This window comes from Rosa chinensis, chromosome 2, assembly GCF_002994745.2.
Source record: "Rosa chinensis cultivar Old Blush chromosome 2, RchiOBHm-V2, whole genome shotgun sequence".
Lineage (NCBI taxonomy): Eukaryota > Viridiplantae > Streptophyta > Magnoliopsida > Rosales > Rosaceae > Rosa > Rosa chinensis.
Window position 1 is genome coordinate 17,668,698 of NC_037089.1, and position 136,676 is coordinate 17,805,373.

At 38.3% G+C, this 136,676-nt stretch overlaps 14 protein-coding genes and 1 long non-coding RNA gene across 24 annotated transcripts; 6 read left to right on the forward strand and 9 right to left on the reverse strand.

Annotated features, from left to right (window-relative positions):
- Positions 1 to 4,708: 4,708 nt before the first annotated feature.
- On the reverse strand, positions 4,709 to 8,205 carry LOC112187948 (floral homeotic protein APETALA 2). 3 transcript variants are annotated; one of them, XM_040514750.1, is made up of 10 exons: positions 7,198 to 8,205; positions 7,019 to 7,044; positions 6,892 to 6,922; positions 6,673 to 6,760; positions 6,332 to 6,477; positions 6,104 to 6,148; positions 5,916 to 6,007; positions 5,645 to 5,841; positions 5,338 to 5,547; positions 4,709 to 5,248 (listed from the first exon to the last, which is right to left on the reverse strand). In XM_040514750.1, exons 1-10 carry the CDS (start codon positions 7,764 to 7,766, stop codon positions 5,051 to 5,053), a joined length of 1,602 nt encoding a protein of 533 aa, XP_040370684.1. In that variant the 5' UTR covers positions 7,767 to 8,205; the 3' UTR covers positions 4,709 to 5,050. The 3 variants fall into 3 exon arrangements, with proteins under 3 accessions (XP_040370684.1, XP_024182694.1, XP_024182693.1); XM_024326926.2 differs by having other exon boundaries at positions 4,709 to 5,254; positions 5,934 to 6,007; positions 7,198 to 8,203; XM_024326925.2 differs by having other exon boundaries at positions 4,757 to 5,254; positions 7,198 to 8,198.
- Positions 8,206 to 33,777: 25,572 nt separating this feature from the next.
- LOC112188536 (CBS domain-containing protein CBSX1, chloroplastic) lies at positions 33,778 to 37,610 on the forward strand. The gene is made up of 8 exons (XM_024327669.2): positions 33,778 to 34,059; positions 34,196 to 34,283; positions 34,369 to 34,433; positions 35,031 to 35,079; positions 36,376 to 36,431; positions 36,693 to 36,808; positions 36,898 to 36,955; positions 37,049 to 37,610. The coding sequence occupies exons 1-8, from the start codon at positions 33,871 to 33,873 to the stop codon at positions 37,121 to 37,123; spliced, it is 696 nt and encodes a 231-aa protein (XP_024183437.1). The 5' UTR covers positions 33,778 to 33,870; the 3' UTR covers positions 37,124 to 37,610.
- A 1,107-nt stretch (positions 37,611 to 38,717) lies between these two features.
- LOC112188537 (ethylene-responsive transcription factor ERF008) lies at positions 38,718 to 39,983 on the reverse strand. The gene has a single exon (XM_024327670.2). The coding sequence runs from the start codon at positions 39,504 to 39,506 to the stop codon at positions 38,985 to 38,987; it is 522 nt and encodes a 173-aa protein (XP_024183438.1). The 5' UTR covers positions 39,507 to 39,983; the 3' UTR covers positions 38,718 to 38,984.
- An 8,772-nt stretch (positions 39,984 to 48,755) lies between these two features.
- On the reverse strand, positions 48,756 to 52,294 carry LOC112186639 (RNA-binding protein L). Of its 2 annotated transcripts, none has more exons than XM_024325114.2 (11): positions 52,218 to 52,294; positions 51,766 to 52,126; positions 51,586 to 51,648; positions 51,164 to 51,248; positions 50,972 to 51,040; positions 50,650 to 50,722; positions 50,333 to 50,384; positions 49,852 to 49,964; positions 49,701 to 49,770; positions 49,211 to 49,296; positions 48,756 to 49,089 (listed from the first exon to the last, which is right to left on the reverse strand). In XM_024325114.2, the coding sequence occupies exons 1-11, from the start codon at positions 52,277 to 52,279 to the stop codon at positions 49,047 to 49,049; spliced, it is 1,077 nt and encodes a 358-aa protein (XP_024180882.1). In that variant the 5' UTR covers positions 52,280 to 52,294; the 3' UTR covers positions 48,756 to 49,046. The 2 variants fall into 2 exon arrangements, with proteins under 2 accessions (XP_024180882.1, XP_024180880.1); XM_024325112.2 differs by having other exon boundaries at positions 50,650 to 50,725.
- Positions 52,295 to 52,915: 621 nt separating this feature from the next.
- On the reverse strand, positions 52,916 to 55,606 carry LOC112186640 (SUMO-conjugating enzyme SCE1). The gene is made up of 5 exons (XM_024325117.2): positions 55,310 to 55,606; positions 55,123 to 55,206; positions 53,954 to 54,106; positions 53,737 to 53,850; positions 52,916 to 53,272 (listed from the first exon to the last, which is right to left on the reverse strand). Exons 1-5 carry the CDS (start codon positions 55,376 to 55,378, stop codon positions 53,210 to 53,212), a joined length of 483 nt encoding a protein of 160 aa, XP_024180885.1. The 5' UTR covers positions 55,379 to 55,606; the 3' UTR covers positions 52,916 to 53,209.
- A 7,205-nt stretch (positions 55,607 to 62,811) lies between these two features.
- LOC112187241 (kinesin-like protein KIN-4A) lies at positions 62,812 to 72,989 on the forward strand. Of its 4 annotated transcripts, none has more exons than XM_024325951.2 (26): positions 62,812 to 63,455; positions 63,886 to 64,032; positions 64,117 to 64,266; positions 64,568 to 64,821; positions 65,334 to 65,521; positions 65,596 to 65,720; positions 66,130 to 66,166; positions 66,607 to 66,698; positions 66,825 to 66,935; positions 67,019 to 67,132; positions 67,402 to 67,495; positions 67,627 to 67,739; positions 68,018 to 68,116; positions 68,195 to 68,311; positions 68,402 to 68,518; positions 68,984 to 69,064; positions 69,357 to 69,428; positions 69,679 to 69,772; positions 69,920 to 69,981; positions 70,224 to 70,321; positions 70,403 to 70,501; positions 70,590 to 70,811; positions 71,540 to 71,687; positions 71,994 to 72,149; positions 72,237 to 72,555; positions 72,676 to 72,989. In XM_024325951.2, the coding sequence occupies exons 1-25, from the start codon at positions 63,339 to 63,341 to the stop codon at positions 72,444 to 72,446; spliced, it is 3,117 nt and encodes a 1,038-aa protein (XP_024181719.1). In that variant the 5' UTR covers positions 62,812 to 63,338; the 3' UTR covers positions 72,447 to 72,555; positions 72,676 to 72,989. The 4 variants fall into 4 exon arrangements, with proteins under 4 accessions (XP_024181719.1, XP_040370247.1, XP_024181720.1 ...); XM_040514313.1 differs by having other exon boundaries at positions 72,687 to 72,989; XM_024325952.2 differs by having other exon boundaries at positions 62,813 to 63,455; positions 69,920 to 69,975.
- A 97-nt stretch (positions 72,990 to 73,086) lies between these two features.
- Positions 73,087 to 75,954, reverse strand: LOC112187242 (probable inactive receptor kinase At5g67200). Its single transcript, XM_024325955.2, has 2 exons — positions 74,332 to 75,954; positions 73,087 to 73,940 (listed from the first exon to the last, which is right to left on the reverse strand). Exons 1-2 carry the CDS (start codon positions 75,725 to 75,727, stop codon positions 73,381 to 73,383), a joined length of 1,956 nt encoding a protein of 651 aa, XP_024181723.1. The 5' UTR covers positions 75,728 to 75,954; the 3' UTR covers positions 73,087 to 73,380.
- A 1,930-nt stretch (positions 75,955 to 77,884) lies between these two features.
- Positions 77,885 to 79,038, forward strand: LOC112190730. Of its 2 annotated transcripts, XR_005805491.1 has the most exons (4): positions 77,885 to 78,251; positions 78,335 to 78,387; positions 78,540 to 78,596; positions 78,790 to 79,038. XR_005805491.1 is itself a non-coding variant. In XM_024330203.2 (3 exons), the coding sequence occupies exons 1-3, from the start codon at positions 78,210 to 78,212 to the stop codon at positions 78,870 to 78,872; spliced, it is 318 nt and encodes a 105-aa protein (XP_024185971.1). In that variant the 5' UTR covers positions 77,885 to 78,209; the 3' UTR covers positions 78,873 to 79,038. The 2 variants fall into 2 exon arrangements, 1 of the variants encoding a protein (XP_024185971.1); XM_024330203.2 differs by having other exon boundaries at positions 77,885 to 78,387.
- A 2,426-nt stretch (positions 79,039 to 81,464) lies between these two features.
- Positions 81,465 to 82,190, forward strand: LOC112183823. The gene is made up of 2 exons (XM_024322156.1): positions 81,465 to 81,686; positions 81,771 to 82,190. Exons 1-2 carry the CDS (start codon positions 81,465 to 81,467, stop codon positions 82,188 to 82,190), a joined length of 642 nt encoding a protein of 213 aa, XP_024177924.1.
- Positions 82,191 to 85,028: 2,838 nt separating this feature from the next.
- LOC112189760 (protein IRX15-LIKE) lies at positions 85,029 to 86,390 on the forward strand. Its single transcript, XM_024329108.2, has one exon. It carries the CDS (start codon positions 85,144 to 85,146, stop codon positions 86,128 to 86,130), a length of 987 nt encoding a protein of 328 aa, XP_024184876.1. The 5' UTR covers positions 85,029 to 85,143; the 3' UTR covers positions 86,131 to 86,390.
- Positions 86,391 to 91,937: 5,547 nt separating this feature from the next.
- On the forward strand, positions 91,938 to 94,761 carry LOC112187161 (probable 2-oxoglutarate-dependent dioxygenase At3g50210). Of its 2 annotated transcripts, XM_024325833.2 has the most exons (11): positions 91,938 to 92,192; positions 92,274 to 92,389; positions 92,478 to 92,660; positions 92,802 to 92,869; positions 93,397 to 93,455; positions 93,542 to 93,680; positions 93,814 to 93,833; positions 93,913 to 93,959; positions 94,086 to 94,166; positions 94,244 to 94,333; positions 94,444 to 94,761. In XM_024325833.2, exons 1-11 carry the CDS (start codon positions 92,159 to 92,161, stop codon positions 94,567 to 94,569), a joined length of 963 nt encoding a protein of 320 aa, XP_024181601.1. In that variant the 5' UTR covers positions 91,938 to 92,158; the 3' UTR covers positions 94,570 to 94,761. The 2 variants fall into 2 exon arrangements, with proteins under 2 accessions (XP_024181601.1, XP_024181602.1); XM_024325834.2 differs by lacking the exon at positions 91,938 to 92,192 and having other exon boundaries at positions 92,475 to 92,660.
- On the reverse strand, positions 94,762 to 96,773 carry LOC112187159 (tRNA-dihydrouridine(16/17) synthase [NAD(P)(+)]-like). Its single transcript, XM_024325832.2, has 3 exons — positions 96,254 to 96,773; positions 96,066 to 96,172; positions 94,762 to 95,834 (listed from the first exon to the last, which is right to left on the reverse strand). Exons 1-3 carry the CDS (start codon positions 96,677 to 96,679, stop codon positions 95,087 to 95,089), a joined length of 1,281 nt encoding a protein of 426 aa, XP_024181600.1. The 5' UTR covers positions 96,680 to 96,773; the 3' UTR covers positions 94,762 to 95,086.
- Positions 96,774 to 103,587: 6,814 nt separating this feature from the next.
- Positions 103,588 to 105,102, reverse strand: LOC112188219 (probable WRKY transcription factor 7). The gene is made up of 3 exons (XM_024327302.2): positions 104,396 to 105,102; positions 104,168 to 104,293; positions 103,588 to 104,055 (listed from the first exon to the last, which is right to left on the reverse strand). The coding sequence occupies exons 1-3, from the start codon at positions 105,052 to 105,054 to the stop codon at positions 103,896 to 103,898; spliced, it is 945 nt and encodes a 314-aa protein (XP_024183070.1). The 5' UTR covers positions 105,055 to 105,102; the 3' UTR covers positions 103,588 to 103,895.
- An 8,201-nt stretch (positions 105,103 to 113,303) lies between these two features.
- LOC112190648 (putative F-box/FBD/LRR-repeat protein At4g03220) lies at positions 113,304 to 116,889 on the reverse strand. 2 transcript variants are annotated; one of them, XR_005807130.1, is made up of 6 exons: positions 116,735 to 116,889; positions 116,523 to 116,648; positions 115,302 to 116,237; positions 115,070 to 115,216; positions 113,836 to 114,885; positions 113,304 to 113,710 (listed from the first exon to the last, which is right to left on the reverse strand). XR_005807130.1 is itself a non-coding variant. In XM_024330096.2 (5 exons), exons 2-5 carry the CDS (start codon positions 116,577 to 116,579, stop codon positions 114,532 to 114,534), a joined length of 1,494 nt encoding a protein of 497 aa, XP_024185864.1. In that variant the 5' UTR covers positions 116,580 to 116,648; positions 116,735 to 116,889; the 3' UTR covers positions 113,304 to 114,531. The 2 variants fall into 2 exon arrangements, 1 of the variants encoding a protein (XP_024185864.1); XM_024330096.2 differs by having other exon boundaries at positions 113,304 to 114,885.
- Positions 116,890 to 130,130: 13,241 nt separating this feature from the next.
- Positions 130,131 to 131,519, reverse strand: LOC112185673. The gene is made up of 2 exons (XR_002930382.2): positions 130,947 to 131,519; positions 130,131 to 130,293 (listed from the first exon to the last, which is right to left on the reverse strand). It is a non-coding gene; the product is annotated as an uncharacterized LOC112185673 (long non-coding RNA).
- Between the last annotated feature and the right edge of the window lie 5,157 nt (positions 131,520 to 136,676).

A 136,676-nucleotide genomic window follows, 5' to 3' on the forward strand; every position in this document is an offset into this window, starting at 1 on the left:
CCGCAGCAGATAGTTTCACGGCAGCAGCCCTTTGATCCAGATCCGAAATTAAAACCACAGACCTAGCATTAACACGTCTCCAAACCTGAGACGGCACCGGAGTCATCTCCCACCCAGCGATCGGATCGCTGGCAAAGATGCAAAGAAGGCAAAAGCCAAGAAATAGGAAAACACATCGAAGAAAAACATCGTCGTTTCTACCCACAAGCCAACTAGAAAGGAGAAGGGAACATAGCCCTACACACCTAGTCATAGGTACACCACCATCGATTATGATGATGAAGTTTTATCGAAGACAGCAGTCGTCGAACAAACCCTAGTAGAGCTAGGTCAGAGAGAGAAAAAGAAGAAATGGACAGAAATGTTTTTTAAGTCATAAAGCTTGCCAAACTCGCCCTAAAGTTACTACTCATAATTAAAATTAAAAATAAATAGCTCGTGGATTGTTCGAAAGTACAAAAAATAAAGATCATTTATCACTAGTAGGTAAATAGTAGGTACATGGTTAAATTTCATATAAGTCTCAAGATACAGTTTATCAGATACACAACTACACATTTATATATATATATATATACACACACACACACACACATACAAGAAATGATGAGCTCGAGGTCAATAATTCACCAAGGTTAAAGCCGATTAAAAAGGGCATCGAAGGAATTTGAAATCCAATTAATCGACTTTAGGGTTGGTCGATCAAAGGAAACAAAACAAGATGGAAGAGCTAGTTGACAAAGAAACTTGAATGGTGGGACAAGAGGTGTTTAATGGTCTTAACATTATTAAAGAAGTCCGTGCAAGGAGAAGGTGGCAAAGGAACAGATGGGCTGGTGGGTGTTAAATTTTAGCGGACAACAACAAAAAAATTCCCAAAATAGAAATACTGGGATGCCAGATCTAGCTAAGCTAGAGAGAGAGAAATAGAAGAGAGAGAGAGAGAGAGAGAGAGAGAGTTTGACGAGTGAGTCAGTGAGACAGAGAAAGATATAATAGACACATAAAAGCAAAAGCTGGGAATCGAATTGATCGGTGGTGGAGGTGGAGGTGGTGGTTTCAAAAGAAGAGCGAAAGCTCGAGCACCGGAAAGGGAAACCAAAGAAGTAGTTTGTCTGAGTTGAATGATGAAAGCGATCTAACACAGAACCAAGAGTACCGCTGCTCTCAGTCATCACTGTTAATGTTATAAGAGGACCCAATGCCCACCTCCACAGTCAAGTCCCACCTCTCTCTCATCGCGCGCACACAATTACAGTCACATTCATCATCAAACAGAGAAGAAGAGAGGGGGGGTTGTTAGGGTGTGTAGGACACAAACAATAGTGAAAAGACAGACAAAACACCACCACTCTTCTTCAATAATGAGTGAGAGAGCCTATAAAGCATAACCAACCCTCAAAACCATTGCCAAGTGCCAACCATTCAAGTAATCACATTTATAGAAACCCCCCTTCTTAAAAAAGCATACAGAGTTGAGAGTTGAGAACCAAGGCACAACCTTTGTTTGTCTTTACCCTTTCTCTTTCTTGATCAAAATATCTAGCTAGCTAGAATAATGTTCCATTATTCATTTTATGTGGACAATCATTACATACTATATTTAACTTGCTAAATGTTTTAGATTTCGGAATGTTTTAGAACTTTCCTACTACTGGTAAAACTATAAATCACACGATTAAAAAATTCGAAGCGTTGCAAATTTTGGAATGTAGAGAATTGATCTAATAATATAGGTTGAACTAACATGCTTCTCACTTGAAGAAAAAGAGAGTCAAATATGTCCTATATTGCACCATCCCCTTGTTAAATCTCTAAAACCTCATGCCAAAAGCCTCTTGAAATGACTATTAATTTTAGCTTTCATTTTATAGGTCTGAAAAGGCAAAGAGCGAGATGATAAACTTAGAATACTAAAATCACTACATACTATTTTAGCTAAACTTATAATCTTTGTTAGTCAATTTGTATAATTTTTCAATATAGACAATTTTTCTTTTAACCATATAAATAATATAAGCTTAAACCTAGTTTAAATCCGTATTAAAGTATATATAGAAACTCGTTGGATTTGTTCCAAAAAGTTTCAAATAATCTAAGAGTTACTGTTGCGAAATATTTGATAAAGCTACATGCAACAGTAAACTGACTCTATTAGTAGCAGATGAGACCATAAAGAGTGTTGTAAGGTTTCACAAACCTAGTTAGTTGTTGCATGAAGCTGGTCTACCATATATACGGAACTGATCGAACATTAAATGTACCAGAAACGAACCCACCTAACACGACACATAACACTGAGAATACATGTCCATATATACCTCGTTTTTCTCATCATCTTCCTGTGAAAATTTAATTTGCCATTGGTCCCCCGCCCCCCCCCCCCCCCCCCCCAACCCCACGATGCTCCTAGTATGTACCTGCAGCAAGTCTGTAACACTGTATGCAAGCAACCATGGCCATGTTACCAGTAACCTAGCAAGCTTTCTCTTTCTTTTCACAACTGGTAAAAGCAACCACATAAAGACGACGGAGATGACTCCGTTTCAGATTCTCGATCTGAGATTTGGAGCAGAGATTTGCTTAGTTCGTAGATCCGATAGATGGAAAAGTGGGAAAGGATCTTAAAGCCAACTAGAGGACAATGCCGCTCTGTTTCTTTTTGGAAAATTTCGATTTCTTTTCCTCCATTCAATTCTACAAACCCTAAAATTATAAAAAGCCTCGTGGCTCGTTAGTGCTGTGGACCACTTCATACATCACTTGTAAAGAAACCTCCATGCTCCAATAACAAGCTAGCTTTGTCTCTATGAAGCTTCAGACTTTGATTAGAAACTCTTTCTTTTTTCTTAATTAAATAAAAACAGGCGATATTAATTTCTCGATAGTGAACTTTAACAGAATGTGTGGCAACCCTTTATTTGGAAAGTAGCCCAACACTTTCCAGAGCCTTCTATAACAAACTTAATATATAAAATTTTTATGACTATTTAATTACCAATTCGGAAACAAATGACTTGTCCAAGAAATTTTTATAATGAACTAAAATTTTATAGTATTTTACATCATGAATTTAAATTCTAAATATTTTACTCAATAATTGTTGTATTCCTTCGCATGTATGCAAGTGCAATAAGTTAACACCCATTACTATAAGTCTATAACGTAATAACATCGCAACATACCTATTTCGGAAATGGATGTATATATATGTTTTTGTTTTTAATGGACAACTGATTAGACCACAAATTAATATTAATCTAGATCTTAAGTTATGATCTGTTATTCCAACATTATAAAGATCATGTATTCGATTCTCACTTACATATTTATATATATAATAGTAAGGTGACTTAAAAGTTTTTTTTTTTATAATAAATTATTAAGTTTATTTAAAAAGCGTAAATAAATTTAGATTAACAGTTTCATCGATCGTATACGTGACAAACGGTCTTATCTGCCGTCTCATCATCTGAAATTATATATATTAAAAAGCAAAAACAAAATTAACAAAAGAAGGATAGGTTTCTCGGGTCAACAGACTAATCAAGGAAAGTGGCAGTAAAAATCTGAGAAGTGGTACGATTCCTTGCTTCAGAACTAGCCATAATTTCCTGCCAATCTTCACATGGAGAGGACAGAGAACAACCCCTCTCCCTCTCTCTTGCTCTTGTTTTTACCACTACTTTAATCACCCTCATTGTTTTTTTGTTTTTATGTTTTTCTTTGTCCAAATTCATGCCATTGTTTTGGTGCACAAGAATGTTCATCCACCCTATAGATAGCTTTCACCAGCATAAATACATAATTACTTACTATAGTAGCTTTCACCAGGATTTATTTTATATGCCCTTTTATGTTCTTCGGCATTTGCTTTTATAATGATGCAGAGACTTCAAGAATGGTGCGCAGATCAGTCGAGAAGAGAATATATTTGTAGAGAGGGAGAGAGAAAAAAAAATCTTGGGGTAGTGATGACGCGCCAGATGATGCAAGCAGCTCTTGTATTATAATCCCCAAAGGCCAAGCTATCTAACAACTTACGGTATCTACTAATTAGTATGGTGGATGATTAATTACAATATCTACTAATTATAATCCCCAAAGGCCATGCTTTCCAAAAGGTTCTTCGTGTTGTCGCATGTTCTATAAATCCTAGGTCTAAAAACCCAGATGGGGATCATGGATATTATCCGAACCCGTTTGACCTGACGACCCGTTTCTCTGAGCTCTAAACTGGTTGGTCTCTCTCTCTCTCTCTCTCTCTCTCTCTCTCTCATAATCTGATTAAACCCGGAGTGAACCCTAAAACGCTTATACCCTTTTGGTCATTAATCTGGGCTCCGTGCATTCACTGTTGTCTGCTTTCTTTTCTGTCCTGGAAGCTAATTGGGGCTGCAATGAAGGGTCACTCTCGTCATTATAGCGCCAGTGTCTGACTGCTTTTGGCCATGAGAGAACTGATTCAAAGGACGCAAATGACAGTGACCATTCATCACCATCCAGTTGATATTTCCAAGACGATGGTTTTTACTAGATCCCCAGCTTTGGTAGTAATTTATAGCAAAGATGAAACTAAAACGATGTAATGGGAATTACCCTATTCGGGAACAAAGGAATCAGAGCATTCAACCACTTTTGGTGTTTAGGAGATCAGAAATTATTGAAAAAAGAAAAAAGATGGCAACCCTTTGGGAAAATCCGAAAATATATGGGATAACTTAAACTAGTAGAGTAAGTCAGTAACACATGGGGGTATAGAACACTCAGAATATCTAGCTCAAGATTTTCTTCCATTTTGGTTAGTTTGACTTTGACCAATCACCAAATATTCCCCAGAAAATTGGAATTTCCCTTTCCTCGTTTTTTATTTCTCTCTACCTTCATGCTACCAAACGACATCGTTTTGGTGGAAGATTTAGCGCTTACATAATAATAATAATGGACTTCAGCTAGCTTGATCAACTAGTTAGGACAATGTTGATGATTTGTGGTAAAAAGGCAGAGAAAAATGTTAGAAGGGTGGTCCAAATATCGATCTCAACTGCGCCTAGCGAGAGTGGAACCCATTATTTTTCTGCAGCCAGCCATTTTGTGAAGGTGGTCTAATTTGCGGTGGGAATCCTGATGATGCTGCAGCATTTAAAAATAACTCGGACGGATGACCCGATTGCCATTGTTGTCGATCACTCATCGACAGTGTGAGATCACTCCCAATGCGCGCTCCGACCTCGCTGCTGCTCGGAAACTGAATCTACATGACAATTCACGTTTTAGACCCAACGGCCACACTAATGTGAGAATACTAGTTACTAGCTGATTAAGAAATAACCTCACTTGATAATTTGGTGGGTTAAAAGTATGTGGAGGAAAATGGTGAGGCATTTGTGCCGGCGTCTCTCCGGCAGGGTTTCGGAACTGATTAAACTGCCCGTACTTGTGCATTTGAGTTGGGGATGGAGATTGGAGGTTTGTACGGAGCAGAAGCTGCATGGTTTCATTCTCCAGGTACCCATCTCTTCTACGCATTTCATTATCCTCTCTAGGCTAAATAATGAAGATAACAGAAAGTTTAGTACACCAAAATTTTAATTAGTGGTAGCATGGAATTTAGAAAGAATTTAAAGTCACAGTTAATATAAACCTTGGGCCGAAATCCTTGATTGTTCCTCCAATCGGCTTCGAATTGCATAGAGGCAGACGGCTGCTGTTGTTGTTCCATTGCAGCATTTTGATGGGTGTGATTTTGTGCAGTCCCAAAAGCCGGGTTATTCTTCTTCGATTTTGAATTTCCCAAACTCAAATCCAGATTGTGATCTCCTGCATTAATACTAGAAGGCTCTGCACAAATACATATCTAAATGAATATTTGCGAAAATTAAGATGAATTAGTAAAATTTAAATTAATTAATTACCAGTTGAGTTCAGCTCACTCTCATAAATGCTGGGATCAAAGTTAGTGACAGCTTCTTTGCCGTTACACTTGATTGCAGCTTTGTCATAGGCCCTACAAAAAAAATGTACAACAATTCTCACTCCAATCTTCAACTATTGGTTTGTTATCTGCCCAGAAATTAAGAAATTCAACATTACAAGCACTTACCTTGCTGCATCAATCTCTGTATCAAACAATCCCAAATAGACGTACCTGTAAGATCGATCATTAAGCTCAATAAGAGATCAGAAATGGGGCATTGTAATTTTCTTACCGATATTTCATGTCACCCGACAGTCAATCTAGACCAATAATCAAAATATACGGTCTAGATTGAGTCGGAAAAGAAAACATATGTGACAAAATGAGTGATAATTAAGAGTTGGGTTTACTTACTTTTTGCCTAAAAATTGGCCCATCCGAGCCTCCCATCTTCCACACTTATGCAAAGTCACTCCTCTATATTTCGAGCTACCTCTAGGGAACCCGGTACTTTGTCGGCGAAGTACATGCACAAATTCCTCCTTTGTTAAATTGCTCATCTGTTCCGCAACATATCACACCAGAGAATAATCATTCTTCCCCATATCCACAAAATTTCGTAAAAACCAAAAAAGAAAAAAAATGAAAAAGCTGATTTTACTGTTGATGATAAAACTGTTCAAGATAAGTATCGAAAAAACCATTATCGTAAAAAGCCAGGTTTTGTTGGGGCAAGAACTCAAGTAACTACTCACCTGTTTCAAGTCTTCTTCATAGTCGTCAATGTTAAAATTTATGTCAGCCTCTACTCCCCTGAACTTGATCGCCGCTCTATCATAAGCTCTGTAGAAAATAAATCAAATAAATAATTATCTCAAATTTTTCATCTTCTTGAGTCACATTTTCTGGGACAAATTTTTTGTTTGTTTCCCAAGAAAATGTAAAGATTTTTACGGCAAGCAAATAATACTCACCGAGCAGCTGCATGTGCTGTGTCGAATCCACCTATAAGGTGCCCAAAAAATAAAAATAAAAATCCATAAGAAAAACCATCATGGAAATTGTATTTGCAATGATAAAATAGGTGTCCTGTTGTCTTACCAAGATAAACTTGCTTCCCGCAATCCCTGAATCAAGGACAAAGAGAAATAAGAAGAAGAAGAAGAAGAAAATTGTGATTGGCCGGCCCTCAAAAATGTAAAGATGATGTACTTGAAAAATGGGGAATAGGGTAAGAGTTACTATTTTTGTTTACTAATTCCGTTAACTAATTAACTAACCATATATGGGATTCCCAACGGCCGGTCCTCCGGTAAAACGTCACCCCTCTGTACTGTGAGCTCCTCGACCGGGGCCCACGCCGGCTCTTCTTCATCGGCTGTTGTTGCTGCTGCTGCTGCGGCGACGGCTCCGCTGCTTTTCCGGGCCCGCCTGAGTCCGCCTGGCAGAACTTGACTCCGACCCAGTGGGCCCGCGGGAAAGAAGAAGAAGGCGAAGCAGCCGCTGCTCCCACAGCTCCGCCGGCCCGTGTGGGTTCCATTTCGGAGGATTCGTCCATCGGGAAGAACTGCCGGGTCACTGGCTGCGGATCAGTGCCGTCGACGTCGTCGTCGGTGACGGAGAACCCGAATATCTTGCTCCCGCGCTTCCTGTTGGCGTTGGGGTAGGCGTCTTCGTCGACGTCTGATCCGTCCTCGATGACCACGGCGGATGAGCTGGAATTGGACACGGATCCGACCCTCTTGCCCTTGTCGTCGTCTCCGTCGCCGGAGTTGGTCTTCTGCGAAGAGCAGCCTTCGGATTCATCGTCCACTGGTCTCTGATCAGGAGAGTCATTGAGATCCCACATTTTTTTTTTCCTCACTGGTCTCTCTAACTCAACACTACTTTGCTCAAAACTTCAACACAACTCTCGGCAAGATGTGTCAAACCCAAAATCCGTAAACAAACTCGGGTTTTGAAACATCAACCCCAGAATTGTTCCTCGCAACAAAAAACTGTCCGAATTAAACAAACAACAGAGAAGAAAACGAACAAAAGCCGAAAAACCTAAGACTCGAACAAACAAGAAAAGAGCGAGGAGCTGAGAAGCTCGAAGATCTATTGATGTATGGGAAGCTGCCCAATACAGCATATAGACGAGGCCAGTTTCAGTAGAGCTTTAGCTGAAGAATCACAAACCCCCCCTTAATACCTCTCTCTCTTCTCTTTCTAACCACTTGCCCTCCTCCTCCTTTTCTTTTCAATGACTCATAATACTCCATTTTTCCATTACTTTATTTTTTCATATTATGCAACTCAATCATTTTTATTATTATTTTTCTCTAGTATGTATTTTTGGCATACATATATATACACACACTAAACCCATTTCTGTACAACTTTACTGTTGGCTTTTTCTCTCTGTTTCTTTAATCATTTTTCTCATTGGTGGGTTCTCATCAGAGGGCCATAATCAGATGAGGATGAGGATTGATAAAAAAAGAAATTAAAAAAAAGATAGAACCATCTCTTTCTTACACAACTTTCCCACGTTAACCAAATCGAAAAGCATTCCCAGTCTCTCTCTCTCTCTCTCTCTCTCTCTCTATTTCCTTCCCTCTGTGCATTTTACCCACTAATGGAAATAGACAGCGGAAACACTAAAATAGATAGCTAATTACTCAATTACCTTTATTAGCAAGTTTGATTATTCAACGCGCGAGGTGTCTGTGTTTTTTCACCTGGTTTTTTTTTTTTTTTACCACGAGAAAGAGTAAATAGTGGGGGGAGGTCAGGGGTAGTTCGGGAAGAAGGGGCAATTATTGTGACTCGGAGAGCGGGGTGGGGGAGGGGGACTGGGAAAGGGAAAGGTGGGTTAACTTATTACTGGGTTTGGTTTGGTTTGGTATCAGAAAAAGGAAATGGGAATAATGGTGGGAAGAGGAAGGGGTTACCAAAAATGTCCAATCCAAGAGTACGGGAAGAGGGCCACCTTTTGCCTCTTTCGTTCTTCCAGCGGACCATTGCCTCTTCCTATTCGCTGTACCTCGTATTTTTAATCTCTCTCATTTCTCCCCACCACTCTCACATTTCGACTCGTGTGCTGCACTTCCTTGTCACTTAAAAAAAAAAAAAAAAATTTTAGTGGAGACTCCTAGTATTATTTCGGGATGTTCTCTTTATGCTTATTGTAATATGGGGTTCAGGTTTTACGTCTCCCCTTATATTCTGCAGTTTCATTAATCAAGTCTTGAAGGCAGCCGCACCAGCCCATTTTCAAAATAATAATAATAATAATAATTTTGACAAGAACCTTGTCACTTTAAATTGTGCAACTTTTTTCTAGCCTTTGAAATACTTGCAACAATTGGATGGCAAATCACACTAAATTGAAGTCTGTTTCCAATATAACAGCTAAAAGTGAAAAATTCTCAATTATCTGACTTAGTATTATAAATTTGATATTTTTAAAGATATCATAATTCCGGCGCTTTTTGAATTATAGTGATTTGAGCAACTCCAACAGTTTCCTTATAATTTATGTATTATAGGGAAGCAAAAGTCAAATATTAGCCTTTTTTTTCTTCTCCAACTCCAACAGATTCTCTATTTTACAACAATCTCTAAAATCTCCATAATTCTTCCTTAAAATTTTAGAGAACACCGTAAATTTAGAGAATTTGGTTTTCTCTTTCCTCATTATCTCTAAAATAGGGATAGTTATAGGGAATCTGTTGGAGCAAAAGAGCCTTATTTTTTCCTAAAATAGAGAAAAATCAAAATATGGGGAAGCTGTTGGAGTTGTTCTACGCAAGTGTAACGAGATGCTATCATTTTCATTTCAAAAATTATTATCTTCACCTGAAAAACTATGAACACTTGAACGTAACGATATATGAGCACAAATAAAATTAGTGTTCATGACTAAAAGCTATCGTCCCAAAAACAGAATCTATCGTCTCCAACCTAAGTTCTATTTGGGCATGCACTGGAAAAAAAAATTGAACGGAAAAAACTTATTTTTCCTTATGTTTTGTAGCTCTAAAATAAATTACAAACATTATCCACATTATATCATAATTAATCTTTCAAGAAAATAGTAATTGGAAAGTGAGATGTTTTAAACCCTGAAGAGATAAGTGTGTGAGTTTATATTAATTACTAACTCAATGTTGAAACCAGCTCAGATAGGCTGAGAGATAGATTTGTAGATTAAGAGATACCATAATGGAAGGTCATTTCTCTTGTCTAATGGTCAAAACATCACAAGCGTTCAGGTTTAGAGATAATGAAAGATATTACAAATAATGGTAGACTTATCAAAAGACACGACTAAATAGTCATTACTTAATCATTTTCACTTGATTTTATAACACAATAAATATAAACATAGACAACGAGTACATATTTTTAATTATAAACCTTTTGAATTATATCATATAATAGATGCTCAACAGAGGAATGAATGACAAATTCAAGTAAAACAAAACTACTGGATACCATTCTTGAACAAGCACATACTATGAGGCATTACGTGAAATTAATGTGGCAAGATTGCAAATGAAGGTACGTGTTTTAATATACTAAGAAAGTTTATGCTGAAGAAGTGCTAAGTGTGATATGCCCTAGCAAACCTCCAAGCCCTAGTGTTAAGGGTAAGGAGAAAATTTAGTTTATTTTCATTTGAACTTTGCCTATTTACTTGTTTTTGGTAACATAGTTTATAGGCTTTCTTACATAAGTGAGCATGGATACCGTCAAATGATCGGACATAATATATGTATTGCTGTGGTTTACCACAAACTCTTTAATTATCTACTCATAGATGGTAGATGAAGAATATGTAATGGTCCTTTCTGACTTCAGTATTAATATATCAACATGATATTCTTAAAAGGGTTCTTGACCCAAAGCACCAAAATAAGGGAAAGTTATCTCACTTACCCCAATAAGAGATTTTTATTCCCATTAACACAATTTAAAAGAAAATGACAAATATGCCCTCAGCTTAATTAATATACTACAACACTGCCATCCGATTCTCTCTCTCTCTCTCTCTCTCTCTCTCTCTCTCTCTCTCTCTCTCTCTCTCTCTCTCTCTCTCTCTCTCTCTCTCTCTCTCTCTCTCTCTCTCTCTCTCTCTCTCTCTCTTTCTGCCGGATTACGAACCCGACGTCTCCAACACCAGCTCGCTCCACTACGGAGGCTCCGGTGAGCTAGCGACGGCGTGTTCGTCTGGGCTGAGCGAGGCAAGTCTTCCTCCTGGAGCGGCGGAACCCTAAGAAGGACGACGGCGTCATCGCTAGGATCTCCCAGTCACCTCCGACGCCGGCTAAGTTGCCAAGAAGCTGCTGAAGAGCACCGGTAAGGGCGCCTGGATCTTCGGCACCACCTTCCTCATCCTCGTCGACCCTCTCATCATCGAGATGGACCGCAAGCAACAGCTCACCGAGCTCAAGTTCCAGCAGGCCAACATCCTCGACACCTCCGCCGGCTCGCTCATTCGGCGATCAAGTCAAATCGGGCCGGGTTCGAGCAATCGGGTACCTTACCGTTTCATTTACTAGAGAGTAGTGGCTGGGCTTGCAATCAAGTCGCCGGCAGATCTCGATGATGAGCTCCTCGAGGAGACACATTGATTCGATCATGGCCTCCGCCTCATCTCCTCTCTCCTCTCCTTTTTTTTTTTTTTTTGAGTATGGTGGCAGAAGGCCTATAAGGAGAGAAAAAGAAATGTTCTATTGAGAGGTAATAAAGGGTTATTTAAGAGCAATAGACGTCTATTAAGGGGCAATAGACGTTTTAAATTGATGTAATCTCCTCGTTTTTTTCTTTTAATCAAAGGCCTATTGGGGGCAATAGACATCTATTGGGGGGCAATATATGGCTGATAGTTGTCTATTGGGGGGCAATACATGGCTGATAGTCGTCTATTGGGAGGGCAATACATGGTTAATAGACGTCTATTGGGGGACAATACATGGTTGATAGACGTCTATTGCCCCCCAATAGACGTCTATTGGGGGGCAATACATGACTGATAGTCGTCTATTGGGGGGCAATACATGGCTGATAGTCGTCTATTGAGGGGCAATAGACGTCTATTAGGGGGCAATAGACGTCTATTGGGGGCAAAAAAACTTTCCGGTGGGTGGTAGCCGGTGATCGGAATCCGGCGGCCGGTGATCGGATTCCGGCGACCGGATTCCGGCGGCCGGTGATCGGAATCCTGCGGCCGGTGACCGGATTCCGGCGGCCGGTGACGGGCTCCGGCGAAGTCTCCCATGGTTTCTCTCTCTTCTATTTTCTCTCTCTCTCTCTCTAAGTAACAAGGAGGTGAGGGTAAAATGGTATTAAAAAAAAATTAAAAACAAAAAAAAAGGTATTAGGGAAGACTCCCTTAGAGTGTATTGGGTAAGAGAGAATTAAAAAAACTTAATGGGGTAAGTGGGAAAAAAATCCCTAGAAATGGGGTAAATGGACAAAAGCCCTTCTTAAAAAAAATATGTATAATAGATGCTCTTTATTCAAGAATTATAGATCCAACAATAGTATAAACCGGGGCACCCGACTTATACTTCTTATTGCAACCCTCACTTGGTTTGTCCTACACAATAGTATAAACCAGCTCGAGAAACTGAGTCAAGAATTGGACAAGAAATCTCAAACTATTGGGCCAGGTCAGGAGGCTCCACTACATCAATTCTATAGAGGGAGTGAAGACCATATTTCATTGAGTCGACTTCGATCTCACAGCCAAATCCTATAAGATCACTCGAAACAACCAGCAGAGAGATGCTAACAAATCCATCTGGCGAGCATGGGAGATTGGAATAGTATAGATCAAGTTTAGACATCGTAAATCCAAAAAGGACCAACAATTAATGATGGATGGATGCGAGATTAGGGCCTAAAAGACAAAAGAATTGTTGAAGTCAAACCCACCATGATACAAACCCTGTCATTATAGAACCGAGTACAAGTTGCTAAGACTCGATCATAATCATCTTTAGAGAAAAAATGAACATGGAAGCAACTATAATCCTTTCACTAAACATTATACTGCTTCAAGAAGCTGAGATTTGGCTCATCGATCATTCATAAAAGTTGAAGCATTCGCTTATTACTACAGAATAATAGATGATACAAAGAAACAAAAGCATTAGAAAACACCTAATCGTCATTGAAGTTTTTCATATCAATTGTTGTCAAAGCTTAAACATAAGCAAAACAAACTGTCATTCGTTTAATTTATGTTGTGGATAATAGAGGATAATGCTTTATACATTAAAGCCCTAGAAAGTTCTTATGAAACCTTAGTCATTTTTAAGCTTAATTACCAAAGGAATGAAGAGTTGGCCAAAAAAATTACCCTAGGAAAATGAAAATTCAATTAGAGGACGTGGGAGAGTTTGTGCAATTGTGTGCCAAGAGGGAAACAAATATGGTATAGGAAGGGTTAGAAAAGGGTGGTCACGTTATAAGGCACCAGACAAAATTCCCAAAAGCCCCAAAACGTCTAATCCTTAACATCTCATCATCCTTATTCATTTCATTTCATGATGCATATACAAACCTTCCAATAATGGAAGTGGGACGAGGCTTTCGTTCAAGAGGTTATTTTCCCCAAGTGGAAACAGTTCCTTCAACGTGGGCCTACCACTCTCATTCAATTATGTTGGCCCAGGCCCACCTATCGCTCTCCCTATCCTTTCATAGGCCCACAACCTCTATTATCCTTAACCTAATCGCAACGTGTACCGGCTGGATATTTCCGACATTATTCTTTTTTATTATTACCAGTAGAATCAAAACTTTAATTTTGCGAAATTGGGTGGTTGACATGTGTTGAACTGTTGACCATCCCATGGGACCTAAAAAGATCTTAATATTTTTTAAATGGAAACATCATTTTACAAATAAATAATATGAGCGAAATTACATAAAATAACTAATCATTCAAGATTACGACATAAGAAATCATATTTAACTAATCCTCTTATGATATTGCGAGCGTGACACAAAAAACATTGACTTTAAGACTAGAAATCAGAATTGTTTGAGCTTCACAAAATAATTAAAAATAAAAAAGGAAAATGAAGTGACTATTACTATTGTTAGCAATATGTCAATGACAAAAGCAAGAAGACACCCATTGCCACCCACAAGTTCTAGAATGTAGTCTCCTAAAAAATAAAAATAATAAAAAATTATAAAATGTAGTTGCATACCAATTTGGGATTTCACCTACTAGATCACAAAATTTACTTTATTTTACAAAAGCTTTAATACTATGACTAAATTTAATTAGGTACCCATTTCCTAATTTGGAATATGGGCTTCATTAAAGTTACCGGTTTCACCAAGCAAATGTACTAAACTTCAACTTTGTATTAAATGTGGATTATCTATGAAGGAACTCATATTCCTAATCCTAATCTTGACTTTTAAGTTAATTGTTTGCTTACTTTAATAAACAAAAACATAGGCATAGACATCTAGGTGAATAGGAAGCCTATAGAAAGTGACGAAGGGTATCATAATATTTATGGGATTTAACTCTTAAGTTTGTTCAAGTATAAAGACCAATGTGTATGCTTAATATAAGATATGTCATTGTTATGAACTACAAGAGGGAGTTTGGAAATACATATCAAGTAACTCAAGTTTTTTTTTTTGAGAAGATCAAGTAACTCAAGTTAGAGCAGTAGTTATGTATAAGCATGAATTATTAGGAAATTTTTTTCGTGATGAACAGTTATTTTAACAAAATTAATATTAGGTGCCTTGATTGCAACTCTCAATTTAACAAAAAAACGTATGTACCCAAGTCGATTGATTGGAGATGTCAAATGTGCCATATTGATTACGTTGAGTCTACTTATTTTAAGTTCAAGTTCACATGTGTAACTCCAGGTGTGGAACCCCCACACCCGGGTTCGAATCTCGTCGACGCTTATTGGAGTTAAATCCCAATATATTCTTGATGGCCAGGGGGGAGGAAGCGTTTTGACAAGATCCCCCGAGCACGGATTAGTCTCTGGGCCTAGGAAGCTTTTGAGGACACCGTGTGATTGACAAATAAAAAAAAAAGTTCACATGTTCAAACAGAATTAAAACATGACAACTATTTTCATAAGTGCTACCTAACATTTTAATTAGCAACTAACAAATCACTGTGGTATGTTCAGTCTATGAGTTTTTTCCTCCTTACGTATTATTACCAACAAATGTGCTAAATGAAATTTAGTTATAAGAAGAAAAGAAAAAACAATTAGAAAATGGGAATGACATGAATCAAACCTTTCTGGTCACAGGCCCGGACTTGAGATTTTGAGACTTGAGGCGAAAAATAAAAATGGGCATACATTTTTTTTATAGAAAAGAAAAAAAAAGTCAAAAAAAAATATTTACAAAAACAATTGAAAAGAAAATTAAATACATAACAGAAATGAGATTCGAACCTAGTCTAGGAGTAACATAAAGGAAAGGAATGCAACTTGCCAACTAAATCAATCTTATTATTTGGTAAAAGACTTACATTTTATTTACTTAATAATTTTATGAAAAAGACTTCAGTACATTAATGTACCAATACATCAAGTAGACTAGTTCAATACAGAGGTAGACTAGCTCAGTACAAGGGTAGACAAACTTTATGCATAAGTAGACTAGTCTACCCATGTACTGAGCTAGTCTACCTCTGTATTGAACTAGTCTATTTGATGTATCGGTACATTAATGTACCGTAGACGATCCATTTTTTAAATACCTCTAGAAAAAGAAATATTATGCCCCGACGAGACACCGAGCCTGAGACAGCAGACTTACGAGCCTCATGTCAGATCCAACTTTGTCTGGTCGTGTGAGGAAAGTTCAATATGCATTTTAAGAATTTTAAGCTATTACATACGCTCCAAAACTTTTGTATCTCTAAATAAAGTTTCATACTAGTCACTAAAAACTTAGTGAAGCCGTAAAGAGCTATGGAGCAATACAAATAACTATATATTGTATTTTTATGCGTACACGTACAACAACCGGTGGTCTTTGACTTGAATTGAAGACCTTTCCCTTATGCTGCTAGATCGATCAAATGATTATGTGCAAATAACCATGTCATAGATTCCTTACTCTAATAATCAACAAAGCTTGTTTTAACGAAGTTCTTGTTGTTTCTATTTTAACGTGGAATTCGTTATATAATTTCCTTTCCTTTCTTTTTCTTAACTCATCTTCTAACATCGTAACATGATCTTAATGGTCCTTTCACAATTAACATTAATATGGTTGATGCGGAGGTCCCCAACATGAATTAATGATTCCATTATTCTATACCTCACCTAAGAAGATTAGAGAAGGGAGAAACAAAAGTCATATACCTAACTTATGCATCACATCCACCAAAGTAAACAGCAAGCCTATGGCACCATACAAACCCTACCTTCATAAAATATGAATTTGCATAAAGCTACACATAAGAAACAACAAAAGACATTATCAAATTGCACCATGTGTTTATGGACACCAATGAAGTTGAATGTTAAGACAAATTTGATATCATTTATATATTATATATTGGCCATTTCGCTTTGGTCTACTTGCTATAAATAGGAGATTTTTTTTTTTTGTCAAACTATAAAAAGGATATTTTAACGATAGTATCATCAAACATATTTTAATACTTGGAATCAAATATTTCATACATTTCTAAAAATAAGCCTAGTGGGATCACAACTCTTGCTTCTTCTGGGAGATGACGAGTTGTCCAAGATTTCTGTCGACATCCTCATCAACATAACCGATTCTCGTGGGTTGACCTAAAAAATCTCATGACTTATACTCAAAATATGTTAAATGTATATGATATAATAAAACACTAAAATAAAGTTATTTTGATAAAATTGATGGATTGCCGACATCTTTTGGTTTGTGATGATAAAAGTGATTCACAGATTTATTTACTAATTGAAGGTTTTAAACATCTTTGGATCATAGCGAAGTATTCTTCAAAAGTATTGTTATTTCATCTTATCAATATATGAACGATATTTAAAATATTAATAAAACTAGATTATAAAATATTGATATTGTTTAAGGAAAATAGAAATTGGGAAAAAATTGAGTCGTACTTTCATTGATAATAGGAGGCCTCTTTATATAGAGGATTATAAGACATAGAATCAGAGTTGTACAAGGAAAGATAATAGTACAATTAATCGGATATCTATGAATATCTCCGAGAATATCTCTAATTCAAAACCTTATTACAACTAGATCAAATAAGCTAGAGTTTGGGCCAGACACATATTCTGGATTTACTTGAACACACCCCTTTTGTGTCGCCCAAACGTAGTGCTCCTCTCGTTGCCTCATTAAAAACCTTACCGAGTAACAAAAACCTTGTAGGACAAAAATAACCTCGGTCGAATGGGGAAAAAAGCACAACACACCCTTTACGTTTTGAGACTATACATGTAGACATCTCCCCCTGATGTCTGCATCTCCCCCTGATGACTATATATGGTCATGGTAGTTCGAATAACTTCCGCAAACAATCCTACCAACATGTTTTTCGAAAGTGGAATTTAGACAATGACTTAGTGAGCAAGTCTGCCACACTGTCCTTATATCGAACCTAGTTCACTTTGATCTTGAGGAAAGTCTGTTGTTGCTAATTATGCTTGGTGTTGTCGCTTTTGATGTAGCCATGCTTCATTCGTTCAAAACAAGCAGCACTATCCTAAATGCTCATAGGCTCATCTGTGGTAGACTTCAAATCACAATTGTTCGAACATGCGGAATTATGGATCTAATCCATATACATTCACAAATTGCTTCGTGAAAAGCAATAGTCTCAGCATGGTTCGAAGAACTAGCGACTAGGGTCTGTTCTGCAGACCTCCAAGATATCACGGTCTTTTACCCATGGTGAACACTTAACCACTTTCGGAATGACCTTTGTGTGGGTCAGAGAGATACCCAATATCAGCAAAACCTTCCAAAACACATGTCATTTTAGGATGGGGATAGTGGACGCAGGCCAGTGTTGGCGGCGTTCCTGGTGTGTGATGGGTCCAAATCCATCATCTCTCTATAGGGATAGAACAAGCTCATATCAATCGTACATCTCAAGTACCGAAAGATATCTTTTACACCAATCCAATGGCGTCGTGTTGGCACAAAGCTATATCTAGCTAACAAGTTCATGACAAATGAGATGTCCGGTTTTGTGCATTGGGGTAAGTACAATAATGCGCCTATTGTACTTAAGTATGACGCTTTTGCCTCTAGCACATCTTCGCCATCATCCTTCAGACGAAGATGATCATTTTCAGGATCAAGACTACGGATGATCATAGGGGTGCTTGAAGGCTTGACCTTGTCAAAATGCCTAAGCATCTATCAACACGATGCTCAAGTTCCAAACCGAGACATAATCCTGTTCTCCCAAAATCCTTTATCTCAAACTCGGATTTCAAGTGTACAGTGGTTTCCCTTAACTTTTTAAGGGCTTCCAATGAAGATCATGTCCAACATGAACCGCGATAGAACTTGTTATGGAAACGCGTGGGCATATCCCTTCCCAATCAAGTAGTCACTTTAGTGAGCATTTTAACCTTATTGTAAACGCGCTCAGTGGTCTAGAGCCACTTGACTTGGGTAAATGAAGTTGACCATGAACCTTCATGTACATTTCGTATCTAGATCCCTATAGAGATACGTAGTGACAACATTTGTAAGCTGCATGTTTAGTTATTCGGAAACTACCAAACTGATAGGGTAGTGGAGTGCAACGACATCCATTACGAGAAAATATGTCTCATCGTAGTCGATTCCAGGGCGTTTTGTGAGTAGCCTTGCGCCATAAGGCGGGATTACTATCTCTTTTTCTCAACACTCTTTCTAACAAAGACCCATTAGTCAACAGGTTTTATGTTAGGATGTGTTGGCATCGCTGGCTAAAAAACCTTCATCTTCGTTAGAGAATCCAACTTAACTTGGATCGCATCTTTCCATTTAGGCCAAATCTCTCTACGTTGGCATTCATTCATCAACGGAGCGTGGTTCGATATCATCAGACTAAAAAAACTCATGCACAACGAAATGCGCAACTACATCATTAATTATGATGGAGTTTCTATCCCACGTCTCATGTACACTAGTGTAATTTTCATAGAGCTCTATATTATCAGGAATAGGTTCTGACATTGAGGCGTCCCCCAACGATAACCATAATCCGGAAGATTCTCATGAGACAGATTTTGAGTGTTGATGATCCAAGGATTGAGTTGTGCCAAAATATCATTCGAACCCACGGGCCTCCTACGTATCCTAGCTGGGGCATGGCCTGTAACGCCAGAGTGCCACTCTCTATGGCATTGGCGCCATGCTTTCCTCCATGTAGGGTGGCGCTACGTTCTCTAATAGGGACGTCCATCCTTGCAGGCATGTTTGCAGTAGATATGTGTGATCTCGTCACTTTAATAGGGATTGAGATGAGACATAGTGGGGATAGACTACGACAATTTCTGGCGTTCCTGCTGAACATCATTCGTGTTCTTATCTCCCCCTAACGACGGGAAGACTGTCTCATCAAAATGACAATCCGCAAGACATGAGGTAAAGAGATCGCCTAGCAAGGGCATTAAGTGGCGGACGATTGTTGGAATCTCAAATCTAACTTACTTGCCCATTCGTCTGTAAGGACCCATCATAGAGCACTATAGCGGTGCAATTGGCACATAAATAGCACACTCAAATATGCGTAAGTACGATACTTGTACCCAGTCAGTAGTTGTAATGCAGAGGTAGATTGAGTGGCGGTGGGTCGTAGACGAAGTAGCATAGCTGCATGCGATATTGCATCACTGCAAGCGAATATAAGGAGATGGGTGCGCATTACCAATGTCCAGACTACCATCGTAGTCGTTTCCGCAAGACTATTTGGGTGTGTTCATGAGAATATGATATCCAACATCAGTCCTAATGCAATAACCATCGAAAGTCTTTGATGTAAACTCTCTAACAATGTCAAATCCAATTGACTGAATAAGATGATCTAGGAAGTGAGCCCGTTGTCATATAATATGTGCTAAGAGTGTAGCATAAGCAGCATTTACAGGTGAACAATGACACAACACGTGACTAGCGTGTTTGCGTGTCAACCAACATCATGAGATATTTAAACGTTCGCAAGTTGGTTGAGTTAGTCCACAGAATCCCCATGGATTCTATGTAAGAACAGAATGAGAATTGTCATATCTTTTGCATAGGACAGTTTCAGTCCTAATTTCCCTATAGAACTGGCTTTGTAAAACTAGCGAGAGACTTTAGAAGCAACCAATGAGGATTTTGACTGGGCCTGAGCGTCTGAAATGCTATTTGAAGTAAAGTTGGTGATTGCAGCATCACCTAGGGCGCCATCACCATGATGGACACCATCCATGGCATCATGGATAGGGACTGTGTCAGCCCAAGGCTGGTGGCGGACGACTGCGGCGGCGGTCACACTTAGTCCAGGAATCAACTTTTGATTCATGCTTTGTTTCGCTCAAGAGAATGGATGTCCGTGTAAAGTCTTTAGTAGACGGATCATCATATCTTGACCAGGATGACCTATCCTGTCGTGATAAAGCCAATATGTATCTAAATCCAAGATATATTCTCTCATAATTTTATTGGATTTAATAGCTCGAATAGTGACATAAAATCCACTAGAGAGACACATAAACTTCTCTAAGATGCGCCTTTGTTCGCAATCATTAGAGGTATTGCAAAGGAACTCATTTCCGTTCTCTACATGCAATTTCGCATGGAATCCGTTGGCTATTTATAAGGTACGATTTGCCCTAGGAGTGTAGAGAGTTTGTGTGACAGTAATCAAGGTGCCATTTGGCAAGGGGAACTTAGGCTATTCCATGTCCTTGAATTAATACTGATGGCCCAGCCATCATAGTCAAAAAGTAATATGCTCATAAACAAAATAGAGTCATAATGAAAAGAACTCGAAATTTTATTCATAAGCCAACGGAGTATATCATTGTCTCTTAACCATTAGGAGAATCTAATCCAAATGCTAGCTAATGCAAAACAAAGGTACTCGTTTGACTTCTTTAGGTAACTCCAAAATAAATATGACCAGGTGAGTAGAGAGATGTCGGTGGAGCAAACCTCGCTTAAGTACCACTTATCTCAAAACCTTCCTAGACATCATACTCATTTTAGATGAGCCTATGTGAAGAAAAACTAAACCAATGACATTTACTACAAAGTATATGGCAATTGCCTATTACTTCTCTTGGAAAAATAAAGACTTAAACAGAATTGGCGATCTATTGATCTCAGCTAGATTTGTAGTCTTAAACCCTTCACACTAGATCATCTTCTTGATCTTCTTGTTTCACATAGTGAGCTTCTCTTGCTTCACAATATGCTTTGTAGGCGGTGGCAATTTCTTCACGAGCTCTACAAATGTATGCCCAATGACTGGATACTCCACATCGAGAACATACATCTCTTTGCTTAGACTCCATTGATTGAGGCGCTTTGAAAGCGTCATTTAGATGGCCCTTAATGTTGGTAGCACCACCAACATGGCCAGAGGTGTTGCCTCCCTCTCTCTTTCCAAGTTGACCTCTTCGGTTCCATGTTTACCTATTTTGGAGGTTACCTTCCCAAGTAAAGCGATTATATGGACCAGAACTTCAACAAGTATCCCTAAGATTAGGGTTTCGCTCTTGGTGCCCTCTCTTAGGGGCCTGACTATAATTGGATTCCGGAATATGTTTTGTTTCCACAGATCTCGAATTATAGTTCTTCATAAGGATGTTGTCATGCTTTTCAGCGACATTCATAGCTCCAATGAGCTCATGAAACCTTGTGATCCGTTCTGTAGTAACATCGATTTGATAGTTCTTAGAAACCATCAATGCAGAGATGGGGAAGGTAGAGAGAGTCTTCTCAATCTACATCACATCTGTGATATCTTTACCATAGAATTTCATTGAGGATTTAATGCGAAGTGCTTCTGAGTTGTAGTCAAGAACTGACTTGAAATCACAGAAGCGGAAGCTATGCCATCTCACTTCTAGATTAGGAAGCAGGGAGTCACGGACGTTGCCAAATCTATCTTCGAGTGAGACCCATAACCTTCTAGGATCTTCTTCATTCTACACTCGTATCGGAGAAAATCATCTATATGACGAGTCATTAGGATGATGGCTTTCGCCCTATTTGCCTCCAAGACTGCTCTATTTACTTCTAAAGCTTGAGCTTGCTCAACAGTTAGCATGTCTTGGCTAGGCTCGAGAATCGTATCTAGGATTCCATCGGCCTTGAGATGCTGACGGACATCACAAACCCACCTGTGATATCCAGAGCCAGTTGTTCCCAATGGAGCAAAGTCCATTTAGTTCAGGTTACTCATCCTGAAAGAGAACAAGAAAAAGGGTTTGTTTCGGAGCGGAAAAAGTTACAACGAAAACATATAAAATTTCTGAGAGTAATCACTTCCAAGAAATTCAATTCCAAGAGGTATTGGATTAGATCGAAACAATGACGTAAGTGGTCGTTCATAAATTCTCTACAAACGCTAAGTTTGGAGTGAGCACAAACCCCCGCAGTTCGGCTTAATTAGGTCTCCCCTATGATGAAGAAAGGGAGGTAGAAGAAGGGAGTTTGCAAGTCCCCGAGAAAAAGAATAAAAACTTCAAAAACGGGAACTGTTAGTAACAATGACCTCGAAATAGGTCGCCGGAAATTTGGCCTGAAAAAGTCCCGGAGCTGACGTAGCAGTGTGGTCCGGTGCTGACGTGCCAGTGGGTCCCTGTGCTGACGTTATTGGCTTAGGCTTCTGGGCTTGGGCTGGCTTCTCCTTTTTTTTTTTCTTCTGCCAATTTTTCTGCAGGAGATTTTGGCTGCCGGTTCAGTCACCTTTTCGCCGGTTTATGGGAAGATGGTTCCGGTTCTTGGATTCTGGTGTCAGGCTGGTGACGGTGGCCAAGTTTGATGATGAAAGACGGTCTAGAAGATTGTGAACTGGGCAGAGATCCCCTTTTTCTTCTTCTTGGAGGGCTGGTTCAATACTTCCGGTGACTGGTTTGGTGGTTTCTGGGCCGATTCCTATGGTTCCGCCGCCGGTTATGAAATCCTGGGATTGAGGGCTTCAATATACGCAGCGGCGGTTGTTAGTGTTTGAAGCTTACGAATTTAGGATTTCAGGGTTAGGGCTTCGTGCTGATAACGTGTTTAAGGAAAACAGAAATTGGGAAAGAATTGAGTCGTACTTTCATTGATAATAGGGAGCTCTTTATATAGAGGATTACAAGACATAGAATCAGAGTTGTACAAGGAAAGATATCGTACAATTAATCGGATATCTATGAATATCTCCGAGAATATCTCTAATTTAAAACTCTATTACAACTAGGTCAAGTAACCTAGAGTTTGGGCCAGACACATATTTTGGATTTACTTAAACATATATAATATTATTAATATTAGAAAGTTTCAATCAATATTTAATTTTATTATTTGTTATTTTTCTAAATCCAGAATATCTTCATCAATCTCAAAATTTAAAACCTTAGAGTTAAGCAATATGAAGCGTATCATCATGTTCATTTCCTCAATTAATTCTTATTTCTAAATAATGTAACTGAACATCCTTAATAAGTGAACCATTATTCCTTTCTCAAATTGTTTCGTAAGACTCTGAAGAGCGAACCCATAAAGCCAACCCTTCGTGTTTGTGCAACTACGTTCGTCCAGCGGTGCGCGATGTCTAGGCAAGCCTCTGGCTTTGCCGATGCCTGTGGACTACTGCCGGACGGGAACTTAGATGTTTGGGCTCATGAGCATGCTTCTTCGAGTGTTGTTTATTCGGAAGCTTGGCAGGATGGGCTGCAGCGGTGGTTTTTGATGCAACCCTGAAGCACAGAGGTCGAACTGTTCCGATCTAAAGGTTGTGGTGCTTGGAGGATGAGATCTTGGTTTGGGTCTTTCATGCGACGATGGTTGACGCAGGTCAACAGGGAAGTATGAGTGGAGGCTGCGGCGTGGCGTGCTGGCTGATCATATGCTGTGGCGTAGGGGTTTGGTGCACTAGGCATGGTTGTGAGCTGACCTGCTAGGGTTTTGAGGAGGACATTCTTTGGGCTGCTCTCTTTTGGGTTCGAGTGAATGGGGCATGTGTTTTAGGCCTACTCAATGTTAGTAATTAGTTTACTTTCAATAATTTTCTAAGTTTTTGTAGGGACCAATGCACTTTTTCTGCTTGTAGCGGATCTTCTGGAGTAGTACCGAAGGAAGATTTATACTATTTTAATGTATTTAATGTCAAATGAGTGCCCTAGTTTCTATGAACCACTGTGGGTACTAGCACAACTTCTTGACTACCCCTAATTGATCGCATGAGGGTATGTAATAGTCATCCCGACTTGTGATTAATATATTGGCTTCTGCCTTGATTAAAAAAAAAAAAAAATCCTTAATAAGTGTATTGTTTGTTGTAAATATTATATATATGTGGCTGTCCACTGTAAATACTCATTAGTTATGCTTTTATGATGTAAACCCTACTCCTATATAAATGGGTCTAATGAGAATGAAACATACACTTCTACCTCTTCCTATATTCTGTTTCTCTATTCTATCTCTCTCTTATTCTCTAGTTTATAACACGTTATCAGCATGTTTTTGCTTTCATTTCTTCTTCTCCTTAAACTTCATGATGATCCGCAAGCCTATGGTGCAACATAGTTGTTTATGACCAAGGCTAATGATCTATGAGTTTTTTTTTCTTTCTCTCCTAGATGAACATCAATTATTTTTATGCATTATAAAGATACTTGATGTATAATTGTTGAAAGTCTATATTTCATATACGGCATTGAGAACTACATGTTCCAATAGTCAAAACTCGAGTCCGCTGATCGAGTAATCTTAGAACCTATGGTTCTACAAACATCACATGAATGTTTTTCTCATGTTTTTCCTATGAGATCCATTGTTCATATTTATGAACGCTTCAAAACTCTGTTTCGTATATGAATTTTCTATCATTTTTCATAGAACATATTGTTCTAATACTTATGGATCCTGACATATCTTGTCTTTTCTCTTTGTAGAAAGATGACGCATCTGACAAACTTAGACTTTGATCCTCTTGAAATTTTTGGCAAGAATTATTTAATACCGAAATTCACCTTATGACTAACAATCTTAAAAATGCCATCAAAATTAACAATAAGTCATATGTGCTCATATAACATTGTTCAAATTGTAACATTTTTTGTCGATATTTATTATCTTTTGCTCATATAATTTAGTGCTAGCTTAAAGTTGAACACAAACTCGTATCATTTTTACAGGTCGAAATGACAAAAACACTTTCCATCGACACTGAATATTTGAAGACCAAAATTATCATCTCTCGCTTATCAGTTATGAATTTGTCCCATCAAAGTTTTAATAATTTACGAAACATCTTCGCAGCTTTATTAAAAAGATCAGGGTCTAATCATGCATGTCCGGACAACTAGAAATAGCTAGGGATCTCAGTTTTTTTAAGCCAAAAACAAGACGATCCTTGAGCTTTTGGTCCACTCAAAGAAACGACCATTTTCTTCTCAGCAGTTAGTGATGGATCTGAGATATTTTACCAAACGTATTAATCATGTCAAACAAAGGCAAAACAAAAGGGCAATAATCATAGCACTGTTCTGGCTATTCATACCATATTCATCTTACTGAATCTTCAATCCACAGCTTCACAAACTAGACGAAGAGGTCGAAGACAATAATCGATCTCCTGCGCCAGCTAGCTTAATGGCTTTATCATGGAAATGGATGAACCCTTAAGTTGTCGGCATTATATCTTACTATTTTTGTTGTTTAATCAAAATCTGGCTAGGCTGTTGAGTTCGAATGAGACCCACGTACAAAACAAAAGTGTACGTCCCGTGAGGGATATGAACTGTCTCTCTTGTGCAGTTCTACTGTGTGAGGGTGGTGAAACATGTCAAAGGAAAGGCACCAAACTTCCAATTACATGAGGTTTAATCTGTTGTTCTGATGGGTTCGTGTTAATGTAACCCGCTTTGGGACAATTTCGTGCGACGGTTTGGATGAAGCAAAACCAAAAGAGACTCATGATCGACAAGTAACAACTGATAATGTAAGTAAATTTTACTGACTTATGATTCATTGTCTGTTTGAAATTATGTAGAGAAATGAACCGATAGAATTCATAAATGAATAATGTTAGATGAACCACTAATTTCAGTACCACCTTTATTCCACTTTATATGGCAGTTGATGTGGCAGAGCCACGTTTTTTAATAAAATTCTGTGATAGATTGGACTTTCTACCACATCATCTACCACATAAGGTGGGATACATGTGGTACGTACCTAAAAAGATAGTTTCACCTAGCTTTACTCTTCAAAAATGTAATTGTTTTGTAGTGGGGCAGAGTAACCGTCTATTATTGGGTACTTTAAATGTATGTTTTCACTAAATTGCATAGAGATATTATGTATTTTACACACACACACACACATATATATATATAGACTAAATTCAGTTTGCCCCTTTAAACTTTGCGGCAAACATCAGTTTGATTCCTGATTTTTTTTTTTAATCATGATGGTCCATTGGTCCATGCACTTCTAATTTTCATTACCCACATCCATATCTCAAAATTCTCTCTGATCAAGACGTCACTAGCTGAGCTGGCCCCGACATGGGGCCCCACTTTTCAGTTTTTCAGCCTTAGTTTAGATGAAATGTCGAAATTACCCTCCTCTGATCTTCTCCTCTATCCTCCTCTCCTACATCCCACAACCCCCTTCGGGTAACACAAATCCCTTCGCAGCTCCGCTCAACCACCACCATGAGCGCAACCAACCCTCCTCTCCTACGTCACTTCCCGCTCTCAATCCTCTTCACCATCAAAATCAGTCTCCGACTAGACACTCTCTTCTCTCCCTCATCTCCCAATCTCCCCAAACCCACTCTCTATACTCTCCAAAGGCATCACCCCACCACCCAAACCATCAAAACTAGATTTCACTTCACCTTCGCCACCCAAATCATCAAAACCATAATTCAATTCGCCTTCACCATTAAAACCAGATTTCTCCTCTTCCTCCAAGAAGCAACGCGCTGTACATGTACATGCTGACTACTCAACTCAGCCACTGGCCATGTCCACAAAAGTCCAGAACCCAGATCCCATAGCTGAGCAAACCTCCACAAAAAATAAAAAGCCCAGAACCAAAGATTGAAACCTTAGCCAAAATGAAAGAAACCCAGAAGAGAAAGATCAAAGCTTTAGAAATGGGTTACCTTGGAAAATTGATTGAGGGAGTTTTTGGGATTTTTGAGGTCGGTATCCCGTCGGTGGGAGGATTGGGGCTGCTCGAATATGAGAGTGGTGGAGAGGAAGACAAGTATGAATCTGAGACCTTCATCTTCATCTTCATCTTCATCTTCATCTTCATCTTCATCTTCATCTTTGTCTTTGTCTTCTTGTGCTTTACAACCATGGCTGCCTACACCACCACCCAAGACAACAAAATCCTGCTCACCGAACAGGGCTTGGCCCATGCCCAGCTCGTTGGAACCCACCTCCTCCACGTCTTCTCCACCGCAACGTCTCCACTGAAGACAAACTCGAACTTGAAGTTTAGAAATGGATTGTATGAGTCGGAATCGTCGCCGCCACCGCGTGCTAAGATGCTTTCGAGGTCGTCGCTGGAGGTCAAAGCGCAGTCGCCCATGTCAGCGGAGAAGGATGAGGGAGGGAAAGGAGGCGCGTGGTCCTTAGATACGAGTTTGAAATGATGGATCGAGGAGGTAGCAGAGGCGGAGGTCGAGTGGGATGGCGACGGGGATTGTGAGCTCTGCGAACGGTTGGAGACGGCGAGGTGAGAAGAAGAAGAAGAAGAGAGACGAGGAAAATAGTATAGGGTAATAAGGGTAATTTCAACATTTCATCTACACTGAGGCTGAAAAACTGAAAAGTGGGGCCCCATTTCGGGGCCAACTCAGCAAGTGACGTGGAAATAATTTTGAGATTTGGATGCGGGTGATGAAAATTAGAAGTGTAAGGACCATCATGATTAAAAAAAAGATCAGGGACTAAACTGATGTTTGCCCCAAAGTTGGAGGAGGCAAATTGAATTTAGTCCTATATATATACATATTTTAAACTGATAAGAGATTAGACGATATTAGCTCATCGGAGATAGACGATGTAGGGAACAAGTCTCACCCTCAATCCCAAAGGAGAAAGGTCTACACACGTACTCTGGGAACCCCACATATATGTTATTCTCAAATGTAGCTAAGTGAGCGATAATATTGATGCAACGTGAAGATGTCAAAATTGTGGACTTGATATTAGAGACAATGATTTGGCATGGAACACATTGCGCATGCTCGTTTATCCGAGCCGGAGCAATGAGTGGAGAAGAGTTCTTAGGATAAAGAGACAACATTGGGAGTACATCACGCATGAAATTTGCAAACAAATGAATGATGATGGTTAGAAATGATGAATAAATCAAACTATTTAAGGTGAGGTACGGTATAGAAGCTTAGAAGCATCCTGCGTAAAGATTATTTAGATGCATCTGAATCAAACGTAGCTGTCTCCCAAATCGAAAAGATGATTGTTGATGGTAATGTGATAAATGAATAGGGAAAATATCACAAATAATCATTAAGTCATAACTCATTCGACACTTAACTCACTGTATTTTCAACAATATCACTTAACTCACTCAGTTTTACATTTGTCTTTCATTTAACTCATTGTCGTTAATTCTACTGTTAAAAACTATTAAAATTGAGGGTATATTTGGCTAAACACTAAAAAAATGCATTTCTAACCTTTTTTTTTTTTTTTTTTTAAATAATTTTTTTTTCAAATTATATTTAAGTTAAGATAAAGGGTTTTTTGTCAATTTACCCTATTTTTAGGGATTTTTTTTCTCACTTACCCCATTAAGTTTTTTTTAATTCCCTCTTACCCAAAACTAGGGCTATCAATGGGTCGTGTCGAGTCAATATATTTGTCGTGTCGCAAGAGACAAACCCAAACTCAACCCATTTAATAATCGTGTCAAAAATTTAAACTCAAACCCAACCTATTTATTAAACCAGTTACCCGTTTCCAACCCGCTTAACCCATTTAAATGTTAACAATACAACCCATTTAACTAAAAAAATGCATAAATTAATTAAATTCGCTAAAAACTCCACAAGAAGAAGAATATAAATAATTATATATAATTCATAAATAATTAAATCAAATAATTATAAAGAAAAATATTTCAAATTGTTTAATCCTATGATCAAATACTCCCAAGGTCCAAAATTTCAAGAAAAAGTACAACATAATTGGGTTATACGGATTCACTTCGTGTTGGTGGAATGACCCATGGCCGACCCATTTATTAAATGGGTCATGGCGGGTTGACCCACGGCCGACCCGCTTTATTTCTTGCTGGTTTCGAGTCGTATTATTGGGTTGTGTCGAAATTGACAGCCCTACCCAAAACACTCTAAGGAAGTCTTCCTTAATACCCCATTAAGATTTTTTTTTTGTTTTTTAATTTTTTTTAATACCATTTTACCCTCATCCCTTTGTTACTTAGAGAGAGAGAAAAAAAAAACCATAGGAGACTTCGCCGGATTCCCATCACCGTTCACCCGATTCCGATCACCGGTCACCATTCGCCGTATTCTGGTCACTTGTTGCAGGAATCCTGTCACCTGCCGCCGCTCACAGAACTTTTCTGAAAACCTCTATTGCCCCGCAATAGACGTCTATTGCCCCCCCCCCCCCCCAATAAACGTTTCGATTACCAAAATAGGAACTAATCTTCATAAAATTACACAAATAAAACTTTGATTAAAGAAAAAAACGAGAAGATTACATCAATTCAAAACGTCTATTGCCCCTCAATAGACGTATATTTCCCCTAGACGTCTATTGGAGCCCCCAATAAAACTTTCGGTAGCCAGAATGGGATTAAGGAAAAAAAGAGGAGATTACATCAATTCAAAACATCTATTGCCCCTCAATAGATGTCTATTGACCCCAATAGACGTTCAAAACATTTTATTTCTTTTTCTTTTTTTCCTTCTGCCCCCATTTTACAAAAACAAAAACAAAAAAAAGGAGGAAGGATGCCCTTTTTTTTTTCCAAGCGGTTTTACGAAAACAAAACCATCTGAAGCTTATCTTGCTCTCGACCCTTTGATTCGAGCTCCTCCTCCTTAAGCTTCAAGATCTCATCCTTCTCCTTCAACAACTCCTCCGTCTTCTCCTTCTCGAGCCTTAGAGCCTGAAGCTTCTCCTCTATTTCCTGCAAGTCCTTCTCGAAACTCGACTGCGTCTCCTTCGCCGCTTTCGATTGTTTCCTCTATGCCTTGGCTGCTTTCTTGGGCGACATGCGAGGCTGAGAGAGGCTGTCGTGGTTCTCCTTCGCCGGGTCGGACCCGGGTCACGTCGGGATCAGACTCAAAGCGCCTTGGAGACCATTATGGCCAGGATGTTGGCTTCGTTTGTCAGTGGGATCTTGGCCATCAGCACCTTTGGGGTGGTCCTGGGCTTCCTGGTGTTGTTGGGCATCTAGGAAATTGCAGTGTCAGCCATGTCAGAGAGAGAGAAAGTGGCAATATGTAATTTTTAATTTTTTGGAGCCCAAAATTATCATTTAACTGTTAAATGGGGTTAGTGGGAATAAAAATTTGTTGTTGGGGTAAAAGAAATAACTTTAGTTTATTTTGGTGCTTTGGGTCAAGAACCCTAAAATAAAATTATTTTTTATAAGAAATTTCAGAAATTAAAAAAAAATTAAAAAAAGTCTAATAAATTTAGATTTTTTAAAGTTAGAAATGCATTTTTAAGTGTTTTGATAAATATATCCTCAATTTTAACGGCTTATAACAGTAGAATTAATAGCAGTGAGTTAAGTGAAAGATATATGTAAAAATAAGTGAGTTAAGTGATATTGTTGAAAATACAGTGAGTTAAGTGTCGAATGAGTCATAACTCAATGATTATTTGTGATTTTTTGCTAAATGAACACTTCAATATTTTGGTTCATTTTGTTCGTGAAACTCGTTGTAGACAAATGTGCAATGCACTGTGGTTATCTAGTTTGCAACAGAGAGACACGTTTTTTTAGGTGAAAAGACAAGCTATGGGCTTAGGTTCACACTTTCATGAGTCTAGTACTGTTCTTGTGGTTGTGGTACCCAGTTACAGCCCAAGTGGAAACACCAATGTATCTCCAACTCTATTATGGTCCCATTTCAGTATTTCACACTTATGGTCCCAAAGCCTTGAGTATCAAAACCCACCTACTCAAATTTCCCAAAAACCATAAGTTAGCTTTGCTCTGAAAATGATCTATGATTAGACATTAGTTCCCAGATTTTAAAGTTCATGGTCACCAAAACATCTCAATTGGGGAAAAGCCAGTTATAAGTTAGAGGTTGCTTGTTTTGCGTGCATCTAGTATTGTTTTGTCAACATTTGAAAATGAGAGGAGAATGAATGAGGAGGGGGACCGATACCATACATTAGATATGAGAAAGGTTGAAGAAGCTCTAGAGAAAGGTACTTTTTTTCACATGGCTAAGTGACCAAGAGGCTCTTTTAGTTTAGGATAAAGCTCAGGTCCCAAAATGGGTTCAACTTTTTCTTCCTTTATAGATAATTTTTTCCTAGTGTATGATTCACGTTTGCACCTAGCTCCTACTTGATGTTCATGCCGAGAAAATTGCGTTTCTAATGGATTGCCTTAAAAAAAAAACAAAGAGTCACATGATGAAAGAGTCTATTCTTTGTCCTTCTTCACTTCACTAATAAGAGTTGATGATGCTCAACACCTTTTGGTGGATTGTTAGAGTATATACACCATCAATCCATCATCAAGTACCAACCAATTTCTAGAGAAGCTTTTGGTTGAAAAGAGCAGGCCTAATGGGCCAGCACAAGCAAGGAAAGAAGACTTATATCAAATGGAACAGGCCCCAAGAGGACACAAAAGCCCAAAAATTTTAGGAGAAACAATTGCGTCAATTCAACATGGCTTGTGCTGGCCAATCATTTTGGAAGCCGAAGCCCATTGCCGCCCAGATTAAACATCGCGGAGAGCGGAGGTTTGAACTTTGGAAATCTACCAACAATTTATTGATCAAGTTTTACAGTTAGACTAAATGGCAGCTGGCAGTAAGAACTGAGTGACCAAATGGTGTTAATTATAATTTATAGGGAAAATTGTCAGTGAAGTACCTGACATTTTCCCCATTCTAAACTTCAGTACCTCACGTTCAGAAAATATCAGAACGGTACCTGAGGTTCTGACCCCGACCAAAGATCGGTACTACCTGGTGCCGTTACCTCCGTTACAAAAACTGACAGCTGGCATATTTTGATCATTAAATGACCAATTCACCTTTTTTTTTAATAACATTTTTTTTCTCATATAATAAAAAAAGCTTTTTATTTTTTTTATACATGAATGCCAAAGTGAAAGGGTTAGGAGGGTCGTAGGTGGGAAGGGCTCAGGCGGCAACGGAGGGAAGGTTCAAGTCGTGGTCGGGCACCATCAATTTCAAGGTGGCGCAGCAGCACAACAACACTCTAGCAGAGTCGGTGAGCAATCATCCATCAGCCACCATCACCAACACCGCAACAGCACTCTAGCAGAGTAGCTAGAGAGGCGGGAGTGGCTGGCTTCAATAGGAGGTGGTGGAGGAATTGGAAAGCCATCATTTATCAGCCACCACCACCACCACAACCACATGACCCCATCCCCAAACTTTGTGATTCAAACAACACCCGTAGCAAATTTCAACCCATAACACCACCAAAGTGGTTAAAGGAAAACAACCTGAGAAGATTTCCATGTCGATCACTTCAATTTCCCGAAAGACAAAGCCACGTCCTTGAGCAAGTCATTGGGTTTACTCCTTAGCCGGGTTTAAAGTTGGGTTCAACTATGATTCAACGCAGAGCAAGAAAAAAGAGGAGCTACTAGAGAAGATGGTGGAAGAGAATGAGAGGATGGTGGATCTGGTGACGGAGCTGGTTCACTTGAAAAACAAACTCGGCTGCTAGGATCATTGTCGCAGAGGGTGGAGCAGCTGGAGAGGGCTCTCATCAGAGATTTAAGGAGGAAGAAGAGGAGACATGATGTAGATTCAGGGAAGGGTTCTGGGTTTGAATGGGGCTGAGAGAGGAGGGGGGGGGGGGGGGGGGGGGGGGGAATGGTAGGGAGAGATTAGATAAAAAAAATAATAGATTAAAATATGAAAAGACGAAAATATCCTTCAACTGTCAATTTTTGTAACGGAGGTAATGGCACTAGGTACCGATCTTCAGTCGGGGTCGAAACCTCAGGTACCGTTCTGATATTTTTTGAACGTGAGGTACTGAAGTTTAGAATGGAAAAAAAGTCAGGTACTGTACGGACGATTTTCCCTAATTTATAAATCAAAACGTTGAAATTGATCAAAAAACACATGACTTTATATACAAAGTTGAAACTGACACTATATTTTTACAAACCACACCCTCCTCAGAAATAATTTTTCAATAAATATCTACATGAAAAAAGGAAGTGTGGTTTGTAAAAACATTGGGCGTCAATTCTATATATGTTTGTGTATTTCAATGTCACCTACTTAAGAGTTTGCCCTTTGTCCTCTTATTCAATCCCAAGATACGACGACGTGCTTTTCCATACCCCAACGGCATCGCACCCGCCGTCGTACAATAGACCGCCACGGGTGCACTGCCAGCTCAGCAAATTTAATTCTTTTAACAGCTGGCCACCCCCCCCCCGGTCTCTATCCCAGGGCGGTTACTCTTCGGCAAAAACAAAACCCCCCTCTCATTTCATTTCTACTCACTCCTCACTCCCTCACCGGAAAGCCCATACCCATGGCCTCGATTTTCGTTCCAGACCCTTCGCTTCTCCGTAACTTCACGGCGGCTCCGTCGAATCTGCTGCTTCTATCTCTCCCCGGCCGGAGGCCGTTCTCGGTGTCCGTCGCCACGTGTCCAAACTTGGGGCTAGGGAGGTCCTTCGCCGTCTCCGGCGCCGCTAGCGACACCTTCATGGCTAATTCGGTAACATCATCATCATCCTTGGAATTTATTTGATTAGAATCTAATCCTGTATAACTAGTTAAGGTGAGATTAGAATGAGAATTCAGTAATCGAGCAATGCTTAGTTATTTGAATCGGAGGTTCTTAAAATTTGCAGTCCAAAAATGGAGTTCTTACAGTTGGTGATTTCATGACTAGAAGAGAGGATTTGCATGTGGTGAATCCTACCACAACTGTAGATGAAGGTGATTTTAGACTAAAGTGAAGCTTTACTAGTAACTTTTTTTTTTTGGTAATATTTTTCTGATGGATCGATATTTATGACTGCAGCTATAGAGCTTCTTGTGGAAAACAGAATCACTGGTTTTCCGGTGATCAACAGTGACTGGAAATTGGTAAAGCCTTTACTTTTCTGCACCTGTCACTCTAATTTATCAGACATTTTCTATTTTCAAAGATAGGCTGAACTTAGAGTTATTCTTCATGTATAATTGATTATCTGGTTGTTCTTGTTGGTATTTCATTGACTGCATTGCATTCGATCAGTTCAGATTTCAATGCCAGACTTTACAAATGATTTGCAATTTACACCTTTTGAACTCAAATGTTAGTCTTCTCTCACATAAGGTACACTCTCATTGTGATTATATGTGAGAATCAGGTATTCACATTGAGCATAGCAACTCTGCCTGATTCTTAATCTGAGGGTCTAAACTAGCAACTGAAAGGAAACTATATGCTTGCATTTAAGTATGCAGATGCCTGATTCACAACATCCAAAAAAATTTTTGACATCCGAAGAATTAAGATGTTATTGTCCTATAAGAATCTCTATCTTTGTTTTCTGAGAATTTCTAGCCATCCTATTTGTATACCCGATATCTGCCTGTTGAAATTTATCCGTTTGGTTGAGCGAAACAAACATTATTTACCTGAGGAAATGTAACAGTACACTGCAAATAATAATGTATATTTGTTCTTTGTTGATGCAGGTCGGTCTTGTTTCAGATTATGACTTGTTAGCATTGGACACAATATCAGGTAATTAAATATGTAAAGTGTGTATCTTAATTTGTTATCTGTGTTGTTTATGGAACTATACCTTTTCATTCAAGTTATTTATGTTGTTACTTGAGATATAAACAAATGGTGTTCTGAATCTGGCGAACTGAATTTTGTCTGTAAGGATCTTTTTTTTTTTTCCTTTTCTTTTTCAAGTTAGTTTTTTTGGCAGAAAAAGTATGAAATCTATTGATTTTAAATCTTTGACAGAAAAATATAATATTTTTTTTATCTATGATTATTGGCATAAAACAAGCATAAAGACCTTGTCGGAACAGCAAGAAATTTAAAATCAATATGATTGTTGGCATACCAAATTCCTATGGGATGCAAAGGATTACTTGAATTTCATTGACCTCCTTTTTGGAACCTCTTCCCAATAAAGAATACGATAAACCTCTACAATTTCTTTGAAGCCTAAGGATTTTTTTTTTTTTTCCAGCAGGGGAATAGTTTTTTCCTGCATTTTTAAATGATCAAATCAACCAAAACTTATTTAACTTGTTTAGAACTCAGTGGATTTTCTCTCACACTTCTTCTCATTTCAAAAGTATCCCTGCATTGCCATCTTGTTTCTGCACTTTTGGCCTCCCACTTTTCTTTTATCTTCACGGATCTCTCTCTCTCTCTCTCTCTCTGACCTCCAACACTCCATTTACCAGGCGTTCTTTTCAAAGTTTAAATGTTTCCACTCATATCATTGTGACTGAATTATGTTAAATATGTAAAGAAAACACTAGATTGGTCTTTAGTGAATTGAGCACGGTCCTCCTATGGCTTTTTGTGCGACATAGCTGAACACAGTTCACTTCTACATTCTCCTTTTTGGGTAGTGTCGTAGTGATGTTGGGGTGTTGTTTTGTGGACTCTGGGGATTTGTTTGTTAGTTCTATTTAAACCCTCAATCAACTCATTTTAGTCTGTGCAACTGTTGCATACTACTACAATGCTAATGGCATCTGTACTTATAAGGCTGGTAAAATAGCAATGAGGTACTGATTAAAAAAAAAAATAATAGTGATGAGGTATATCCAATTGTTTCCTTGATTGTTTTGAACAGATGAATTCAAGTTAATTTGTACTATATGTAGTTTCAAACAAATTAAATGAACTGAAAAGTTTATTTGATCAGTTTTTGGGCAGAACTGGTTTCACTGTTTGGTTATGGATAGATTCTTTCTATATAGGTTGTATGAACTTTCAGATATTTTTAGCACAATGATCAAGATGGCCATCTCTTACATTTACCAATCATTCCAATATTTGATGTGATAGGTGGTTGTGGAAAAACTGACAACAGCATGTTTCCTGAAGTTGACAGCTCTTGGAAAGTATGTGAGAATTGTTTTTGATTAAATTCATTGTTTTTCCTCAATAAGTTTGGTTCTATTATTAGTATTAGCATAGTATGTCTTAGTAATTGGGGTGGGTTTTATGGACCTATCAGTTTTAAGAGCTTTTCTAGATGAGCAGTTTTGTATATCCAATAGATGAAGAGATATGCTTTTCCAATTGCTTTTTTGCAAAGAGAAAATCTTTGAAGTCTGACCAGCACTTTGTTTTGTTGTCTCCAATATTTTTTTTCTTTGCAGACTTTTAATGAGGTACAGAAGTTGCTCAGTAAAACCAATGGCCAGGTGGTGGGCGATGTGATGACACCAGCTCCAGTTGTTGTTCGTGAAACCACTAATCTTGAGGATGTTGCTAGGTTAGCTTTTCTGCTGCTTTCCTTTTGCTCTATTCTTTTCCCCCTTACCACAGGCTTAAATTGATCTAGCTCCTGTTATCTGATGTCAGGTTATTGCTTGAAACAAAATATCGCCGACTTCCAGTTGTAGACGACAGCGGTAAACTGGTAAGAGTTCATGCATTCCTTCTCTCTCTCTCTCTCTCTCTCTCTCTCTCTCTCTCTATGGTCTCTGATATGCCATCCGTTTTCACTTTAAAGGTTGGAATTATTACAAGGGGGAACATCATAAGAGCTGCCCTTCAAATGAAACATGCAAGTGAAATGAAAATATGACACTCGAGTCCAAGACACTATGACTTAACCTCCAAATGTTCATGGAGCCAATCATAAAAGATGCTCGAGCAACTGGTCTACTGTTATTTATAGGTACAATGTTTGGTAAGTTTTTGTATATAAACCAGCAATAATTGTATCGAATATGAACGACACAAGTACCCCCCACGATCAAACAGTTATCCCCCCCCCCCCCCCCCAGGTAGGAAAGAAGAAAATAATGATGGCATAGATTTGAGTTGGTCTTATGTGCATTGGATTCTGTTTTCGACACGATCGCGGCCTCCCTGATTTACCATGGGAGGTGTTGGTTGAGCTATAAAGTGACTACAGGTTAGACCATGATTGCCAAATCAGCCGTACTAGTTGTTCAACTGTAAGGTTGATTTTGCGGAGGGGGAAGGTTGATTTTGCGGACGGGGAGGTTGTAGACTTTCTCATGATTATGATTGTCATCATCTTTCTTTAATTGTGCTTCCATTATTGTGCATTGAATATGTGCCATAGCTAGCCAAAATGATTGTCTAATTGAAACTATAGATTTTACTTTGATGACACAAAACTGCAATCTGTTACATATTTACCCATCTCGTGGGGAAATAGAGAAAAGAAAGTAATTTCGGTGGGAGGAGTAACCTAGAACATCAACATCGTTGAGAGTTGAGACATGGAGAGCCCCATTTTTATATATCAAAAACCCATTGTTAGCATAAGAAGAAACTCCCATTACCGCTGATTGTGGATTAATTGTTGTCCTGTACTGGAAATCGTCACAGAAATGGTTAACTAAAACGTGGATTACAGCTCACACAACGAAGGCTCTTCTGGTCCATATGCAGCTACTGCTAACTGCTCACAGGTCATTTTCCTAAAGATACCAGAGAAACTGTGCAATTGCACTTGGGACTAAAAATAGAATCCGGCGAGTCCTGGCCAAGAGCCAAAACCAAGGGGGGACAAAATCGATAAAGTGTACTGTGAACCTATCATATCTTCGATCACTTCAATCAGTTCGATCAAGCACCGCCTCCACCAGCAACAAACGAATCGCATAATTCATCTGACTTATCCAATTAAAAAAATACAGGGGAGAAACAAAAAAAAACCCTAAACTCTAAATCAGCAACAGTGTGGAGAACCAGAAAATACCTAACTCTCAAATCTCAATGTCGCATTGCTTTTTAGTTGTTACTGTAACTTTAGTGGTTAGCTTGGACCCTGATGACCAACTGCTGGCCCTCCGTAGTCCCTTTCTGCTCCCCTCCCCACAACTGCACCAACCGAAAATTCGTCGATAATTCGACCGTACTGATCACTGTTCTGGCTTACTCCCCATCTATCCAGTCGATATGTCATGCAGTAGAAGCTCTACAGTACTCCGGAGCATCCAATATTAACCGAATCCAACAGTAAAAGTAACCCGCAGTACAGACATATTGCCCCATATGGTGAGGTATATAGGCTAAAAAAAAAAACCCGCAAACAATACCCTTATATTCCCCATTTTCCCATTTTCAATCACATTTTTCCAGTTAAAAAAAAAAATAAAAATAAAAAAAACATGAAACACACACCAGCAACAAGGACAGGAATATTACAGAGGATGCAGAAAATAAGCTTGTTACTCCCATAATTTACATTTTATACTACCAAAATTTCTCATTAAAACGCAAAAAAGAAAAAGAAAAAAAATTAACAAAAAGAAAAAAGAGAAAGAAAAAAAGAGAGATACAGTAGTAGTAGACTGACTAAAATTGTAATCCCCAGGACCAGGACGAAAGCTTCATCATTGCTTCAGCCGTCACATACCTCCCCTGCGCACGTTAGCAGCCACACACCCCCAATCCCCCTCAAACTAATTTTAATTCCTCCCCCAATCGCAGACTCCGCCGTCCGTTTCCTCCGGGTCGGGCATCTTGTTCAAGTCGACCCGATCGACGAACCCGCTCTCCTCCTCCTCCGCCGCCGCCGCCCTACACGGCTTCATCTCCTCCATCGGACCCCCCGCCGCAGCCGCCCTGTGTTGCCGCATGGCCGTCTCCACCGCGTCGACTCTGGCGCCGACCTCGGTGGCCTTCTTCCTTATCGACGCCGCCGACATGTCGCCGTCGCATCCGCACCCTCCGCCGACGACCGGCAGCGCCTCGGGAAAATTGAGCCTCGCGGACGGGCCCCTCAAGTAGAAGACGGCGGTGTCGTAGGCCCGGGCGGCGGCGACGGGAGTCGAGTACGACCCGAGCCAAATCCGGGAGCGCTTGTTGGGCTCGCGAATCTCGGCCACCCACTTGCCCCACTTCCTCATCCTTATCCCCTTGTACGGCTTGTCGTTGTCGCCTCTCTTCCTATTGGCCGCAGCCGCAGCCGCAGCTTCTTGACCCTCCATGAGTGTAGTTTTTTCTACAGTTGTTCCGTTGTGGGTCTGGGAATTGGGGAAGAATTAGAGAGGTTGAAGAAGGTGAATGGGTTTTTGGGAAGAGACGGAAGGAAGGGGTTGCATGCTACTTGGCCACTAAGCTTGTCATCTGGGGAAGCCTCCACGTCTCTGAAACCCAACAAAAGGAGAGAAATTTTTTTAAAAACCCCACGAAGAGAAAATCCAAATTCACCGACACAATCGCACCGATTTTTTTTTTTTTTTTTTTTTTTTGCCTTTTTTTTTGGGGGGTTTTGCGTATTAGTGATGGTTAGTCAGACTCAGGAGTCGGGAGCCTTTCTCATTGGAACAAAACAGGGTAAAAGCAGAGGGTGGGAGGGAAGCTATAGACCTTCTTTGCACAACTGAGCTATGGTTTTTTCGGTTTATACAGATCAGGATATAAAATAATAATAATCTGTTAAAATAAATGAAATATCTACTCAATGGTGGAGGTAGTGATGGGAGCTGTCTGTTTGTGGCCGAGTGAGAGAGAAGTGGAATTCAAAGGTTTTGAAAAAAGAAGTCTCCCTGTTTCTCATTTATAGTGGAGAGGATGCATTGTGAAGCGATGTTTTTTTTTTTTTGGTTTGAGTTAAGAAGATAAAATCTTCTTTACTATATATAAATTAATCTAAGCACGTTAAAAACATCTGTGTCAAATTAAGTTGGTTCAATCACTTCGATAGTATTTCTCGTTATAGGTCTGAATAAATAAGTAAATAAAAAGCTTGCTCGTTACTGTTCAGTAATATATGAGCTATTGACTACCATTTTCATAGTTGTTTAGCTAGATCTTCGAATAAGTTATGCGGTTAGAAATTATCAATAATCATTCCTTTTTTCTTTTTTTTAAGAAGGGCCGGTGCGGCTACCCTTAAGTCTTTATTAATGAAATAGAAGGATACATTGAGGGCATGGTGCCTTAACCCCAACTTACAATTAGCGTTAAGAGAATGTCCCGCAATAATAGCAAGAACCTCTACAAAAATAATGTATCCTAATATGCACCCAATAGTAATGGTTGCACCTCTAGCAACTACATTTGCTTTATGGTGACAGACCGGCAAGATCACTCTCACGAAGAGGATCATTAGTTGACAAATAAAAACAGCTGTCTCATTATGTTGCCAATCGGAACGCAAACCGATGACACTCTGTTTCATTTTATCATTATAAGGTTGCATTCAGTCAACAACGACACTGTTGATTTCTTTCTGAGTAATATTATGATTTTTTTAAACAAATATTCTCATAGAACTAACATCACACCTACATCATTTAAAGTGTGGTTCACTATTAGTAGTTATTCATAATAAGAATTTATATTCTAAATAATAGTGAATCACGTTGAACATGATATTAACAGCAGTTAATATGTACATGTCTTATGATAATTGCTCCTCTTTTAAAACATTAATCTTTCCTTCTTTGTTTAAGTGTAAGTTATACTAAAGTCTCTAATTATTTCAAAAGTTGTGCAAGAAACACTCCAAACACAACATAAACTATTTGCTTTAGAAATTATTTCATTATTTGTTTTTTTCTTAATGTAAACCGTTAGGAATTGACTTTTCCCTCTAGGCAATAACAATTTTCATCGGATGCCCAATTCTATCCTTCCCTGAACTTGTTTTCGTACTAGCGGCAAGGGATAAAATGGACATTTTCTCTTCATACATGACCCACTTAAGCAAATGGGAAATACCTGTACATCATATAATAGGGCCGTCCTATTATTTTATAGTTTATACCAGAAAAGTTTAGTATCTCATTTTTTTTGTTTTATAATTTTTATTTTCCTTTTTCGGTTCGGTTCCCAGAATTTACCGCCAAAAAAAGTGATTGAGTGAGACAGATTTTGGCGGTCGAATTAATGACATCCTCTGTAACAAGTCATACGTTTTCAAGAACAGTAACATCACCGCTCACTAGTGAGACAAACATGGATTCCATGGATAATTAGTCACTGTAGAGTTGAAGGATCTTGTCGACTCTAGCAGTAAAACAATTACAAGGAGGTAAATAAATAAAAAGAGGGTAAAATCTCGATTTTAGTATTTTGTTATTATAGATATCATTTAATTCACGATAAAAAGATATTGCGGTCGTTAACTTATTAATATTTTATTTTTCAATAATGATCAGATTCTCTGTTCGGTTTTCATTAAATGTTGACGTTTACTCCTTATCTTTGCACGAACGCATATTATCTGTTTCAGTCTCATATGATTGGTTTCCAAACTGCTAGTGAATTATAACCGACTAGCCAGCTTCTCTGACCTACCTTTATTCTCTCAATTCTCTTGTTTTCTTCATGTTATTCATCAATTTTGTGAGCCGCCAATATTCACACGGTCACACCAAACTTTCTCGAATGCACTAATTCGGGAGTCGTCATCGCTCAATTATGGTGTTACATGAGCCAGCCGCTTTAGCTTTCGGTTCCAACCCAAAAATGACGTGTAACCGAATCTACCCCTAAATTAAAAAGAGTTATTAACGTGTGAAGTTCGAATTTTTGGTCACTTTTCTGTCGCACATCCACATCTCGACCGTTCAGTTTTTAGGTACTAGTGTATAGATCATCTCTGCAAATTTTCAACCAAAATGATGATTGTTAAGGCATTGATAACTCCCTTAAAGCTAGTACGGTTCAGGTTGACAAATTCAATTCGTCCATTGGTTTAAGCGAGATAGATATCTTAACGATCATCAATTTGGCTGAAAATTTGCAGAGATGATCTATACACTAGTACCTAAAAACTGAACGATCGAAATGTGGATATACAACAAAAAAGTGACCCAAAACTCGAACTTCACACTTTAATTGCAAAGCAGAGCTCCGCTCTGGATAAGATCTGTATAAATAGAATATCTTTATTAGATAATTTAGCAAGTTAATTGCTTGACTTTATCATTTGGACTATTAGTCCCATGCAATTTTAGAAAGTCCAATCGATTGAAACTTTGAAAGTCTAACCGCAATAAGTATCTAGCTACATTATTATGTAGCACTAATTTGTACCTTGAAGAAAATGGTTTCTACACATCTCCATCAATTTGAGAATCTTTGTTAGAAAATTAAAGAATTTTGTACATGTAATTCAATTATAGTGAGTAACATATTTTGCAGTACTTGTCACAATATATAATGCCACACACACCTTTGGTTTCATCGTTTTCACGCATCATATTTAACAACATGTGGTGGTTCATTTTAAAAACGATTTGGAATGATCCTTATGTGGTTGTCTCAAACCTTCTTGTTTGCCTTATTAAATGTCACCTACAATAAGATTTATATGAGCATTGACGAATCCAAATCATTTATGTATTTGCATAGATCTTGTATATTTTATGTGATCAATTCTTATGTAGTTCTACAAATCTTTTGCATTGAATGGTTGGATACTTTGATTGTCTCCACAATCTACGTTACCCCCTAATTTTCAAAGAAAGTTCATATGAAACTTATTTAGAAAAACGAGATTATAACAATTTTAAAAACGATAATAACCGTTTTATAAAACATCAGTAATTCAGTATCTAGCAGTTAATGATAACTTAATTAATATTTTCAATCACATTCTGTGAAGAAATTTTTTTTATCTACTTTTACAGACAACACAAATCATGCAATTCTCGACAAATCCTAAAAAAGAGATCGATATAACCACTCAAAAACAACACCAACTCACTGTGTCTCCAAGACGGCTCTATCAATATTGGCTTAAAGAAAAGCAACCGCCAATTTTCTTCAAATATACAATATATTTCAGTGTCGTGTGATTTGACTAACTTCCAAACTTTGTACTCCTAAAAAGAACGATTTCTCATGTATATCAGTAAACATAACCAGATACATCAAAATGAGCCTACAGTACTATGTGAAATGACTCATCAACCGACTTGAAATCAATTGATCGAATAGATGCCCATTACTCGTAAAAACACACGATCCCCAGCCTCGACCGGTGATTGTACCTCTGGTCCTTCTCAGCCTTTACAGTTCCAACTTAGAAAAAACCCACTACAACAATCTGACAAGATTCAATCGTGAATGCTAGCTAGCTTGCTCCATCTATCTATATCATTGAGCGCAATGTTGAACATTTTAAAGCCATTCACCGACCCCTCGTACATACTTTTCTCAGTTTCTGCTTTCTAGCTAAGCTACTTGAAATTTATGCTTGTTATATATAGGTGTTACACTGCTCGAGCTCCAAATCAGAACTATTCTAACCTAGGTGCCACTTTCCTATATCAAATGATTTTACGAGTTTGTTTCATTCGTTTAGATGGCGTTTAGTTTTGTGACTATTGTCAATGGAGATTAGTACTAGGTAGATAGGTTAAATCATCACAATAAAGTAAGAACCTGCATGCATAGATCTAAAATAGGTAGCCAAACTTTTTAACTAGCCCAAAAATGATGGAGCTTAATTAATCTTAAACGTTTTGTTGTTTTCTGATGGAAATATTTATATGGAGGAAAGTGCTTTGGTAGGTTGTGGACATTAAGAAAACTGAGATAGGGTTTGGGGTGGGGGAGAAAGAACTAAAAGTAAGGGCCAGATAGCAAGGTGTATAATTATGTGTTTGGTCATTTGCTCTTTTCAGAAACTTTCAGTTGGTAATTGGAGCATGCATAAATGCTTACCTTTGTTCAAACTTTTAATTTTTGAAACGGAAAACATAAATTTATGGGAAAAGATGAACAGCAGGAATATTTTACAAACTCTATCGTTATCATCCATCCAACCTTGTTTGACTTCTAGGATTCTAGCATTATTTTAGTAACTTAACTAGCAAATTAACCCGCGTGATGTTGCGGGTTTTTTTTGTTTTTTCAAATTTTATATGTAATAGACAAATACTTGTAATCTAAGAAACATTAGCGTTACTTAAAATGTGATTTGTTTTGTTGTTAATAATAATATATTAGCAACAAATTAAACTTTTTACATGATTTGTAGAAATTTAGAAATACAAAACAGAATTGTTCTCCCTTCAAATATATATATATATATATATATAACAGAATTGAAATTTTAGTCAAAATCCGAGGGTAAAACCGTCATTTCCTATCCCCAATAAATAGTAAACTCAGCTTTAATTATATGTACTAGCAAATTGACCCGCTCAATGCTGCGGGTTTGTTTTTTTCCCAAGTTTCATATATAATAGATAAATATTCGCAATCTAAAAAACATCGGCACGACTTATAATATGATTTGTTTTGTTATTAATAATAGATTAGCAACAAATGGGATATAACAAAAAATAATTTTTTTTCCATGATTTGTAGAAATTTATAAATACGAAACAGAATTGTTCTTCCTTAAAAATAAAAAAAAACAAAACCAAAACAAAAAAAACTGAAAGGATATGGCAGGATGGTAATTTCAGTCAAAAGCTGGGGCAAAATCATCTTTTTTAGGTGAACAGTGATGAACAGTTAGAAATGACAAACTGTAAATCACAAAAAACAAAGGGCAAAACCGCAATTTCCCTCCCTAATGAACAGTGCTAGGAGCTTTAGCATATGTATAATAATTTGTAACAAAGCTAAGCTAATTAAACATAGAGTAAATGTCACGAATAGTCTCTAAAGTTTGGGTCATTCGACACTTTGATTAGCAATATTTTAAAACTAACTATTACATTCTATTACATTGGTACCTCCAAATTTAATATTCGATATACTTTTAGTACCATCCGTTAATAACATCTTGAACTCCTCCATTTTTTCCTGGGTATTTTTTCCTTACCCTCTCTCTTGTTTCCAACACAAAATTCATTATCGTCTTGATCAAGATAATTAGTTACCAATCACTAACTAAAAATAAGAAAAATGTAAAACATAAATAGTATTAGTATATGCAAAATGAGAAGTAATTAGAATAATTACTAATTAACTAGTATGAGAGAGAAATGCTCTAGATATAAATGAAGAGTTAACAGTGTTATTAACGGAGGGTACGAAAAGTATGTCGGATATAAATTTTGAGGTACTAATTTAATAATTTTAAAATGTTAGGAATCAAAATGTCAAATAACACAAATTTCAGTAACTAAGCATATTGACGCTCGAACTTTAGGGACTAAGCATATATGAGAGACCACTAATTTGGCGCATTCCATGCCTAATAAATCCGGCCTGCAGATTAGTTATGTTGCAAAATTCCTCTTCCTCATCCCCTGGATTGTTTTTTGGGATGTGATCGATGCACGCTGTAACTAATATTCACGAAACCCTAAGACATTAATAGGTCTGCCATATGACAGTACTAACTAATTAATTGCTGTTTGACTAAGTAAGTACCAACTACCAAGTAGAAAGGAGTGTACAACTGTATGTATATGCATGCACATACATGACATTTATGAGTTTGGGAAGCTGAAAATCAACTTTGTGGACACCAGCATTGGAATTAATAGAACATAACACTATTTTGTTGACAATCAATTTGAAATTGTCAGACCAAGTATTATATGAAAAACTTGACCAGGGGTGAGCCGTGTTTAGTTTAAATGATTTTAGATGTGCAATGAGATGAAAATATGGGTATTTATTCTTTTTCTTTTGCACAAAGCCTTTGAACAGCAACTTTGCCATTACTGAACAGTGGCAGAGCTAAGACTTTAGGTCTCGGTAGATCCGCTTATTTCGGTGAGACTATCTTTATAATTAGTTACTCAACAACAATAATGACAAGAGAAAATTTACATAACATTAATGTATCAATGCATTAATAATATATAGACTATTTTATTATATCACAAACCTCTACCAAAAATCAACCAATAATGTGCTCTGCCTCGTTACAATCTACTGTTGCAATATTGTGATTATGTCGATGACAGGGTGAGACAAATCCACACCTTAGTTGCAGGAGTAGAGGAAGCATCTATATACCTACATCTAAATATACATATGTTTTTCTTCGACACTATATATATATACACACATACACACACATGTTGACTTCTCCTATGTATAAAACTCAAAACAAATCAGAAGAATATTAAAGATTTATATGATGCACATGGCTAACTGTACCTGGTGTTACCTAGCTATAATGTTGATTATCTGAGGTCGTGTTTATCTGGAAAATGTGAGGATCATATCGATCGAGTCATTGTCTTTGACATGTTTTTATTTTAAGAATTGGAAGAAAGAGGTCATATATATAATTCATTCATAGTAATTAACGATATTCTTTCTTATATTACGTGAGCTTCTGCCGCCCTGCATGAATAAATCAATGATTCAGAGAGAGATTTGAATATAGTTTCTATCCGTCCTCTTACATTGAACTAGTATAATTGGATTTCATGTCAAACATATAAAATTAATGGCAATCATGGTTTCCTTAGTGCGATAATTATCCTCCTTTTTCTTAGAGTCAAAATTTTCGGAGTGTAATAAGTCACAGTAATTGTTCAAAAAAAAAAGTCACTTAACCGTTTTACCACTAAACTTGTAACTGTTTTACCACTACGCTTATGAACTTTAAGGAGAAATTTCATATAATGCAAGTGTTCATAACTAACAATACTGTTTACAAAAAAATCATGGTAAAACTTGAAAGTAAAAATTTGATGACGAACATTTTGTGTTATAGCAAGACATTTTATGTCAAAATTGCCAAAAGCAGGTCAAAACCAATCTTTGCTTTGTTTTGATATATTATAGAGAGTAAATTTCATAAGTAGTCTCTAAAGTTTGGGTAATTCGATATTTGATTTCTAACATTTTTAAACCATCACATTTGTACTTCTAAATTAATCACCGACATGCTTTTAGTATTCTCTGTTAATAACACTGTTAACTTTTATTTTTTTACTAGGGGCATCTCTGTCTTGCCCTCTTTCTTTCTTCTTGCCATAGATCCATCATCATCTTGATAGAGATAATTAGTTATTTATTACTAACTTTTTTTTTAAAAAAAAAGGAAAGCATAAATAGTACTAGTATATGCAAAATGAGAAGTAATTGAGATAACTACTAATTAACTAATTTAACAGAGGAAAAAATGAAAATACCCTTGACAAAAAAGATGAGTTAACAATGTTATTAACGGAGGGTACAAAAAATTTGTTGGAGATTAATTATAAGATACTAATGTGATAGTTTTAAAATGTTAGGAACCAAAGTGTTTTTTTTTTTTTAGAATGTAGGAACCAAAGTGTTGAATGACCCAAACTTTAAGAATTGTCAAACTTTGAGAATTGTTTCTGATAAAAACTCTATTAAAATATTTCAAAGCTTTCAATGAACTAAAAAAGTCGGTTGCATTATCCATATTCATACAAGTGTAAAGAGGTGTTTGAAGATCGGTTTGGGCAATAAGAATTGATCTTCAAGTTATCAAACATTCCCCGATTTATCAAATTCATGAAACTTGATGGCAAGTTAACATTGCATTTTTGATGTTTTTGGTATTTTCATTTTTAGTTGTAATAACTGCACCAGCTTGATAATTTGGGGCTCAAGGTGGAGTAAATTCACGTCACTCTAGATTTTTTTTTTCACATATTTGTTACAACAAAAATTCTGTCAGGAAAAGATCGCCACAACATTTTCCTATGTGCGACTTGTGACAACGAATCTTCATCGCCACATTTTCGTATACAACTTTTGCCCATGAAAGTTCATCGGTAAAGGTCATCCCTTGTTTATTTGATGTCGCTTGTTTTGTTATGATGATTTTAACAAAACAACTATACGGCGATGAACGTTAATCAGTTATTACATATGAATTCTTTGCGGGCTAATTAGGTTGGAAGCTGCCGGCCTTGACTGTAGGGGAGCTTCAAAACAGTTTGTGCAGCATAGTGATGATTAGGAGAATATGTGATGAACTTTCATGGGCAAAATACGAGCATTGAATCAACCTTCAAAATGTCGGTCATATGTGATAATTACGAGAATATGGACGTTGAATTGTCAATCCCTATGGTACGGTTTTGGACGAGCTTCATATTGCACATCTTTCAATTAGCCCCCCCTCTCAAATTCTGGTTCTTTCTGAGGCCTCCTCGGCCTTTAATTTTGATTTGCTCAACTATGGCTGCCCTAGAGGCTTTGCTTTTAAATTTACTTCTCCTAAAAATAAAAAAAATCTGCTTCATTCTTTCCCAGGAACATTCAGGCATTCAGCACTACTTCCGGGTATGCATGCATTCAATTCATTTCAGAACAGAATGTAGTGAGGCGTAAATTGTTTTTCTTTTCATTTACACCAACCAACCCAAAAAGAATTCTGTTCATGAATAGATAAACCGTAGCATTACAAACTCAACGCAACGGTGGGAATGGACCCAGTGGCATAAACATTTTGTTATTGAAAGTTGACAAGGGCAGCATCGCAAAATCGCAAAAAGAAAATTGAACATATATTATAACAGTTCGCTCTGATATCAGTCTAATACCTATTGTTGGTACAAAAGAATGTGAAATGTGCATCTGGAAACCATCAAAAAGCTAGATCTCTCTCTAATTTACTTCGGCTTCTTCCGCATTCCCATTCGTGATTTGGCAAACCTGGGATTCTTGTTAAGAAAAAACTTATAATGGAAATATCGACAAAAGCCGGGGGAAGAAGAAAAAGAAAAAGAAAAAGATAAAAGATAAAAGATAAAAGAGATGAACTACTAAAGGATACTCTAATCTCATGCCCTCTCCAGATGTTGACGAGTAGAGAATTGTGCCCTGCAGATGACCCAGTGCGCCAGTTGAGCTAGCAGTATCCTGCAGACATGGCAAAGATGATTAGAAAACAGTTCTGGGAGGTGATGAAATGAGGAACTATGGCAATTATATAGATGACTTGGGTCTTCTCTTATACATGCAACACATAATACCAGTAAAAATTTGACAAACTTCAAACATAGACACCACTATGCAACAATAGATCGCAATGAGAGAATTAAATTTTCAGCCATTCGTCAACAAATAAAACATTTTATATCCATTGTGTAATGTTCAACCTATAGGTCTCACTAAAAGGTTCAATCCGGTCAAAAACAAACAAAAACTATATCATTATTATTTAAAGATTACTAAGCACCGTCTCAGAAAGATCATATTATGGACGTAACTTAGAACAGTATCAGTAAGATAGATGGTATAACTCCAAAACAGGAAGAGAGTACCTGAAAATCAACAAATGCAACTGGAGCCCCATATGTGCTCTGCATCTTCAATTTTATAAACCCAGGGCACCTAATAAAAACCATCGAGAAAATGACGTCACATATAATGGACTATAAAGATGAATCTACACGACAAAGAATAGCTACTCACCTCGAAAATACTTGAACTAGCTCTTGCTCCGTACAAGTTGGCCCCAAATTAGCCACAAAAAGTGTTGGGCATGGAGTATTGTTTTGTGGAAAATGTTGTGCTGAAGAACTATTCTGCCATTTGATAAAGTCAATGAAATGCATAATTAGATGCCATTAAGCATGCATCTAGTGGTGGAATTTAAGATAAGGAAATGCAAATTAGAAAAATGAAATACAAATTGACCTACAGTGGACATCACATTGCATGTTTCTTTTACTATCATGGGAACACTCATAAGTAGCTTAAAGTGACAAAGGCTTTTGATATTACATTGAATAATATTTCTAAAGCCTGCCCAGTGTAGCCCTAAAATTAAATATCCACATTGGTCAACAAGGAACTATTCAGCTGATCACGTAATTCATCTTATCACAGCCAATAAAACAGATACAATCACGTGTATATTTTATAGGAGTTTTACAAATGGAAGCAACCATACCATGTTTGAGGCTATTGGCTCATTTACACCACTGCCACTGAAGCTGCCATGACTGAATGGTATAGAGAAAAACAAATGAGTATAAGAAGCTTCATAAATATTTTAAAAAAAAGAAAAAAGGATCATTTCAAAAGAAAATTTACTCCAAGTTCATGGAACAGGGCGTCCAGCAACTGCTGTTACTGAAGCCCTTGACCTTTCCACTAGAAGTGATATATTTTAATTAATATATGTGCTGATTCTTGAGTTATAAGTAGTCACTTCCATGATGGAAAACAGAAAAATGAAAAAAAGTGTGCTTAAGCAGTGCAGACGACCTTGGTGCAGATGGATAACCAATCATGTTGTAAGCAGAATTACCCATTCCAGGCATGTGAATGCTGCCAACACCTGCTAGTGTCCAAGCGTGCAAAACATGTGCAATGTGAGCTTTAAGAAGAATGTGTCCTTCAAGTGACTAACTCATAATTTCTGATCTAAGAGTCCAGTCAATCATCAAATGTTGTCATATAGAGAAGTGAGATAGTGCTAAAGCTTAACCATGCATAAAATACCTCAGGATAACAGAACAAATTTGGACACAAGAAACTTGCATGAGTGAAATCACTATCGACAAGCAATTACAGGTAATCATCTTACCAGGATCAGAAGTGGCCCTTGAATATGATGAACCTCTAGCTTTCTTATCCGAGCCAGATCTTTCATCGTCTGCATATAATGATAAATTGTAGTACAAATTGCAGTTCCATGCCAGTCAAAATGCAGAAATAACACAAAAGGATGAAAGGATAAGTGACTAAGCGTAGAAAGTAAATCCGACCAGCTATTTACCTGTTCTTGAGCGCTTGGACCTAGAATTAGATTTTGCTAGATCTATATATAATGTCGACCCCTTCTCAAGATCAAATACCATCCCCTGAAACATGATTTACAATAAGAGAGCACAGTTGATTTTTTTCCCGCATATGGAGGAAAACTCTCCACCGGGAATAAGAATAAAAGGAATTCCAACTGTGTCAAGATCTTCCGACAAATAAACGGGCGATAGGCCATTAGGCTCTGAAGGCAAGTACTGGTAAATCAAACAAATATTGGCTATACTATTGAAAGAGATTTTTTGAAGTTGCGTGATTGCCCCAAATAACAATTACAATACCATGAAATATGCCCCATAATGAGCCTAACTTCTTTGAACTGAATTTACAGACAACACTGTACTTGTGCAGATATTGAGTTTGTTAACGAACGCTTACATTCAGTGCTTGCATTGCTCCGATCGCAGATTGCTGGTCCAAGAACACCGCAAACGCAAAAGGCTGACAAAAACAAATTCAGGGCTACATCAACAAACAAGTGCTTAACAAATCCAAAAATCACTCGGAAATTACGAATTACACAATTCTTTAATTTCAATTTTTGAGGGGGAGAAATACCTGAGTTTTCTCGGTGGGGGTTCGGAGGTGAGAGGACTCGTAACCGGGAAACTCGCGGAAGAGGTTGTAGATTTCACGGGGCTTGACATCTTCGGGTAGGCCGGCCACGAAGAGGGTCCGGACCTCGTCGTAGGCGGCCTGGGCGACGAGTGGCGGCGCGTAGGGAGCGTAAGGCTGAGGCTGGGGAGGGTAGTAGGGCTGATGAACCAAGTGGTGGTGGTGGTGCTGCGGCGGCGGCGGCGGAGGGGCCACGGGGGCAGGCGGTTGAGGTGGCTGGTGGTGGTAGTATGGATAGTGGACGGAGCCTGGTGGCGGAGGCGGTGGAGGGTAATAGGCGGCCATCTCGTCCATTTCAAAATCCCTACAAATCAATCAATCGATCAATATTCGGAGCTACCTATCATGGCACCGGAAATAGAGAGAGAGAGAGAGAGAGAGAGCGTAGAGTAGACTTATTAGCGGTCGGGCTTAACCGAACCGAATCCGAATCCGAATCTGAATTTATTGACGTCATTAATTTCTGTGATGTATAATAATATGGCAAAAAAAATAATATAAAATGCGGAATATCAGCATCACGTGGACCAGTCGGGTCGAACCCGATTCAAATTTATCGGCGCAATGATTTTTATCATATACCAGAATATATTATAGACTCTTAAAATTATCTCTTAAGGTGAGCAAAGTCTGATATGTTATGATTTGTACTTTGCTGTTCCATCCATTGTTTTGCCCTCTCCACTATTTTCCCTCGTATGTTTCATACATCATGTTCATAGCTTTCCTGTCAAGGTTGACGAATAACCAAGTTCAGATCATAATTGAACCACTAAATTCATATCCTCAACTACGTCAAAGTCGGCACAAATGGAGGAGCTTGGGACTGCCCAACTTTGAACACGGAAAACAGAAATAAAAAACCACCATCTCTGTCTGTATCCTATACTACAAGCATCCAGGGTTCTTTTCATATTCTAGATACCGACCTATGAGGCAGATCTGATGAAAATATGTCCAATACTAGAGTTAAAAAACTAAAAAAAAAGAGGGAAAATGGACATATACAATGCTGCCACATGATTCAGCATCTACAAGTTTGAGATTTACTATGTGCTTTTAGTATTATTCAACCTCACAGATAGACAATAGATATTTGCACTGAAGGAATTGGCAAACTCATAAATTAACACAATTGGCATTCCCCCAACATGTAAGTTTATGTTTCTTAACGAGTATTACTGGACCGCTCGCACAGTGACATACATTAACCCAAGTTCATCCAAATCTCTGATACAGGGAAAATAGCTTAATCATGTAGTCCATACATGATGCTAACTAACACTTCCAAACAACGATCTTTGACATAACATACTTCAAACAAAAGGCGGCAACTGACATTTACCAAAGCACCAGCAGTCTCGGGGAGTAGAAGGCCAGTTTTGCATTAGACCAGAGGTGGGTATAGCTTGGCCTGCTGGCGAACCCTTCTCTTGTACTCTGTAGAATCCTGCATAAAGTCATGATAGTAGAATATAAGAACAAAACCTTAAGCAAAGGAAAATTAACTCCTATCTTCTCTTTAATTTTTCCAGAGAAATTGATTCCTGTCTAACTTGCAAGAGGTGGTGGTCACTTCTCCACACTTAATCCTATTGTACTATGTCCAGCCACTATCAGATAGCACAACAATGGCACACGAAAGTTACAGTTGCTTACAGTTGTAAGTTCTGATGCTAAAATGCCACTGATAGGCTTCCTGAAGCAAGAGGTTGAACCCTTGCTAACTGGACAAGCATGACCACCCCGTACTATGTGGGAGTACAATCTTCACAATTTGAAAGTAAATGCAGACTACAAATTGGCTCAAGGAAAAAAAAAAAAAAAAAAAAAGATGTATAGTACCACTATAGTTGCTTCACATTGATTTTAGAAACAAAGGGCGAGATACAGAGTTGTGAAGGAGCAATATACCTGAATGAAGAGGTGATAGCCTTCTGTCTGTGCAGGATCAGAGGGATTTGGCTGATCCAGTAGATCCTGAATGCCCACAAGAATTTGCTTCACAGTAATTGCTGGTCTCCAACCCTACAAAACAAAGCATGCTAAGTACAGTGTGCTAACTAAATTCTCCATGCCAAAAGAGTTGCCTCTATTTGTTAAGAAACTATAAGAAGCAGGAGGTACTCACACTGTCCTCATTAAGGATTGATAGACAGACAGTTCCAGATGGATATACATTCGGGTGGAAGAAATTTGCTGGGAATTTGCACTTTGGAGGCTTGCTAGGGTAGTCTTCACTGAAGTGAAGTGTGAGTGGGAAGTACCCACCCTCCCAGTCAGTCTGCAACACGATATTATTAAGGAATGTCAAAGCCAAAAGATTTATGTTTAAAATAAAAGATTTTGTAGTGCTTCACCACTGTTCTGCATTCCGTGTTGAAGAAGAAAAATAGAATAGTAAGGCACAAGGCACAAAGCCGTTGATAAGCAATATATAATGTTCCCTTGCAGCAGATTCCCTGAATTGGAAATCCTTGATTTTTAAATACACCATATAAAGATCAATACAGACCTTATTGCATCAACATGGAAACAATAATCTCCACACAAAAGGAATAAGAAAGTAGAATACAAAATAAAACATAAAGATAAAGACACTATAGATATCAGGGAAAAAACCCCAAAGGAAGGCCATTCCTGCCCGAGTCTTCCATTAAAATCAACTTCTGCATTACGGTACAAAATGTCAGAAGCTAGATACACCAACAAGATACAACACTATTCCATCTCTAGCTATCATATATTCATACATTCATGCTAAAGTTATTGATCCGAAAGTTCAAAATGAGTGAGAACACCATTTCTACCATCCAAAAGAACAGAAGTGAATTTTATTATCCAGAAGCTGAGTTATGTCAAGCAATAGCAAAACTTCAGGTCTATGAAATGAATCAATAGTATTTCATCACAATTCAACTTCCATTCCATGAATCACATCCCCACATACACCAAGGATCCTCTAGAACTTGTCAAGTTAGCTAGAACTAGCTCATTCAAGCTTCCATTACAATCCACAAATCCAATAACAAAAGGAGTGCTCATAACGCTATCTACATCCAATCTAAATCATCAAGGAGAGATTAATGTGAGTCCTTAGTGTAACACACTGTTGATAAAAATCAGGCATTCAAGCATCATTTCACCTCGCAAAAGGTACTAATTACAAACTTAGCACAACAACAAACCAAACAATTCGGTAAAACAACACAAAATTCAGTCCATCAGCTCCAATCCAACTATACAAACAAACAGTAAAAAGATTCAAAATTCCTAAAGTTTTCGAGGGAGAGAGCTTACACCGGTCTTGCCCGGAATTGTGCAATGCCACACCATCAAATTCACAGTCCCATCAGGTAAAGTCTCCGGCTTCGCCACAAAGCCCTACACCACAACACAAACCAAAACAAACGCCCAAAATAAAAATCACACAACCCAAAGACCCGATTTCGACAAAATTGCAAAATTGGGTTGTCGAAAGACTCACATGGGGATGGTTCTTCCGCCATGACTTGCGCTCCTCAGCGAGACGACCGCGTGCAATACCTCCAGACATGACTTCTGCTGCTGCTCCTCTTGGTTTAGGGTTTTCCTACTCGCTCCCTCTGTGATGGGTCTCTTTCCCTTTCCCCTTTGGGGGTTATAAAGAGAAGAAGAAACCGAAGATGAAAGGAGGCGACTTTTGGGTGACTGGTGCGAAACAGCAAATCGATTTTGATGGGCACAATCCACAAAAACACACAGAAACAAAAAAGAGAAATGGATTCTCTTCCTTTATCGGTTTCGAATTTTCGATTTTTATATTATAAAAAATAGTATGGAGAAGTCAAAGAATTTATTCATTTTTTATTTGCTTTTTTCTTTTTTTTAATTTTTGAATTAATTTTTTCGCGTGAGAACCACGCCACTGTTAAGTCATTCACGTGACCCACGCTTGACGTGACGGCTGCTGATTGGGGGTCGTGCCGTACGGGTCGGGTTATGATGATGATAATAGGCCTTTGTGGTTATGGGTTTGGTGGTGCTTTAATGGAGACATTTAAGGCCCACTAAAGTACACCAATCATTGGGCTCGAGGAGGTAGAGACTAGGGCACTAAAGTCTATTAGCAAGCTAGCTAGTGGCCTTTTTTGGTTGCAAGGAAAAGAAATTAGTTCCTGGATCCTCCTTATGAGCATGGGAAAGTAAAGTTTTTCATTAGTTACTTGAAAACACAAAGAAAATAATCGGAAAATATATTTTACTTTCCTTTCTAATGTTTGGTCTATGCATGAATAGGAAAACATGTAACATCAATTTTTCAATAATATTCTTATTACCAAAACATAAACAATTCAAGATCAAAAATGCTTGAGATCCCAAATAATTTTACCAAATATTAATACCAAATGATGTGGCAGGTGCCATATCATCAAACTATTTTTAGCATATATTCTTATTTTATTTTTATTCTTTAAAATAAAAAGAGCTATAATTAAAAGTTATTGTTGTTTAATAAGAAAAAATATATATGATAAACAACAGAAAAAGGAAGAAAGAACCTTAAACAAAACCCTTCAATCATGGAGACTTTAACATGCAATTGTAGGAGAAGGCTATCAGTCAAAACATAAAAAATAGAATACGAAGTTGTGTATGACTTAATTCATTAGTTGACCGACAATTGAATGATGATCCGTTACTATTAGTGGTGGCAGTTTTCATTCTAGAAATAGAGATATGCAGTGATGACCATGGAGCAATGATGATTTTCAATTGATAACCGGATCTATCTCTACTGGGTTTCATGTTCTTACATTGTTAAAGGAAGATAGAAATAGATGTACTACTATATATGCAGTCTACTAGATTTGATGTAATTTCTTTGCGCTATTCTCCTCCAGATTTCTTTGTCCTTTAGATTCTGCATATTTGGTTGTTTTTTGTTTGAGGAAGGGCGACAGCAAATTTGGTTGTTTGGTGAACCACGTGTTTTTTTTTTTGCTGATTAATTAGTTTCTAAATAAAATCAATGAAATTTGTTGGAAATTATTAAATTGAATGTCTTGACATGTAAGACGCCAACTCAGATGCCACGTAATTTGGTATTGATTTTTGGTATAATTTTTTGGTGTCTCTAGCACTGCTCATTCAAGATTCAAAAGTTTCTTGGATAATTTGGTAATAATAACCATTACAATAATCTTTAGAATATGCAATTACTGTACAATTAATGCAGAGAAAGTATGAAGGAAAATGAATCCCATAGGGGGTGGGAGGATCAATTTTCCCCCTATTTTCTCTTCGGCCATGTTTGGTTTGCCGAAAGTAAGCATTAGGAAAGGAAAAATACTTAAGATCCTAAAAAATTATACAAAAAGCCTATACCAAATGATGTGGCACATGCCAAATTATCATTTTAATCCTAATCATTTCCAGCATGTGTCTTCCTATTAAATTCTTTTCAATCTAAAATAAAAATCAACAATATCAATAAAATTCCTCAAAAAAAAAAAAAAACAATATCAATAAAAAGGAAGATGATAACCAACCTCAGCTAACTCAGAAACCTCAAAATCCTAATTCTGAGACCCTAAAATCCTCACCCCCAATTTTACAGATCTAAGCCATGGCGTATGTATATCACCCATTCTCGATTACCGACGTAGACATAATGATGGAGACCTCCCACACTGTCAACAACAAGCCTCCAATCAAAGAGATCGCTCTCGACATCGCCCTTCTCTTCACCGAAACCCTCGGCATTGTCGTTGGCACCCTCATGGCCTATAACCTCGTCAGCGGCGACAAAGCTCACGATACCCTAATGCCACCCTTCTACTGCCCTCATTGATTGCAGTTTTGACTTTTAATATGACTGAAGTGTATTATATCAAAGAATGTTGGTTATGTTTTTTTTTTTTTTTTTTTTTTTTTTTTTTTTTTTTTAACCCTTAGCCCATCCCACCCTTACATATGTCAGTGAGAGTCGAACCCATGACCTTTACAATGTTGGAATTATAACTTACCAATAAGTCACAGCTCACCGTACAAAGAATGTTGGTTATGTTGTTCCTTAGGAGTGTCGGATACCAAAGGAAGTTTAACTCATTGATAAATGAACTTGATCGATCCTGGGTTGAAGGCAATGATAAGGATATCAAATAACTATCATTTGAAGGCAAGGGTTATACGCTGTTGCGCCTATGTTTACTGGTAAGCAACTTCTTGTTATCATTTAAAGTGATAATTGTATAGTTAATTGCGGCCACGGATTGAAAGCCATTTTGTTTGTAGTGCTGGAATATGAAGTGTCTAGCTTGGAATTGCCAGGGATGTTTCCAGCCAAACTTTGTGGATATATGATGTGATTTCAAAGCGTCATTTTTTTGAATGGATATCAGTTTTCAGAAGGTACAGGTTGGGTTTAATGGGCCAAGAGGTTATGGTGATTTAGGTAAGGAAGTTATTTTGTTATTATTTTTAGGTTAATTTGAAAATGAAAATAATTAGATAATATTCAATTGAAGGTGATGACGTGGTAGATACCACGTAAGACGCCACATAATTTGATATTAGTTTTTTGTATAATTTTTTGGTGTATGTAGCATTACTCGAAAGGAAAGAAAACTTATTCCTTTCTTGTATTTGAGATACAAAATGAAAGGAAATATTTTCCTGAAGGAAGGGAAAATAAGGAGAAAAGTAGTTACTTCCAAACACCAAAGGAATCACTTTCCCGTCTTCTTTCCTTGCATTTATTACTTGCAACATATTATTTTATTTCATTAATTACAAACTTTTTAACAACTTTATTGGAATGGAAAGTGCCTGAGAAATTCAATTTCCCTTCCCATAGGAAAGACAAAAGAATTACTTTCTTTTCCGTAAACCAAACGAGGCATTATACAAGAAAGTTATTCATTTCCTTAGGCGTGCCAAATACAGAAAATGATAAAGTTTCCCTTCCCAACCTTTCCATTCCGCGAACTAAACGAGGCATATCATAGTATTTGTCAACAATTACCTTCGCCATCAGATCATTGAACTTTTACTGTCACGATATAATTGGTATATCAAAAGTAATTTAGTGTACGTAGTTTCAATTAAGGTGATATTGGAGAAGATGAAGTCTTCAATAGTAAACATACGAACAAAATTCAAATTTGATGACATGATGATCCATCGCTGAGACCCACCAACGAAAGAAATGAAGTTTGTCAAATACTCAAATCAATTTTTTTAATCATGAAGATCAATTTAATCTAGACTAATTGTATCATTATTAAAGATGTAAAAAGCTTATAATTGCAGGATTAATCAAATTAATCCCCATCATGTTTGTTGTCCATTGTCAGGTACATTTAACATTATTTTCATTTTTCAAAAAATTTGTAGCAAAAAGTGGTTGAGTATTATGAGACCTCAATGATATTTATGAAATTTAATGTAAGATTTATGTTCAACATGATAGCCTCAGGGACTTTTGTGATATACAATATTGTATAAGAATATGTTCGTTCTCTTCTTGTTTTGAAGACGTACGTGCTTTGTGACTAATAGTCAATGGATTCTCCAATTTACAAGTGAAATTGCTTGCTCTTTTGATGCTTAATTTGACTAAAGCAGCATATATGTGTCCGTATTAAGTTGACTTAAAATGTACAAAGCCTTTAATGTATCAATGTAACATGATTTCTCCTTCACACGCCTTGCAAGACCTCTCCTCGAGAGTTAGAGATAAAAATTCAGCTCAAAGCTTCAAAGTAGCTATAGAAATCTCATAGAGAAGATTGCTAAATTTTTTTTATCTAATGTCACAAAGTACATTGTGATAGCTAGGATTGCAGTAATCCTGGTGTGCATGGATGTGTTGACAAACATATGAAGCTCGACCTGGAAAGAACAGATCAACAGAAAGATAACATGGATACAGATTTAGATCCATAAGTAATAACACCAACAAAAGCAAAGCAAAGAAAGCTTTAGAACATCTGGAATTCATTGATTGAGGACCACAATTACACTACATGAGAGCACCACATGCATTAGATGGATAACTATATATATTTCGTCAAAAGAATCATCTTTTCTCTCTGTATTCGACGCCGACCGTTTCGTGTTCCATGCATGTACTCGAATGAAGCACCAAACCAGTTCTTTCTGGAGTCTGGACCTAAAAAACACGAGCATGCATGTGTAGGGCAATTTCAAAGGAATAATATTGATAATGAATGCAATATTGGAAATCTGTGTTAATCTATCTGAGATTTTTTGGGGTGCTGTAAAAGTATTGGTATATTTAGATAAAGCTTGCAGTTTGTGGAAATTGTGGTTGTGGGGGGAATAAAACACAAAAGGTAGGATCAGAATGGTAGGAGCATCTGATGAAATTAGGCCAATGAGAGAACAAAACACAAACGACAAAGGCGTAAAGAGCTCGATCTACGTATACCTCTGCTCTTCTGTAAAACAAGTGCATCCTGAGGAAGAAGTTTAGGGTTTAGGGGCGCCATACACCGCAATAGAAAAACATAGCACAATTACTTACTTAGAATGAGTATTAATTAGACTAAGAAAATCGATTCCGAAATATGTTTACTAACATGAAAGGGAACTGGAACAAAAGTAGGTCCTATCTCAAAATGATGAACTCTCGACATTTATTTTTTGTTTGTCCTAAGTGGCCTATTGGGTTGGGGATAGTTACCCTATCCTGCAGGTCACATTTCAAAATGATGAACTTATTTATTAACAATTCAGGGTTTAAAATCCAAGAGGTTGGGTTTGGGAATAAATTTATCCGGAATCAACTCTGGTGCACAAGTTTCTCCAAGTCAAGTAAGTAAACGCATAATGAGGATCTACTTTCTCTATATGTAATACTAAATGGCCAATGAAGTTGGCTTAAGTGGTAATGGAGAAGGAGAGTTGAGAATTGAGTTAGGATTATATTATAATAATAATAATAATAATAATAATAATAAATAAATAGCATTTCTCCACACATACTCTGCATGTGTAAGTTTTTTTTTTTTTTTGAAAATAAAAAAGAAAACGTTTATTGTAGAGAAGAGATAATGGGAGAGAAAAGTGGGTTGTGGGTTTTTATTTATATTTATTTATTTAACAAAAATATATTTTGTAAATGCCATAATTGTCCTTGTGATTTAACTAATTTTCAAAGTTTATTAATTTTCTATGGTCATTTTTGTCAAAATTTTAGATTTTGACTAACAAACCCTCTTCTCTTAATAGTAGTATAGATAACGAAACACTGAATATGGATTGAAAGTTTGAAGTAAAATGATAGTTTGCAAGAAATAGCTAGTTAAGTGTGTATGACTTTCAGATAGAGTAGCATGTTTTAGTGATTATTTATCCAAACGCGGGATATGTATGTTTCTTCGTATATATTTTAATTAAGTGGAGAACTAAAGAAATTAAGATTTGTACATTAGAGGACAAGTTCTAACAAACCTATAAAGAATTTCTAGACACTCGATGTAATGGCAACATAAGGATTTTGGTAACATTAGCTGTTAACTTGTTTTTGTGACATCTTAAACCCCCACTTGATATTCTTGACTGTCTAGGTTTTCGAACTTTTTTGATTGAACAGTTAAAATAATTTACATGTTTGAACTTCAAGATAGAAAGTTGCATTTTGAATAATGTATATACTTGAGTGTATCAATATACCAATATATTAGTGATAAACCAACCGATAGATGCAGTTCGTCCAAAAAACTAGTCACTTGTGACTCCAATCTAAACCAATGTGGAAGCAACTTCTTTGTTATCCACTTATCCCTAAGCATTGCCTAATTGGGCAATCTTTCTCATAAAAAAAAACGGCAATCTTGGAGTAGAAATCTTGCGTAAACTATTTATATTTCAACCAGCAACCTTGTGAATCTATGGCTATCGAGTACGACCCTCTACCTATATTAAAAAAGCAGAGAAATGTGGCTTTACAAAACAAAAGTTTTGTAGTTAAAGTTTAATCTTCAACCTCTTCATCATGACATTTTTGGATGACCAAGGTTGGTGCTATTCTTGTCGGTGCAAACCTCATTACCACAATTAAACAAGAAGATTAATTAAGCTAATTAAACATGAGTCTTAAACGAATCAGTCCACGTCTAATGGAGACTTATATTTAATTGGGGTCATTAAGATTGGGGTCTCCTAGTTACTTGGCTCGAATCAAGGAGAATCCAATGGATTAGGGTTTGAAGAGTTAGGTAACGAAAAGAAAACTTGAAGACTTTGAAGTTGATTGATCTCCTTGTCTTTTAATGCCCGACCTTCATTTCTTTGTCAGAAATTAAGGAACTCTTATCAAAGCTTATGATAAAAATATTATGTGTATTCGTTTAGTGCTTGAATTGTAATCCAAAAGAATTCGGTTAATAGAGTAAGCATATATGAATTCTCATAATTTTAAGTAAAAACCTTGAAATACGCAATTAACATATTTAGTAATAAATTAAAGACTTAATTTTGATATCTCATTTCATTCTAATTCAAAATATAACACATCTGAGTCTCAGAATGATAAATGAGTGTCATAATCATAAGTATAAGCAAAGTAAAATAACACTATTATTAGAGTTGTCGATTACAATAGTCTACCGAATAATTGATTTTTGAAATCAGTAGTGAAATAACTTGCACAAAACCAATCGGCAAGTTGCCCAATCGAAACCCAATATAGTATCCGGACGGAAATTAACGACAGTGCAAGTAACCTTCTTTTTCTTTCTTCAGCATGGAAGTCTGATATTCATGTTCTTTGATTCAACACAAAAAACAAAAGATGAAACCGTTATAAAATATAACTACCAGTTGAATTTCTGGAGAGCCAAAGTCACTAGCCGCTACCTCACAGGCTCACAGTAACAAAGGGGAGTCAGTTCTTTTCAACATTTACCGGTAATTTTATACCGGTATCCCTGTCTTCACCATGTAGCTCGACAGTTGGAAATACCCTCCAAAACAAGTGTACGGCAGAAGACTGGAGGTTGGCCTTAAAAGCTGTGAAAACAGAGGCAAGTGTGGTTCCATGAGGGCATTTTGGGAAGACAGGTACATCGACAGCGAGCCAGCACAGCCTCCCCAACCACAACTACCACCGGCTTAAGTTGCCTTCTTCCTAACTCTCTCACTTTCACTCTCTCACTGTGACTCAGTGGGTGTGAGCAGTCAAGAACAAGCAAGCTTAGGAAAGTGACACGTCAAGTGCTAGTGTTTTTCTTCTTCTTCTTCTTCTCGTTTGTTGCAACCATCATAATCTATTCAAACAATTACTAAACCCCGCCCTCTTCCCACTTTGCCATTTTAACAACCACCACCACAACTAATCTCTCTCTCTCTCTCTATTTCAAATGGCGTTGTTAGATCATTTTCTTCATCCTAACTGACAAGTATCTAAGCTCTTAACTTTTCCGCAGTACCCAATCTTTGGATAGACAATACATATATTTTTTTTCTTTCTTTCCGAATTTGGGTATGTTTTTGTGAGGTTTGATTCAATGGAAGCGTCAGAGAATTGTAGTGTTAAGGTAGCTCTTCATATTCGACCGCTTATTGGTGATGAACGCAGTCAGGGTTGCAAGGAATGTGTTACTGTTACACCCGGAAAGCCTCAGGTACTATGTTTCCGATAAGGGATCGGGATTCTTGAGCTTCAAATATGTGGTGTTAATGTGTTTGGATATCTGGGCATTGTTTTCAAGCTGAAATAGTGTAAAATTTGTCTCTTTGTGCACTTGGGAAAGGAGGTATTGGTGTTTCCAGGTTGTGTGTTTAATTGACAAAGTTTCGTAATTTTGTGTTTGATTTTGATTTGCTGGTTCCCTTCTTCTGTGCATTGTTTGCATTAGTTCCCATCTTTTCTATCTCAGTTTGTTTAAGCCCTGCAAAATTATGCTCATGTTAGAGATGGGAAAAAAACTCACATGGCACTCTTCTGTGACTTTAATGGCATTTTGATGTTGGGTGATTTTGTCTGTCAAGTTTGCAAGTTTTGGCTGATGTCTTTAGTTGCTGAGAGTGTGATCTTTGTTGAGTATGGTGCAGATACAAATCGGCACACATTCTTTTACATTTGATCATGTATATGGAATTGGGGGAGCTCCATCCTCTGCCATGTTTGAAGAGTGTATTTCTCCACTAATTGATGGTTTATTCCAAGGATACAACGCTACTGTACTCGCTTACGGTCAGGTAATGTCTATCATATATAGAACATGCTGCATTCTCTATGTACTCTCCTTTTATTTTGACAATCTACATGTACAAATGCTACAGACAGGCTCCGGAAAGACATATACGATGGGAACTGGCTATGGAGATGGTTGCCAGACAGGGTTGATTCCTAAAGTTATGAATGTACTGTTCAGCAAGATTGATATTTTGAAGCATCAAACAGAATTCCAGTTGCAAGTATCTTTTATTGAGGTAAACTCCTTGTATTTCCAAAGATATGTCCGCAATTACTTGTTTCAAGGAACTTCTTGAACCTATAGAATGACCAAAAAGAAATGGGAAAAGTGTTGCAAAAGTCTCTACTATAATTGTGGTAAATCAGATGATAGATTCTCAATGTATCTAATGTTTGAAGGGGAACTTAAGAGGGATCCATTGGCATTTTTTTTCCTTCTATTAATGACTATGTACTCTCTTTTTTCCTAGACCAAGTTCTTGCCCAATTTTTGTTATTTCTATACAAAAGGATTAAGTAAAGGGTTTGAATTTTCAGATTCTGAAGGAAGAAGTGAGGGACTTGTTGGATTCTGTATCTTTGAGTAAATTGGATGCTGCAAATGGACATGCTGCCAAAGCTAACTCTCATGGAAGACATCCACTACAAATTCGTGAAACATCGAACGGTGCAATAACACTAGCGGGATTAACTGAAGTTGCTGTTAGTTCATCACAAGAAATGGCTGCTTGCCTGGCACAAGGATCATTAAGCAGAGCAACGGCGAGTACAAATATGAACAACCAATCTAGGTAAACCTTGGATTCTAAACTGTCTCTCTTCTGACACGCATGATTAATTTTGTTCATGGATAATTTTGGATTCAGGGTCCATCATTTTGACACAAATCAATGCATTACGAAATGGTAGTCGAGGCCTAATTATAGAAGTGGTAGGAGATATTGCATTCTGGGAAAGAATTTGGTTTTATCATTAAGGCTGATGCTTTTGACACAGCCATGTGCAATCTTTGCTTATAAATTACTGTCATCCATGATGACTGATTATCCTGAAAAATCAAGCTTCATACAGAAAAGTGGGAAGAAAATGGTTCTCCGCATTCTGGGAACATGTTCATATAGTTCTGTTCCTTTATATACAGGTGAAAATTGCATTAGTTCTGCACATACAGGGACTTCCGTTTACAAGAATTTATAGAGCAGTAAAATTCCAACTTCTGAAAAGGTTGCCATGATTACAATTTACCAGTGAATGTTTACAATCTAATAATGGCATATGGTTCTCATTTGCATGTTTGTACTAGTCGGTCACATGCCATCTTCACAATCACATTAGAACAACTGCGAAAAATCCATTCAACTTTTCCTGGGAATGACACTCCAGATGAGGATATGGGTGAAGAGTATTTCTGTGCCAAGTTCCATTTGGTTGATCTTGCTGGATCTGAGCGAGCCAAAAGAACAGGGTCTGATAGTCTTCGTCTTAAAGAAGGTTAGTAAACTGCTTCTGAATATAATCCACTGTGCCTTCGAATCTTGAATAATAAATTATCGACTTATGAGCAGGTATACATATTAACAAGGGACTTCTTGCACTCGGTAATGTCATCAGTGCATTGGGAGATGAGAAAAAGAGGAAAGAGGGCATGCATGTCCCCTACCGAGACAGTAAACTCACTCGGCTCTTGCAGGTTAGATAAACTTTAAACCTGGTTTATGCCTGAGATACAATTTCATATAAATTTTAATAACATGCTGAGGCTGACATGACACTGATGGTATAACCCACAAGCACAATCATTATACAAGTTTATATGAAGATATGCCTGATTGGGGAACCATAACATTTTTGCATTAGATAGTATGCCTCTACTAATAAAGTAATTAGTTAAAATGTAACAAACCCTGATTGATAATCTGTTAGTGTAGAGTACAGACAACCGTCACTGCATAAGCTTAAGCTCTCAGAGAATGTGCCAAAAATGTATGTCAAAGTAGTGTTGAACCAACACCCTCTATCACATTCCGCATCATCTTGCAAACAAAGGACCTGCTTAATTTATATATCTTTCTGTTCTGATCTGGGTTCAATTGTGGCAGGATTCACTTGGTGGAAATAGCAAAACGGTCATGATAGGTAACCCCCTGCATGATTGTTACCGTAATGATTTCTTTGGTCTTACACCACTGATGCTATGCATGTATATTCCTACTGCCTTTGCCGAACAATTTCATGGGAACTGAGTGTGTTTCTATCCTCATTTTCTCTGTTTGAACTTTGAACAAGATTTTCTGAGTCTTGATTTTGCTTCCTCTTTGGTTGAAGTTTGATAAAGTAAAACCCTTATAAACCCATAGGCAAGGTCCCATTGCACACGTGGGATAACCCGCTCTGATACCATGATAAAGTAATCTGGGGTTCACATCCAAAACCAATTGGCAATGGATGGAGTGACCCAAACCCTTATAAACCCATAGGCAAGGTCCCATTTTTCCCATGTGGGATGTATATATTCTCAACAAAGTTGGAGGCTTTTCATGCTTTTCTTACTTTTGGTGAATTTGCTATTCTTCCAGCTTGCATCAGTCCTGCTGATATCAATGCTGAGGAAAGTCTCAACACTCTTAAATATGCAAATCGGGCTCGCAATATCCAGAACAAGCCTATCGTGAGTTTGTTAGAGTTCACTTTCTTATGACTAGATTTGCTATAGTTCCTTTCACACACACTGTTTGAATTGCCTCCTATGCCATGAATTTTGACCAATCTAGTACTTTCTTATTTTGTTGTATAGGTTAACAGAGATGTGATATCCAATGAGATGCAGAAAATGCAAGAACAGCTAAAGTTATTGCAGGCAGAGCTATGCACTCGTGGTGGAGGAGCTCAATTTGATGAAGTGCCGGTATTCTCCCAAGAAAGAAATTTCACTGATTTTAGATGTAGTCTATGCATCTTTTTTATAGACAATAGAATTTGGTTTTACAGGTTCTTAAGGAAAGGATTGCTTGGCTTGAGGCCAGGAATGAGGAGCTTTGTCGAGAACTTCATAGATATCGCAGCAGATGTGCTGTTGTGCAACCGTGTGAAACAGATGTGCTAGTATGTGAACAGAAATTTTCTATTATATCTTTGATATGCGATCTTTATTGCGTACAAAATAAACCTTCATGTATCAGGAATTATAAGCCTCTTATCTCAATTAGGGTGAGCTTCTCCACCAATTGCCATATAGTTTTGGGTGGACTTTTTTACTCAAGTGACTGCACATCTCATGACCATGTTATAATTGGACATCATAATTTACTTTGTATAACAGTTGTGATATAACTGCTTTTATGGTCCTCATGTTCCAAATTTCCATTTCTCAGGAAGGCGAGGCTTGTTTCACAAAGAGTGATGGACTTAAGAGGGGTTTCCAGAGTATGGACTCATCTGATTATCAGATGAGTGAAATTTCATCAGGTAAATCACTCACTTTGGTTATTTAGATCAGTTTAGAAGAATGATGTGCCTGACCATGATTCTGCCGAGCCAAATTTATTAGGGGCTTATTCTAGTACTTTGCATTTTGGCATAATTGAAAAATTTTGCAGGCGAAAATTCCGGAGAAATTGATGAAGTCACAAAAGAATGGGAGCATCAACGTCTGCAAAATAGTTTGGATATGGAGTTGAATGACTTAAACAAACGTTTGGAGCAAAAAGAGGTTTTTACTTTCACTTATGGCTCCTGCACTATTAGTTTGGGCTTTAACTTGAAGAAAACTACTTGTAGTTCAAGTAATATGTAATGTATATAGATCAGATGATGATTTGCAGTAAACCTTCTTGAAAACTTCCCAGAAAAATTAATTTGGTAGCTAAGCAATTACTGTTTCAATCACATTAATCTTTCTGACATGTTTTGGGCTTCTAGAAATGACAGCTTTTTTAAGAAATGTAACTTTTACCTCTTCCTCTAATTCATAACTTCCACCTTCTGTAGTCTGAGATGAGACTTTTTGGAGGGATTGACACTGTGGCACTGAAGCAGCACTTCGGAAAGAAAATTGCGGAACTTGAGAAAGAGAAAAGAATTGTGCAGGTCATATTTAACACATTTGAATTATTTCGTATTTCCAGTATGCTCTTATGTTTAGGCTGACAATAGTATTAATCTCAGCAAGAGAGAGATCGTTTGTTAGCTGAAGTTGAGAGCCTTGCTTCTTCTAACTCTGATGGACAAGGACAAAAATTAAAAGACGTGCATGCACAAAAATTAAAAACTCTCGAAATGCAGGTGATTATGTTATGAATTATCTAACTGACATTCTGCTCTTTATAGTTGTCCTTAATCCTGATGATTTATCATTTTCATCTTGAACTTCAGATTTTAGATCTTAAGAAGAAACAAGAAAACCAGGTCCAACTTTCAAGGGAAAAACAGAAAAGTGATGAAGCAGCAAAGAGGTTGCAAGCTGAAATACAGTATATTAAATCTCAGAAGGTTTGTTCTCATTTTTATACTTAATGAAGTTTTATAAGCAATAGAAGAAGTTATTCAATATGTTATTGATAAAGTAATCTGGGGTTCACATTCAAAACCAATTGGCAATGGATGGAGTGGCCCAAACCCTTATAAACCTATAGGCAAGGTCCCATTTTTCCCATGTGGGATGTATATATTCTCAACACGCCCCCGCACGTGTGGCGAATTTTCAAGCCATTCACGTGGACAACTTTGGGTGACGTGGAGCCCGTGTGGCCATGAGGCATGCACACGTGGATAACCCGCTCTGATACCATGATAAAGTAATCTGGGGTTCACATTCAAAACCAATTGGCAATGGATGGAGTGGCCCAAACCCTTATAAACCTATAGGCAAGGTCCCATTTTTCCCATGTGGGATGTATATATTCTCAACAGTTATAACTTTTAATTCTTCGTTGCTTTGTTGTTTTTTGTCTTCAGGTTCAGTTGCAGCATAGAATAAAACAAGAGGCAGAAAAGTTTCGACACTGGAAGGCTTCTCGCGAGAAGGAGTTACTACAGGTGCTTTATTTTCCATTAAAAAAACAATTTGGTTATATGAGTTATGTGTAATACGCTCAAATTCTCAGCAGCAGGTGGATCCCAACAAAAAAAAAAGTGTTCTTTCATTCATTTCATTGTAATATACTGCAAAATGGATAATACTGACTCTTTTGAGGATACATTAAGCTTACAGAAATGTTTTATGCATGTAGTATGGAATTCAAAAATTTATAATATGAAGTTCCTCTTAGTACAGAGGTCTTATAATCTATTTGGCTTTGAATTCTGATTATGATTTTATCTCAAGCAGCTAAGGAAAGAGGGAAGGAGAAACGAGTTTGAACGGCATAAACTTGAAGCTTTAAATCAGCGGCAGAAAATGGTAAATATTTATAACTTGAAATTCATACTGACAATTGAACCTCTCTCTCTTCCCTTTATGCATATATATCTGCATCAACTTTTGCACGCATCACACTGAGTCAACTTCTAACAGTTATGGCTATTAAGTGCATAATGATTTTATTAGAATTTGGACAAGATCTATGTTACATTTGCTATGGTTGAGGACTTTTTTCCATGGATATGGGATTTATGTCTAATCTCGCCAATCATTTTAATCATTCTTGCAGGTTCTTCAAAGAAAGGCAGAAGAGGCAACAAATGCTACCAAGCGACTTAAACAATTGTTGGAAGCACGCAAATCTGTTATACGTGACAACTCGGGTAATATATTCTTTTGGACGAGTTCTTTCCTTCCATAATTTTCAACTTGCATATATTAAGACATTTATCTGCAACAAAATGATGGTAGAAGTTCTAAGTGGTATCATTAGATAATCATATTTCCTAAAATACCGTTGTCTCTTTCAGCTAACTCAAATGGGCATACTCCAGCAAACTCCAATGGACATGCTTCAGCTAGCCAGGTAAAGGTTTGTAATTTGCTTTTCATCATTACTGCAATTTTGGAATTTAATCTGTATGCCAAATCTAGGATTGGTTGGGCTTAGCTCAGAATGATCTTGTCATGATGAAATTTTCATCAGCCCCTTACCAAAAAGTTCGTTATTATTATTAGGTTGGCTAATTGGTTTGTATTTACTCTAATAGAACATTAAGCTTGAGGTTCTTTAAATCTGCCCTGCAAAATTTTCAATATGAGTTGTCTATCCAGGGAAATGAAAGATCTTTACAACGGTGGCTTGATCATGAGCTGGAAGTCATGGTACATGTGTATGAAGTTCGTCATGAATATGAGAAGCAACAACAATTGTATGTATTCCTGTTTTCTTGTACTCTTTTTATATTGCAAGGAATATGTTTGGAATGGCATTGGTAACACTTACATTTTAGGCGAACCGCACTAGAAAAGGAGTTGGCCTTGTTTAAGCAAGCAGATCAGCTTTCTTCAGAAGGGCAGGGTAGCCAAGTAGGAAAGAGTGGACATTCCAGGTAGGTTGATTAAAGTTTTCAGATAATGCATATATGCAGAGGTTGATTATTGTTTTTATATTTTTTTAACTTCTTTCCAATTAATCAGAGTGTTATCCATGTCACTGGATGCACGAATGGCAAGAATAGCTTCACTTGAGAACATGCTGAGCATGTCTTCGAATGCTCTCATGGTGATGGCTACACAGCTGTCGGAGGCAGAAGATAGGGACCGAAGTTTAAGTGGTCGTGGACGTTGGAACCAACTGCGTTCAATGGGTGATGCTAAGAACTTGCTTCAATATATATTTAACATCGCTGCAGAAACAAGGTGCGTATACAACCTAGATTGAATCTGATCCAATAACTCTTCAAGCTATCCATCTCATTCATTAATGATATGTAGTTCTGAATCTAGTTTCCCTTTCAACTTACATGTTTGGTAATGCTGAAAGCAATTAGGAAGAATGTTTATTCATGAGTTCATGTTCCCAACTGATGTCTCTACTTTTGTGGTTTGTTATTGGGATTGAGACACATTCTTATACCCAGTGTTTAGACTAGCTGGTATTTTCAAAGTTTTGACCAGTCTTAAGGATAAAATTTTTAATCTTGATGGTCAATGAACTCATATAAGATGTTTTACAATGTAAATATGTAGTATCTTGTAGTTCTCCCTCTTATGCATTAAGCCAAAGATGAGACCTTAACACTCGAGCTTAATGCTGGTTTTTTTGGCTGAAAGGTCGATATTAATAATTTCCAAGCTCCCATAACAATTAAATTATTTTTGTTTTAGAATAATAGAAACCGAGTGAATTAACTAATTATTTTTCTTTTGGCAAAATGAACTTGTCTAGCTCTGAGCTAGTAGAGCCATAAATGACAGAACCTTCTGTCATTTGGGTGTCTTTTTATGTTGTTTTCAACTATAATTTCTATCTAGTAAATAAGATATATTACCTGTTTACAATATGGAAATAGAAAATAGTAATCAATAGTTATGATTGTTGCTATGATGAATTTGAACCTTAATGCTTTGCATATATGTGTCAACAGGTGCCAGTTGTGGGAGAAGAGTATGGAAATCAAGGACATGGAAGATCAACTGAATGAGCTGGTAAATCTACTTAGAAAAAGCGAAGCACAGAGAAAGGAGCTTGTCAAGGAACAAGCTGTTGCTGTTGCCTTAAGTACACCCGCTTTGGTGAGACCACCATGCTAAACTGGTCACATTTTAAACCTTTCTTTCCTTGCAACTTCTTCTAATGATCCCATCCTTAGGTTGCACATTCAAGTTGATCAAAGAAAATTGGAAAGCCTAGTTCATATACACAAATATGCAGATCTGCGAAGATTTAATGTGTGGTTTAAACTTAAAATCCTACATTTTCTCATCAATCTGGATCATTTGCCAAAAAAATAAAATAAAAACAATTTTCTCATCAAGTTGTATTTGGTCAAGATGACCTCCATATAATTGGTCTCTTAACACTCAAATGGATATCTACAGGGAAATCCACGCACTTCATTAAAGCACTTTGCGGATGACATGAGTGGTCCTTTGTCTCCAATATCACTTCCTGCACCAAAGCAACTCAAATTCACACCAGGAATAGTAAGCAGTTCAGTTCAGGAGTCGGCAACATTTCTGAACCAGACACGAAAGGTAATTCTCTTTCTTTCATACTGTCTTTAATATTGCGATTCCCCTACTGGAATATGGAAATTGACATCATCGTTGGCAAATTTGCAGCTGGTACCAGTTGGGCAACTGTCAATGAAGAAATTAGCAACAGTGGGGCAAGCTGGGAAACTTTGGAGATGGAAGAGAAGTCACCATCAGTGGCTGCTACAGTTTAAGTGGAAGTGGCAGAAGCCTTGGAAACTCTCAGAATGGATCAAGCACAGTGATGAGACACTAATTAGATCAAGGCCTCGCCCCCAGGCTCAGATAGTCAGATAGATACAATATGATGACTTCATTTCCATAAGCTTCTTTATTTTGCTGTACATACATCTGACTGCTCTATATGATCCAACATATGGCTTGGTGAAAACAGCTGTAACTGCAGGTAAGAGTTCTTCTCTTGTTTCCAATGTCAGCCAATTCTTAAAGAGAAACAGAACCTTAGCCATCTTTTTCCCCAGTTGCATGAATGACATACTCTACGTTCTATGTTGACTGCATGTAGGATCGATGCAGGTGTGTTGTAAATCGGCAGGAACAGACTGGTATGTTCCACTGTCATCGGCCTTGGCCATGGTTTTGCGTCAGAAGCAAACTTGCCATGCTAGCAGTCTGGCAAAACTTGCATTAAGAACTTGGACTGCCGTTGCATCTGCTGAAAGAAGATATGCAAGAAAGAGATGGTTTGTCTTGCTGACATATGATGTTAATTTGTTTGCCTAATTTGATTGTGATTTTGTTTTTGTACATTGTCATCAATAGAAAATTGCAATTTCATCAGCAAGGTTTTCTGTGTACAGATGACCACAATTTCCAGTGTGTTTTGCGTCGTAGGATCATACCACGTAGTTGGGCAAATATTGGCTTTGATATGTAATACTTCCAGCAGCCAAATGTTCATAAAAATCAAGATGAATTTCAGCTTATAACTCCAGCAAAACTCATATTACCTCAATTACAGCAGAACTATGTTCCATGGCACTCTTGGCCAAGCATAGAAAGAAAGAATCATAAGCGTTTATAAATTCATTATACATCTGCCATATGAATTCCTTAAGTCTGGCCTATAAGAGTTGTTCAAACTTGGCCCTCAAGTTGCCATTAGAAACTTCTTCTCAGGAAACCCTCCAAGAGATGAGTGCATCGACACTGCCTCCTGCTTTTGATTTTCCTTCTTTGAATACAATCTCGCAAAACTTTAGACTTTCTACTAGGAAAATCCAACACCTGCATTATCCTCTGTCATCACACACTCTTTAATCTCCTGTAACATCTTCAACACTTGCCACATTGCCGGTCTCTGTTCTGGAGATGTCAAACTACATATACAAGCAACCTCGGTCAGCATCCCAAGTTGATTATCATCCCCAACATCATTGTCCCTCATCGCCCTAACCCAATCCCCCACATCCATGGGAACAAGCAGAGGATGTTGGGACGGATGTTTACCCGTCAAAAGCTCTAGCAAGAGGATGCCATACGCATACACATCTGACTTGGATGTAGCTCGGCGACTGGACTTCCTCGTCTCAGGAGCTTTATACCCTGCAGACTCAGGATCTTCACTGGCAGAAGAGTCTGCAAACAGAGCCAGACCGTAGTCCGTGAGACAGGCCTCAAAGTCAGCTCCCAAAAGCACATTGGACGATTTGAGATTGCCATGGATCAACGTCGACGCTTGGTGAATGTAAGCAAGGCCTTGAGCCACGTCTTCAGCAATCTTCAAGCACGACGTCCAGTGAAGAGGCTTTGCTCTATTCGATCTTGAACCTATTCATACATAATTTCAAGCTCGTTAGCCACACAAATCCATAAACACAAGTTCTCAACTACAATTCCTATCACATTCAATGCAGCCTAGACCCACATGGCTAGAGATCTTTCCTAACATTATTTCTGATCTAAAGGGTCAGACTTTGAATCATAAAGCACAAGAAGCCAATCTGTGTCGGCATTTTGACAGTGGTGCTCGCACTAAAATGTGCACCGAAAGCAAAACCCAGACATGGCACTAACCTGCGCCACTAACTCATTCAATCAGAGCATCACAGCATTCCCACACACGTCACGCCACAGAGGCCAGGCAAGTAAGAAAAAAGCTCTTGAAAAAAAAAAAAAAAAAAAGACAGACATTTGCTGAGCATAGTATTCGAATTTTTACCGTGGATGAGATTGAAGAGACTCCCATTGGTTTGGTAATCATACAAGACCAGCCTCTCTCCCTTGGCCTGAAAATAAGCCCTGACCGGAACCAAATTGGGGTGGCGCAACCCACCCACGGCGTCCATATGCTGATCGAAAACCTCCCTGCTCGTAATGGCAGTCTTACTCGCGTCCAATCTCTTCACCGTCACTATCAGCTGGTTATCCAGCACCGCCTTGTACGTCGTTCCGATGGTTCCTCTCCCAAGTAACTCCGCCGAGGCCCTCATCAGTTGCTCCAAGCTGTACAACTGGGTCTCCCCATAGCAAAACACCAAGTTCCCGCTCTTGGGTATCACCCTAGTTTGAGCTTCCTCGTAATGAGCAACTACTACTTTGGGCCTCTCCTCTTTTTGAACTGAGACGGCGGCGGGATATGGATATGGATCCCTGTCTTCGCTTGGGGACGGTTTCGAGGGTCTAATTTCGGCTTCAGTCCCGGAGGTTCGGTTTCGGATCACTGCAAACACGAATAAGAGACCAGCAAACATAAATGCGACTGCTATTGATATTCCGAGAACCAGACCGGTTTTCTTGTGCCTTGTTGGAGAGGGCGGAGACAGCACCACCGCTCCTTGTGACTGCGCACTCTCCCCTAAAGGCTCCGACGACCCCGGCGAGGTGGCATTGTGGGATTCAAAGAAGGGTGAGCGTGAGCTGCAGGCCTTGTTCATAATCTCGCCGCAGAGGCCGGGGTTGAGCTGGAACGAGGTGCTGTCGAAGCGGGAGAGAGTGGGGGTGCCCGGGACGGGGCCGGTGAGGTTGTTGGAGGAGACGTTGAGGTCGGTGAGGAAGGACTGGTTCAAAGCCGGGAAGGAGCCGTTGAACCGGTTGAACTCGAGGTGGAGGGAGTTGAGCCGGTCCAGACGGGTCAGGAGAGCGGGGATCGAACCGGTGAAGTTGTTGTGAGAGAGATCAAGGGCACGGAGGCGGTGGAGGGCGAGGAGTGAAGGAGGGAAAGAACCGGAGAAGGAGTTGCGGTTCAAGAAGAGGGACTTGAGGTTGGAGAGGGAGGAGAGGTCGGGGAGGGGACCGGAGAGGGAGTTGTTGTGGAGGCTGAGGACGCGGAGCTGGTCGAGGCGGGAGAGGGTGTGGGGGGCGAGGGTGCCGCGGAGGGAGAAGGACTGGAGGACGAAGCGGACGACGCGGCCCTGGGCGCATTTGACGCCTTGCCATTGGCAGTAGTCGAAGGGCTCGTTGAGGGTGTAGAGGAGGCGGTTGTCGAGGTCGGAGTGGGACTTGAAGGAGAGGAGGGCGACGGCGTCGGAGGAGGGGAGGAGGAGGTCTGGTGAGAGGGGTTGGGAGTGGACGGCGGCGGCGAGGAGGAGGAGGAGGAGGAGAGTGATGATGGGCATTGTGTGTTTTTTGGGGTGGATGGTTTGTGGGGTTTAGTGGGATGAGGGTTTTGGGTTTGAAGTGGGAAGAAGAGGGGCCATGGATGGAGGGAGGGTTTGAGGGTGGTTGCAGAGCAGCTGTCTAGAATGTAGTGACCAGTGAGAGAGTGAGAGGGAGCGTCTGCTTCTGGGAGCTTGATTGATGGAGTCTCTGAGTCTGTGTGTCACGTGAAGAGAGTTGGGTGTTGGGACTCTATCGTTGGAACTAGTACTCTGTTTTTTTTAGGCTTCCATGTTCTCCCGACCTTGCTTGTATGGCGCGTGACTTGTAAATTTTATACCCAGAACTGTGTTTAGGATTCAAATTTGCTTACTATTTTTATTTTATGGTGATATCACCACTCAATTAAAACTTGCTACGTCATGTAGAATTAATTTAATACTTAAAATTTATTTGTTTAACAAAACATCATAAGTAACTATAATTATGTTTTATAACACATGGCAGTTTTATATTGAGTGGTGGTATCACCACAAAGTATTGGTGGTGAGTAAATTTGAATCCGTATTTGTAGAGTTTTGTTTACCAACTCAATTAATTTGTGTTCTACTGTTTATGTTTGAATTATTCTTTGAGATGGAATATTAAAAGGAAACTTCAAACCTCAACCTATTTCAAGTCTAAACATATCATAATTAGATTTTGATCATCATAATCAAATTTCAATCTTGAGTTATATGGACATGTTTGAACGTCCATAATGAAGAATGATTTGTTTGGTGGTAGATAACTAGGTGTAGATTCCTTAATCATTCCCTATTCATTGGTCTCATTCCAGATCACACCAACCAAACTCCATGTTTATGACCAAAAGAAAAAAAGAACTCCGTGTTTGGACCGTGCAACATACTCGTGCAGATTGCACCACGCGCGATGCAAGGCGCGTATCAAATGTATTTGGAAGTCCTCCCAGGGTCCCCTTCGTTTTAGACTGGAATGTGTGAGACAGACTTAATGGTCTCGTCGCCAAGTCAAATTTGTATCTTTTATTAATCCAATTGTAAAGCATTCCTTTCCAAAAAATTTTAGAGCAAGTTCACCATTGCGGAATTTGGGTCACCAGGTTACCTACTATTCACTACTTTTTATGTATTATTTCATCATCTGGGTTACAAATACAGTGTATTTCATGCCCTAATTCACCCTGGATCACTTTCTAGGTCACCCAATATATTTCGTGCCCTGGGTCACGGGTATAGTGTATTTCGTGACCCTAAGAATGAAAATATATAGTAAAAAGTAGTGAATAGTAGGTTGTCCGGTAACCCAACGGGTGAACTTGCTCTTACTATTTTTCCATTTCATTCTTTTTTGGACAATTATTAGGTTCACCCCTTGGGTGAATAAACATATTCACTCTTTCTTGCAATTAACGCATAATAACTTTATAATTTCTAATCCAACAACTCATGTTGTATAACGTAATACAAAGATTAGCTCTGTAAAAACTCAATCAAATTGAAGACCTTTTAATTATTCATTTCTATGAAATACATGGACGGTTCATCATTATAATAGTAAGTGTTGTTAGAACTATTCATTTGTTTGATTCAATTAGATAATTAAACGATTTCCGATTCGATTGATTTTTTATAGAGATGATCTTTAAAGACATAATAATAATAACTTTAAAATAATTTCACAATGGAAACTTTAAAATTAGAAAAAAACAATTTTAAAAAATGAGAGATTTTTAGGTAGGACAGCCGTACCATGTGGCAGTAGGGCTACCCAATCAAGATCTTACAGGGGAGTGTTTTAGGTATATTACTTTATTAAAATGGGCTAATTTTGGGATATGTAAAGTTCTTTCTTAATTTTGATTGGGTTGCCCTACCACCAGTCTCTACCTAAGAATTTCTCTTAAAAAAAGGATATATATATATATATATATATATACACACACACACACACAAACAGTACCCAACCTAAGGCCTACTCCTAATTTCTATACCCAAGTTTTTGAAACTATCACAATGGTACTCCAAATAGCTAACCCGACCCAACAATCGTACCTGCCGTTTATGACAGCATTAACTATCATGCCACGTGCTAACTTTAGATGGGTATTTGTGTAATTTTCTTATCTATCTCCTCCACCAAAGCATAATCGCAGAACCCATCTCCCTCCTCTCATCCCCTCTTTGGTATATGATTCTTTCTTTTCAATTCGTTGTATACCGTGGATGATAGATAGAAAAATTTATATGAGTGTGTTTCTCTTTAAGAGATGAAGAAAATTGTGTAAAATTTTTGACTGGAGGAGGCCAGAGATGGCGACGTGGTGATCAGAAAAGAAGAATGCAATCGGGTGTTTGTGTGTGTAATCAAGTGTAATGGAACCTGCAAAAATTGATTGGAAAAACTTGGAATGGAGATTTGTAGAGGACAAAGCCTACGAGCATATCAACGTCCCCAAGTGGTTCGATTTCTTAAACCCCAATGACAACCTTGTCAATGACCACGCCTGGTTATGCACTCCCGGTCAGCTTTTTCCTCCTCCTTCTTCTTCTTGTTTTTTTCTTTCTCTATTTCTTATTAACACAAGAATCATACATGTATTACAGAGTGCAATCACCCAAAGACGGCCGCAGATTTTCTCAGATCCTCACCTTTCAAGGTTTCTTCTTTCTTCCTTTTCTGTTGGTTTTGGTGTTTAAGAAACTATCAGCCAAATATAGAATTTCAAGGATTTGAGTCTTCTTTTTATGGCTTTTCACAGCTTCATTTGGTTTTCTGACATTTATGTATTTGTTTTCTTGATTTGGGAAGGGTTTCGAGCCCATCTGATGTTTCTGGGCTCTTTCCGCTTGGTGATAAAGTCCAAAGGTAACCCATGAATCCCATCTTTCATATTACCATTTCGTTCAATTTTTCACTGAATATATGTAACTTGAATATTGGGTTTTGACCATGAGAGGACCGCATCATACCCCACCTTCAAACAATGCCCAGGCACAGACCATCTCGGCCATGAGAGGACCTCTTTTTCTCAAGTTAATCCCTTAATTTGTACTCGTAGGTGGTGAAACATGGGATGCCCAAGAGAGTGATGAAGGAGATGATGGAGGGCGACTTTTGGAGCTTCAACAACTTCAAAGGTAGAGCTTCTCAATAGGAAGGGACTGTTTTACCCCTAAAAATACGCCACGTGGCATATAGGTTAACGCCGTCATGGACGGCAGGTACGATTGTTGGGCCACGTTGGCTATTTGGAGTACCATTGTGATAGTTTCAGAAACTTGAGTATATAAATTCAGAGTGAGCCTTAAATTGGATACCGTTTGTATTTTTTTCCCCTTAAAAAATAACTCAAGATTTAGTCAATCTATGACATCGACTCCGTAAAAGTAGCTGAAGTCCCTAAACTTTTAGATCCAGTGGGCTTCTTTCTTCTTCTTGTTGGAGCTGGTTTACCATCCTGAACTTGTTTGGAGTTGTTTTTACTTCATCGAGTCGCTCGCGTCTCTTTCCCTAAGGGTCTCCAATGGTGTGCCCAACAATTGCTTTGAGCGTGAGTTTGTAGCTAGGTTAGGGTCATGAGCTAGGACCAGAGCTAGCTCCCATAGTAAAATTGCCTCCTTTCTCCTAGGCCTTGCGACAATTTCGGTTCATTTGCCCCCAAAACAATACAGTCCAACAATCACTTTATACTACACGCCTAAAGTCAAAGCAAAACTCATGCTATATTATCACGTGATTGGAAGAATTCTTAATTTCATGTGACACGTTATTGGAATATAAGCACACTCAATTCATGTCAATAACCAAAAGAATTGCTTGCATTGAACTCATTGTTGAAATTTAAAGAGAACTTGTCGAAATAAAAAGTAGATGTATTTTCAATGTGGTATGAATCAAGAGATGGTCATTTTTAATGGTAAAACCATCCATCATAGTGGCAGGCACACCAATATATTAGAACAAAATATCATATATAAACTGCCATGCTAATGTGTATCAAAAAAAAAAAACTGCCATGCTGATGTGAAAATTAACCTCATTTTATAATACTTCCCATACATTTAATATCTATTCACAACACGAATTTTTATGGTTTATAGTGACTGTGTTTCTTGTTGGAATTATGAATATAGAAGAATTTAAAATTTTTATATTGTGTTCTAATGGATTTAGTGTATAAATGAAAGATGCATTTGGATTTCAAATCTGTTCACTGAGCTTGTTCTGCAATTAAGACTTGCTTAAGACTTAAAAAAAAGATCAAGTTGAATTATTTAGAGCTTACTGATTGTTGAGTAGAGTTTCGTTATACTGGTAAGTCCTCCCCTAGGCTTATTTTATGTAGGGGACATGTAATGGGAACTAATAAGTAAGAACAGTGCACATCAAGGGTTATTCAAGTTCAATTCAAATGTACATATCATGCGGTTTCATTGAAGGAATTGAAGACAAATCACAGTACGTGTGACTACAATTCAAGCATTCATTAATTGAATCACATTAAATACTGAATCCCAATTAAGCAATCAAAAGTATCAAAATTTCATAATGATGTTCTAGAGATTAGATAGCATCTTCTTTTCATGCATTTTTATTTTTATTTTTTGGGAAAGAGGCATTCATCTGCCTCAGCTTTCATTCTTTTCTAATAAATATGTCATGCTTTAAATTTGGTGATATCCTTGTCAAAAAGGAGGGTTGGCTATGCCTTCTTTTTCTTTTCATCTATTTCAAACCCTCAAAGCCAAGTATTCTTTGTTCTTTCTCCTCTTCTGAAAGGAAGTTCCGGGAGCGACCAACTAAACTCACAAGTCACAATGTTACACCCACATATTTTTGTACGACCTCACCCTGCAAGCAAATTTTAAAAAATTAGGACTCGTGATTGGAAATTTTGCATGTAAACGAAACTCTTATAGATTATTAGTGATTACTATCGACTCCAAAAACTTTAGTTAACTATTACGGAATGGATCCACAGTGCTTATTAAACAGACGCCTCAAAAGTCTCTTGGAAGTAAAGCAGTGCAAGCTAGCTTAAAGCCTTATAGCCAACAGAAAGGAACATCAGGGAATATAGAATAGTTACGCAATAACTAATCTAAGTAATTCTAGTAATTGTTTGAGAGCAGGGCGCACTATGTTCTGATGATCCTCTGCCTGCCATATTTCGAATACCCAGTCTACTACGCAGGCATGCTGATGAAGAGATTTTTGTTCCAAGTTTATGACGCAGTCGGAAAGTAACCCCTAGGTTTACAAGTAATAAACCTAAAACAAAGACTCTGGAATCCACAAAAGATAAAAAAGAAAACTCTCAATTTGATTGATATAAAAGATAGGCTCTGCAGCCGTTTAAGGTTGTTTATATATGAGAAAAGAAACCCTAGAGCGACTAACAATGAAACCTTAAAGTCCACGGGTTAAAACAAAACAAATCCAAAACAAACTAGGAAACCGAAAATTCTGAAAAACAGTAAATTGCAGTTTTGAGGCCCTAAACGACCCCGAAAGCCCGAAAAAGCCCACACGTCGTAGCAAAGCAACGAGTTTTGTTCCTGGCATCGTTCCTTTTTCGGAAAGCTATAGCAATCGCGATTCGGACACAGAATGCTAAAAGTTGCAGCAAACCAGGTTTTCCTCTTTTTCCACGATCAAGCTGTTTTTCAATTCTTATCGCCATTCGCTCTATCAATCGGGCCACTTCACCACGGTGAAGATCACCTGCAAGCCATGGAAGAAGCTAAAAAATTGTATTTGCAAGGTCTCCTTCATCGAAAGCCAACTTCAGAGACCAGCTTGCATAACTTTGTCAAAGAAATTAGAAGCATAGAACAAGACTGCCGCAACTGTTATGATGAAAAATTCCATCACTTGTCTAGTGACAAGTTTGTGGAAATAATGGTGGTTGATGGTTGCTTTGTTATTGAACTGTTCCGCAAGTTTTCAGGAGAGGTGATCAAGAATTAGAGTGATCCTGCTTTGTTCTCATGGATGCGCACTGCACTTATAACCGAATTGCTTTTACTTGAAAACCAGCTTCCTTGGAGAGTTTTTAACTGTTTGCTTCACCTCACCTCCGAAGCTGATAAGTTTCCTCTTCCTAAGCTTACTCTAAAGTACTTTGAGGGGTACACAATGGGGACATATCCACAGGCTAATGCAGCATTAGAAAATAAACATTTGCTGGACTTTTTAGGTAATTGTTTACAAGGATCTTCTGATGAATCTGCAGAGTTTGAGAACTATAGCCAGAGGCGCCCCTCGATTCCCTCTGGGACAGAGCTTGATTATTTTGGTATTCGGTTTAAGCTTGGAGGCAGTAATGACGTGTGCAATGGAACATTCAGGAATGGATTTCTGACGATTCCACCATTATCAGTTCAAGAGAATGGAGAATCTCTCTTTAGAAACCTCAAGCCTATGAACAGTTGGAACCGAGTAATAAGAGTAAATTGATCTCTTATTTTGTGTTGTTAGATGACCTTATTAAGTGCGAAAAAGATCTGGCGTCACTTAATGAAAAGGAAATTATCGCAAACTTCGTGCATGATCGATGACATTAGAAGGCTTCCAAAAAGTCGTTTCAACACGGTCGGACTCGTCAACAATTTCTCTTACTCGGGGCTCTACAACAAACTAAACAATTCAACCCGTACACCCTGTCGATGGTGGCGAAGGCTTTTCAAAAGCGTGTATTTCCCAAATCCTTGTGATGAAATTAATTTCATTTTTGTTATCGTCCTTGTTACAACTTTCACTATCCTACAGACCCTTTATTCCATTCTGTCTTACTACAAGTAGGCTATACAACTGTGCTTTCCTTTGCTCGTATCATGTGTGAACTGTAACTAATGCTTAATTTACTCCTGTCCTAAACTCTGTACTTGTTTTATCTCTGAAATGAAGCCAATGTCCTAATTGGTTTCGTGTAAGATTCTGAATCGAGCAACGAGAAGTTCCAATTGATAAATTGAGTGTTCTCATTTTCATTTCATTTCATTTCTAACTAGACTGTGTATACTTTGTACAAACATTACACAGTAGCGTAATTGGAGCAGAAAATCTCAGCTTTTTTCAAACTTGAGTAAGATCTGTAGCAAACCTTTTGTTGACCTCGATAATTATAGCAAGTTTCTTGAGGAGAGTCTTCTTCTAGGGATCGTTTTATGCAGGGCCATGGATCATTGAGACTGATAATGGATATGAACTTTAAGTAAACATGAAGGATAATACAGGTTCAATTCAAGTATCATATCATATGATTTCATCAAAGGATAAAATCACAGTACTTGTGACTACAATTCAAGCATTGCAATAATTGAATCACATTCAATACTGAATACCAATTAAGCAATTGAAAGTGCCCCTCTTTGTGTTTAGAGTTTAGAAAGCCACCAAAGTTTCATAATGATGAAAAATAAATCTGGGAAAAAAGGGCACTCAGAGCTGTGATGAGTGGTACTTCAGTTATTGGTTCCAGATTTGATGGCACCTTCTTTTCATGCATCTTTTTTCTGGAAAGGGGCATTCATCTGCCGCATATTTCTTTCTTCTCCAATATGTCATGCTCTAAATTTTGTGATCCTTGTCAAAAAGGAAGGTTGATATGCTTTATTTTTCTTTTGCTGCATTTCAAAATCTAAAGCTAATGATTTTTTTTCCTTCTTTATTTTTCTCTTTTACCTGAAAGAGATCAAGGAATCTAATCTCAATGGATAGGCATGAACAAACAAATTAAGTCCTTCCTGCCAGAGTCACAAAAGTATAGCTACGGAGACATTTAGGGCCCAAATTCAGTAATTCACAATGTTACACTCACATTCACACCCTCACTATGCGCCTTGCAGTGCAATTAGTGCAAAGACGCGAGGAATTGAACATTGGAGTCTTCCAGCTCAGAACTTCATGCAAACAGAGCTATGAAATTATGTAAGAGTGTTAGAAAACTATTGACGTCAATTGCTCAGGGTGTTAAGGAATGGGTCGATAATGTATACCAAGCTTACACATGCACGTCAAAAGTATTTTAGAAATGAACTTGAAAGTCAAATAAAGGTGACATGAGGAAGGAAAATGCTGCACTAATGTGAGACTAATCATTCATTTAAACATAGATATACATGTAGTGGTGCACTCAGGATTAGGTTTCCTTCAAGATCTAGATGGAGTGGGGAGATGAGAGGATAAGAATTGAGTTGCTTTCTACTAGAGAAAAGGTAAGTCTAAAGTTAACTTTTGTTTTCTTATAGTGATTATCTGATTGTTCATACCAATTGCTGTCTTCTGTGTGATGGCACACCTACTTCAAGGCTTGAAGGATAAATTTGGGATGATTTGGTGCTACAACCCTAAGCACAGAACGCCCTTATATTTTATGGTAATATTAGGAATAATGAAACAAAAATGCAGGCCCAAAATGACCTCACCCAGAACTTGCAACTAGATGACAGTGCCAAATGTTTAGCCCACAAGGACACCCAGTTACAAGAACAAATAGAAAGAACAAAAATTGATTCTCTACCAAGTAGAATCATCCAACCCAGATCCATAAGAAAATTAACTCTACAACAGAAAAATCTTTAATTCCTGCCAAAAGAAAAGAAAATAGCTACAAATTATAAATGCTCAAACCTGAAACTAAGCTTCTCTGGTATTATAGTGCACAGGTACTAAACATATTCACCTACTTTATGAACATAATATTTGATATAGTATAGATACCAGAAGATTTATGACACATATCAAGTCCAGCAATTAAACATATTTTATTACAGCAATGATTGCCACCAATATGCAGTACTTAATCTAGGCAAATTGGTATCCAGGCATATTATACTGTCAACTTCACCAAGAGTTTGGAAGTCTCATTTATTTGGTGAGCATAAACAAAAGAATGGAATATTAGTCCAAAGCATGCTTATTCACTGTAATCAGACTATTTGTTTCAGGTAAGTTGTCAATTCAAAGGCAGCTACTTATTTTGAGAAATTGCATTTTTAAAGAGGTTACTTGAGAAAATGAACAAGGCAAAGCGACCTGAGGCTTGTAATTAGTTATGGGGTATCCCTCTTCCAACTACCCCTAGTTTTTTTCCTCCTGTTTCATATTGCATTAGTTTTCACAGCACTTCCACAATCACTAAAACAACTAAACAATGCAAACCACCTACTAATCCCCTCAATAAACAATTCCAATTTCGGTAATCCGATTTCTAGAACGCTAAGAGGGTTATTGTGAGGTCACACTCAGTTTCTTTACCTCACATTGCTTCAATTCTCTGCTTGCTTAGTCAACAAAATCTTTAAAACAAATCCTCTGCACCAAAAAACTTAAAAAGGGGGAAAAGAAAGAGAGCTAAACACACTCACCTTTGTTGTGTTGTGGCAAACGGAAACAGAAACCCTCAAAGATGAAGAACGGCAACACCAAGCTGATTCTTCTCCACCCTTACATCCAAAAACAAGGCAGCTCCAACCGGCTATGGCTTCTCACCTTCATGTCCTTGTCCACCCTCGCCTTTCTCCTCACAATCATTTACACCAGCGGATTGTATGCATATTCGACAGCAACTACAACCACCACCACAACCGCCAATATAGCCGCCGCCACTATAACCGCCACCAACGCCCCAATGCCGACCACCGTGATCAACACGCTCCTCCACTACGCGTCGAAATCAAACGACACGTTCAAAATGTCATACTCCGAGATCAAACCCATCTCGGACGTACTGAGAAAATGCTCCTCCCCTTGTAACTTCCTGATCTTCGGCCTCACCCACGAGACCCTTCTCTGGAAAGCCCTAAACCACAACGGCCGGACCGTCTTCATCGACGAGAACCGCTACTACGCCGCCTACATGGAAGAAAAGCACCCGGAAATCGACGCCTACGACGTTCAATACACCACCAAGACTAGAGAGATGTCCGAGTTGATCAAAGTCGCCAAAGAACAGATCAGAAACGAGTGCCGGCCGGTTCAGAATCTGTTGTTCTCGGAATGCAAGCTCGGAATCAATGATCTTCCGAACCATGTCTACGAAGTCGACTGGGACGTGATCTTGATCGACGGGCCCAGAGGAGACTGGCCCGACTCGCCGGGCCGCATCTCTCCCATTTTCACCTCCGGCGTTCTGGCCCGGAGCAAAAAGGGCGGGAGCGGGAAGACACACGTGTTCGTTCATGACTTCAGGAGGGACGTGGAGAGGGTCTGTGGGGATGAGTTTCTGTGCAGAGAAAATTTGGTGGAGGAGAGTGAGACGCTGGGGCATTATGTGATGGAGAGGATGGAGGAGACCAGCTTCCAGTTCTGCCGCAACAACAACCGTGAAGTGACGTCATCAACGTCGGCGGCGGCAAATAATTCTTCTTCTTCTTCTTCGTCCTTGTCTCAGTAATTGTGGGTATGGATTTGTGGTAGCAATAACGATCGTCTATACAGATTCGTCACAAGCGTTATTGGATATGTGGCATTGGCGCCATGTGGAGGTAAAATGTGTACGTTGGGTTGTATATTTATGGTCCCTTTTGATTTTTAGAAATTTTTCTGTTTTTGTTGTGGGGTGGGGGGAGGTGTAAAAAATAATTCTTTTTTTTTGGCAATCCAAAAGTGTAATTTTTCCACACTGAAATGAAAATATAAGTTTCAGTTTATGAACTCTTTTTTTTTTTTTTGGTGCATTTTTACTATCAGTTATCTTACCACTTGAAAACATACATGTGAAAATGAAATGTTTTAATAAGCATTAAATTCAGTTTACTCCCCTGAACTTTGGGCCTATTAGTCTCTCTTTCTGAAAATCGATTACAATGGTCCCTATACTCTCAAATAACATCGAGTCCAAAATTTGAATTTGGCTCGAAAAATGATGTTAGCTGCTGAGTTAGAGCCGACATGAGGGCCCACTTCTCAGTTTTTTCAACCCACAAGAAGGATTCAAATTTGCTCACCGCCAATATTTTGATGGTGATACCACCACCCAATATAAAGCTGTCATGTGCTATGAAATATAATTAGAGTTAATCCTGATGTTTTATTAAAAAATTATATTTTAAGTATTAAATTTTTTTGAATGAGAGAGGAAAATTCCCCCCAAATTTATTAATAAAAGAAGAAAGAAGAAAGACTAACTAGATGGGGGGACATGAACCTAACTCCTCTAGTAAGAAAGTTGAAAGACATCTGACCAAACAACCAAGTAAAAAACTACCGAAAGCGAAAATTAGGAAGCCCCATAAAATCTCTATTGCAAAAAAAAAACAACAAAATCCGGGGGCGAGTCCCGCCAAACCATAGTATCTGAAGTGAGACCAAACTTTGCAAGAGCATCTGCAACTTGATTCCCTTCCCGAAATATATGAGAGCACCGAAATTGCATTTGAGAGATGCGGTGTAAGCAATTACCCCATTCCACTCGAATTTGCCAAGGCACCAAATTGGGTGATTTCAGAAAATGAAGAACTAGAGTTGAGTCAACCACACATGTTTCCAATCTCGAATTCAAGCTAGCTCAATGGCTTTAATAACCGCCATTACCTCAGCTCCCACTGAACTTGGAATGTCAAGATCAGAACAAAAGCCACCAAGAAATATACCCTTGAAATCCCTAAACACACCACCATAGCCAGCCTGACCTGAGGCACTCCTCCAAGAGCCATCTGTATTAATTTTCACCCAACCCATTATAGGAGGGATCCAATTAACCTTAATGATTGAAGGAGCTCTACGTGGCCTGCATGTAGCCCCAAACCTTTTCAAAACAATTAGATCTTGCACATTATTAAACATAGTACCTGAACCAAGCTTACTGGAAGCTAAGATCTGTCAATTAATCAATTGATATGCCTTGGGTAGCTCGACAATAATTCCATCATATTTTACCTTGTTTCTGAAGTGCCAGATACACCATAGCACCACCACAAATGATGCAAGCCAAAGTTCACGTAGTTGGGGACTATGACCAGCCAACCCATGATGCAATATGTCCACAAGAGAACCATGAAGCCCACCCAAATCAAACAACTCTGCCATACGCAGCCAAATTGTTGTCGCGAAGGAACAAGACAAAAAAATATGATCAACGGACTCACCGTGATGATGACAAAGAACACATCTTGATGCAAGAGATACCCCACGTCTTTGAAGAAAATCCTCTGAAAGAACACGTCCTTTTAAAACTTTCCAAGCCAAGAGGGACATACGGGGAGGAATAAATTTAGACCATATTAATTTTCCCCAACTTACTGTAGGAAATTTGTGACGCAAGAAACTATATGCATCACGAGCCGTTAGCTGCCCCGAAGGAGAATGTGCCCAGATTAGCTTATCTTCCTCATATGAATTAATAGGCAGAGGAACATGCTCTTGGGTAAAAGCACAGAGACCAGGAAAGTGAAGAAGAAGTAGCTGAGGAAAATTCCATGTACCAGCAAGAATGAAATCTGCAACGTCACCCTCCAAATGATCCCCACTCACCCCCAAAAACTCAATCAATGGACGGCCAATAAAATTATCCCTCCAAAAGGAAATTTTTGTGCCATTGCCAATTAACTACCTGCCATATTCCATGATTTGAGGCCAATAGTTCTTAACTCCAGGCCAAATAGATGAGATAGCTAAAGAACGACGTATTACTCCCTTCCTCCAAAAGCGAGCTCAAAGAAAAGAACAACTCCCAGTAGTCGAAGAAAAAATTTCCCATGCCTTTCTTAGAAGTAGAGAGCGATTCAAAACCACAAACTGCTTGAGTCCCAGACCACCCTCATCCATTGGGGAGCAACAATTCCTCCAAGCTATCAACGGAACTCCACGACTATCAATTGAGCCAGACCATAAAAAATTCCTACACCAAACCTCCAACCTCTTGAGTAAAGCAATAGGCCATTCATATACTTGGAAACTATATACCAACATGTTGTAGATAACTGACTTGATCAACTGAAGCCTTCCCGCCATTGAAAGAAGAGAACCTAACCAACTAGAAAATCGAAGGCGGATCTTATCAACAATAGATTCAAAATGACAGGCGCGTGGCTTACCACGAAATATAGGGACCCCCAAGTATGTAAAAGGAGTGGATCCTAGGGGAATACCCAAAAATGAGACAATAGACTGCTGCCTCTGGGATATATGCTTACTCAAAAAGACATTTGACTTTGCTTTGCTAATGCATTGGCCAGAGTTAATCCCATACTCCAAAAAAAAATCCATGATAACAGCCAAGTTACGCTTATTGCCTTTGCATAAAACTATTACATCATCAGCAAATAAAACATGAGAAGGAGCAATAGTACCTCGAGGAGAAGAGATAGAGTGCAACTGACCAGTACAGACAAGACTTGAAATGCCTCTGCTTAGAACTTCTTCAACTAAACAAAATAATAGAGGGGATAACGGATCACCTTGACGAACACCTCTTCCATAAGAAAAATAACCCACTGTATTACTATTTACCAATAAAGACAATTTAGCTGAGTGCAAGAGGGCTCGGATCCAAGCCACAAAAACATGATTAAATCCAAAAGCTTCCAAGATTTTAAGTATTAAATTAAGTCTATATGACGTGACAAATTTTAATAGGGTGGTGATATCACCACAAAATAAATGTGGTCAGCAAATTTGAATCCCCACAAGAAGGGCAAAACGGACATTTTCACAATAAAATGATTTTAAAAAGAAAAAGAAAAAAAAGATGTCTTCGTTTTCTTCCGAACCTCCAATTCCCTTTCCTCCTCCTCCTCCTGCTCCTTCTCCTTCTCATTCTTCCGAACCCATCAAAAATCAACCATCGTCAAATAAGTTTTATCAATTCCCATAACTGTATCACACAATTTTCACGTCTAAACACAACATTGATATCATATTACAAAGAAAAGCAAATATCATAGAGTGATCACCTGCCTAGTGCCCTAGTAGCATTACAAACCCACCTACACGCAGGTGCGTATGCCACAACAAACTTACCTGTAACAATCCATATAAGCTTAAAGGCACATCTTCAAACACAAATTGAAGTTTGAAACATATAATCACAATTCACAACATCTTCCACTGTACCCCAACCACAGTTCAAGCTCTCAATTTGAAGATACACACCAACAATTCGAGGATCATATGTTGCTTTCACAAAATTCTCACAAATTTGAGGCAGCGATAATCCACTAGAGAATCGACTCTAACTGATCAGCTATCTGGAAAACTAAAAACCACAGCTATTTCAAATTCAACACCAAACACTGTAAATACACAAAATCAAAAGCAAAATGTGAGAATGGATCAAAACCTCGCCGCGCAATGTCATGGTCAAGACACTTCCTTTCTTGACTCGCTCCCAAGGATGAGTAAAGAGCATCCGAAGCTTGACGATGAAGCTCTTCCAGACGCTATCCTCCTGAAACTGAAACTCACATTTTAGCCTTGTCCGTCTTAGCTTTGCATTCTCGGTATCGATTTTAGCCTCGGGGGCCGAAACGCTGCCATTTCGGTCGATTCGTCTGGTTTGGACGGAGAGGCGGCAACGGAGAAAGAGAGGAGGAGGAGAGTGAGAGAAGACAGAGGAATTGCTTGAGGGGTTCTTGGAAGACGGAGGTGTCGGTGAAGTGGGCGGCGGACATGGAGGTGTCAGGGGAGACGACGTCATTGTCATTGGAAGAATCGATGGGTATGGGTCTTTTTCGGTCAGACTTGAAGCTAGTGAGGAAGTTGTTGATGACCTGACCCGTGTGGTTGCAGTGGTGTTGGATCTGGGGGAGAGAGAGAGAGAGAGAGAGAGAGAGAGAGAGAGAGAGAGAGAGAGAGAGAGAGAGAGAGAGAGAGAGAGAGAGAATTAGAAAATTTTGAAATTTCCATTTTGCCCTCCTTAGAGGCCCCTATGTCAACTCCAACTCAGTAGCTGACGTTATGTTTTGAGCCAAATTTAAATTTTGGACTCGGGTTATGTCATTTGAGAGTATATGGACCATCGTAATCGATTTTTAGAAAAATTGACCAATCTGATTTTAGGCCCAAAGTTCAGGGGAGTAGACTGAATTTAATCATTTTAATAAATACTTATGTAAAATGAGATTTATAGTTTTTTTTTTTTTTTTTTTAAGAAATATGACAGCTCTTCTGATCAGAATCATACATAATGATTTACCCTCATCTCTCTCTCCCCTCATGGGGTTGACAAAAAAACCATTACCTAAACGATTCAACATTTTTAAGAAACAATTAAGCACATCCAAAAAAGTTCTAATTGGGCGTCATATACTCATATCTCCACAATAGTGAAATTAGGTGCCATGTAATTTGACCCTAACCAACTAAAGTCTGAACTCCAGCCCAACCCATTAACCCATTAACCCAAACCCTAATCGGGCTCAAGAACCAGGTCTAAGTATGAGCCCAAACCCATCTATTACGATCACCCAAAGGTATGGGCACCCTACATGCAGTGTAGCCGCCACCAAAGATTGGACCGCCGCTCCCGCCTTCAGACACACCGCTACTGTCTATGCCACCGTTGTCGAAATCGAGGTTGGCTCCATCGATGACCCAGGGATCCAACCCAACACGAAGCTGAATCACATATATGTAAATAATATGTTTAGCTAAAACAAAAGCATTGAAAGTCAATAAGATAAAAAGATAAAATAGCAAATTCAGTTTAGCCATCAAAATAACTTATACGAAGCTTTATGTTATCCTATAAGTTATTTCGATGGCTAAACTGAATTTGCTATTTTATCTTTTTATCTTATTGACTTTCAATGCTTTTGTTTTAGATATTTGTATTTTTCTTTTTTGCAGTTGGGCACATTATTTTTAGCTAAACTTAGTTGAGTCAACCAAATTTAAGCTTAATCTCGTTCTACAATCGAGTCAAGCCAAGCTAAACTCAAGTTTCAAAAAAATAATTTGAACCGAAAAATTGAGGGACTTGAATTCGAGATTAGTTATTTATGGAGAGATTGACGATCCCCTCGATATATATTTCATTTCAACTTTGCTCGTTTACATCCTTGCTCTCAATGCCAATATCGAATCCAAATTAATCAAGTTTTTAACATTAGTATCCAACCTAATTTAGAATTTGATTAAAATTCTTATAACTGATTTTAATGCAGATTAATTCAGTTTCTAAAATTGATGAAACAAATTGGATAGGCATCATACCTGGTTGGTGTTCACTGTCGTCTTCCACATGCAAGCCCCTGCTCAAAGCAAACAAACAAAGAAACAACCATAGAAAATTATAGGTCATCAAAAAAACCCATAGAAAATGAATAGAACCCGCCACAAGCAAAAACAAAGACACACAAACCCATGGTATACAAGACAAATCACAACAGTCATCATCCCCACTACGGCACTACTCCACTAAGCATCTGTTGAGGTTGGAACTGCAAAACTCTGAGAGACTATCAATCTCAATCGTCACCGCCATGGCCACTGACTTCAAGTCCATACCCATAATTGGTAAACCAAAGATGACATCTTTGATCATTGGTTGTGTCTTTTATTTCTGTTGACTGGTATAGCTGTGTTGCAATGGTGCAGATATTGGTCCTCTTCTGGCCAAGTGTGATGATCCCAAAATGGGTCAAGACCCAGGTGTTGCTCATGTAGTCAAGCAATTAGATCAAGCTTGTAAAGAAGCAGGCTTCTTCTATGTGGTACTTGAATTACTTCTTCTTTTTTGAATCAAAATCATTAAAGATATCCCATATTAGATTCATTGTTGTGTGCTTTGTGATGAAGTAGAAAGGCCATGGTGTTCCTGAGACTCTGTTAAAAGAAGTCAAGAATCTGACCCGCAAGTTCTTTGAACTTCCATATGAGGAAAAAGCCAAGATCAAGATGACTGCTGATAAAGGATACAGAGGGTATCAGAGAATTGGGGAGAATATAACCAAAGGTGTACCAGACATACATGAAGCAATTGATGTAGGTCTTGTTCATTGCTTTATTGGTTTTGTTTACTTTTTATAGCCATGGTCTTTGCTATGGTATATTGAGTATTGGAAATTTTGTCCCCTTTTTTTTTATGCTGATAGTATCGTTGTCCTTTTGTTTCATCTGTACCAGTGCTATAAAGAAGTGAAACCAGGAATGTACGGAGATCTTGGAAAACCTATGGAAGGATGTAACCAATGGTATGCCCAAATTTGGTTAAAGATTTTTAAATAGGGTTGGCATTGGGATATCTCAACTATACTTATCTTGGCTGGTCTGATATCATATGTCTAATGAGGTGTGAGTGCACCATTGTTAAGCTAGTATAGCCAAACTTTTCCACTGTTCTAGGTCTAGCCTACTTAAGAGCTTGTAATCAGGTTTAAGGAGCAAAATTCTTCATAGTAGTTGGAGTTATGGAACACCCTATCTTGATAGCCATTGAGCTAAATTCACTTATATTGTGATTTCACAACCTTGTGCTAATGTTTTCAACTTCAATGTGTATATAAAATTAACTTGCAGATCTCAGTTCCATACATTCTACTCCACAATTCTGCAATATTTTCAGTTGCACCATTGTAACCATGATGGTTAAGCATCTGTTAATTCATTCTGAAATTAGTGTTCAGTTTAGGGAATCCATCTTTGTTGTCTTTTCTAGCTTGTTATGGACTCAGAAAGTTTTAGTTGGTTTATTTGTTTAGTCTTATTAACCTTTATGCAGGCCAACTAATCCCCCAAACTTCAAGCTACTGATGGAGGAATATATCAGCCTCTGCACAGGCATGCTTTCCTCAACAAACCAACTTCTCACTGTTTATCATTCCATGTTCTCCTAGCTACAACCATTTATTTCATTTTTCTTTCAGAACTTTCAAAAAATATCATGCGTGGAATTGCTTTAGCATTGGGTGGATCTCCATATGAATTTGAAGGTGAAAGAGCTGGAGACGCATTTTGGGTGATGCGTCTCATTGGTTACCCAGAGTTACGCAATGACATTGGATGGTAATGCAATAAGACTTGTTCTTATTCTAGCCCTTCTTTCTTTATATCTAGGTCACATGGTATCTAAAGTGTTGTCCTCTTCTCTCTTTTTCTTCCTTGTGCTCGTTTTGTTCGTTTGGCCAAACAACACCAGTGGAGCTCACACGGATTATGGTAAAGATTCCTCACCTTTAGACGAGCCTAGGAAATAAAGAACCCCCAGTTATCTAATCTTGTTGCATTTGCATATCAGGTTTGCTGACACTGGTTAATCAGGATGATGATATAAATGCACTTCAGGTAACAGAGAGTGATTGCTATGGTAGCTTTTCTTCAAGAAAACAAAATTTTCGTTTGTAGCCTGTATGCTATTTGTATCCTGCTATTCTAGTTTTCACCACAGTTGACCTAAATGACTTGTTAAAGGTGAGAAACCTGTCGGGCGAGTGGATATCAGCACCTCCTGTTCCCGGCACATTCGTCTGCAATATCGGAGACATGCTAAAGGTAATATTAACCTGAGTAAAATTGTTCTTAACATCTGTGAATTCAGTGTCACATTCTCATCTGTGTAACAATTGCAGATTTACTCGAATGGTTTGTATGAGTCAACTTTGCATCAAGTTATCAACTCTTCCCCGAAATACAGGGTTTGTGTAGCATATTTCTATGAGGTATGCAATGAGATTGGCCTCTTTATTGACACTGATTCCATGCCTTTTCCTTCTTCCTTGTATGGTTTTCTCTATTCGCAGTGTTTAAATTACTCCGCATGCTTTTGCAGACCAACTTTGATACAGCAGTGGAGCCTTTGGACATTTGCAAACAGAAGACAGGTGGAGCTAAGAAATTTGAAAGAGCTGTATATGGAGAGCATTTAGTCAGCAAGGTTCAAACAAATTTCGTGTAGTTGAAATTTAGACAACCTTAAAACCATTTCAGATTGGATTTTATTGAGTCAATAACCAACCCCATTGTTTGGGGCTTTGTAAATTTGTAATCTCAGAAGGGATTGCAAAAGTTTACAATTATTGGGAACAAGTCTTTGTTCATATACCGCAAAGAACATATGAATAAAACCAGAAGTAAATCAGAATGAAAATAGACAGAATACTACAATTTATTAGGCATTACACATATTCAGTCAAAACTGAGATCATTCGCTAGCCACAAAATAAATACCCTTCTCCCATAAAGGGATATTAATACAATGAAACTTTCTTTCAGGAAGGACAATAGACTTGACTACACTAAATCATCAGCACAAAGAATGTAGTATAAAAGGGAGTGTCTTCCCTTTGCTCGTGTATCAGTTGAGTTACATAAGCCACAGCTAGAACAGCTGCAAAATCAATACAAAAACCTAATTCTTCGTTATGGCTACGCCAAGACTCCTATTTCTGGCACAGCAACTTAATCAATTAGTATCATACAGCTGACACAGCCAGCCCATTCGCTGCGATACTTGCACCATTAGTATCCTTAAGATGAAGGGGAGTTCCTTTACCCAGCTCTCTAAGCCGATCCACCATGTTATAGAGAAACTCAAAAGTGAGAATGTGCTGTGCATTAAAATCTTCTCTTACATGTGGATGCATTCTGAACCAGTCTCCCAGCATCTTGTGCACATGAGCACGAATCATACGCCAAGGTACAGGGTATTGTTCACAAAGCTTCAGATACTCCACCAAAAGATCTGCCTGGTCCAGTTTCCGATCTTTATTGCATTCTTCACCCTCCTCAACCCATTCAGCCGTTCGAAAACCAGCAAAAAGTGCTGGATTTTCAAGAAGAGACTCAGCAGAGAGTACCCCATCAGCACCTGTGTATTTCAAACAGTCGTGCGCATCATCCAGGTGCCTTATGTTCCCATTGGCAATCACAGGTATTTTGACAGAATTCTTCACAGCCTTGATGGCATCCCAGTTGGCCCGCACTTTCTTCTGGTCTTTCTCGTCTCTTGTTCGGCCATGGACGGCTAAAAGAGAGCAACCGGCATCCTCTAGCATCCTAGCATACTGAATTGTATCATCCAAGTTCGGGAAGATACGGATTTTGCATGAAACGGGGACATAAAGATTTGCAACCAAGTTTTCTACTAGAGATTTTACAAGAGGAAGCTTATCCATCAGAAAAGCTCCATAGTTCCCCCGCCTGGCAATTCGCTGAGGACACCTGAACAACAAAATTCATAATCACATTTCATTCAAAACCTTCAATCCCCATATTCTATATTAACTTAAACCTACTCGACACACCTGATATAAATCGATAATGGGATTTCTTGTTAATACGCATTGAAATGTTATCGTGCTAAACTAAACCAAATAATCAAACAACAATCCCAACTAATTTTGATTTGCAAGACTCATACCCAATAGCGAAAAGCCGAGAACAAAGTCTTACCCCAAATTAATGTCAACATAATCACAGTACGGCTCCACTCTCTTTGCAGCTTCCAGTAAAACCTCAGGATCATTAGCACAGAATTGAACAAACAACGGACGATCCTCCTGCAATTTTTTACCCTCAAAATCAATCCTCCAACTAATGAAATACTCCCACATTCAATTGTTCATCATCAAAAAAGTTACCTTGCAAGTGGTAAATTCTTGGTTCCGATACTTCTCGGTCTCGGTAAAAATCCGAGAGTGAAGCATGGGCGTGTAGGCAGCGTCGGCACCGTACTTGCGGCAGAGCATCCGAAACGGGAGCTCGGAGTTGTCCACCATCGGAGCCACGATCAACTTGGGCCGGCCCAGCTTCGTCCAGTGAGCCCATGCTCGCTCAATTCGCGACTCGCCGCTCAGGCTCCGAAGCGGCGCCGTTTCAGCCAAATCCAACTGCTGCTGCTCTGCTAGTTGCTGGGCGGAGCAGAGGACGTCATCGAGGTCTTCCGACGGGTGAGGAATTCGGGTTTGGGGCTCGGCGGCGGTGAGAAGTGAGGCCATTTGGGACTTGGGTTTTAGGGGAAGGGTTTTGAGGGAGGAGAGGGGTAGATTGGGAAGTTTGAATTTCATGAGGGGACGATGGGAATGGAGGAGCAACCCATCGCCGCCGCCTTTAGGGCTTGGAGACCGTTGCTAACCGACTCTGAATTGTAACTGTGCTGCTCAGTATTGTTCTTAAGCTTAAAGGTAGGTCATTGGCTTGAGTTTGGGCCAGATTAGCCCAATGCATTAGAAATTGGACTTCAATTTTCTGGGAGTAGAGCGTTGATTGTGAAATTTCGTTCATATTTGAAAAAATGACTTGGGTCCAAAAAAAATTATAGTGATCTCATAAAATAAAGAGAAATTTTATTCATACGATACTAAATACACATTCTTTTTTTCATACACCAAACATTACATTTTATGGGTATGTGAAATTACCAACAGAGACATTTATATCAAAAATAGAGAAGCATAGTTCTCGCTTTAGAATTATCTTCTCCTCTACTTGAATGAAGATGCAAACCTAAAAGGCTAAAACCCTAGTCATAAACAATTAACAACACTGATCGAAAAACCAGACTAAGATTCACTATGCAGGGCTTGCAGTTTCATCAGTACACCAACCACTTAGATTTGGACTGAAAATTTTCCAACTCTTACTTTCAATTTTGAAAATCCCTTGTATTATCTTCATCAATCTTTGATTTTTACCTCTATGTATGATTGTTTCTCCTCTGATTTTGTTTATTTCATCTTTATTTTCTCTGTCACCTAACACCATCTATGATCTATTTACTTTTTCATTTTCCCTAGGCTTTGCCATTGCAAATCACAGTTCACTAGCTCTGCTCTACATACGTATAACACTATCCACCATGTCCTAGAAGCTTAATAATCCCTCTCTATCTCTAAAAACTTGTTTTTTTTTTTCCTTTAGAAAATAAATTCCAACAAAACTCTTGTGATTAATGATACATTTTACTAGAGATTATGCTATCAGGGTTTATGGCTAATCTATTTGTTCTTATTGAGAATTTTTTTTCGAGTTAAGATAGTATATGTATAGAAAAAAGGATGTGCATTTAGTGAATAAGTACGCTGTATGGTGAATGATAGGTTTTTTTTTTTTTGAAAGGAGAATGATGATAGTTTAGGAAGTTTGAGATTGTGTTTCTAATAAAATGTTAATATGAAAAAGTTAATAAGAGGTGTATTAAGTAAGAGATGTGTATCTAGTATTTAACAATGTGTGAAAAAAAAAAAACATGACTTGAGCACACGACCTTTGTCATATATTTCATAGATATCATATACATGGAATGAGATACACTTTCAATTTGCTTTGGTGGTGAAAATTGAAATGGTTGCCTCTCCTCTACCGGCTGAACTATATCTCGATCATTCAATCATTAAGAGCAAGTTCACCCATTGAGCTTGACCGGTCAAGACTATTCACTGCTTTTTTGCCTTGTATTTCCACTATTGAGGTTGGCTGGTCAGACACTATTCACAAAATGTTAAGAATGGTCACTTTCGTAGTCAAGTTTTCTCAACGGGTGAACTTGCTTTTAGTAGCCAATGAGGTAAAATCTCTAGTCAACGCAAACTACGAGATAATGATAAAATAGTTTTATCCATGCAGCCCATAATGTTGTGGAAATTGCATCTTTTTTTTTTTTCCTTAATGGAGAGGGAGCATTCGAATTTGGGATCTCATCCACACTTAAAAGAGAAATATCATTGGACCAACTTGGTCTCGGTTGAAATTAAAACTTTGCTAGGGGTTTGATCTTGGGTCCTCACCATGTTAACGACTCAATTAAGTCTAAATTATCTAACAGAGCTTGACTAATCAGTACGCATTTTTTTATTTCAAAATAAATTAGTATTATTAGTTGTAATCACATCTTAACTAGAATCACATATGGTGTTGAGTCATAAAACTCCAAGACAGCATTTCTTCAGTAGCCTAAGAAATTTGAACGTATTGTTAGGGTTTAGTCATTGGAATATGTAAAACATGTACAAGTCGTGGAAGGGTTTGTCATTCTCGAAAATGTTCACCTAGTCAGTTATTGACCAAGAAAATAATGCTCAACCACCCTTGGATGTAAATCCAAGGGCAGAGAGAATTATTATTAAGTTGAGTTGTTTTGTTTTCCACCTTTGGATGTAAATCTAAGGGTTGTTGAGCATAAATTATTTGATCAGCAACTGACTAGGTGAACACCACTGTTGTCATTCTAATGTTCTTTTCCATATGTTAGTCAATACCTTAACCCAGTCGTTAGTCAATACCTTAACCCAGTCAAAATGCAGTCAATTTCTTTGGCATGTGCACAGGGAAACAAACAATGTTGCTGATGGCCCTGCTTAGATCGTTATTTGAATTTGGCTACCTCTATTTGGACCCTTTCTTCTCACTTCCATCCAGAATCAGTTTGTGTTTGAAGATTCGGTCAGAACCACTCCTGCTAGGTTTACTTGGCCGAACGATTCCAAAAAACAAAATTTGTATGCCAAATTTGGATAAAATTTCTCATGAACCATTCAATGGATGTGAAGCTCATGCTTTCAGTAATTCTTTGGTGTTGTTAGGTACGTGGGTCAAGTCTGTCTTCACTCTTCGTCTGATTTGTTGACGAAGGCATATGCCTTTCATATTCATATCCATTCGTATCTCGTTTTCTTCTCAGAAAGGCAGGTGCTTACCAGTTGTTTTATGCATCCCACATCGGAATTTCAACTTTGCTGACGCAATGAGACAGACCAGTTTTCAAATATGCGAATAAGAATGACATTATTTAAGGTGTGAATGTGATATTGTTGTTGAATAGGTTGTTCCATGTAAAAGGAAATGTGAACACCATGGAGATTTGATGAGATTGAATACTGGTTTTGCTCTTCAAGATTGGAATGGAATTAGATCTTGTGAAGTAGCCAAATGATGCAACAACTTATCTTCCACCCAAATTCTAAAGGGCTCTTAAACTTAAATTCGACTGGTTTAGGAATATCTTATTTTATTTGCAAAACTTGATCATTTTTTTTTTGTTAAATTTCGCTTTAAACTCTAGAAACTTCATATGAGTGCTTGCAAAGTGACTATATTGTTGTACGAGATTTCCTCCAATTGAAGTAAAACTAAACTCAATTATCGCTTACTTAATGTACAAACTACCAACTTTGTGCGCTTTGTGTCCGTTCTTCTTTATTGCATATTGGTGACTAGATGATGATAAAAGTATGGAAAAAATTCAGTTTACTTTCCTGAACTTTTGGGTTAAAATCAGTTTTGTCTCTCTTTTTGAGAATTAATTTAGGCGGTCTCTGCACTTCTAATTTCCATCATCCGGATCCAAATTTCAAAATTTGCTCCAATCATGACATCACAAGCTGACGTAGCACTGACATGAGGTCTCTCTCTCTCTCTCTCCAATGTCGAGTTCCACCCACCGACTTATGCTCCCAAACGACGTCGTCTCCCCTAACACCTCCATGTCTGCCGCCCCCTTCACCTACACCTCTGTTTTCCAAGAACCCCCCAAGCAATTCCTCTATCTTCTCTCTCTCTCTCTCTCTCTCTCTCTCTCTCTCTCTCTCTCTCTCTCTCTCTCTCTCTCTCTCTCTCTCTCTCTCTCTCTCTCTCTCTCTCTCTCTCTCTCTCTCTCTCTCTCTCTCTCTCTCTCTCTCTCTCTCTCTCTCTCTCCCCCTCCCTCTCTCCGTCCACTCCTTCGATGACCCGTTGTCTGCGACCAAACCAGACGAATCGACCTAAAAACGGCACCGTTTTGGCGCCTGAGGCTAAAATCGACACCAGGAATGTCAATGCTACAACGACCAAGGACTATCTGAGCGGCGAGTTTTAGTTTTTGAGGCGAGTCTCTGGAAGAGCTTAGTCATCAAGCTTTGGGTGCTCTTTGCTTATACTTGGGAGCGGGTCAAGAAGGGAAGTGTGTTGACCATGATATTGCGAGGCCAGGTTTTGATCCATTCTCACATTTTTGCTTTTGATTTTTTGTATTTACAGTGTTTGGTATTGAATTTGAAAGAGCTGTGGTTTTTGGTTTTCCAGATAACTGATCAGTTAAAGAGTCGATTCTCTAGTGGGTTATCGCTGCCTCAAATTTGCGATAATTTTGTAAAAGCTGCTGCGTATGATCCTTGAATTACTGGTGTGTATCTTCAAATTGAGGCTTGATGAACTATGGTTGGGGTAAAGTGGAAGAAATTCTAAGGCATATATTGGACTTTCAGAAATCAGGTACTGACTAAATGTTGCGAATTGTGATTATGTATTTCGAACTTTAATTTGTGTTTGAAGATGTGCATTTGAGCTGATGTGGATTGTTATAGGTAAGTTTGTTGTGGCATACGCACTTGCCTGTAGGTGGGTTTGTGAGTCACTGTGGGTGAAACTCGAAAGTTGACATTCGAGGGAGGGAGGGAGTATAGAGAAGAAAAAAAATAGAAATTATATTAAATTTGAAATGTCCATTTTGCCCTTATTAGTGGTTTAACTCTGAAAAGTGAGACCTCATGTCGGTGCCACGTCAGCTTGTGATGTCATGATTGGAGCAAACAATTTGGATCCGGGTGATAGAAATTATTAGTGCAGGAACCGCCAGGATTAATTCTCAGAAAGATTGATCAAACTAATTTTAACTCTAAAATTCAGGGGAGTAAACTGAATTTAATCCTAAAAGTATATACAAACGTATACTTACGTGCGGCTCTTGATCAAGTTTTTACTGCTAGAATGCATGCCTACTCGGTTCAAGATAAACTCTGAAAATTGGCTATGAAAAGGGATCCTAAGCTTCTCATTAGGATTGGTCAAAAGTTTGGTTTGATACTTAGCAATTTGGATTTGGTCTTCAGAGATCATTATTGCGAAATAACTATGATTATTGGTTGGAAAAAGGTGGTTTAAAAAGACTAGGGCTTGACTTCCCCTAACCAAGCAATAATTACTATTGATGAAAGTACGTGTGTCAACATAATGTTTTGTATTTGATTTTTCAACCTTGGTTTGAATTGTTGATATATGATTAATTCTTAATATTTCTGGTAACAGTTACTATTTTTAGTGAAATTAACCTGAATCGTGGAGTGTAGCGCACCAGAAAATTAAAATTTTAAAACCGCAAACATTTGAGTTAGATCGTTGTGAAATACACATTTCAAAAATTGACTAATCTAATGACTTCTGGCTCTAAAATTTTAATATTTTAAAGTAGTCTAGAATGATAATGGCTTATCGGTTTGGATTTTCCACGCTATGGTGATCTTGGCGATGTACAAATGGATTTGTGTGTTTGAGGCAACCACATGTGAATGGTGTGTTGATAACGATGGAGTACCTTGGAGGACCATGCTTTCATAGCAAGGTTGATTTTTAGACTATGCCAAATCTAACAAGAACAAATTAGTGAACATAATTACATAAGGGGCCCCCAAAAATTGCTCAAAATAATCAACTTCACACCCACAAAATTTGACTTGAGTTCTAAACTTCTTCCCACTATAGATCTGGATTTCAGGCCAAGGCAAATACAAACAAGAAGATAAAAATAATTGAGCACCCACAAAGTTTGACTTGAACATTAATTTTGCTACTAGGTCCAACACCTTTGTCTGGAGGACTTCGAAACCCTTTTGTAGGCCACAACTATTTCTTCAACTCCCCCCATTTCATCTAACGTTTTCCCAGAAACCAAACACCAACCAACAGCTTGCATTTATAAAAGCCTCTCTCTCTCTCTCTCTCTCTCTCTCTCTCATCCCATTTCCCATCTTTTTTTTTTCTCTTCTCGATGAAGAAATTATTTGATTCATCAGTAATTGATACACAAAAAAACTTACTATCCGGCCGTGAGTCGCGCACTCTTTGCTGGTTGATGCTTGTTAGAATATATAGTTTTAATGGAGACTTCTAGTATTATTTCAAGGTGTTCTCTTTATACTTATTGTAATTTGAGATTTAATTAGGCTTTTTCGTTCCTCTCCTCTTGTATTATGTAATTCATTAATCAAGACTCGAAGACAATCGTATCAGTCTATTTTAAAAAAAATAAAATAAAAACTTGCTATCCACATGTCTCAATACAAAATAGGAGACTAGCTCCTCCTAGTAAGTAATAACTTCTCACTCTATGCGAACCGCAAACTAGCTCGTGTAAGGCCCGCGAATGAAGAGTTGACGCGAGATCAAAACAGTAGTATACGATTGTAAAGTGGACAAGTGAATATATCAATATATTTGTGCATCCAAGAAAACGTGAAATATAGGAGGAGGATTCAGTGCACCGACGTGCACTTGCACCAATATAAATGGATGGTTAGATTATATTAAATACTCTTAGATTATTAATAAAAATATTAATTATAAATATCAAGAATTGAGATCATCTTATAAGTGTTGGGTCATTTGCACCTTCGGTGCATAGAATAATTTCCCTGAAATATCATACACGCTAATAGAGAATTTGTAAATGACTTTAAAGTCAGCAAGTGAAGACTTGACACGGATCAAAACAGTAGTAGTGTACCCGACTTTTAAAGTGAAGAACTCAATGTATCGATATATTAGTGCGTGTCCGAAAAAAACGTGAATTATCTCATATCATACGCGGTATCGGAGAATTCGCAGAAGTCTAAACTCTTGCTAATAATTGAAGCAATAAATAAGCCGTTTCCAACCGGCAACTGTACAACCCCATATATTGCTTTGGTCAACCGTAACAAATCCGACATGTTGGTCCACTTCTTTATTATTCTTTGACCTAGTCCTTTTCATTTCTTTAAATTCTCCTACTTTCACTATTTCTTTATTTTGAAAAAGCCTTGTGGTTACGGTGATGGAGGAAAAAAGCAAGCAGATATAGTAGGCATCCAAAGACGAAGAAGACCCAAAGTAAAAGCAACGACAAATAGAAAGCGAAAAATATCAATCACAACCCAAAAACACCCACTCTCTCTTTTTCAGACTAGATCACCAAATCCACCACCATTCTCATTTCTTTTGGTAGTTTTTTTTTTTTTTTTTAATAAGGATTAAATAATTCACAGTGTTTGAAGAGGAGCAAAGAAGAAGGCATCCCATATTGTACAGGAAAATGATTTGATTCATGAACTAATTGATTTGATGACCCAAACTCACTCATCTCCTTCGAGATTGAACCGAGTCATGACCGAGTCCGAGTCCAGAGTTCAGCCGGTACTGTAACCACTACTACTACTACTACATCTACCATTGATTTCCATCTAAAAGAAGCTCAAAGACAAAGGCTTTGTTGATCTAACTCGATTCTAGGATAAGATTCGAAGCCTCTGCAATATTGAGAGAGTGATTGTGCTCTGCTTCATAGGTCACTACTAGCATTGATGGATCATCCAAAGCTCTCTCTACATGTTTACGAGCCGGGCACCCTCTAACACTGCTACACTTGTAGTATCCCCTGTTACAAATATCAACCGGATCACAAATTAAAAAAGGGACACACAAAAAGTTGAAGTAATTGAGCAGAAAGATCATCGATTTCTATCGAAATGGTCACCCAAATTTTATACCTTGGATGTGGAGAACCCTTGATGGGTTTCTGTCCGTACTTTCTCCAAGAGTAATCATCCGGTGGAATATCAGCCATCTTTAAGCTTATAGCCGGAACTCTCACTACCCTCTTCAATCTCAGCTTTCTGCAACAAAACCCACAATTTCATTTTAGCAAAGAGAATCCAATGTATGTATAAAAATCATATCAATCTAAGATGAGAGAAAAATTACAAAAAAAATTGCACCTTTTCTTTGAGCAATGGCAGCGACCAGAGGAGCTTGCACCACATTTGCCGGAGCCCAAGGTGTCGGAGCTGCACTTCCGCTTCAGGGAAGCAGAAGAAAGAGGCGGCTTTCCGGCCGAAGAGACCTGGGACATATTGGTAATTTGAAACGCGGAAGACGACATGGGCTGCTTGCTGTCCGAGTCCCCAGTCAACGACGACATAAACGATGTCGTCGCAGCAGAAGAGTACGATGAGAAATTTATAGTGGTGGACGAGTCTTTAGTCCCCTCCATTCCGCTGCCGTGGTGGTGCATAACCACCGGCGCAGGGATCTGCTGGATCGGCGTCGCATGGTAGACCCTAGTCGACGAAGAATCTATGGGATTGACGGACTCTTGTGGAGGAGCAGTGAAGGGCAGAGGGGCTCTCCGGAAGCGGGCGTGGCCGGTCCGGGTCCGGCCCAGAAGAGAAATAACTTTCTTGAACTTGGAAACGGCGACGTCGGCGACGGCGGTGCAGTCCATGTCCATGGAGTGGTACTTCTCCTGCTTCTGCTGGGAGGACAGCAATCTGATGAGCTTCTCGACGCTCTCGAGGCCGGATGCGGCTTCCTGGACGACGGCGTTTTCTTCAAGCTTGGCCGAGAAATTCCTATAACCCATGAAATCCACGGCCATTTCTGAGGAAGGGGCAAAGAGGAAAGAGAGGAAAGTGGGAGAAAGAATTGAGGAAATGGTGTTGATAAAGGAGGTGGGAAAGAGAAAGAGGGTCAAAATGATGACGTGGCCCACTTGGGTGACTGTCGGGGCTGTCACGCTAGCACTTTGCCGTCAACATGTAGTTGCGAATAAGATCCAACCACACACACTTTGTCATGCACGAATCATTTTTTTCTGTTCTTTCATTTAAATATAATATTTTTTGATGCTTGGTGTCGGATATTGACCTTGCGGGGTTATACGGTGATGACTCGTTTGATTCACGGAAAAAAAAGTAATTCTTTTGTTTTTTCTATAAGAAGGGAAATGAAATTTCTCAAAAACTTTTCATTTCAATGTTTGATAACGTAAGAAAAGTTATCAGGAAAGTTGTAATAATATTTGTAAATAATGTAATAAAATAATATGTTGTGAGTAATAAATGCAAGGAAATAATAGAGGAAAGTGATTCATTTAAGGTTTGGAAAGAATTATTTTCCCCCTTATTTTCTCTTCCTTCAGAAAATGATTTTCTTTCCTTTTGCATCCTAAAAGAAAGAAATAACAAATTTCATTTCTTGATGCTTACTGTCCTCAAACCAAACGCAACCTTAAAATTTTGATTCCTGTTGAAATTTTGGTATTTCAGAAGAATTTTAGTAACCAATGAATTTTGATAAATCTAGGTCGATAGTAGTTTCTGATGGTTTCGATCATATATCGATGAAATGAAATTGTAAAAATATTAAAATTTTGATAGTTTCGAAGAATTTTAAACTATCGTATTTAGAGTTATAAGTTCTGTGTAGTCTTACCAAATTCAAAAAATAATGAGAGCGGGTCAAAGGCCAAGTGTGAACCGTCTGATTGAGTGGTGTGATCTCGATGATCTGTGAGTGTGACTAATAATTTACAGGGGGAAAGAAAGAAAGAGACAGAGGGAGCATGAGAGAGTTGACTTTGTCTGTAAGTAAGTTTCTGGGAGGTTTACTGACTTACTGGGTTGGATGGGAATGGACAAAGAGAGAGGCCAGAGGAGGTTGAAGCTGGTTGGAATTTAGATTGGAAGAAAGGTTAGGGTTAGGGATGACTTTTGGGGATTGCGAGTTTTGATTTAGGTCGATGCCATGTGAACTAGTCAATGGGGGAGCTAGTACAGCAGTCCAGGACCATCGACCACGGATTCTCTGTTTGTTTTACTTGATTAGTTACTATTATTCACCTATTTGAGTATTGTAAAATTGGATGAAAATTTTACCATCTTTCTAAATATGTTGCAATAACAAGAATTGGTCTTTGGGCATGGATCCGGGAAGCCAAACCTCCCTTTTGAGCAGCAAAATGAGCAAAGAATTCATCAAATCATGCTTTCATATTCCATATTTTCTTCTTGCGTGTAACAAATTCTCTATTTAATTCCAATTTAGAAAAGATCATCACATCATCATCAAAACTGCACCTCCCTCCAAAAAGATTCAATCTTTGCCTCATTAAACATTATTGATGCATCATAAAACCAAAATAAAGACCAATTCTTTGTGCGAAGCAATCCAATTTTGGTACCTCTCGCTTTCTCAGACCCTGGAAGTACTAAGCTAAACCCAATTGATCAATATCATATTTTTCTCCGATTATCGTTTCAACTTATATAAATTATAAATATGGATTTGGCAAGCTTTCAATTTAAACCCCAACCTGACCACATACTTAGCTAATAAGTCCCAATTCAATCTCAAAATCAAGAACAAGTAGTCAATGATTATGGAAGCCTAATTGTTTATCTAGAGCTTGGGTGGAAAAAAAATGAAAAATAAAACTTGTTGATCAATCTCCATAACCTTATATTAAAAGAATAGAGAATCTTAGGTGGGTTGAACAAATGAAAGAAAGAGGATTTGACTTTGTTGAGGAGAACACATGATTAAAAGAGTCAGTTTTTTTTTTTTTTTGTGCTGCTATTGTCACCCTACCATTTTCTTTGTTCACCCTACTTGCTTTTTTTTTTTTTTTTTCTTTCTTTCTTTAAAGAGGATCAAAGGATTTCACTCCTACCCCCAGGATACATGCTTATTACACCCTACTTGCTTATTACACCCTACATTTTAATTTCAATTATTAAATTTACTTATGTAACCCATTTCTATTTCCAAGAATATCTATATATGACATATCCAATTAAAAAAGTTTTTTTTTTAATGAAAATCTCGCATTTAATTTATACCATAAAAAAACTATAATATATTAAAGTTTCCTAACAAAATCATAATCTAATTTACTTCCATTTTTAAAATTTTTTCTTTATGCTTCAATGTTTATCTATTTCAATCTATGTCAAAAGATTAGTAGTTAACAACTATGAGCAATGAAGAAGATCTCAATATCTTTCTTTCGTGTTTTAAATTTTTACTTTCGGTGTTCACTAAAAGTATTGCAAAGATTTTGATTTAGTTAACACTAATGATTTGTGAATTAAATAACGAATTCATGATGAAGAGGTAACAAAAAGACAAAAAAATAATAATAAATTCAAATTTGGGTGGAGAAGATGAAGATTAATGTTATCCAATGAGAAATTAAGTAGTATTTCTATTTAATTCGTTGGTTATTTATTTATTTTTCCTTATAAATTTGAATTTTAGAAAATTAATGTACTTGGTAGTCATTTTACACTTTGGTAATATAGTCTTTTCAATAATTCAAATGTTTGTAGGGTGAATTAAGAAAATTGTAGGGTGGCAATAGACGCGCACCTAATGAGAAAATGTAATTAGCATTTTAACGCACCTAATGAGAAAATGTAATTAGCATTTTAGTTCACATAGAGTAGACAAACTCATAAACTCGACGTGCAAAAATATTTTTAATAATACTCTACATTTTATGATTAATATTTCCTAGGTTATGGTCAGATGACATTTTTGATGTAGTGACTTTTACATAGGAGGTGAAAAATCTAATTATAATATAGATTGAGTAATGAAATGAGAGAGAGTAATTACTAATTAGTACATCAGACATGCAAACTCAGCGCGCAAGAGCATTTAGATACTCTTTGTTTTCTCACAAGTTCAGATTTTTTTTCAAAGCTATTAAAAAGTACGGGAGATAAAAATGCAAACAAATGACATAAATAGTCTTAATTTCGACGTTAATCAGTGCTAATAATTGGGAACAAAATGAGCAAATGGACAAGAAAATTTGGTTGCTTCTGGTTGCAGCCTTGTAGGTACCTATTGTTTTTTCCGGGCTTTTTTTTGATTAACTTCCAGGCGTTGAATATAAATACATTGTTCCAAATACTTTAATCACAGTAATTACACTAATTCCTCCGTAAATAAGGGTCGTTCTTAATCAATTTCTTTTAAGAAGCAACCAAATTTTTATTCGCATCAATTTTGCACGGTTATTAAATTTTATTCAATATTTATCTGGTCGACATTTTAAATTAATGACCGTGGAAACAAAAATAAGGAGACCAAATAAAAATTGATTATAATAATGTATGTGGTTGCATGCGTACTAGAAAAAGCACGTGTGAGAGTGACTGAGGGGCTATTGTGAATTGACTACGTAGATACAAAAAAAGTCAAAAGAGGAAATTGAGGAAGAAGTGATCGACCATTGCAGGGAGCTGAGGTGAAGAGACGTCTTGGAGTTGGGCTGCCTAAACTTTGACTTGGCTGCCCGAACAAGTCAGTAACTTATGGGCGGCCCATTTTTATTTACGTAAATGGTGGTTAGAGCAATTCCAACAGCTTTCTTATATTTTAATTTTTTTTCAATTTTAAGAAAAAATGAGTCTCTTTTGCTCAAACAGATTTCCTATAACTATCTCTATTTTAGGGAAAGTGAGGAAAGAGAAAACCAAATTTCCTATATTTAAGACCGTCTCTAAAATTTTAAAGAAGAATATGAAGATTTTAGAGATTGCTGCAAAATAGAGAATCTGTTGGAGTTAGAGAAGAAAAAATGATAAACCTTTGATTTTTGCTTCCCTATTATACAGAAATTATAGGGAAACTGTTGGTTCTCTCCCCGTCAACAGCGTCTGCAGTTTTGAGAGTCAACAGCGTCTCCTCCACCCTCTGTGGTGTGTCTCCACCCTCTGTGGTGTATTTTCCTTGAGCTTGTCTCAGATCTAAGGCTTCATGCCTCAGTTTCTTTATTATTCTGTTTCTTCCATCCCAATTCCTATCCAAATGACCAGATCTACTATCCTTTCTCCCATCCTCTTACACTTCGTTTTTCATCTTCTATCCCATCATTTTCTTCTTTCTCAATCCTACCATCACAGCGGTTCTCGACCTGGGTCTACACACCTAACTCTACACTCAAGAATAGCTGCTGAACCGGCACTCCACCGATGATTGTGGACGTCGCCGGACCAGTGGCGTTGTGTTGCTCAGTGGTCTCCACCACCACGACTGCCGTTTTTATGTCCTTTGGTACATTTTCCCTTCTTGTGCAGGCTATTCGGGTATGGAGAATGATGGTGGATAAACCTCTAGCATTAGGAAGTGAAGCCTTGGTCGACGTTATCCTCTCTGCAATTCGGCGATAAGCAGCCATGGCGGCTCCTCTCTCTGCAGTTCTACATGGTTCTAGATCTAGGGTTTGTTTTGGTTGTTGTTGGGCTTTTGGGCTTAGGTTTTTTATGTGTTAGATGTAGGTTAATTAAGTTTTTGTCTATTGGGCTTTTGGGCCTAGGACTTTTGCTTTCTTATGCACATCTATATTTGTAGTACTGTATCTGTATGTTTCTATTAATGAATGAACTATTTGACCAAAAAAAAAAGAGCAATTACAAGATTGTAGGAAAAGCCATGGTAAATTCATTTACGCAATGAGCAGCAAGAGTGGATTCTTTTGAGTTGTATGGGTCTCGGAGGTCGACAAACGCCGATTTAGACGTCAGCTTGGTTGGCATTTCAGCTACGTTGCGGATTTTGTTGAATGGAGACAATGAAAGCTTTATGAACAAGAAGAAGAATAATGTATGAGAACAATGAAGAAGATGAATAATTAGATGAATTGAAAGACTTCAAAATTGGATTCAACAATCAATAATAGAAGTGTGCAAATTAAGCTACAAGAGAGATGTCAATATCCATATGTGCTCTAGAGATAAAAATTAGGTTCTTCTATCTATTAAAAGACCGGTGTAATTAGTTTGATTAAAATATGGTTTGAGAACTCCACAAGCCAAGCCAATTTGACTGGATTCGTTTGAATTATCCACGAAACTCTCACAATTGCTCTAAGGTTTTACAATAGAAAATTACTGAACAAATTGGCAAGTTGATTCAGTGCACTTGATCTATCATACTCACATGACTCAATCTAGTTGTATTGTCAATTCTAAATCACATATCATGTGAATATTCTGTCTTACCGCCAAATTGATAATATGACCGGAAAACAATGTGTCCTAGATATAATAGGTCACTGGAGAAGTATTAGAGTTGACAAAACTTTGGCATGTGTTTCTTAATTAATTGACAAAGAGGATGTGGGGTTTTATATCAAATCAATTTGGAAGATCGAAGAGAATATCCATCATGGTGGTTGAAGAGTCATCTACAAGTATAAGTTTTATGTCACTTGACAAATGGTGCAGCTAGCTTATATATAATAGTATACATTTATATCTATTATAGGAACATCGCGGAAATGATTATGGAGTTTTATGGAAGAAGCATGCATGTGTTCTTTTACGTTGACCAATTAGGTAAGGAAGAGTTTCATTATAGCTCATAGTGATGAGGCATTGCAGGCAAGTCGATCATGTGAATCTGTCTATGACTATCCTATATCAAATAATGATGCGTATGGACAAAGAAACAGTATGGACAAAAAACCATCGACATGTTTTAATTTGAATGGATTTATATATTTAAGTGTGGTAGAAACTGAACGATTTAATGGAGCTAGATATCATAACCTCATATTATCAAATTCGACTAGTTTAATGTACCCAAAAAAAAAAAAAATGACTAGTGTAAAAAGAAGGTGTAAACCAGCCGAGTTGAGTCGAATATTAGGGGAATATGGTTCTGCTAATGTTATATCAAACTCAAGATCGTATTATCTTATCCAAATTCCAACTTGATTCAATTCGGTTGATTTTATAAGGTTAACAAGACTTGACAATCCGTGGAATGAGCTACAACAATATTTTGTACTTTTTTTTTTAATTACTAAAGAGGGTTATCGATCCATTAATAATTTAATAGTGAATGAAGGAAACATTAGATAATAACTCACCCGATCAAACGAGCTATAAAGCGAAGCTCAAAGTAACAAATAACCTATCAGTAAACACAATCAAAAACCTTCTCATAACTATTATGGTTCCCATAAACCCTAGTCCCCAATCTAAGACAAAATGGAGTCCAGTTTTTCTGCATAAGCCTCTTGGATCCCAAATACGGACCAAAGAGAGCTACAACAGTACTTTAGCACACATGTCATGATTATAAATTTATAATTGAAACTATGTTAAGAAAATTCGTTAATATGGTGAACTTCCCATATTGTCTACAAACTGCGTAAAAATAGTATATTTCTAATGCATGTCATATTTTTAATTAATCACATCAGCCCTCTCCAATTTGATCAATCATGACAAGTTGTTAATTAATATGTCAATTTTGATCAACTAAAAAATAAAAAAATAAAACTTGAACTAGGGCTGGTAATTTCAGCCAAGACAAACCAACCAACCGCATCCGTCCCGAACCAAATTGATCGGTAACCGACAGTTTGGGTAACCGAAGTATTGGCACGATAATGGTACTGATTTTTAGAGAAATACGGCATATCGTACCATATATATATATATATAATTTTCTTTATATTTATCAATCAGAGCTGTTGACTTTCAATAGTTTTATTTTGATATTAAAAACAACCGTTATATTAAACTTGAACTTTCCAAACCCCTAAATGGACCAGAATCCCTCAGTCTCTCAATCTCTCTCTCTCTCTCTCTCTCTCTCTCTCTCTCTCTCTCTCTCTCTCTCTCTCTCTCTCTCTCTCTCTCTCTCTCTCTCTCTCTCTCTCTCTCTCTCTCACATATGGAGCCCAACCCTCTGACCCTGTCTCAAACTCTCTCAGCCTCTTCTTCGAGTTTGAGGGCATTGTAGGATCGCTTGAGCCTAATCCTAGACAGCGTCTCTTTCAATCGAACCATTCGATTTCATTTCACATGAAATCCATTTGATTCATTCCCAAATTTCCTATTGCTGGTGAGTGCCATCTTGAATTGTTGAAAATTATTTAGTGATTCAGAGCTCTTGGATTGTTGAGTTGAGATTCGATTTACCCAATTTTAGTGATTCGATCTTGGACATGTTATAAATTAGCTTGAGATTTACCTAATTTGTTCTAGTTCTCGGTTTTCATGATTTTTCTTTTGTGCTTGGAGGAATAGGAGGACTGAGTTTGAGAGAGAAAAAATCTGGATCGTAGTAGAAATATGGCCCAATTATGAACTTGGTTGGAGGCCCAAGCAACTGATGCCAACCGAGTCGCTCGGTATATCAAGAAGTTGGTATACCAAGTTCTGTGGCGGGTAATGGTTGTTCATTTTATGTACCAAACTAGTCCGATATGGTAAATGATTTTAGGCCTATGGCTCCTGTACCGAACCGAACCCAGCCCTAACTTGAACAACATATCTAGGATGACCCCCTCAAAAGGTTAATACCGACCAATCATGACAAATTGTTCACTAGTCTGTCAATTTTGATAAACTAAAAAATAAAAAATAAAAATAAAACTTGAACAAACATATCTAGGATGATCCCCTTGAAAGGTTAATACCGACCTTAGGTCATTTGGCATTAACATAACTATTTAGATATTTTTGCGGCTTTAATCTTAACCTCGACTGTCCAAGTTCCACATGATATTAGGAGTATGCAAACCTTTTTTATTTTATATATATATATATATATATATACACACACACACTAAAAGACTATAATTAAATTTGGAAGCCCCTAGGGCATCCACAATTTACAGTGTCAAACAATAAGGCTCTCGAGGCCTCCGGAGGAACCTTATTGGTCCAAATAGAAGTCATTACTTCACGATGCCCCAAATTTGCTATGGCATCTGCTACAAAATTTGCTTCCCTATAAATGTGTTTGAAGCTCACCGATCTAAAGCAAGTAGTTATAGCGTGAATATCATTAAGAATTTTAAGCAGCCTCCAGGGGGGTTGAATGCGTTTGTTGATTGCGTCAATGACTAACTTAGAGTCTCCTTCAACTTCAATTGTTGTGTACCCTTGGTCTCGAGCACAAAGTAGTCCATCTCTCAAAGCAATGGCCTCCATTACCGGTACAGTAGTGGAACCACCATTTTTTGTAGCTGCAATCAAGGGGTTGCCGTGGTTGTCCCGGATTACGAAACCACCCGCTGCAGAAGTTCTAGTCACGGAACCATCAAAATTTAACTTAACACACTGGGCAGGCGGAGAAGTCCACTTAATAGTGGTTGGTTGGGTTTGAGTTAAATCCCTCTCTGCACGCCCGTTAGGATTGGAAACGCTATGAAGAACAGCGGCCGAAGCCACCACCACAGATTGTGGGTTTACGTGGATATTTCTGAAGATTGTGTCATTTCTTGCCTTCCATATTTGCCGGCAAATTGTAATTAATTTCTCAAGGATTTGGTTGTCAGAGGAATCAGAAAACACAAGTTCATGAAAGACCTTTAAATAACCATCATTCCAATTCAGGGAGGGGGACAAACCTGCCAGTCGGCAGACTTCCGTAGCAAAGTTGCAGTATCCGAAGAGATGATCTGCAGTTTCATTGTCAGTATTACATAAAGGGCAAGAGTTATCCTGTACTACACCAAACCTGGTCAAGTTTTGAGTCTTCCTCTAATGAGAAGCCAAGCAAACATTTTAATTTTAGGTGGAACATTAAGTTTCCACATCTTTGTTAAGAGGGTTATTTGGCTATGTTTTTCCTTGTGATTAAGCTGGAGCCAAGTGGCTGATTTAATGGTGAAGAGCCCATTTGAGGAAGGTCCCCAAACAAACTCATCTTCCTGTTCAGAAGTAGGAATAGGCACTCCTGCTATTTGGTTCACAATATGCTGTTCTAGTAGTTGAGAAAGCTTAAACCTTGATATGGATAATTTCGTGTGTTATAGTTCAGAGAGTAGTATAATGTATGAAATGAAAGCGAATAAGTTGAAAGAGTTTGGAAGTGCGGAAAGAAAAGTAAGTTGAGATTATAGAAAACCAGTCATTCAGACCTAGATCAACCTGCTGATCAGTGTCTGGCAAGACCCGACAGTTCTTATTATGCTAAGAATAAATTGATCGATGTCCCTTCCCAGTAGAGATAAAGATCGAAAAACGTTAGCATTAATCTGGACATCCTCAATGAAAGTAATCGATTTGAACCCGTAAGCGTTTAGCTTTGTCCTAACGTAGGGTCATAACAAGAGAAGTTTTACACTTGCAGGAACTTTATCTTGAAGCTTTTCCCGGACTGTTTCCCGGCCCGACTCTAGCCAATGCTGGCATGACTTTGGCCTTTCAAGGCCACTAACAATAGCTTTATCCCATTTCCCACCTCCAGGATAGGGACTTCGGGAGGGGTTAAAGACAAGTTTATCAAGACACCGTGACTTTTGCATCAAGTAAATAGCGAGTTCAATTTCGCACCAATTGCCTACACATCCAAGAATTTCAACTTCTTGAAGTTCATTATGGCTGAATTCCTGGTGTAACGTCCATCTTTCACTTTCATTTGGCTTCTGAGAGACGTCAGAAGCAGATGACCAACGCTACAAAGATTTCCAATACGAGTGTGACAATCAAAGCAAATCAAACGAGAGGCAGATTAAGACAAAATGGAGTCAACAAAACAACCAAAGATAAACACATTGTAATGCCTCTGAGACAAGAATAAAGTACGTTTATGCATAGTGAAATGTGAATTTCATTGCAGTGACTGTAATTCAGACTCACCCTAAATTTGAGCTTTTGCAGAAGCGGGGAAGCCTTGAGGAAGGAGAAAACTAACAACACATCTAAACCTTCTTCAATATCAACACTCTCAACAGTCAGCTCCAATTGCTTGAGATTCCAAAATGGGGTTATGCTTCTTGGCATTACCTGAATTTGCATGTTCAGACGTATTACAAAGAAAAAGCTACAGAACCTACTGATTTTATAGAAGTATGCAAAACCTTTTGCTTACCTTTTCAGTAACTATACGCAGGTTAAGATTTTCAACCTGTGTAGCAATGAATTGTGAAATTGCAGCAGGTATCTGATTCTCAGACAATTTGTGAAAGTACATGTTCGTCAACTGTGGAGCATTCAGGAAAAGGTCCCTCTCATACTTGTAGAAGCAGTGATATTCAAAAACAGTGAGTTTAATGGCAGAAATTGTAAGAGTCCCTAGGTGCAAACACTCGATCATCTCAAAATGGTGAAGGGATGGACTAACAATCTCTAAATCAAATTCAAACCGGCAGGCTATCAGGCGCAACACTCTTAGCGGTGTGACAGGATCGGAGAGCAGATATTTAAACAAATCTTCAGTAACTATTGTGCACTCCAATGTAAGAGATTCTAAATTGTGGAATCCAGTAAAATCCGGAGGTGGTGCAAGAACAAAATAACGCAGATACAAGTGCTTCAAAGTTGAATAAGCTTTAGTTCCCTTGTTAGATACAGGAAAAAGCCAAAAAGGAAACCTACGCCTGAAATGCGGCAACATTGACGCAGAGATCATATCAATCTGTTCAACTCCCTTTGCAATGGCATGTCTAACACATTTATCAACAATGGACTCATCCGTAGAGGTAGTATCACCAAAGTAAAACAGCCTTAAGAAATCTATCTTCTCTCCTGGAAAAGTCTGCATGAATTCATCAACTCGTTTCACATAGTCCTCATTAATCCTGGCATAGTATTCAAGGTCATTCCTGAACCTGACATTCTCAAGAATTTTAACAACGTCATCGCACATGTGGGAAAAATCAAAAGTAAGATCTCTCCTCAACGCCCAGAGCCCTTGCCATCTTTTTGACAGCACACGGGTTTTCATCATATCTCGCATCGCCAACTTACACAGAATATAGGATAGAACACAATCAGGTAGTTCACTGATCCGGTCCTCATTAGCAGCCTGGTCAGTACATTTTGAAACCGATTTACGAAATGTCAATTTGTTTCTTATTCTAGCCAAAGTAACAAACGAACAAAAATTCTGAAGAAGCCGACTAGCCGAATGAGTGTGTCTCCAACAAATTTTTGAACCACTAGCGTTCTATTTGTCTTAGGAAACACGACATAATTTGTAAGAGGAAACTACATTCAAACTGTTACATATAAAAAGAAAATTCAACCCTCAAGAATCAAATTTTAGAAAAATATTTCATTAAGATGCATGACCTTATGTAAACGTTCGTACCTTCAAATTTGAAAATTCTTGTTTCTGATCCATTAGTTTAGTGAGTGATGTAGCCATGGATTGAGAATAGGAGAAACCGACGCCTATAAGAAAACTCTGACCTACATCTTCAGCTGGCAGTAATACCTGAATAATCAAAATATTAAAACTAGTAATTAGAGAACAAAAACATGATCTTTGAAAATAAATTGAACAGTTCCCTGATCCCCTACCAGAATCGGACTGGAAACAGGAGGTTCTGAAACATTTAAAGGGCTCAGTGATGAGGTTCGCCAGAGGATTCAGAGTACTAGAACAAGGCCGAGAGGGAAGGAGAGTGGAGGCGCAGTAAAGCGTGGAAATAAAGAATAAAATGCCCTAAATTACGGTTATGATTCACGAAGCAACACAGGCTTATAGCCTATAGCCTATAAATACATGCAAACGTCCGTGAGAGCGTGATGCAATGTCAACGTGGGCTGGGCTATTTTTCTAGGTCAACTGCCCAGCCAGCCCATTCTATCAATTCAAATAAAATCGAGTCAAAATTATTCGTACTCGATGGACCTGATACCATTTTTTTGAATAAAAAAGGTCAACTCGGTTTTATAATTCAGCAAGCAGTACCAAACGACTCACCTCAATAGGGTTGATAGAAAGAGCCGTCTTTTAGAACATACAAGCATCCTATTCTACGAAAAGAACACCATATACTAGGGCTGACATTTTTAGCCGATACAAACCAACCAACCGAATTCGAGCCGAACCAAAGAAGTTGGTAACAGACATTTCCGGTAACCGAACAATTGATATGGTAGCACCGAACCGAGAGAGAGATAATGGTACGGTATTGGTTATGATTTTTAGATAAATATGGTATACTGTACTTTATATATTATTTATTTATTCAAATATTTCTTATATCTATTGATCTGAACCATTGATTACTAATAGTTTTATTTCATATTAAATTATAACCATTTGATTAAACTTAAACTTTCCAAACCCTAAAAGGGGTAGAATTCAAACATTTTCCCTAAGCCCCTTGAACTGCGCCCTCTCTCTTAGACTCAAACCCTCTCCGCCTCTCGACGACTCGACCTCTCCTTCGAAATTTGAACTATCCAAGAATCAAACCTAGAAAGTGGTAATATGTTCATTCGAATCATCTCCTACGGCCGGTGAGTTTTTCTTTTGGTTAATATTTGTTTCAATTTTAGTTAGAAGCTCTTGGCTCTTGGATTCATTCGATTCATGTCCTAAATTGAGTAATTTCTAATGCTTTTGCTGTTTTGCATATGTTAATATCAATGCTGTTAATCTCAAGTGGAATCGGTCCTTTTCAAGTGGAATCGCTATCTGTGAGTTCTGAACCTATGAGTTGGGTTTCTCAATTATATGATCTTCTTGGTTTTCAGGATTTGGTGATTAACTAATTCTGGGCTTTTTTGTTTGTTTTGGTCTTTGCTTTTGGAGACCAGGTCCACCATTGCTTTTGGATATTTGTAAAGCTTATCAATATTATAGAGGTGAGGTCCAGTTTATTACTTTGTTAGGCCATCTCCAGTAAAAGAGTGATATATTGGAGCCAGGACTATAATTTAGCCCCTAGAAATATTATTCTTTATTCATGAACAAGTGAACTATCTCCAATAAGGTAGGGCTAAATTTAGCCCTTTCAAGTATTTTATGATTTTACATTATGTTTTTTAATTTTTATGATTTTATTTTATTTTAATAATATTTTAATTTAGACTAAAATTAATTTATAAGGAAAAAATTATTTTTTATATTTGGATGAGGTATTTATGTGGTATTATTGATAACAGTTTTGGATAGGTTTTTTAAGTGTCATGTGTCACTTCGAAAGAAAATATGTAGATTCCCGATTAGATACAATTATAGTCCTTAATTACATGCATCTATAAGTATAGTCCTTAATTACATACCGCTGGATTGCAACGGTTCTCTATTATGGGCCATTGGATTTTTCTTTGAAATGCATGCAAACCATGCATTGCATCACAACCAATTAATTGAGCTGAAGGGCTAGCCATAGGGCTAAATTCAGCCATCTCCACCCGCCTCTTCACCTTTAGCCCTTTGAACCTTCTTTTGTTGGAGCCAATATTTTAGCAAAAATGGCTAAAGGTCACCATGTAACCCTCTTGTTGGAGATCGCCTTACTTTGTTTGATTGTTTTTGTCATTTTGTGGTTGTTGATATAGAGCTCTTATTTTTGGTTGTAATGTTTTTGGTGGTCCAATTTGAATGTATGATTAGGTTGTAATGCATGATTGGCAGACTAGCGGCATTGCAGATTGGCAGCATTGCATATCGTCTACTTTTTTTCAACTGCTACTGTCTATTTGTTATTTTGTTTAATTCCCTTGTATCTTCATATGAACTTTCAGTATAGTTATTCAGTTACTGTATATTTGTATGAACTTTCAGTTCAGTCATTTTATGAACTATGAATTGGAATTTCTGAATTTGTATGAAGTATGAATAATTAAGTGATGAAATGAAGTAATGAAGTTGATGATCATGAATGTGTTTTAGAGAAACGGGAATTGAGAGAAAATCGCTGTGTATTCTCATTGATAATAGGGGTCTCTTTATATAAAGGATTACAATGCATAGAATCTGAATCGTACAAGGAAAGATAATCATACATTGAATAGTAATCTCTAGATTCTTCTAATTAAACCCTATTACCACTAGGTTAAGTAACCTAGAGTTTGGGCCAGACACAAAATAGAGATTTACTTGAACACTCCCCCTTGTGTAGCCCAAACTTGGTGCTCCTCTCGTTGCCTAGTCAAAAACCTTGCCGAGTAACAAAAACCCTGTGGGACAAAAATAACCTCGGTCAAAGGAGAAAAAGAGTACAACACACCCTTCACGTTTTGAGATGAATCACGTTGACATCTACCCCTGATGGTTATGATCATGGGAGTTCAGATAATTTCCGCAAGCCAATTCTTGCCACATGTTTCTCGAACGTGGATTTGGGCAATGACTTAGTGAACAAGTCTGCCACATTGTCCTCAGATCGAACCTGGTTCACTTTGATCTTGAAGAGCTTCTGTTGTTGCTGATTGCAGAAGAATTTGGGCGATATGTGCTTGGTGTTGTCATCTTTGATGTAGCCTTGCTTCATTTGTTCAATGCAAGCAGCATTATCCTCATAAATACTCATTGGCTCATCTGTGGTAGACTTCAAACCAAAATTACTTCGAACATGCGTAACTATGGATCGAAGCCATATACATTCACGAACTGTTTCGTGAAAAGCAAAAATCTCTTCATGATTCGAAGAGGTAGCGACTAAGGTATGCTTTGTAGACCTCTAAGATATCGCGGTTTTTCCCATGGTGAATACATAACCAGTTTGGGAACGACTTTTGTGTGAGTCAGAGAGGTACCCAGCATCAGCAAAACCTTCCAAAACACTTATATTGTTTCGGGATGGGGAAAGAGAACGCAGTCCATCATGTGTGGAGTCCTTGGCATTTGATGGGTCCGAATCCATCAACTCTCTGTTGGGATAGAACATGCCCATATCAATTGTACCACTTAGGTATTGAAAGATATCTTTAACACCAGTCCAATGGTGTCGTGTTGGAGCAGAGTAGTATCTAGATAATAAGTTCACAACGAATGAGATGTCCGGTCTCGTGCATTGTGCTAAGTACAATAATGCGACTATTGCACTTAGGTAGGGCACTTCTGCCTCTAGCACTTCTTCATAATCATCTTTTGGATGAAATGGATCCTTCTTTGGATCAAGACTACGGATGACCATTGGGGTGCTTAAAGGCTTAATCTTGTCAGTATTAAAACGCCTAAGCATCTTTTGAGTATAAGCTGATTGATGAATCAGGATACCATCTTTACGGTGCTCAAGTTCCAACCCGAGGCAAAACCGTGTTCTCCCAAGATCTTTCATCTCAAACTCGGATTTCAAGTGTTCAGCGGTTTCCCTTAACTCTTTAAGGGTGCCAATTATGTTCATGTCATCGACATAAACCGTTACTATTGCAAATCAGGAACTTGTCCGTTTTATGGACACACATGGGCATAGTTCATTATTGACATATCCTTACTAATCAAGTAGTCACTGAGACGGTTATACCACATCCGTCCGGATTGTTTCAATCCATATAGTGAGCGTTTCAATCTTATAGCAAACGCACTTTGTGGTTTAGAGCCACTTGATTTGGGTAGCTAAAGTCCATATGTAACCTTCATGTATATTTTTGTATCTAGATCCCCATATAGATACGCAGTAACCACATCCATAAGCTGCAGGTTCTATTTTTTGGAAACTACCAAACTGACAAGGTAGCGGAACGTAATGACGTCCATTATAGGAGAATAGGTCTCCTCGTAGTCGATTCCAGGGTGTTGTGAGAAGTCTTGCACCACAAGGCGAGCTTTGTACCTTACAATCTCGTTTTTCTCATTACTCTTTCTAACGAATACCCATTTATGTCCAATCGGTTTGGTGTTCGGTATTGGCACAACCTTTCCAAATACCTTTCTTTTCGCTAGAGAATCAAGTTCTACCTGGATCGTATCTTTCCATTTTGGCCAATCAGTTCTACATTGGCATTCATCAATGGAGCGTGGTTTAATGTCATCGGTCTCAATAATCTCACGCGCTACGGAATACCGAATACATCATCAACGATGATGGAGCTTTTTTCCCACGTCCCATGTACACTAGTGTAATTTACAGAGATCTCTACGTTCTTAGGAATAGGTTTTGACATTGAGGCATCCCCCAATGATGTCTCTTGGACATAACTATAATCCGGAACATTCTCATGGGACGGATTTTGAGTATCGATGATCAAATGATTTGTTTGTGCCTCATTCGCTCTCTTTCTAGGGCGAGTATGCTTCGAACCAATTGGTCTACCGTGCTTCCTTGCTGGACCTGCTGCCATAGACGCCACATCATTTCCATTCTGGGCAATGGCGCCAGCTCCTGGTGTCACAGGAGTGGCGTTATATCCAGTATTCTGGACATCGATCCTTGCAGGCATGTTTGCAGCAGGTATGTGTGATCTCGTCAGTTTGGTAACATCAGAAAAAATTTAGGCAGAGCGTCTGCTACGTTCTGGAGCTCGATTATTCTTCGCACTTCAAGTTCAAACTGTGCGGTACGGAGATCGAGATGAGGCATAGTGGGGACAGACCACGACAATTCTTGTCATTCATGTTGAACATCTGTGTTCTTACCTCCCCTTAACGATAGGAAGACTGCCTCATCAAAGTGAAAATCGGCAAATCTAGCGGTAAAAAGATCTCCTGTCAAGGGTTCAAGATAGCGGACAGTAGTTGGAGATTCATAGCCAACATAGATGCCCATTCATTGTTGTGGGCCCATCTTAGTACGTTGTGGCGGTGTAATAGGCACATAAATGACACACCCAAAAATGCGTAAGTGTGAGATATCAGGCTTGTACCCAGTCACTAGCTGTAATGCAGAATAGGATTGGCTGGCAGTGGATCGTAGACGAATTAGCATCGCTGCATGCAATATTTCATAACCCCAAGCAGAAACAAGGAGATTGGTGAGCATAACCAATGTCCGTGCTATCATCTGTAGTTGTTTGATAGAGGCTTCCGCGAGACCATTTTGGGTATGAACATGAGGAACTGGATGCTCTGCATCAATCCCCAGTGACATGCAATAGTCATCGAAAGTTTTTGATGTAAACTCCCCAGCATTATCAAGTCAAATTGACTTAATTGGATGGTGAGGGTATTGAGCCAGTAGACAGATAATCTGGGCGAGGAGTTTAGCATAAGCAGCATTGCGAGTGGACAACAGCGCGACATGCGACATGTAACCAGCATGTCGACGCATCAACCAATACAATAAAGTATTTAAAAAGGCCCGCATGATGGTTAAATTGGTCCACAGATATCTCCTTGGATTCTCTATAAGAACGAATAAGTACTTTGGGATCCTTTGCGTAGGACGGTCTCGATCCTAATTTCCTGAAGGAACATGCTTTGCAAATGAACGAGGGCCCTTAGAAGCAATCAACGAAGATTTTGGTTGGGCCTGAGCATCTGTAGCGCTATTGGAAGGAAAATGTGTGACTACATCACCCATCATGGCGTTGGAACCATGAAAAGTGGCATCCATGGCGTCGTGATTGTGGGGAGAATCATCCATGGCGTCATGACCATGGGGAGGAGCATCCATGGTGTCATGGCCATAGTTAACACCATTTATGGTGTTGTCACAAGGGACTTGGGCGGCCCTACGGTGACCCAGGACAGCTGTAGCGCCAGATGCTGCTGTGACTACTGTCTTACTAAGTCCAGGAATCAATTTTCAATTCTTGCTTCGTCTTACTCTAAAGAATGGATGTATGTGTGAAGTCTTTAGTATACAGAGTATCATATCACGACCAGGATGTCCAAGTCGATCATGCCAAAGCTAGTATGTGTCAGAATCCAAGAGATCTTCTCTTATCACATTATTGGATTCAATTGGTCGAATTGTAGTAACATAAAGTCCACTAAATTGACATATAAGCTTCTCTAAGATGCGCTTCCATCAGCAATCATTAGAGGTAATGCAAAGGAACTCTTTTCCGTTCTCAGTATGTGTTTCCGCATGGAATCAATTGGCTCTTATATCTTTAAAGCTCAATAAGGTCCGATTTGCCTTAGGAGCATAGAGAGGTTCTGCAACTTTAATCAAGGTGCCATTTGGCAATAGGAATTGGGCCATTCCATGGAATCTGCATGTGTTTCCGTTCTCAGTATGTGTTTCCGCATGGAATCCGTTGGCTCTTATATCTTTAAAGCTCAATAAGGTCCGATTTGCCTTAGGAGCATAGAGAGCTTCTGCAACTTTAATCAAGGTGCCATTTGGCAATAGGAATTGGGCCATTCCATGTCCTTAAACTAAACCTGATGGCCCAGCCATAGTAGTCACAGAGGAATATGTAGGTAACATCTCTAAGAATAATTGCCTATGGCGTAGAATGGTGTGCATAGTTGCACTATCCGCAAGACATTGAAGTTCTCCAGAATCCATTCCTAAAAGAAAAGCTCATAATTAAAAAGGAGTCATAAAGAAAATAACTCAACTTTTATTAATAAGCCAAACGGAATTACATCATTGTTTCTTTGACCAAGGAAAATCTAATCCAATAAACTAGCTAATGCAAAACAATGGCAGTCGTCTAACTTCTTTCGGTAATTCCAATGTAAACGTGACCAGGTAAGTAGAGAGATGTCGATGGAGCGAGGCTCACTTAAGTACCACTAATCTCAAAATCTTCCTAGACATCACCTCTAAATCCGGAAGCAGAGAGTCATGGATGTTGCCAAATCGCTGCCCAAGTTCCACCCATAGTTTTCTGGGGTCTTCCTCATTGAGGTATTCACTTTAGAGCGCGTCATTCATGTGCCTTGTCATGAGAATTATGGCTTTAGCTTAATTCGCTTCAAAAGCGCTAGCTTGCTTAATAGTGAGCGCGTTTTGACTAGGCTCTTGGATGGTTTCCAGAAGTCCATCAGCCTTAAGATGTTGGTGCACATCTCGAACCCACCTATGGTATCCTGCACCTGTTGTCTCCAATGGAACAAAGTTCAACTTGTTCAGGTTGCTCATCCTGAAAAACAACACAAGATTAGGGTTAGTTTTGAAGAGAAAAAGGCTACCATGAAAAACTATAAAATTTCTTAGCGTAGTTGCTTCCAAAAAATTAGGGATTTCTGAGCGTAGTCGCTTCCAAGAAAATCTAATTCCAAGAGGGGTTTGGATTAGACAGAAACAATGATGTATATGGTCGATTCAAGCTCCATGCTTGGAGTGAGCACGAACCCCCACAGTTAGGCTATTGGTCTTCCCTATGAAGAAGAAAGGGGGGGGGGGGGGGTAGAAGAAGGGAGGTTGCAAGTCCCTGAGAAAAAGAAGAAAAGAATGAAAAACTTCAAAAGCAATCTTGATCGGAAAAGTTGTTGAAGATGGCCAGAAAAGGTCACCGAATGTCACCTGAAAACTGGTGGCCGGAGCAAGGCTGGGCTGTGCGGGGCTATTGCGGAGGCTGTGCAAGAGCTGTGCAGGGCTCTTGCGGGGCTGTTGGCAGATGTCAGCAGCAGGGGCGCAAGGGCTCAGCAGGTGTCAACAAGTCTCGGCAAGGGCCTGTGCAGGGCTGTCGGCAGGTGTGTGGGGAGGTCAGCAAGGGCTGGCACAGGTCTCGGCAGGACTCGCCAGGGGGCGGGCAGGGGCTATCGGTAAGTCTTGGCAGATGCAGGCACAGGGGTGCGTAGGTCTCGGCAGATGCTTGCAGGTGCTTGTAGGGGGCAGGCACAAGGCAGGGGCCGGTCCGGTGGTTCCACAGTCGGTTCTGGGTTCCTTGAAGCTAGGGCTTCAATATGTGAGGCGGTGGATGTTGGGATTTGAAGGCTACAAAATTAGGGTTTCAGGGTTAGGGTTTTGTGCTGATAACGTGTTTTAGATAAATGAGAATTGAGAGAAAATCGCTGTGTATTCTCATTGATAATAGGTTCTTTTTATATAGAGGATTACACTGCATAGAATCTGAATCGTACAAGGAAATGTAATCATACATTGAATAGAAATCTCTAGATTCTTCTGATTAAACCCTATTACCACTAGGTCAAATAACCTAGAGTTTGGGCCAGACACAAAATAGAGATTTACTTGAACAGAATAAGAGTTATTTACTTATTTTTATGATTTTTTTCATTTACTTATTGGTATGGGCTTTTTAAAATTACAGATGGGTCGCATTGGAATTTTAGCCTAATCATAAACTCGGTTGGAAGCCCAACCAACCGATACCAACCAAGTCTCACGGTATACCAACAACGGTGGACGGTAATGGTTCTCCATTTTATGTACCAAACTAGTCTGGTACGGTAAGTGGTTTTGGGCCTGTGGCTCTAGTACCCAACCGAGCCCAGCCCTACCACATATCCAGAGTACACCAACTTTTTAGAAAATTCACGCACCGTTATTCTAACAAAAACCTAAATGCCCAGAAGAAATAAAATAAAGGAATAATTTCAGTTTATCCCCTTAAGTTTGCGGGTGTCATCATTTCACCCCCTCTACTCTCAATTTTAAATTTTTATCCTCCAAGGTTTCCAATTTTAGTCTTCTGTGTTCAATCTCCCATGCTCTTTCAAAATTAGACATTAACTCTGATAATTGGGCCCACTTTTAAGGATAAAATGGTCATTTCAAGACAAAAAAAAAAAAAGATTCATTTCAGTTTACCCCCTGAGGTTTGGGGGTGTCATCATTTCACCCCCCAAACTTTCAATTTCACTTTTTTACCCCATGAACTTTCCAATTTTTGTCTTCCATGCCCAATTTCTGATTTTCCATCCAAATTGGACGTTAAGTTTGACTATTTGACTCACTTTGAGGCTAAAATAGTCATTTCAAGGCAAAAAAAAACCCAAAAAAAATAAAAAAAACCTTTCTCCTTCACACACTCTCTCTCATATCTGACCGAATCTCTCTCTCTCTCTCTCTCTCTCTCTCTCTCTCTCTCTCTCTCTCTCTCTCTCTCTCTCTCTCTCTCTCTCTCTCTCACTCTCTCTCTCTCTCTCTCTCGATACTCTCTCTCTCTCTCTCTCTCTCTCTCTCTCTCTCTCTCTCTCTCTCGATACCTCCCTCACGCGCCTCGCCGCCACCAACTCCTCTGACCCCTCCCCTTCCTTCGAGTCCACCTCCGCCTTCCTCTCCTGCTTCTCCATCTCCAAGTCCTCCGTCAACTCCCAACTCTCCCTTTCCTGCTTTTCCAAACCGTAACTCGATCCCACATAGTTGTGCCCCATCCTCACCAATCTTTCGAATCCCTAGCAGACAGTATAAGCTCAACAATCAACCCATCACCAATTTTTTTGGATCTAAGACAGAAACTACAGAATACCCTTACCAATTTCCAAAATCATTTGGGCTGAAACAACAGTTTCTCTCTTTTCCAACACTCCAAAAACGCAGAAATCCACAACCATTAACCATCTGAATTCCTAGCAAACAATACACAATCAATGAAAAATCCTCATCCAATATTTCATCCAAACACAGGTCGAGATTCTTACCTTATTCGAATTCAATCGAAACTGACCCAGTAGCTCATTTCTTCTCCAAAGCTTCAATTTTCCAAATTTCACAAACCTCAAATTCCAATCAGAGAGTAGTGAATTAGGGTTTTCGATTCACAATGACTCAAGGCGTTATCAAAAGGGAGAGGACGAAATTACCTAGTTAAGAAGGTCTGGGAGTTCGGCAGCTATGCACGGCGGCGGAGCATACGGCGGGTCTTGCCGAAATTGGAGGTCGGAGTTAGAGGGTTATGCTCTTTGAGGTACTGACTTCATCCATGGTGGTCGTGTAACTCAAACATGGCTAGGAATTGAAAAACGACGACATGCAGAGTCTCAGGTTCCAGCGATGTGAGTTTCAGCGTTTTCCGACATCGAAGCTTGAGGCTATGGTTTGGGATTTTCTCTCTAGGGCTTACTGAGTCTAAAGGTGGTGTCGGTGTGGCGAGGTGTCGGAAATCGATGAACGAAGAGGGACAGTGGTGTTGCGACTGTGGTGGTCGTGTACGGTGGTTGTGGGAGATGCATGTCGACAATAAGGCTTGATCTTAGGTCGGATTTGGGTGCTGGATCGATTGGAGGTGGCAGCGTGATGAGATGGTGGCCGGAGGACTTGGAGATGGAGAAGCAGGAGAGGAAGGCGGAAACCCCAAACTGATTTGGGAAGATATGAGAGACAGAGAGTGAAGAAGAGATAGATTTCGGCAGATATGAGAGAGAGAGAGAGAGTGAATGGGAGAGGTTTTTTTATTTTTTGTTTTAGTTTTTTGTTTTTTGTTTTCCTTGAAATGACCATTTTAGCCTCAAAGTGGGTCAAAATAGTCAGAATTAACGTCCAATTTGGACGGAAAATGAGAAATTGGGCACGGAAGACAAAAATTGGAAAGTTCAGGGGGTAAAAAAGTGAAATTCAGAGTTTGGGAGTAAAATGATGACACCCCCAAAACTCAGGGGGGTAAACTGAAATTAATCCAAACAAAAAAAACCCTCTTAAGGGCCTAATCTGATGTCGTTTTGGCCTCTGCTCTACCATCCCCATTATCCTCGTCTCAGCCCCTGTAGCAGAAGTGGCCTTGCTTGACTTTTCTTCCTCTTGGCCTTTGCCCCCTTGCCCTTGCAACAGAAAGAAACTCCGTCTTCTTCTTCTTCTTCCATCAGTCCTTTCCCCACCAATAATGTCTTGAGACTCAATTTCAATTTGGTACTCATCCCAGAACCAAACAAATAAAGTTGTTAACTAGATTGTTTGACTCTATTCATACCCAAAGTCATCACCCAAATCCAAAAGCACAAAAAAAAAAAAAACTAAAAAAAAAACTAAAAAGCAAAGAGAGAGTTAGAGCGAGAGCAAAAAACATATGCTTCTACTTTAGTTTCACACATTTCACTAGTACCCCTGCACCATCTCTCACCCAACCTCTGTAGGCCTCTTTATGTAACAGACATTAAGCAACACAAGACTCACAGAGTCACAGCCAATAAACTTTTCAAAGTTAATGCAATACTAATCAATACTTGTCCCTAAGATCTTTCCCCCAATAGGTTTGAATCATCGAAATTGTTTGTTGCATCCTCGATTTCTTCCAATGTAAAAACATGATACGGTGGCAGACCAAGGGTTGGCAGCCTCATCATTTTGGGAATCTCAAATCTCATTGAATTGTTACTCAGTATGAGACTTACAAGGTTATTTCCCAACAAGGGAAATGCAGGTCCAATGTGGTTGTTCCCGAAATTGATTTCTTCAAGAAGTGCCAAGTCCTTAAGATCTGGGACACTCCCACTGAACAGATTATCAGCCGGAGATGAAATTTGAACTAATATTGAGCTGCTCAAGCAACCAGAACCTGTTGATCTTCACCGATAGTGGGCCCCACATGCCTAAAGACACAAGGGATAGGACTTTAAGGTTGGAGAGCTTCGTGACGGTGGTGAAGAGATATTGGAGAAGCGAAGACAACGACGACGATGCCGCTCACAACTCTTTCAATAGCAGCAATAGCTCGATGACGTCGTTAGTCATCGCCGCCCACGTCCACTCGTCCTTCGCCACCATCATCGAAACCTTTCAGAGAGAAGAGAAGGATGAAGGGAGAGAGAGAGAGAGAGAGAGAGAGAGAGAGAGAGAGAGAGAGAGAGAGAGAGAGAGAGAGAGAGAGAGAGAGAAGGAGAAGGGGCTAAGACGAGGATAACGGGATGGTGGAGCAGAGGCCAAAGGCCAAAACAATGTCGGATGCTACCTAAAGAAGGTTTTTTTTTTTTTTTTTGTCATCTTGAAATGACCATTTTAGCCCTCAAAGTGGGCCATATTATCGGAGTTAACGTCTAATTTAGACAGAGCATGAGAGATTGGACATGGAAAACTAAAATTAGAAAGATTGGGAGATAAAAATTTAAAATTGAGAGTAAAGGGGTGAAATTATGACACCCTCAAAACTTAGGGAGGTAAACTGAAATTAATTATAAAATACAGGAACCAACTAAGTACCGATTTTTGCGACCAAAAACAAAAATAACAGACACTTTTAGATGAGGATGCGAGCGAATCCTGCATACCCAAATTTGCAGTGTGATGCGAATCCACGTGCCTAGCTGCATCGCCAACTTCCATCCCTTTTGGATAACTATCCTGCTTTAAAGTTGCATGGGTTTCCATTTCTCTATCTTCTTAACCTGTACTGCTGTACATCCTTCTCAAGAACTCGAGCGCATTTCAATTTGTTTTTACTTCCCTTTGGACACCTCACTTTCTTCTTCCTTGAGCCACCAGTTTGCCATTCTTGTGTTGAAGGATTGTATCCTATCATCCACCTGAAGCACAGGTTCAAATGGAACCAAATAACGCTTCCTAGCGCGACCAATGTCAGCCCTCCCTTTTCTTTTGTACCCTATTATAGGAAGCACATTAGATAATTCCATGCCCATACTTTCATCATTTCCTACCATACTCGGTGATGGGATCACCACTAATGGCAGCTTACTCTCAGAAGTAATCTAACTAACCTGTTTTGGCAAAACTGGACTCTTCCAGCTTTTCAAAAATGCATTCATGTCAAAGCCAGCAAAAACATGATTTAGTACAGATGGAGTATTTGCACTCTTGGGCTGTGCATCTGTAGCGACGCTGCCAATAGGAGAAACTGGCTCTGATTCAACCTGCAGTGGAGTGCAACTTTTCTTCCCAGTCTGATCTGCCGTCTCGCCTTCCTCCTGACTAGGGTTACTAGCTAGTGAACTCGACACCAAGGTCAGCTAGCTAAAGCTACTTCTGGTGGCTTTGCTAGGATTTCTTCTTTCTCCTTCACCAACAAGTAATTGCAACCCGATGCATCATGTTAAAAAAAACCACAATTTCTGTAGCAGCCTGTCACGCCCTGACTCGAGCTATTCTTATAATCTCGAGTTAAGGTGTGAATCACATCTTAATTATAGAACTAAAATTTCTATAATCAAAATGTGACAATAAATAAATAAATCGTGGACTAACAACTAAATAACAAGATCTCAAAATTCCAGCGGAAACATATATTACATTGTCTTTATCACATAGTACACTAGTACTCATTCTTTATTCCAAACAAACATAAAGAAAACACAAATTTCACAACCCATTTGACATTATATACATATCGGAACTTCTTGCTCTAGTATCTTGATTCCATACCTGCAAAATCTGTTAAGGGGTGAGCTCAACCAGCGGCTCAGTAGGGACATAAAACTTCCTCATGGATAATTGACCAAAGATAATACCATCATATATTTCAATTATAACATGCATATCAAACAATGATGCAATCCAACTCCATTTATATACCCGTTAATTCATATATCAGAATACGCAAGCCTACACGTCCCATACCGTGTACTTTACAGTTTTGCAACTGTGACTTGAATATCCAAACATATAAATTAATCCCCTGACTCAATCAAATCCCCCAAAACCCCTTTTGCCAGTCATCTTGTCTGAAACATTGATCTCCAAGCCCAAATCACCCAAATATATCGACAATTATACCGCCGATATTCTAAACCTAATTGTGCACACGGGCTCGCCTGAGCTTGATCCCTACAATGTTCAAACTCAACTACACAAAAGATAATTCCCACAATCACCAAATAACCATAATTTTCCCCCAACTCCTTTACACTTGATAAACAACAACCTCCATGAAAACATGCACTTACATCGATCAACGTACATTTAGTACATGTAATTCAAATATTATCAAATAAATCATTTAAAAATAATATTAATAAGAATAACATATACACGAAGCACATAAAATCAACATCCAATCATAAAAAGTTTCCCCGAGATCCCCCTACCTTATTTTCGACAATCGTGGATGATACAAAATAAAATCAAGCCTCCTAGGTCGTCAAAAAATAGTTTCACCAAATCTGAATTTTCTTTCCACCAATAGAAAGAGCTCGTCAAGACGAATCCGTAGGCGAAAACGGATCCTAAATCGGACTTACGGATCAAAAGTTATGCCAAAAACAAATCCTAGAGAGAGAAAATGGAAGAGAGAAATGTAGGAGAGAGAAAGCTCCGAAAATTGTGGGGAAATAATGATCTGGTTGGGTTCTATTTATAGGGAAAGAACACCAATAGAAATAGGCCACTTGTCCAAACCAAAACCATCCATCATCATGCTTATGCCATTTGTCAAGCATATAACAAACATAGTGCCACCACTTGACATGTGTCAAACTGATCTTGCACATGCAAGACACGTTTGGCAGCTGCTACTTGGTCTCCAAGTTAAGCCTATCAACCAATAAGGACACGCCACGTCGCCAGATAATTTAATTTCCAACAAAACTTCAAAATTTCCTTAAAAATAGCTCGGGAACTCGAAAAATTTACCGAAAAATGCTGCGAACTCGTGGCGACCTCTACTTTCCAGTTCTAAGCTCAAAAATAAAATTTGACCAATTTTAAAAAAAAATTCAAATATTTTTCAAGAGCTTTGAATTTAGCAAAATCAAATAAAAATTTCTTAATAATAACTTTCGACTTTAAAAATTATAAATTTAAAATTCAGGTCGTCACACAGCCCTTTATCTTTTCATAAACAAAGTGCAATTCAGGTTCCACCACCATTGAGAACTCGAACAATTTCCAGAAACGGACCCGACGTCGCACATCAAAAATCAGTTTGATTCGCTGTTCCTCCTCCCTCCTATGAAAAGCAGTCATTTCGGTCATTTTATGTAATCATAGCACTTTTAGATCATAATTTACAAAACAACTTCAAAATACTTTTGAACTCGAATAAGTTTTAAAAGTATATTTTACCAAACACTCATCAACTTAACTTCACAGGATAATAAAAGCAGCTTATTTTGAAAGTATAGCTATTCCGAACTAGACCTTAGTCCTTCTCATTTTCCTCCTTATTTTTTTGTTTGGGGGGGGGGGGGGGGGGGGGGTTTATTCATAAAGAATGGTAGATTGCCATACTTTCTTGTCATTGATATAGCATTATAGTTTGATCCATACGTCCATTGCTTAATTAAAGAAGGAAAAAAAAATTAACCTACCAAAAACATTATAAAGATTTTTAAAATCTAAATAAATACTAGTAAATCAATCCATTAGAATCAATCAGAGTCCATATAGAATTTAAACAATCCGTGGATTAAGTAAATCCATGGATTATAAAAACTCAAACAAAGTCTTTTAAAATCTGAATTGAATACACCCCCCCTGAGTGTGTTCCGCCATCAACAAAATCCAAATCCATTGCAAAACAATGATTTCTATTCAATTATAAAGTGACCAAGATAATGCAGCCGATGCCATCCTCGACTGCGAACCTGAGGAACTTGTTCGCACATGTCAACGATATCTATGAGTGAGAGGAGAATACTATTGTGGGAAAAGTGGATTGGGTCTGAAGAAGAGGATGATGAGAAGATTTTGGGGAGAGTGAGAAAGTCAAAAGCTAATAGCTTTTCGTGGATGTTGTATAAGGGATGATGATCCATTGTTTTAACCTAAATTTAGCAATCTTCAAAGAGTGCCACATTGGACTAGAAAGTTGGTTATGGCCAAAATCAAACAATGACTGAATGGTCGTGAATGAGATATTGGATACTGGGTTATTCAACCAAGAATGAGATATTAGGTCATTCAATTGAGACTAAATATAATCTATCATTCAACTGAGAATGAGCTCGATCATTCGACAGAGAATAAAAGCATTCGGTCATTTGGCTGAGAATGAGGATAATTGGTCATTAAGCCCAAATGAGGAAATTGGCCAAAGAGGCATTTGGTTATAAGACAGAAATGAAGGCGTCATTTGGGCACTCCACCAAGATTAGAGATTTTGGGTCATACAACTGAGATGAAGGCGTTGTTTGTTCAGTCACCCGATTGAGATTTGAGATGGGTAAGAAAAGTTGATCATGCAGCAACATGGTAGGGAAATTTAAGTTCAAATCGGTGATTACGTGAATGAGCCAAGAAGGAGATTAGAAGTGTTTGGCCAAGCCTAAGCAACAATGTTGGCGAAAGAATTCTCACAAGGAAAGAGTGTGAGCCAATTAAGGATTTCAATTGCAAATATTTAAGACATCAAAAGGATCAAAACATTAACGGACATATGTATGAGATCTGAACTTTGAAGTTGCTCAAATTTTATTTTTGAGGTTGGAAATGAAAAATAGAGGTCGCCATGAGTTTGCAGCATTTTTGGGTGAATTTTTGGGGTTCCCGGACTATTTTTGAAGAATTTTTTAAATTTAATTGAAAGAAAATAGAATGTTGATGTGGTGAAATTTTATTGGTTGCAGGCTGATATGTGGCACTTGGAGGAGAAGACAGCTAATGCTGATGTCATCCTTGTGGATGATGATGTCATCATTTGGTCGACTCATTAGACATATGTCCAAGATGGTTTTGTATGTGTGGTGTTTTATCGTGTTGACATGTGGCACCACGACCACCAATGGTTGATTGACACATGGCAGATCTCTCCCAATAAATTGCTGATCAGCCACCATTTTCCGTACATTTCTTCTGAGACTTTCTTACTCTAATCTCTCTCCTCTTTTTCTCACTACTTTCTCTTCCTAAAACTTCCGCGGATCATAACTCTGATTCAAGATCCGCGAAAAGCTACAGATTCATCTTGATACACTCTTCCAATCCATGGATGTTTGATTTAGATTAAATGGTTATTTCTAGAAGGATTGTATTTAGGAGGCTCGATTTACGATTAGTATTTTGCGAAGCGATTCGTTTTGTCGTGAATGATAAGGATTAAGAATGCGAGTTGCAGTTTTATTAACTTTGAGCAGCAATGGAGTCGAAGCTTGGAATCTAGGTAGGGTCTCTCGGTGAATCTTTTCGATTAAAATGATAAATAGACTTATTATTGAAATAGGTGAATTGTTTGACATTGGTTGATTTTTAATCTTGAATGTTATCGCTTTGTCTAAAAACATGTGTTATAATGATTATGATGTCATTCATGATACATTTGCATTGGAAAATGTGCATATAGACTGGAAAAGAAGTTTGGAAGGATATATGAAGTACAGGAAATGAATGCTTTTGCGTAGTTGAGCTTAACTCTTATGGGCCAAATTTCAGGTGAGCTAGTAAAGCTGTATGATTTTGGTACTCAAGGTTAAGCAAGATACTAACAAAAAGGAAATATGGATTGAATTGTTACGGGTTTTAGCTCATATGTTCAAAACATCTAGACTCACCCCCGCTTGGTAAAATACATGGTATGGGGTGTGTAGGCCCTCTTGTTCGCTACATGAATTGACGGGTAATTAAATGGAGCTCATTTGACATGCATCGATTCTATTATTCATTTTTGCAAGAATTGTATGATAACTGATTGTGACTTCTAGATGATAATGACTTAAAAAGATGGGCTAAATACTGGTTACTACCTTGTGGTTTAGGTCCAAAATCAATTCAGTCTCTGGACTTCTAATTTCATCAAAAACACCCATGTACTTTCAATTTTGATCTAATAGGTCCAATTCGTTAATATTCTGTTATGGGTTCAACTTATAGTTGGATTGTTTGATGAAAAACTTTTTATTTGATAGATTTCTAATAGTGAGACCCACTCCTAAATTGATTATGCATGCCACCTTAACACCACATCATAAAACATAGGCCATTTATGAGCCACGTCAATAAGTTAAATGACTCAATTATCGGAAGACTAATAGATTGGACCTATTAGATCAAAATTGAAACTGCAGGAGTGTTTTTGATGAAATTAGAAGTCCAGGGACTGAATTGATTTTGGACCTAAACCACAGGGTAGTAACCAGTATTTAGCCCTAAAAAGATTTAACCCTACTAAGCATAAACTTACCCGTAAAGACTTTTGTTCAGGTTTGACATGAGTTTAGAGAATGAATAAGCAAGACGAGTCCAGAATGAAGATCCTAGAAGAAATACCTTTATTTACATTCTGTTTTATAACACTCACACCTCAAATTCGATGTTAGGTGCTTAAAATCTACTGACACAGGGTCCGAAGCATGACAATATCTATCCAAAAAAATGAAGATGAATCCTACTCAGATTCTACAACTTGTGGAACAAGCTAGCCTAGGTTTTACCTTGTATACATTAGTAGCTTTAAACTCATTTTAAAAGAGTCTGCACCAAAAACACAAATCAATATACAAATATTTACTCAACTTTTCTCTTTCATTTTCATAGGTACTTTGCATTTTGACTTTACTTTCATAACTTAGATTCAATTCAACACTTTCTTTTTCTTTTTCACTTACTTTCTATGCACTTTACTTTTCGCATTTAGGAGTATTCGTAATATAGAATCCTTTATCCATCGATCTCTTTTGGCCATTTTGGATTGGGTCGATGCAATTTGCAATTCACACACATCAATTCCCAACGCTTTGACAACCCAGTCCACTTCACTTTAGTCTTCACTATGATCTATGAGTATCTTCAACCAAAAGATTTCTCGCTAATCACTTGAACCTTCGAGTTCACCCAAGATGTAAACGCGATCGAGGATTTTGGTCAAGATTGACTCCTAACCAAAGTTATTGTAACAAAGGCAACCGAACCTAGTGGCCGAGACTGTTCATTCGTCAGCCCACAATAATTTGATGGAAGTCACTCCTCTCGCAAATCATATCAAAACCTCGCTAGGCATCCGACAGTGAGTTGGGACGCCCATGCAGTGCAGAAAGACAATTCGACCGTAGGTCTCTCGGCGGTTCGGCCGAGACGATTTTGAGGCAAACATCCATCTTTAAATTTTGTGTGCGAATGATTTGCTCACATAAAAATTATTGTGAAAAAGTGAATGAATCTGCAATTAGATTTTTTGCTAGCATTGTCCAAGGATAATCGAATCAACGTGGGTTGGATTAGTTGGTATAGATGTGCTTGTGGTTTAGCCTCAATTTAAGTTCAATCTCCGCAGCCAGGAGTCCTACTTTAGGTAGTGCAATCTATAAATCTCCTACGCAAATATTTACCCGAGAGCTGTGGAAACAAGTAAGTGTCCCATGTCAGTTCTTTAAGATTGAGGTTATAGGTCTGCCCTGGCATGGAGGTAGGTGAGAAAATGCAGTGGTTCCAATACAACCACTCATTGTTTAATGAAGTTTCATATTTTGAGTCTAAAAGTCATTAGATTTCATTAAAAAAAAAAGTTATGTAAAATGACTCACCCCTAGAGCACGACAGAAAGAATCACTATCTAATCAACTTCACTTGGTCATTGCATTGATAGTATTAGACAAAACAAGAAGGTCAATCCTTGATCTCAAAAACATTTCAAGTTTGAAACTACAGAGCTAAAGCATGTCTTCCAAGCTTTTACTCACAAAAAAGAACGAGAAAAATAGGTACACAAGCAAGATCCCAAGTAACAAGACTAGAAACACGAACATCTAAACCCTTTCACAGTGGCTCCACAATGAGAACTAAGAAGTACACAATTAAAGCCCTAGAGCCAAATTAGAATCCAGGGAAACAAGGTCGGTCCTGAAATTTTGGAAGCTAGATGCAAATATTTTAATGAGGTCACTAAG

Coding starts and splice junctions, on each gene's coding strand:
- LOC112187948 (XM_024326925.2), bottom strand. CDS start 7,766: ATGTGGGATCTCAATGACTCTCCTGATCAGAGACCAGTGGACGATGAA. Junction 7,045..7,197: donor CGTTGGGAATCCCATATATG/GTTAGTTAATTA, acceptor TCCTTGATTCAG/GGATTGCGGGAAGCAAGTTT. Junction 6,149..6,331: donor GGCCAATTTTTAGGCAAAAA/GTAAGTAAACCC, acceptor TCGATCTTACAG/GTACGTCTATTTGGGATTGT.
- LOC112188536 (XM_024327669.2), top strand. CDS start 33,871: ATGGCCTCGATTTTCGTTCCAGACCCTTCGCTTCTCCGTAACTTCACG. Junction 34,434..35,030: donor TCAACAGTGACTGGAAATTG/GTAAAGCCTTTA, acceptor TTGTTGATGCAG/GTCGGTCTTGTTTCAGATTA. Junction 36,809..36,897: donor AATCTTGAGGATGTTGCTAG/GTTAGCTTTTCT, acceptor ATCTGATGTCAG/GTTATTGCTTGAAACAAAAT.
- LOC112188537 (XM_024327670.2), bottom strand. CDS start 39,506: ATGGAGGGTCAAGAAGCTGCGGCTGCGGCTGCGGCCAATAGGAAGAGA.
- LOC112186639 (XM_024325112.2), bottom strand. CDS start 52,279: ATGACGTCAATAAATTCAGATTCGGATTCGGATTCGGTTCGGTTAAGC. Junction 52,127..52,217: donor TTAAGCCCGACCGCTAATAA/GTCTACTCTACG, acceptor ATTGATTTGTAG/GGATTTTGAAATGGACGAGA. Junction 49,771..49,851: donor CTAGTTCAAGTATTTTCGAG/GTGAGTAGCTAT, acceptor GGTTTTTATTAG/GTGCCCTGGGTTTATAAAAT.
- LOC112186640 (XM_024325117.2), bottom strand. CDS start 55,378: ATGTCTGGAGGTATTGCACGCGGTCGTCTCGCTGAGGAGCGCAAGTCA. Junction 53,851..53,953: donor CAATCCTTAATGAGGACAGT/GTGAGTACCTCC, acceptor TTTGTTTTGTAG/GGTTGGAGACCAGCAATTAC. Junction 53,273..53,736: donor GCTATCACCTCTTCATTCAG/GTATATTGCTCC, acceptor GACTTTATGCAG/GATTCTACAGAGTACAAGAG.
- LOC112187241 (XM_024325951.2), top strand. CDS start 63,339: ATGGAAGCGTCAGAGAATTGTAGTGTTAAGGTAGCTCTTCATATTCGA. Junction 68,519..68,983: donor AGTATATTAAATCTCAGAAG/GTTTGTTCTCAT, acceptor TTTTGTCTTCAG/GTTCAGTTGCAGCATAGAAT. Junction 69,065..69,356: donor GCGAGAAGGAGTTACTACAG/GTGCTTTATTTT, acceptor TATCTCAAGCAG/CTAAGGAAAGAGGGAAGGAG.
- LOC112187242 (XM_024325955.2), bottom strand. CDS start 75,727: ATGCCCATCATCACTCTCCTCCTCCTCCTCCTCCTCGCCGCCGCCGTC. Junction 73,941..74,331: donor TCTCTTCAATCTCATCCACG/GTAAAAATTCGA, acceptor ATGTATGAATAG/GTTCAAGATCGAATAGAGCA.
- LOC112190730 (XM_024330203.2), top strand. CDS start 78,210: ATGACAACCTTGTCAATGACCACGCCTGGTTATGCACTCCCGGTCAGC. Junction 78,388..78,539: donor TCAGATCCTCACCTTTCAAG/GTTTCTTCTTTC, acceptor TGATTTGGGAAG/GGTTTCGAGCCCATCTGATG. Junction 78,597..78,789: donor CTTGGTGATAAAGTCCAAAG/GTAACCCATGAA, acceptor TTGTACTCGTAG/GTGGTGAAACATGGGATGCC.
- LOC112183823 (XM_024322156.1), top strand. CDS start 81,465: ATGGAAGAAGCTAAAAAATTGTATTTGCAAGGTCTCCTTCATCGAAAG. Junction 81,687..81,770: donor TCCGCAAGTTTTCAGGAGAG/GTGATCAAGAAT, acceptor CTTGAAAACCAG/CTTCCTTGGAGAGTTTTTAA.
- LOC112189760 (XM_024329108.2), top strand. CDS start 85,144: ATGAAGAACGGCAACACCAAGCTGATTCTTCTCCACCCTTACATCCAA.
- LOC112187161 (XM_024325833.2), top strand. CDS start 92,159: ATGGCCACTGACTTCAAGTCCATACCCATAATTG. Junction 93,960..94,085: donor ATGATATAAATGCACTTCAG/GTAACAGAGAGT, acceptor GACTTGTTAAAG/GTGAGAAACCTGTCGGGCGA. Junction 94,334..94,443: donor GTGTAGCATATTTCTATGAG/GTATGCAATGAG, acceptor ATGCTTTTGCAG/ACCAACTTTGATACAGCAGT.
- LOC112187159 (XM_024325832.2), bottom strand. CDS start 96,679: ATGAAATTCAAACTTCCCAATCTACCCCTCTCCTCCCTCAAAACCCTT. Junction 96,173..96,253: donor AAGAATTTACCACTTGCAAG/GTAACTTTTTTG, acceptor AAAAAATTGCAG/GAGGATCGTCCGTTGTTTGT. Junction 95,835..96,065: donor TATGTTGACATTAATTTGGG/GTAAGACTTTGT, acceptor TTTGTTGTTCAG/GTGTCCTCAGCGAATTGCCA.
- LOC112188219 (XM_024327302.2), bottom strand. CDS start 105,054: ATGGCCGTGGATTTCATGGGTTATAGGAATTTCTCGGCCAAGCTTGAA. Junction 104,294..104,395: donor TGCCATTGCTCAAAGAAAAG/GTGCAATTTTTT, acceptor GTTTTGTTGCAG/AAAGCTGAGATTGAAGAGGG. Junction 104,056..104,167: donor AAGGGTTCTCCACATCCAAG/GTATAAAATTTG, acceptor TATTTGTAACAG/GGGATACTACAAGTGTAGCA.
- LOC112190648 (XM_024330096.2), bottom strand. CDS start 116,579: ATGGCTACATCACTCACTAAACTAATGGATCAGAAACAAGAATTTTCA. Junction 116,238..116,522: donor AAGAATTTTCAAATTTGAAG/GTACGAACGTTT, acceptor TGTACTGACCAG/GCTGCTAATGAGGACCGGAT. Junction 114,886..115,069: donor TGCAAAAGCTCAAATTTAGG/GTGAGTCTGAAT, acceptor AAATCTTTGTAG/CGTTGGTCATCTGCTTCTGA.